Source organism: Juglans microcarpa x Juglans regia, chromosome 7D (assembly GCF_004785595.1).
Source record: "Juglans microcarpa x Juglans regia isolate MS1-56 chromosome 7D, Jm3101_v1.0, whole genome shotgun sequence".
Lineage (NCBI taxonomy): Eukaryota > Viridiplantae > Streptophyta > Magnoliopsida > Fagales > Juglandaceae > Juglans > Juglans microcarpa x Juglans regia.
Window position 1 is genome coordinate 20,857,649 of NC_054606.1, and position 126,721 is coordinate 20,984,369.

Here is a 126,721-nt window from a genome sequence, read left to right on the forward strand (position 1 = left end):
GCAATGGTAAACAACTAAAGTTAGCAGGTACGACAAAAAGTTGGGAAGGCATCGAAATCCCAGGGGATGACCGTCCAGCAGAAGCAAACAAGCATAGTACAGACGGATAAACGGCCAGCAAGTTGGGTGGGCAGGAGTCCTGTAGACTCCCATGCCAAAATTCCCCCGTGCCAGTCACATAAACACAAAAAATGAGAATGCTCAAAGAGAAAATGCAACGAACACGTTGATACAACAAAAGAACAAGATATTTTCATCAACTAATTTTATATACAAGTCGTTGGGTGACAAAATGCAGGTACATACATTTGGCCAAAAGAAAAAAAAAAAAAGCAAGAACAAAATAACAGAGTCACAAAGCTCTGGAGACTAAGGCATGGAATCGTCAAGTCTAAGTGCCGGGAGCACTAGTCTCAAGAACATTAGGAGTAGGATCGCCCAGCTCGGTAGTGGTTGGGGAGAAACAACAGGACCCGGGAAAGCATCAAACATCTCTTTCCTTCCCAAGTTGCAGCTGAATTTGAAGGCCGCTATGTTCGTAGGAATCTTGGCAAGTTTAAGGCCTTGCAGTATTTCGTGAAAGACCTCAAACGCAGCTCTGGACTTCCCAAGAGGTATTTCTGCATCGACCTATGGCCCTTGGCAACCTCGTGCCCCCACGCTTCATCACAAACTCCTAGGAACAATTTCAGTTGCCTGTCCAAGGAAAGGGCGACATCCCACACTTGGGATAAGTCGTCTCGAAGACTTTAGTTAAATCGCTCCAATTGTTCATTCTCCCCCTTCGCCTTTCTCTTGAGCTTCTTTCGACGGCGCTCCAGCTTCCTCACCCTCTCGCGCTCGTCTGCCAGGTCAAGTCGCATCCTATCCAACTCGAGCTCCAACAACTCTCTCTCCTCCCTTTCTTTGCGAGCATAGTGAAGATAGGTGTTAGGCATTGAACGGAGGCCCATGTTCTCTTGCACAACGGCCTCTTGACCGTCCACAATAAAAGCCACCAGCTGGGAAGTACCCAGGCGACAAAAGAAAAAAAAAAGATGAAGATCAACATACAACAATTAGTAAGGGAAGACTCAAAAATATGAACAAGGGAAAAGACAGGAAAGAAATGGCCGAACCTTGTGGAACAAGCCAAACAAGCACTTAACGACCTGACTGATGGCCTCCTCACGGCTCCCTTTCGTTGCCAACAGGGACAAAGGAGGAAGGACTTCTGCAGAGCCCTTAGCCTCAGATGATTACATGGTCACTCTAGGGGAGCAATTTGATCTTCGAACTAACCTTCTGAGTTGGGGCTAATTACAACATTTAGAAGGGGATCACCCTTCGTTGGGTGCTCCGCCTTGGGGCAGCTCATCCTGTGAACCCTCGCTGATTATAACATCCAGAAGAGAATCACCCATCTCTGGGTGCTCAGCCTAGACGAGAGAGTCAGCAACTAGATTCCTTGAACCCTTGCGAACTATAACATCCCAAACGGAATTGCTTCCCGCATGGTCCTCCATCTCTACACAATTGTTGGAAGTAGCAACCGCAGTCTCATCAACGGCCTCATCCTCAAAGGAGTGACTACCAGCAGAGCGAGATGAAGAAGGTGGGGAGATCCATGAAGAAGAATGCTGCCCCTCGTCGCACAGCCATACAGAGGTTTTGGAGTTCAACATCGTCCGCGGACACCTCAGTAGTAGTAGTCGTCAATGATGCCACAGGAAGATCATTGGTATGTCCACTCGCCAGCACTTCGTTAGAGTTGCCAAGGTCGCAAGGCGGATGGCCTCTGGGATAGCTGACTCTCGCAGTGGAGGACTCAAACCTCCAGAAGAGGGCCTGCTGTCAACCCGAGCACCCTCCCGATGAGGTTTCTTCCCTTTACTCGACGGAGAGGGGTTCGGGGAGCCCTTCCAAGCTAGAATAACCCGAGGCTGGGCCACGGTCGTCCTTTCATCAGAGGGAAGATGATCGAGTGGAGGTAGAGAACCTTTTAAGCTCTCCTCGGAAAGAAGGACTTTGGAGAAGACGCCCTCGGGGTTTTTTTGCACCCATTCCCAGACAGTCGCAATGCGCCATGCCTTGTAGGAAGTAGCCGACGGATCCACAGCCTGGTTCTCCGGGACCCTCCCCCAGTTCGTCCGGATAGGAAACTTGGGGGACTCACTTGGCCCACTGGGAACTCCCACCCCTAACCGGCCATGAAGAAGAACTTGAGGGACCAATCTTTCACCTTGTGGTATATTGACTCCTTGTTAACCAAGGCGTGTGTGGTCTTGAAACTGCAGAAATTCCCCTTTTGCTGTAGCACCTTATGAGTAAGGAGGAACTCACAGCCGTTAAGGTCCACATCATCAGCATATACTTCCAACAGAGCACGCCGCTAGATAATGCTTCAGCAAATAAAAAACCTCCAAGCACTTGGGTGCAGTTGGGAGGGGACCTAACCCAGGCGGTCAAGAAGGTCGCGAACAGGACGGGAAAATGCAGACTCAGGCCGCACGAAAACATGGAAGAAAATAGGGCCACTTGTGTGGAATGGCCCTCTACATCAGCGACACCCTCTTTGAGACCAGAGACCTCGAAAAACACTGACTCCGGTACTTGGTAAGTAAAGGCCAGGAAGCCAGCATTGGCGCCGTAATGGTTGAACGTCAACCACTTGCCCCGAACACTAGGTCAGTTTCACCCCCACCAAAGACGTTGGGTAGGGCAGATTTTTCGAAAGCCATCACCTCCAATGTATGAAATAGTGAAAGATGAAAAGGAAGTTGGGCAGATGAAAGAAAAGTTGATAAATTGAAATGGCAAGAAGGCTATAGCTTGATGATGGAAACAAAACCTCCATCTCCAACTTTATATAAGGAAACTGTGACGGTTGGTCTCCCTCACCTAGTGGTAGAAGGAAGAAGGACAAGTCGCTTCGAATTCTGGAAGCGTAATCTACGAAGCGTCGCGAACGCGAAGAGCCGCCTGACACCTTCACATTAATGAGCTTGAAGAGACGTCATCAGAATCATCAAAAGGAGAGCCAATCAAGAACGATGGGGAACCGTTGCCAGGATTACCAAACGACGAGAGTCTATTTGGATCTCGGGGCCATGCACACAACAGTAAAAAGATCCCGACTTCAGAGGCAAGGCGGGTTGGGGTAGTGATAAAATTTCCACCGTTCTCGTCTAATGAGAATTAGCAGGGTAACTGTAATGGGATTTGCCCCCCACTAAACCTAGCGAGCCTGTGAATGAAAGTTGAGGAAATCAAGACCAAAGGCCTAGCCCAGGACGAACGGTCTTCAACCGGCCTATGGAAAAGGTTCTTTGAGCACAACCTGCAGGAGGAAGGGTGCTGTAGAGGATGCGACTCGTTGATTTGAAGGCCCCTCGAGTAGTGTCCAACTCTCAAGTGTTCGCCTGCGTAGTGCGCATAAAGTGCATGAAACCCTTGATCTTCTGACAGGAAAGACATCAACGGATCACCAAGGATATTGCATGGGAGGAAGGAAATCGGAGAACCACGCCGCAGTAATGGCATCATCATGCAAGCTACACGCCACATTAATGACGCCGTAACAAAGCCATGTTGCATTAAAGGACCCTGAAATAGGAAACAGTACAAAGAACGCGGACTCCATTGGGGCAACTTACATTATAAATAGCAAATCCCAAGTACGAGAAAACTCTATGATCCTTAGACTCATTTACTTATTTACAAACTTCCAAGAATACTTACTAACTTTGGCATCGGACATTTCCCGGCCCTAAGGCCGCCCTCTCCTAGTTTCACTCTCCCTCATCTTTTGCAGGTCCATTTCAGAAGACCTGAGTTGTCGGAGTCTAGTCCAAAAATGTGCGAAACACAACATTAACAATACCAATTTTCAAGGTTGATATTTCTACAAAAGTTTTAGTGTCGACAGTGCCCCAAAAAAATAAAAGAAAATCCAACAATAATAAAGCAATTAGAGAATCTTAAGTTACCCCCACAACCTATTGGACCTAGATTACCTTTAGAAGCGCCATCTATGTTTAACTTGAGAGCCTCCATTAAGGAGGGATCTACTTCACTAGAATAGGCCTATTTAAGGGTGTAACCGGTCCGATTCATTCCCATTTTGTAATTGATACTAGACCGATTCACTATTAAAACTGGAACTTTCAATTTTTTTGGTTTCGATCTGGTCCGGTTTCGATCTGGTCCGGTTTTTCCAATTTTACGAATTATCTATGTTAATAATAATATGATGTTTATATATACTAAACTATTAGTCTATTTATGTTATAGTATAAGTACATTATTTTATAATAATTAACACATTATACTAGTATAGTATTGAATTTAACTATAATCTATATAAGTTCTAGACTTTTTTTATGAATATATATGATCAAATGTGTAAAAATATATTTACAAAAAGAATATATAGATATATTATATTTTATTCTGCCAAATATATATATATATATCAAAAGTAAGTCTATATTAATTACTTAATATTAATGTTTATGTTCAAGACTAAAATTTTATGTTATATTAATTTTATATTATAAGGTTAAAACTTATATGCTATATTAAAAATTATAAGATTAATTTTATATTATATCACATATATTAATTTTATGTTCTAAGATTAATAGACTTGAATAGTAAGATTAGAGTTTCATCTTATATTAATTAACAATTTAACGTATAATATATATAATATAATATAAAATTATATATAACATAAAAATTATAAATATATATACCGGTCCGGTTCGGTTTAAACCTATTTTCAAAATATGAAAACTGATACCACACTGGACTGCTTACAAACCAGACCAACCCGACTCAACCGGTTTTCAGGATTTTTTTTTTTTTTTTTTTAACACCCCAAGGCCTGTTAGTTCTAATGGTGGTACTGGGAGTATGAAGGCACTAAGGATAGAAGCATTGGATTGGGACATCATGGTTTTGGCTTAAGAAAGGGGGCTCAGGTCTCTTAACCACTTATTGATATTGTGAAAGATAGTAACAACACTAGTGTGACTATCTTTGAATTTTGCTTTATTTTTTGCTAGCCAAGTTTTTTAAACAATGAGAGATGACAGCAGGCGACCAAGTAAATTAAGATGGTGAATGGGGGTCACTATCGGATAACATTATTCTTCCTTCTGCTAGAGGGACCTATGGCCGAAGATAGAAGTAAAATGAATTCGCACCCTATTTCAAAGAGAATAATCTGAGATAAGGCTAAAAAGAAAATGGAGATTCTAGTATCCTCCACATTGCTCAAACTAATTAAACAAGGGTCGATCTGCATTAAAGGGGAGAGCCACTGACATGTACAGCAAACAAGATCAAGACACATCCCTTGTTTTTTTAATATATATATATATATATAGTCTTAGATGAGGAAAAATAGAAGAACTAGCAACAAACGACATATGGAATTTACTTGACACAAGCAATATTAATCACTTTGCTAACACTCCCCCTTGAACGGAAAATGCGAGTTTTAAAAAATTACGAAACTACAAGAAAAATAAATATTTATGATGAGTTATTTATGATAAAAATGACAACTTCTAATGAGAATAGATTCATTTTGATTAAAAAAAATCATTTTAAAGAAAAATAATTAACAATAAATAAGCTGTTTTCTTACCATAGATCATAGTATAAACTATAACTTACGTTGGTTGATATTGTGGTTGTGTTATACCGGACGGCGGACAGGACATTTGCATTAATTACTAGCTATGTGGGCTTATCTACATCATGCATCAAACACCGTTACACCTTGCACATCACCATCATCCAACCTGGGCCTTGTCTGCACACTCGCCACCATCAACTTGGGATACATGAATTATTTGTTGGGGGAAATTAATTAACATTTCGCACCTTGAAATGGAGGCAGTTTCAGTGAGATTATTATTTTAGCATATGGGTTTGGGACCAACGTCTATGTATGAATGTATCCTAATATTACTCGCACATGATGTGCAGTACTTATCACTTGTGCCGTCTTTTTAATGGCAACTTTCATCAGTTTTTACACTCAATTGTGTCAAAATAAAGACAACTGTTTTTACGATTTCCATGGGTCCACACGAACCGTTTTAGTAGTAGCTCAATCCTTTTGGAATGGGCATCTATTTTGGATTCACTTTCAATTTTTTTCGCTTTGTTTGGGCCTCCCTATCCTCTATTCTTTTAATTATTTCAAATTATCCCATAACCAAAAGATTTAAGGGAGTGTTTGAGAAATGAGATAGATGATAGATTTGTGAATAAAAATAAAATAGTTTGAATTAAGATATTTTATTGAGTTTTGGAAAATGAAAGAGTAAAAGTTAGAATATAATTTTTTAATATTCTTTTGTTTTAAAATTTTAAAAAGTTATACTTTTTTTTGGTGTTTTGTTTAGAAGTTTGAGAAAGTTGAAATAATTAGGTAATGATTAGATGAAAAAGTTGAAGATTTGAAATAGAAAAGTGTTTTTGTTTAACTGATAGTTGGGAATGAAATTTTGAGATAAGATGGGATGAATTGGTTTGTGTTATCAAATGTGAACTAAGTGAAAATATAATATCTATTTATGAACTTAAATTTTGTGATTAATAGTGATATATTATAATATATTAAATTGGCGGTTTTGAGTTTGAACTTGACTTCATGACATTGTTAGATAATTGTTGATCAAGTAAATTCATTGTTTCTTACCAAAGAAGGGGGAAAAAAAGAATAAAACAATATTTATGATTTTATAAAATCTATTTTTTTTTAATATCTTTCTTAATAAACAAAACATTAACATAGTCCCTTTTAGAATATTTCTTGTCCTTCAGGACAATTTCCCCTGGTTGAGTTCAGATTGGTTCTTTTTTTTTTTTTTTTTTTTTTTTGAGAATAAAACCTCTACTGATTAAAATTATAACAAGGTTTGGATACAATGAGGGATAACATATGTAGAAAGAATGCCATCACAAATTCTAAGAGCATCTCACTTATGGCATGGGCTACAATATTACATGCTCTCATAGTAGGCCTAACAGTCCATAATGTAAAGGAATTAAGTGTTGCCTTGGTGTCCCTTATAAATGTTCCTACATAGGAGTCAGAATCTGTGTGAGCTTGTAAGCGGTGAACCACTTGCAAAGAGTCACCTTCTATGATTATATCCTGTTCTCCTATGGACTTACAGAAAATTGAAACTTGAAAGGCTGCATAAGCTTCAGCTAGGAGAGGGTCAGGGAACAAGTCACGTTTCATTCTCAAGGTAGCTTTAACCTAGCCTTCCCAGTCTTGGATCACTGCCCCCACACCTACCTTGCAATTGATCTTATCTAGTGCAGCATCCCAATTGAGTTTAAGTGTACCACGAGGGGGTGCTTCCCAATGAGAAGTTGTATTTTGGATCTTTGGAGGCTTATTGGCAGGTTACTGGATCAGTTTTAGTTTCTCCACCATGAGCTGGACTTGTTGGTTAAGGGAATTTGAGTGCTGGAAGACCTGCTTGAAGACAAACTCATTCCTCCTTTTCCAGACTTTCCATGTTGTAATTGCAAAAATCACAATTTCTTCTGTCTCCAGTGTCTCGAATAAGGTGTCCACCATATTGCTGAAAGCTTGAGGATGCAGGCTTGATTTCTGAAGCTTCCTCACACTATGACTACAGACATCTTGAGCTGATGGGCAAGACTATATGGCATGTTCAATTGTTTCTGGTTGGCACCTGCATATTGGGCATAAATCCTCTTCTGTAGTCCTTCTCTGGAGGAGTTTGGTTTTGGTAAGCAGGGCATCTAGACAACCCTCCATAGGAATGTTTTAGTGGCAGGAGGAATATGGAGATCCCAAAGTTTTGTCCATGGTCTGACTTCCATCACAGGTTCTGAGGATTGGCTCAAGCTTTGATCGACCACTTTAGACTTTAGATAATAGGCACTCTTTACAGTGAATTCATCCGAGGTAGTGCATCTCTAGATTAGTCTATCAAGTTTAGGGTAGGGACTTAGAGGGATTCTCTTGATGATAGTGGCTTCTTCCCTGTTGAAAATAGCTTCAACCAGTTATTGGTTCCATTGATTAGTGTGCCCGTCAATGAGCATTTCAACTCTTGAGTCCTCAGGTAAGAGAATCTGATTGAGCTTTGGGGCTTGAAGGTGGATTTTTGGATCCACTTGTCCTTCCAGATCCTAGCAGACTCTCCATCACCAATGCGTCAGATTAGTCCTTTCTCAACCAAAGGTATGACATATACAAAACTTTGCCATAAGAAGGAGGGTTATGGCCAGTTTTTGCTGATAAGAATGTGTTTCTTTTGAAGTATTTTTCTTTAAGAACCTTGGTAGCAAGGGAAGATGGGGAGGAGATGATTCTCCAGCACTGTTTAGCCAGAAGAGCACAATTAAAGTTTTCAAAATCCCTTAGCCTTAAACCTCCTCAAATCTTTGATTTGCTCATCTGCTTCTAAGCCACCCAATGAATCTTATGTTCTTGAGCCTTTTGACCCCAAAAGAAAGATCTTACTAGTTTGTTGAATTCATGCAAAGACTGCTTTGGCAGTTTAAAGATCCCCATGGTGTAGGTTGGGGTGGATTGAATGACTGCTTTAATAAGGGTCTCTTTCCCTGCTTGTGACAAGAGTTTAGATTTCTAGCTGCTGATTTTTTATCTGTACTTTGTCCAGGATTCATTTGAAAGATTGGCACCTTGATCTTCCTATTAGGGCTGGTAGACCCAACTATTTCTCGTAGGAGTTTCTACCTTTGATTCTAGCAATGCTAGTGATAATGTCTCTTGTCTCTTCTTGTATGTTGCTGCTAAAAAAGATTGAGGTTTTGTCTTTGTTCAGCCTTTGCCTAGAAGCTAACTCATAAAGTTCCAGTAGGTGATAAAGCTGCTTTCATTCAATTGAGTTGGCCTTCTAGAAAAGAAGTGAGTCATCTGCAAAGAAAATGTGATTAATGTGCAAATAATTCTTTCTAATTGGGAGACATGTGATAAGACCTGATGTTTCTGCATTGTTAAGGAGACAGCTTAAAGCTACAGTGCACAAAATAAAAAGGTAAGGGAAAATAGGGTCTCCTTGCCTAATACCTTGTGTGGGGCAAAAAGGTGGCTGAGGTACATCATTTATAATCAGATAGTAAGATACAGAGGAGACACATTTCATAATTAAATCAATCCAGACAGCTGCATACCTCATTTTCTTCATAACAAATTTCATAAACTGTCATTCAATATGATCATATGCTTTGCTCATATCAAGCTTCAAAGCCATGTAACCATCCCTTCCTTTTAATCTAGACTTCATGGTGTGTAGGGATTCAAAAGCTACTATGACACTATCTATTATGAGTCTCCCTAGAACAAAGGCAGTTAGTGTGGGGGAAATGATGCCAGACAGTATGGTTTCAACCTATTAGCAAAAGTTTTTGCAATAATCTTGTAGAATACATTACAAAGACTAATTGGCCTAAAGTCAGTGACCTGATATGGGTTATGCTTGTTAGGAATAAGAGCTATAAGAGTTTCATTCAATTTTTTATCCCATTGGCCACCATTTAGAACTGCCAAAACTGCCTCACATACTCGAGGCCCTATTGTGGTCCAGTACTCCTTGAAAAATAAGGCTGAAAAACCACCTGGCCCAGGTGAGCCTAGAGGGTTCATACTTTGAATAGCCTTCTTAATCTCTTCACCTGTGAAAACTCAGGAGAGAGAAGCATTCATTTCCTCAATAATCACTTGGGGCACTAGAGTTAGGCATTCCTCAATTTTGGTTGGGTAGGATGTAGAGAACAGGTCCTTGAAAAACATCTAGAATTCATTGCTGATTGCTTAAGGGTCAGTTGTCTCTTGGCCTGAGCTTGTGATGATCCTGTTGATGACATTGTTCTTTTTCTTTCGGCTGGCACACTTGTGGAAATATGCAGTGTTTCGATCCCCATCTTTCAGTCAAACCTGTTTTGCCCTCTGTTTCCAATTTAAGTTCTCATCATTCAACAATGAGTTGACCTCTTGTTGCATCCTCCTTATATCTTCAGTTAGGTTACCCTCATTTTGGTCTTGTAGGTAGTAGAGAAGCTCAGTCTTTTCTTTGAGGATCTTTCCTTAGTCCTTGTACTTGGTTCTGCTCCAAGTTTTTAATTCCTGTTGACAGGAATTGAGGCCTTGAAGAGTGCTTTGTAAAAGGTCAGTTTTCCTAGCTGAAAAATCTCATGCATGCTTAATAAGATATGCACACTCCTCCTGCTTGGTCCTAGCAGATTCAAATCTGAAAGTATTTTTCTTAGGCTGAGTTGGACACTGAGCTCTGGTTTGAACTAAGAAGGGTCTGTGGTCAGATTGAGTGTTAGCTAGGTGATACATTGAGTGACTATTAAAGTTAGTGATCTATGTAATGTTTCCACAGGCCCTGTTAAGTCTTTCCTTGGTGAAATGCCTCCCTTCTCTGTTGTTTGACCAGGTAAAACTGTCACCTATGAATCCCAGGTCAATGAGGTCACAGGCATTTAGTACATTCCTGAAGGTGGCCATCTGTCTATATGGTCTATGAGATGCCCCATACTACTCCCTTTGGTGAGTTATTTCATTAAAGTCACCAAAGCACAACCATGATATGTTGTTTGCAGGCTTTAATCATTCAGTAAGCACCAGCTCTCATGTCTTTTAGAGGTCATGGGGTGGCCATAGAAGCCAGTTAGTTGCCAAGTTACATTTTGTGAGGGATGTTTAATGAAAGCTGAGATGTGCCATGTGATGTAGTTCAGAATTTCTACGTCAGAAGAGGAGTTCCATAATAAGGCCAACCCCTCACTCCTGCCTCTACTAGCAACACAAAAGCAGTTGTCAAACTTCAATTTCAATCTAATTTTCTCCAATCTTTCTCGGTTACACTTTTCTATTAGAAAGACCAAGTGGGGATGCTTAGTCCTCACCAGTTGGTGAAGCTCCTAAACTATTCAAGGGTTCCCAAACCCTCGATAATTCTAGGTCAAACAGTTCATTGGGGCTGGTGAGACTGCATTGCAGTCTCCACCAAACTATCATGATTTTGGCTCCTTTCAAGATGGAGCTTATGTTTTGGTTTTTACACATGTTGCTAGCACGTGTGGTGACCATGTCCATAGAGGGTCTTTCGATATGAGTTATCAAAAAAGGGGGTTGAGAGCAATTGGTCATGTCTGAAAGGGCTGTGGCAAGCCCTCTGGCTTTCCTTTTCCAAGTATTACCTTTCACAGGTTTGGTAGGATTGGGGTCTGTATTCTCGAGATCCTCATCAGTAGGACCAAAGGGGTAGACAGGGATGTTTGACTTTAAGGGGTCTTTTCTTGGTAAAGTTTCAGACATAACCATGTCCTCACCCATAGAAAAACTACAAGGGGTGGGTAGAGGACTTACCTAATTTGGCAAGAGGCCAGGCTTTATGGGAAAGTTGTTTTGGTCTTTAGCCTATAAGGTTTCTGAGGGATAGGTCACGAGGTCCTTGGCAAAAGAAGGAAAAGGCTCAGTAGACTTGGCCTGACCCTCTTTGAAAGGCATACCCTTGTCACTGAAAGAGGTAACACCCTGAAAATCTGTTGGGTTGCTCGAGGCAAGAGCCCTCTTCCCTGCCGTAGATGGAAAGTCTCCACCATTGGTGCTTTTGTCGTCCTCCTCCATGTGATTCCATCTCCAGGTGGAGCTGTGGTGGTTATGGTTAGTTGAGCTACCATATTTTTTAGGAGACGAAACTTTGAACCTGGAGGGTTGTGCATGTAGCCACTGCCCATATTGTTCCTTGGCTTGGGAGGTTTGTGACAATGTTGAGCAGCTTCCTTTCCCATGCATCAAGAGGCCACATTTGAAACAAATTGTTGGCAGGCGTTCATATTTGAATGCTAGCCAATGTTGTTGAGCTGCAATCTTGAGAAAGCGACCCTGTGGAAGAGGCTTGGTAATGTTAATTTCAACACAAGTTCTTAAGAAATTACCCCATCCAAAACGTTTTTTGTCAATCTCAATCTCGAGAACTTTCCCCAGGCCAGAGGCAATCAAACTCCCAACATGTTTGTTCATCCCTACGAAGGGGAGGTTGAGTATTTGAATCCAGAAGGGTTCAAACTAGAACTGCACCTCTGAGGGGGAGAGGCCACCATTAAAGTCACTAAAACATATCAGATGTCAGTCAAAAGACGATGGTCTTCCTTGCAACAACTTCTCTTTATCAGTGAGCAGTTGGAACTCCTAGAGAAACTTGTTTACTCCAAACTCCTTGAAAGTTATCCGGCCTTCTAAATTCCATACCTTTGCCATGGTCGATTAGAAGGCTTCCCTATTGACTATCCTGTCATTGAACATCATAGCAAGGAGGCAATGCTGCCCTTTGATGCTTGCTGATAAAATTGCCTCATTGGGTAGGACAAGCTCTTCTTTCTCATTCTCAATTAGCTTTAAGGTTTCCCAACGTTGAGTGATATCATCGATCATCTTGCCAACACTCACCAGACTCAGGGTCTGTAAGACACCAGCTTTGTTAAAAACAAAGCAGAGACCACCTCACCTATGAGAGGACAGAACCTCACCCTTCAAAGGAGAGGACCTTGTCCAATCACGTGGTTCTTCTTTGTTGGGTCATTAGTGTTCAATGGACATTATAATTTTTTAGATTATTCTTTGATTTTTCATATGTAGATCTATATAGTAAGAATAATGTTATCGGGCCATCTACTCTTGATGTGCCACCACTATATAGTTTATTAAAAAAACACAAACATAAAAAGGCTAGAGAGAACATAGGATTTCTGTCTCTATCTTTTATATTTTCAGCCGCCATTTTATTTTGAGTATGTTCTTATTTTGCTTTTTCTTTTTTATAATAAACCACCGGTGCCATGTCAAGATCAGGACCTTCTAATCAACAAGCTTAAGATAACCTAATAGCAAAATTCATATAAATGCCATGAGAGTAATATCACGTCTGATAATATTTATACTATATTTCACTTTTTAAGTAATTAATAATATCCTTGCAAAAGCAAATCCCACTGAAAATATTATCATCTTTTTTTATAAGGAAATAAAAGCTTGAAAAAATGCTGACAAAATTTTCATATGAGAAAAAAAAAAAAAAGAAAAAAAGAATAAGATTGTTGAGAGTGGGATTTGAACCCACGCCCTTTCGGACCAGAACCTTAATCTGGCGCCTTAGACCAACTCGGCCATCTCAACGTTGATATAAACAATTTCTAGACTATTTAAAATAAACTAATTAGGAATATTTCAGAAGCCCACTCGGTTACCATGACGTTCTTGTGCTTACTTTAAGATGCGATTTATTAATTTCCCGTAATTCGTAAAATTTGTACGGAATGAATTTTTTTATTTGATGCGTGATATGATATCACTGATATCATATAATGTTATGCAGTTGAGTGCGCAGTCTTCGTATAATACGTTACTATTTTATGGATAATGCTAGTTTTACCACTCATTTTTTTCGTTTAAAGTCACTGTGTGACTTTTTTATTTATTTATTTTTACTTAATGATTAAGTAAATATTTTTTAATAATATTATGATTTTTTTATTTTGTTTTAAATATTTAAAAATGTTAAAAAATACATAAAAAAAGTCAAAAAAAAAATCACAAAACATTAGCGGGAGCCCCAGCGGGAGCTCCCAGCAGTTGGAGTAGCACCGTCCCTATTTTATATATGAAAAACGTTCCTTTGTCGCTCCAAACATATTGCTCAGTTTGATTGTTCAGTAATTTTTTTATTTTACCGAATGATGACAAAAGTGATTTTAAGTATATCGGTGTATTTTTTTATTTTTTAAAAATATTAAAAAATATTAAAAAAATGTGAATAGAAAAATTAAAAAAAATTATTTTTACAATTAACGGTATTACCGAGCTAAAAAACCCAACAGCTAGGGTCAAGAGCAGTAAATTAATTTTTCCTAAGAATCCACACGTACTGATTCTTTCGCATTAACTTTATAGAAAAGAAAAGATAAACAAACGAACAGTACTGATTTTATTGTCCAAGAGTCCGTGTACACGGGATTAATCCATTTGCGTAGCATGCATGTAGCATGTCTCCAAACTTTTATTTCATGACTTTTGAGCCCATGTTCGAAGGGCCAAAATCCCCTCACTGACCCGGTAGGCCTAGTTATGCGGCCCATGAGCCTCCGGGCATAGAAAGGTGGGTGTAATACCCCGCTCACCGTGGTTAATAATTAGGAGTCGGAGTACTGCTGAATCTGACTTAAAATATATATTTTTTTTGTAAAGAAATTAGTGCCAAATACAAATATTCTTTATAATAAATAGAGTTGTTTTGTATTAAAATACTGAAATAATAAATGAGTTTATGTGGAAGCATTTATTAAAATTTTTCAAATTTTGTTACTATCATAATCATTACTTAAAATTTCTGTAAATGATTTAAGCCACTGTCACCCTCCCTGAACTAAGTCTTGTCGCGCAGCTCTACTTTCATAAATATTCTAATTAAGGCTGGTTTAAAAACAAAAAAATAAACTAAAATGAGTCGATGACTCAGTAAGAAACTAATCATAACGTAAACATACTTAACATAAGGTTTTTCATAAAATATTTTCATACTAAGAACTTAAAATCATGACTATTCATACTGATATTTATAATATGTCTGACTGATTTATCTGAATTAACTGACTGATCTGATTTATCTAACTGATATGACTGGCCAACACACTTAACCCTATATGCGAGATTTTGCACCGGCACCATGTCTCACGGCCGCAAGGGGAGTAGCTGATAGTATTCTGGCATACTATGATGGACCACGCTTGAGTCCATGGCTTGCACATCCATCCTGAAACTGCATTAGTACCATGCATTTGAATAATTATCTGATTTATCTAATATTTATCTTACACTTGATCTTATAAAAACTTACTTGTTTTATGCAACGTGAAATGCATAATACATACATAATTATAATATGCAGAATGAAACATAATGAATAATGCGCTTGCAAATGTCATGGCATGCGTGGTACGTAAACACTGATTTCCAAAGAACTGGCTTTAATAATAATATATATAACTAGATAACGTATGTTAATCCTAATTTATGATCAATATTCCAACCTTAAAATTTTTAAGTCGGGTCATTATAGTAGGCCTTAGGCAAATGCCCCAAATAGGCTATGGACGTTGGTAACGATTTACATCGCCCATGGGAGAAGACCTTATCAAATTCATACTGGCTAAGATCTTCCAACAACTTCTTGAGGACTAGATAAGTCAAATTCAAATAATGAAACTCAAACTTGATTTCAAATTAAGAGATCAGGTTGTTACGAGGCTCAAAGAGGCCTCTCCTCACTCTATATATACCCACCGATGTCCATCCACCAGGTACGCGAATATCACCTCTATCTTTTACTGAAAAGATTGAGCAACTCATTTGACTTAAGTATCAGAGGTGTTTCTATACCTTCCAAGCCTTCTCATTTCTTTGGTTTCAGGCTTGTGAGCATAAATGTGAAACACGTCCAAAACATATGTATAGTCTCCTTAGGTTTGACAACACAAAACATATATTATGACCTTGTTTAATTTGAATATCTCTTTTAGTTTTTTATACTTTTGTTCTTATTCTTGTTCACAACTTATAATTGACACTGACCAATCTTAAGGGGTGCCATGCAAATTGTCAACAATTTTTTAATAGAACTTTCTTATTTTTTACTCGGTATTTTTTTTTCAAATTTTTAAAGGCATTCCTAAAAATTCTCAATTCAACTGGTATTCATAGAACAATGCAAGTTTGAAATTTATTTTCTTCTTTCTTATTTTTTACTCGGCTTTTTATTAATTTGTTAAATGTGTTCCTAAAAGTTTTCAATTCAATTATTTATTTTAGACTTAAAAGTATCCGTTCCCCCAAACTTATAATCCTAGCTTCGTCCCTACAGCTACAGAGTGGAAGGTTGATTTGTAGGGTGAGATTAATTACTACACAAATGATTGTCATCCATATATTTAGAAGTTAATGTGTCTAGGTTGATTTGAGTTTGAGACATTTTAATGTCAAGAGAGCCTAAAGCAATTTTTTTTCCCTTTTTGGGATGTGTTTTGTCTTAATATAGTCGTGAATATTGTTAATGGGCACCCATATGGATTATTTATTTACAATATCTTTTATCAGAGATGTTCATAAGTACATAAAATTAAAAAAAAAAAAAAAAAGTGTCACCAGTTTGCATCAGATGCAACCTTAAGTTTTGAATGTGGTAGAGTGACAACTGCCAAGTATGGATATTGATGCATGTCTCGAATGTCAGATTGCAAAATGATATGATCTAGGCCAAGAGATTATCTAATTTCTCCCCTTTATTAGGGTCTAAAACTTGAGATTATTCCACTAGACAGAAAGTATATCGGCTTGATGATGTACATTTACAAGCCATAACACATGTATATATCTCTTGATGTTCATGTCAAACCACACCCCCACCAAAAAAAAAAAAAAAAAAAAAAAACAGAGGGAAAAGGACGTGTCACTTTGCTTGGAAGGTGCACGTACGTACACACAGTGGAACACAGAAGAAGCCATTATTTATTGAGAGGGAAAAGACAGTAAAAACGCCAAGAGTCACAGAAAGTAGTGGGCACTTAGATTGTCACTTGCATTGGAGTTTGGAGGCATATTCCCCGTTGGTTTTTTCGGTGAGTCTGACAAAGGTAAAAAAACAAAGCAAAGCAAAGCAAAAGTCTGTGTACGTAGGAGCCAACCTATCTTTAAAGTTTTCTCGTCAATCAAAAACAGAAAAAGAGAGCTCCACTCAGCTGCCATGCGGCCATTTTATTACACTTTTCCTTGTTTGTTGTTCGCTATGTATAAATCATTGACATCATGAAAATTGAAATCTATATAACTCATCAAAACTATTTCTCCAATTTCGGTCCATAAAAGTATTGCTTATATGTCCATATTAGAGATTAAATTGGAATGATGCATACTTCAATTAGGGTCAAGTAAACGACGCAAGAGAAATATATTCATTCTTTATAAGATAATATAACACTGGGACAATAGATGGGTCATCTCCTTGTTTGAAGGGTGAGGTTTTTCTCTGATTTGCACAAAAGAGTCTCTTAGATTGTTTCTAGTCTGAAGAGGGTTTCCTGGAGGAGGAGTTGACAAAATAGTGGGAAGGCCTTACCTTACAAACTAGGAAAAAAAGGAGGTAATATTGCCTTCTTTGATCCTCGACAAGGCAGTGGAACAAGAGAGATGCTGCCTTTTTGCAATGATCATAGCATATAAGATAGTTAACAGAGAAGCTTTCAAATCGACTATGTCAAGGATCTAGAAGACTAGAGGATGGATTCAATACACCAAGGTGGGAGAGAACATGTATTTGATTGAGTTTCAAAATGAAGAAGATAGGCAGAGGGTGATCACAGGGAGGCCGTGGTCATTCGATCGATGGCTAGTGTGTTTGCAGGAATTTGAGGGCAATATACCACTAAATGAAATCCCATTTAACAAGGAAGTTTTCTGACTACAAGTCCATAACTTGCCTTTGGCTTGTATGACACAAGAAGTGGGAATTCATATTAGTGAATGTGTTGGGAAAGTATTGGAAGTTAATGCAGATAATCGAGGACTTGGTTGAGGGAAGTTCGTAAGGCTGAGAGTGGAAGTTGATATTACAAAGCTCTGATGAGAGGCACTTTTTTAACCATTGATGGCAAGCAAACTTGGATCCAATTTTAGTACGAGAGACTTCCAAACTTGGGTTCGGTAGCCAAATTCCCCCTAGCAGGGCCGCTAAGGTGATCTTCTCATCTTGTTCGTCCGTAGTCATGCGCTCTCGATAAAATTGGGAGAGGTCTACTTTAAGATTTTCATCGTCTCGCTGTTTGACAGTCAGGAGATAGGCGGTCGGTCATCTCCTTTTCCTTCTCGCTATGAACTGTGTTAGAAATAGGCGCGCCAACTCACCAAAGCTATCGATGGATCCTTGTGGTAGGGATCCGAACCACATCCTCGCTACTCCTTTCAGTGTCAACGGGAAGGTTCAACACGCGATCTCGCCCAAGAACCCGTGAAGGTTCATATGGGCTTTGAATGCCCCTAAGTGTTCCAGGAGGTCCTTTGACCTATCGTATATTTCCATATGAGGGATCTTGGATTTTGGTGGAAGAGGGGCGGCCACGATTTCCGCGCTATATGGCAAGTCTGTGCTGGTGAGCAGTTCATCCACAGAGAATGACACGCCCATTTGTTTGTCCATCTTGGCGTATTTGTCCCTAGGCTCCAGTAGCTCTTGGTGCATCCTCCGTCTTTCTTCGTCTACTGCATCGACTTCTGGAACGCGTTGAGATTCAACATGCTCGTTTTGGCTAGGCTCGACCACTACCGCCAACTCTTCATTAGCACTTCTCTCCTGCTGAAGACCTCTTACTTCTACCGTCGGCTTCTTTATTGTGTCTCCCATTTCAATGAGCCTCGCTTCCATGATTCTGAGCTATTCTTCGTCTCTCTGCATGGTTTAGGAGCGTGTCACTTCCAACATAAGAAGGACGCACTTTTTATAGGAAGATCTCATAGATAGCACCACTATTGATATCATGTTTTGTATCACGGGCAACCGAATAGTGCGACCACGTCGTGCCCGCAATATTCAATAGAAATGGAGGCGTGGATGGTATGGGATACCTCCAATACCTAATCGGATTCCTTTTTCATAATGGAGGTGAATGAGAATGTTCGAAGGAGATAGAGTCTTTCTACTTTTGGGAGGGGGTATATATACTTGGCGGTGTGGTCCCAGGTACCTCTCAGCTATAACGTGTTGGTGTGTCAGACGTGGCCTTGGCAGTGGGTGATCTCCTATCTTGTCGATTGTGATCGTGCTACTTCGTACTCGGATTGTACTGCTGTCCTCCCTGCTTTCTGTTAGGCATCAGGTGGGTCATGCCTAATCATGGCCGTTCAGACAGGTTTGTACCCATTCTTGTCATGACGTGTTAACCTTGCCGGTCGTTAAATGTGGCATGCCCCTGCCCCAACGTGCTCTTCCTTGTCCTTCCTTGCATCAGTCATCTGGAGGTGGTAGTGGACGTTTCTGACATTGCGTTTGAGGCTTGTTGGCCATTAAATGTGCCAAGTCCTCTTGCTCGTAGCTCCCACGCTTTGCCTTTCACCCTTGGGCCTCCCAGGCGGGGCCCAAGGGATGGGCCCAGCCCATTCCATTCTTTGATTCCCATATCCCTGGGTTGTCCCGAGGCCCATCTCCACTTGTGGGTGATCGAGAGTCTTGAGGCTCCACTGTGGGCCAGGCCCTTGTGTCCCGCTCCGCTGGGGCGGGGGGGGGGGGGGGGGGGGGTTTGGGGTGGGGGGATAACCTCCCTCACAATAATAGTGCAGGAATAATTAATTTGAAATCATACAAGTTTATTGAGCTAAATAATGGTTTGTATAAGTTCTGTTATTTTATAAATATTCAATCATAATTTTACTTTTGTGAACAATTTATTTATATACAAGTCAAGTTAGATTCAAATATGGTCGAATCAATCCTAAGCAACTTATCAAGCAATCTTATTTATTCACAACCCCACTCTCAACCATAATGTGACTTAGTAATGGCGATCTTACCATGCAAGCACTCACAATGTTACAATCTAGGCATAACTTAAATTGTATAAATCATTTTTCTTTAATAAATTATCATAATTTTGTTTTCATGAACAATTCATTTATATACCTATTAAGTTTATAAATTCGAGTTTAGTCAAACAAGTCTGGTGCAATTTATCAAGTAGTCTTATTTATTTATAGTTCCAGTCTCAATTCTTGCTCGGCTTGAGTAGTGAGGATCCTACCCGGCCAAGAAAAAATTACTTATAAAAAACTGAATATCGATTAAAAAAAAAATACCTAACAACCAAAAAAAGATGAAAAATCATGTTTCCCAGGTTGAAGGGAGGGGTTGCCTCTCTACCCTGGTTACATCCAAGCACGGCTTGGGTTTTACTCCCACTATTCAATGAAGATTTTGCAAACCAACGAAACTGCATGGATAGACTAGTTTGACTTATAACTTCTATATGTGTATTATAACTTCTCGTTCTAATAACATAAACATGGTCTCATTCAAGAGTATAATTATCATCTCATTTACCAAAGAATAATGTTAGTATGCCCTTTCATTATGCTTCTTTATTTTGTTCGCTCATGTATTTAATTTTTTATTATTTACTGATTAAGGAAGTGACTATAATTAGTGTATTGATATATTTTTTTAATTTTTTAAAAATATTTAAAGATGTTAAAAAAATGTGAAAAGAAAAAAATGAAAAAAAAAATAGAAGTTTTGCCTAGGCGGCACGCCCAGCGGTCACTGCTAAGTAGCAGCCTAGCATCACTATTTACCGAAGGGATTATCAAGAAAATCAAATTACTATAAAACAAAAAATAATTAAGATTATGTTCAATTTTCCTAATCACATGATTTTTTCTACAATTCCTCGATCTTCCAATTCAATTACCAAGTGAAGTAGATTACAAAAATAGCCTTTCAAAATTAGTTTATTCCTCTATCTCTCAAGAACTGAGATTCAAATTCCCTAGCCTAAAGGAGAAGCATGATCTCCACCACAATTTAAAAATTGACAATCGTGACATATGAAAAGAAGACAGATGCGCGTATCGTTGAAGTGTATAGTGGAGGAGCATCCCACCATTAGTATAAACAAAATTATCATCCTAAACATTAAGTTGCATGCATCAATATATCCTTTCCAGAACCAGGATACAAAGCAGCTACTGAAAAGTTACATTATATATCATGTCTAGCTAGAGTAGCACCAGCTTGTCCAAGTAAAATAACCTCATCATTTAGAACCTTGTGCTAACAAAGAATTCAAGGCAATGAGTTCTACAAGTTACAAATCAATTGTATCAATACATCACTTATCCTGAAATTCATTATAATAAAAAGAAATCAAAACATTAATATTAATTTAGAGTACCGTTAATTAATACAATTTTATATGAGCAAACTAAGCAAACCACGCGCACTCTTTAAAAAATTATGAAACCCATTAATAAAAAGTGAGATTTCTTGATGTGAATTTTTAATTTTTCAATTTTTTTTTCTAAAAGAAATATGCAGAATTTGCCCGTATAATTTTTATGTTAATAATATATTGTATATATCAAGGAGACTTGTAAACAAATGCTTATTTATACAGGAAAAAATTTGTTCATCATCTCATAATGTGACATTGGATGATAGATTTATAAGTAAAATATAATAAATAATTTTTAATTATTTATTGTTACATTATGAGATAATGAAAGGATATTAAAAATTGAGATGATAAGTAACATTATTACTTTTTATGCAGATAAAAAAAAAAAAAAAAAAAAAAAAAAAAAAAGTGAAAACATGTGGTCTGACGCCACTAAAATTGGGTGGTGTAGCCACTAGCCATGCACTGATGCAGGTTGCTCACATGGGATTTAAACTCAACTTTATAGAGTGTGCGGGGATGCATTGCTTTTGGTATATTGTATTTTCATTTTTGAATTAGACGTTTCAAAATCTTGCCAAGTGTAAGAAAAGCAGTGAAAGCTTTACATGTGATGATGAGCAACAGCTGTCAACATACCTAAAAAGGTTGACTTGTTGACACTTTCAACCACTGTTACATTGAGTTTTGGACTTTGGATTTTTACATGGACCATTATGCTAGACAATGACTAAAGCTCTCATTCTCTTTGAGATAAACACAAATATATTCGTTTGCAAAAAAAAAAAAAAATAACACACACACACATATATATATATATATATTCACGTTGGGAACCATGGTAGTGGTGTTGTCACAAAAACATGTAGCACAGTACAATAAGATGATGGTGGGTTGGACCCACAATTAAGGTACTGTAACTGCTTGCTGCCTTACTCTGGGAGAGCTTCATGTGACTTTCAGAGTTTTGCTTTCTCTGCATATATTTATACCCAACATGATCAGTTGCTTCCTAGCTTCACCCCCCAAACTCCCAACTGTGTATGCTTTCAAGCCCTCTGTTCATCTCTCTCAACTATGAAGCGCAGCCTGCATTTCAATGCTCTTCTCCTCTTCCTGCTGATACTTATTTCCATCTCAAAAATATCAGCCCGTTCCATAGCAACCCAGAAAGGTTAGCTATTGCTTCTGTCTTTGTTTAATCTTCTTGATCTTCTTTCGGTTTACTGCATTGAAATACTGGTTTGGATCCCTTTTCAGGACAGGAGAAAGTGAAGCTCAACGAAATCAGTACTTCTGGAGGTCCTGATCTTGTAAAGTTGGAAAGCAGTGAATCCATGAATGTATGCTCCTCCTGCTACTTCTTCTCTATAAAACTTTGAACTGTGTCTCACAATTTCTTTGGATCTTGAAATACTTTGCAGCAGCTCATGGGAGTGGAGGATTGTAACGAAGGAGATGAAGAATGCTTTCAGAGAAGGATAGTTTCAGAGGCTCACTTGGACTACATCTACACCCAGCACCACAAGCCTTGAGACTCCTACAAAAAACATAGAGTTCCATAACTATTTATTCACGTCAGCCCTTTTCTCAATATTTCAGGATATGATGTGTTTCCAGGATGTAATATTTCATATATATTTATATATAGAGAGAGCTTATAACTTGAATGGGTTTGAGATTGTAATTTCTCTACAATACAATGCAAGTGTCACATATATGTTTCTCATCTTGAGTTTCTAGGCTGATTTTCTGGACCTTGTTGGAATAAGGATCAGACTCTACTTAGTTTGAAAAGTATCAGAAAGCTTTAAGATCTATTGAGAGATGTAACTAACTGATACAAGATTTTGTTTCAACTTCCAAAAAATTGCACGACGAAAGCCATGCAGAAACTTCCAAAACTTGGTAGGTCATGAATTAGACACTAAAACAATTAAATAAACAGTTGGCAATGGGAAGTCAGCCATTGGAATTTCATGTTTTCAACTGCATTTACTTTCGCCAATTAGGTTCGATTATACAGTTTCAGTACAATCCCAGAATTCACATGTAGTGTAAGAGGGGGCCGGGGTAAATTTTTTGTTGTATGTGTTGTGGACATGTTCTGAACTCATTTAACACCTCCTGTAAGCTTGCACCAGGAAACTCAGAGAAGGTCTGAAGGGTATTAAATGCCTTTGATGTCTAAGTCAGATAATTGATGTAATCTTTAAGTGTTCTCTAGATTCAACTTAAACTTACCTTAGTTGCAAGTTCCCTGTTATTTATAAAGTAGGGAAGGGCAGGCTAAGGCCTGCATGTGTAACAAACCAATCCCGTCATTTGAACTCCTATTTACCCTTTTCATCTCGCCACGGATGCTTATCTAAAGGGAAGATATTTGAATTTTTATGTTACAGTTTTATCACTGCTTTGTAGACACACCGGATGCTTGGGGCTTTTAGTTATCTTCCAATTGGACTGGTTAGGCCCTAATCTATTGGTCATCTTTATCAGGTCCCTAGGCCCTAGAGGCATGCGGACAGGCCCATTGCGAAGAGGTGAGGGCGGCCCTTTCATCCCCTCTTGTAGGGGTGTTGTTGTCACTACTCTTATGGGGTGCGCCTAAAAGGATGGTCGTAGTAGACGAGCTACTACTACCAATGCGAATGCTAACATCTCCACTCTAGAGTATCTGACCTCGACTCCTCTCAAAGCTCTATTGATGAAGTATACCGGCTTTTGCATCTTTCCCTCTTCACGTATTAGGGCATAGGACACAGCTTCCGCCATGACCGATAAGTATAAGAGTAGAGTCTCCCCTTGTTTGGTTTGGCTAAAGAGCGGCGGGTGCGACAGATACTCCTTAAGCTGTGTGAATGCCTTTTCGCATTTAGCATCTCAGTCTTGTATCTTTCGCACGACCCGAAAGAATGGTAGGCATTTGTTTGTTAACCTAAACACAAACCTGTTGAGCGCTGCTATTCTCCCAGCAAGCTTTTGTACCTCATTTAGGTCTTTTGGTGGTTTCATTCTAATGATCGCTTGGGCTTTCTCAGGTTAGCTTTGATTCCCCTTTCTAACATCATGAAACTCATGAATTTTCCCGATGGTACTCCGAAGGCGCATTTCATCAAGTTGACTTTCATTTTGTACCGTCGTAAGACACCGAAGCCCTCCCTTAAATCCTCTAAATGATGCTTCAGCTCTTTGCTTTTGAGTAGTAGGTTGTCTCGTCGACATATATCTCCACGTTTCGCCCGATCTATTTCATAAACATTATGTTTACCTGCCTTTGGTACAATGCACTAGCATTTTTTAAACCAAAAGGCATCACTTTGTAGCACTATAACTCTCGGTCAGTTATAAATGTTGTTTTGTCATGGTCGTTTGTGTTCATTGGGATTTGGTTGTATCCGGAGTAAGCGTCCATCAAATTCAGCATCCAATGTCCTACTGTGAAGTCCACGATGAGATCGATTCGAGATAGTGGGAAGCCATCTTTGGGGCAGTCCTTATTAAGATCTGTAAATTCGATGTACATTCGCCACTTTCCATTGAATTTTTTTACAAGGACCACATTTAAGAGTCACTCCGAGTAATGGGTTTCTCTAATAAACCCTACCGCCAAAAGGCAATCGACCTCTTCCGCTATAGCCACGTATTTCTCAGTATTGAAGCTTCTTTTTCTCTACTTGGCAAGCCGTGTCTCCAGGTTGGAAATTTGAATAATGTTCTATAACGTCACCGTCAATTCCAAGTATGTCCTCGTGACACCATGCAAAGATGTCCTGGTGTTCAGCAATGAGTTGCTTCAGTTGTTGTCTATCTTCGTCTTCCAGTTTTGTCCCGATTCTCATTGTGGCCCCTGTGTGAACTGGGTCCAAGGTAATTAGCTAAAGGGGTTAATTGGCCTCACCCTGCTTTAAGGCTCTTTTGTCTCGTGTTTCCACTATATGTAGCATAATCTCAAGAGGAGGAGGCGGGGAATGATTGCCTATCGTTGGGGATTCAACCATCCTCACATCCATTTCTCCATCTTTGAGTTATTGCACATAACATGTATGGGCAAGTGCTTGCTCGCCGCGCACTTCCCTAATGCCTGTTTCCTTTGAAAATTTCATCTTGAGGTGATGTGTGGAGGGTATGGCTCTGAGCGCGTTTAAGGTTGGTCACCTAATGATTGCATTGTAAGATGGCTTGGTTTTCATTACAAAGAAATCCATCATCATGGTGGCCGTATAGGAGCCGGATCCAACCATCATGGGAAGGGCAATGGAACCGCTAGGTTGTACCGTTTCTCCCAAGAATCTTTTCAAGGGGGTGGGCGCTATTCATAACCTATCTTGGCTGATTCTCGTCTTCACGAATGCGTCTCAAAAAAGGATGTTCGTCGAACTACTATTGTTGACAAGTATTCTTCGTGTGGTGTAATTGGCAACCGACATAGTTACGACCAACACATCATCGTGAGGATAGATCACTCCCTTGTAGCCATCATCACCAAAAGACACTGTATCTGGCTCTGTGGGCATAGGCTTTTCACCCATAGGAAGTTGGGCTGCCTCCAACAAATCCTCTGGCAATGGTGCATATTTCCCCGAATGGAGGATGGTTTCAATCATGGCTTTGGCACAGGCCCTGTCGTGGTTTTCCCTCCATTATTTATAGAGTAGGGGAGGACAGGCTAAGGCCTGTGTAACAACCCAGTCCCATCATTTGAGCTCCTTTTTATCATTTTCATCCCGTTTGGGATGCTTATATGAAGGGAAGATATTTGAATTTCCTTGTTACAGTTATATGACTGTTATGTCTGCCAGACGCATTGGATGGCTTGGGGCTTATAGTTATCTTCCAGTTGGATTGGCTAGGCCCTAATGTATGGGTCATCTTTATTGGGTCCCTAGGCCCTAGTGGTATGCAAACTAGCCCATTGTGAAGAGGGGATGGCGGTCCTTCCAATCTGAATGTGTTAGCAATATCACCCCTTGTGATCACTATAAACATAAAGGTATAAAGGGGTTGGTTTAATTATAGCCGAGAAGTTGTCTTTTTATATATAGGGTTAATTACATAAACAAAAATTGTCCTTGTGATTTACTCTAAAATGGTCACATTAATTAGTACTAATTGACTTTCTAATTTGTTGAACTTTCCACTTAAAAAGAAAAACCAGAAAAAAGCAAAAATAAAAACAAAAAAATTGATTTTATTTAAAATAACCTATCCCTGTGGGGGAGGGGTGGCGGCGATGGTTGCTATGGAGGGTGGACCTCCATTCAGCCACCGATAGACTGCCCAATTTGATCTTATTAAAAGTATAAGGAATATAAGTTAAATAAAAAAAGTAGGGAAGTAATGTGATTTCGGAGCCATAGAGATTATATTTATATTTAATCTTGATCGTAAATAAAAAAAATACTTATTTTTAATATAAGCACTCTTTTATATCACCAAGAGAAAATGCAACAACAAATAAAATTCCGAACGATAGATCTCCTTCACAACAAAACCAGAAATTAGGACAAATATATATGCAACCGAAACTAATATTTAAAAAAGATAGAAAGAATGAGTTAGAATTTGATGTAGGGGGATCCGAGTTCGAATCCGAGACCGATGAGGCTCAGCTGACAGATGCGACATTAAAAGCACTGCCCTACTTAGAGAAGGTAAATTAGCGTAAAATAGGCAGAAGAGATAAAGATTTGGGCAAGGAGCGACAGATTTGGGCAAGGAAACTTAAGTAAGTGGGAAGAGATAAAGCCTTGGACGAGGATACTTATCTCTCGTTTGGGCGAGAAGACTTATCCCTCAGTTGGGCAATGAGACTTATCTCTTGGTTAAGTGAGGAGACTTATCTCTTAGTTGGTTGGGCGAGAAGAAGTGGCGACATCCGTATTTTAATTATAACTTTGGTTACAGGTTAGGGGTGGGCAGCGGGGGCCCACCCCCCGCTACCCCACCCCCGCATGGGTGGGCGGGCTACCCCGCACCGTACATGCGCCAGGAGGGGGGCCGCATGAAGAACCACTAGCGGGGGCAGGCTGACCCCAGTAGGGCCTCACCCTGAACTCCGCCCCGCACCGTCCCAAATTATAATAAAAAATATTTTTTAATATATACAATTTGTTAAAAACTTGAATTCAAGTTAATGGATTGCCTTGGCCCTGTTAAGTCCCCCATTGCTTAAGAATAACTATTGTATTGCCTTGGCCTTCTATATAATGGTTGGCCTAAGAGACCAAGGCAATCCAAAATACAACTCTAATGAGTTTCTATTTTTTTGAATAAAATTTATAATTATATTATATTATAATTTGTGTCTAAAATTTTTTTTAGATCCCAAAAAAATTATAGATCTAGTGAATCACTGGGTTGAGCGGGGTGCGGTTTCAACCCCACCCCCGCTACCGAGGCGAGGGGCAGGATTGAAATCGCTTCCCCCGCATGGTGCGTGGCGGGGGGCGGGGAGGGGGTGCCCCCGCCCCGCACCATGCTGGTAGCACCCCTACTACAGGTGTCAGAATTATGCATATGACCCCAATCCAAAAAACTTTATTCAGCGTGCACATCTTGGTCACCATACTTTGGCTTGGTGGGCCCCTTTTCGACCCCAAAATCAGTCGTTTTTACCTCCGAAATGTCAATTTTAGTCAACTCTTTCATTTTTGCTTAACTTTCTTTTATGGTAATGTTTATCTTTAGTAATGATTTTATTCCAGATTCTTAGGCTACATTTTAGTGGTAGTTATCTTATTCCTTATTCTATTATTTGGATTTAATTATAGTTTTTCATTCTTTGTTAGCTATTTAAGTCTGGCTTGTGGGTTTCAGAAAGGATGATTAATTTATTTTGATAGTAAAACCTTAATCTCAGAGTTTCTCTCTATTTGCAAATTTTCTCAACCTCAATCCCTAGCTACCGTTGTTTAACTAGCTGTCAGATTAATCTTCTATTTTTTTCCAACGTCAGAATTTGAAGATACATGTAGCTTGAATGTAGTTTCACAAACTAATATATACCTAATTAATGAGAAATGATACTTGCAGTCTTAGAGTGTACAAGTCATGTATACTCGTTTTAAGAAATTAGCTCATTGCTAATATAATGAAAAAAATAACATGTTTGTAACTAAATTTTAGCTAACTAGTATATTCAATTTCAATAATGGATTAGGGGTAAATGTGAAAATTAAAAGATTACGTAATATCGGAATAGTTTTCAGATGACGTGGGTGTGTTTAGTTGTTGAACCTAACTCAACTCATCTCAAACCAATTTTTGATGGGACTCATTACTTTTTCAATTTTTCATAAAAAAGTTAAACACATCTCAACCCTATTTCATACATTTTAACCTAAAAACTTAAACTCATCTCAAACTAAAAACGCTAAACTCATCTTAATGGGATCGACAAAATACTATTATTCACAATTCAATTTAAATCATCTCAACATCCAAACACACCTTAAACTCATGGTTAAAGCAAATCAAACCCATTTTTAGACAAAGAAGATTGAAAAGAAACAAAAAAAACAAACCATTAAGTATAAGAAAGTCCCAAAGATCCCTTGAAAAACTGGAAAGCTTGATGAGCTATGACTTATAAATAGAAAGATGAGGAGATAATGGGCGAAGATTGTTCATTTTATTAGGTTGGAACTTTATAATATTTTTATTCAACTTTTTCACTCATTTTTCAAGATTTAATGAAACAACTTAATTCAAATAATTTTACTATTATTCACAATTCATTTCATTACTATTCACAAAAATTTCATTCTATTTCATTACCCAAACATGTCTTTAATCGACCTTATTGTTTTGTTAAGATATAATTGGAAAGTGTTTTCCTCCGGTGCCCTAATAATTTGCCAGTTGGAACAGCTACACATGGCCCATTTAAATTGGATAGCTCACCTGAAGCTTACCGAACATTAGGCCCAAACCAAGCTGCTCGGACTATAAGAGAGAGTCTACAAAAGGACTAACCTTTTCGCTTAGATGAGAGCAAGCCCACCTAAAACAAAATGGATAAGAAAGGGAGGCAGATTATGTGGCTTCTGGCAATGTGCCACATTTCATGAGATGTGGTTGTTCATATTTCTTTGTGTTTTGGACATGCTTTTATACACACACACACACACATACACACACTCATATATATATATATATATATATATATATATATATATATATATTATATCTTCGTGTTTTGGACATGTTGGTGGATTTTTGTGTGTTTTTCTTTTTTGATCTTAGTATTTGGTTTATGTTGTATGAACTTTTTATTGTTTGATGGCGACAAGTTTAAGCTAGCGTACACAGTTAGAGCATTGGCAATGGTTTAGTCATTGTCAAAGTCAAAATTTGATTAAAACTAGAGATTTTGGCCAAACTCAAAGTCATTCAAGATATTAATCTACATTGGACTATCCATTCCAAACTAAAATAATAATAATATTATATATTTTAATAATAATTCTTTTCTAATATTTTTTTTTTCATATTTTGCAAATACACTCCAATGTTAATTAATGTCCATATTTTACAAAATGGACATTAATTTATCTTACCTAAAACTAGTATTGAAAAATCTGGAATTGTCTCCACAATCCTGTCCAATACGTGCACAAAACTATCCAATGGAATTTTCTTTTTGATAAGTTTTTTTATTATTTTTTCATATGAAACACAGAATATTAAACAAAACTACATTCGATTACATTGTTAAATATTTTAACATCGAAACATTAAATATAAGTATCTTCGATTTTTTATGAACCAAGATAATAAATAATAATAGTTAGAAAACATACCTCCCTCCATTACAGTTTGATAGAGAATCTGACATGACTATGAGAGAAAGATCATCATAACAACTTTACGTCCGAGTGTCTCCCAATAGATAGAGGCACAATGATGTTGTAGGTGAGAACCTTGAACCTCTCAGTACTATTTATAGACTTCTGGCCATCAAAAAATTTAGAGACTTTGTGTCCACTATGATTAGATATAAAATTAATTTTATCTTTTTGGAGTTAATTTTATCCCATTGTAACTCATCAAGTAAGTGATAAGTATTGAGTTATTCTAAACCTATCGAATATGGGTGGTGGGACATAGAGTTTAAATAAAACTCTTACATATATAGGATAAAGATACATGTAATCGGATAGAAGAATATATACTAGGACGTCGGGATGATGGTCTATAGACAAAGGCTTGTGAAGATGTGCCATGGTGGGGATGAAGAAATTTCAGGTAAGAACAAAAAAAAAAAAAAAAGAGCTTTTGGGGATGAACCGTGTTGATCCAACTTGGAAAAGCTTTTGGAGTTATTGTAGTTCAAAAGTGGAGCTGGCCGAATTTTGACTAATCCAATGCAAATCATTTTAACAATAGTTAGGCAAAATTTGGAGATACGGCCGCATTTGGATAGGTCAATGTCCGTGCTCTTATAAATATATATCTTTATATGTGTATGTCTATATATAATCTATACATGCATTTACAACAATTATGAGTTTTTATGACGGTGTACATTTGTGACGAAGCGAAAATCGTCACTATATGTAAGAACTTTTCTTGACATTTGCTTGGACGTACGAGCATTACTTTTTGTGACACTTATTCTCATCTTAAAAAATTATATGCAATTTTTTTTTTTTTTTGTGTGTAAGAAATGTTAAATATGTTTCAACCTACTATCATGTATGTTCAAACTGTGTCCATAAAGTTTGAACATAACTGAATTGAGTTCAGGCATTATTTTTAGGGTTCAAAGGTAAATTTTTAAGAAAGTAGACACCATTAACATTCTTACGTACTATGATTAATTAACATTCGCACATAGTATCATTAACATTAAAATGTAATATCATTAGCTTTCGAATAAATATGTGGCTTTCGAGCCTTTTTAAATGGAGTTTGGACATTATTTACATTCCAATATAAGTTTCACTCACATGACACACACTCGTGTGTTGGACCCATCTCTAAATTAATATCCCGCGCTAGTTAAACTTGTTGTCATGTGTAAATCATGCACACAAACTCGCACTTTTAATAGGAAGACAAGATATTGTCAAAGGCCTGTGGCTTGATTGACATAACTCTCAGTTTCCAAAATGGAAGTCTGGAGTTCGAAACCTCCATCCCTCAAATGTATCAAAAAAAAAAAAAAAAAAGGAAGACAATATATTGATATGTTTGCTTGGATGTAACCGGGGCTCCTAAAACCCGACCCAAACTCATGATCTATGATATGATCTCTTGATAAGTATGATTACGATTTAGGACCCCTCTCAGTTACATAAAAATAATCTATTTGCAAAGTTGTTTATTAATATATTAATAGTACTACTGTTAATATTTAAAAAATATTTGAACTTTATTTTATGAAAAATGCTAAATGTACTTATAAAGAAAAACTTATAAAAAATTTATTTCTCTACATTTCAATTATTGATATGCTAGAAACTTAATTTTCCACATGTAATTAAGCATCATCTTGACAATAATAAAATTCTTTGAAAAATTATATTTGTAAGCCGATGAGTAAGACACACCCTCTATGCCGTTGACATGGCAAAACTTGATTTGTAAGAGAAGTTTGAAATTCAAATGTCTTACAAATTAAATCATGTCATATCTATCTATCAAGTGTATAAATAATGTGTTCCCACGCTGGATTATAAGTAAAAATACTCTCTTTTAAGCATATGAATTATAGAACTCATTGCATTCATAAGTTGATTAAAAATATCAATACTTTTTTTCTTTTTCTTTTTCTTTTTTTTTATGTAAATTGACGCAGTAAGTTTCCATATTGATGATGTATTTAATATATCAATAGACTTACAAATGAATTTATTTCATTTTACAATTACATACTCTTTTTTATGGTTATCCATGCTTTACAATGGACAATTCAACATGTTTTTAGGCACCTACATGCACGGAATAAGCGGGTAGCCACATTTTGTTTTTGTGGTACTCGGTTTTGTTTCATGATTCTTGCCGTGTCTTTGACATGATCAAGCGTTAACTTGTTGAGTGCTACGTTTAAAAAGGAGCTCTTCTACTCATCATTCATATACCACACATCGTACTATACACTTAATTTTTTATTTTTGTTAAACTAAAGAAATTATTCTACTTATCATCCATACACCACATAATTGGTAAGGAAAAAATAAAATAAAAAATTATGTATGGTATGTAGTGTGTAGATGATGAGTGGAATTTTTATTGAAACAATTACCAATAAGTTTTGATTGTAGTAATAGTTTCAACAAAATTTAATTTAAAGCTTCTTTTCAAACTTTAAAATTTAAAAAGTAATATTACTATGCCCCTTAATTTATACAACTCACTCTCTTGATATGTGGTGTCATGTAACTTATTTAAAAAAAAAATTAAAAACACAAACATAAAAGGGTAGTGGAGATTTAGAGTTTTAGTTTTTCTTTTTTTGTATTTTTGGACGTCATTTTATTTTAAATATATATATTTTTAATTTTATTAATAAGCCACGTAGCACCATATTATAATATTATATTAAGAGACAAAATGAGTGATATAAATTAAGAGTACAGTAGCATTCCTCGAGTCTAAAATATGAAAGAGACTTATATATAAAATAGATCCAAAAATATTTATTAAGCGAAATAGTTTTGACACGTGCTGTCAAACTTAGAAGATGTTTGAATAGTGAGTTAAGATGAAAATTAAATAAAATATTGTTAAAATAATTTTTTTAATATTATTGTTTATTGTATTTTGTGTGAAAAAATTTTAAAAAAATTATAATAATAAGATAAGATAAGATAGAGATATTGTTTTCATCTAACCTCCCTTAAATAACGTGTCTAAGAGCATTCTCATTGGGTTCCTCATTTCTCATCCATCCCTATAATTTAGGAAAAATTTTAGGATTTTGGAGAAAAACCCTCTCCATCTCAATCCTCATTTTGCGGTTTGTGTTTACAATGTATACACAAACCCATCGCATTCGGTTTGGCCTTCATACCGCGTCTTCTTCTCTCTCGGTTGGCCCCTCCCTCGCAACACCAACAATTGCAGCCCCTCTCCATCGGCAATTTTTGTAAGTTTGATTTCGGTTTCTTCAAAATCAAAATTGTTTCTCTTCCCTCTTTTCCTTGTATTTTTTTTGGAATATCTCTCTCTTTATTTGTTTCTCTCTTCCCATTTTTCTTCCTCCCGACGCCATGATCAAGGTAAGTATGTGAAAAAAGGTCTTCAATTGTCTCTTTGCGTCGACGATGTCTTCACTGTTTGGCTGCCGAGAAAGCTTGCAATGCTTTCACTAATTTGCATTTTTTTTTTACTCTCGTTTAGATTTATGATTTTAGGTTTTGTTTGAGGAAACCGCTTCTCATTTTTATTCTTGCGTTGCCATTGATTTCTCTATATTATTTTGGTTGTCTTGAGTGTTTGGCTGTCAAGAAAGTGATGATGCATTATCTCTATTTTTTTGTAATTACTCTGTTTCTCTCATTGCGAAACCAATCGTTTTTCTTGATCTAAACATTCATTTAGGTTTGGGATTGTGGATTTTTTAGGATGATTTGTGTTGGGTTTTTGGTTGTGTTCACTGTTTGGCTGTCGAGAAAGTGATGAACAATTTCATACGAAATAATAAGACAAAAGAGTTAGTAGTTAAGATTGTAAATTGAAGTGAGAGATAAAAGTAATAAAAAAATAATAGAAAAATATTATTTGATAGAATAGAGATATGGATGACAAATGAGATGTATGAAGTTTTTAAAAAATAAATAAAATTTATGGAAAACTTGTAATGAATGTAATTTTTAGTTAAATATTGGAAAATTTATGGAAAACTCAACGTGAACGCTCTAACCTGTGACGAAACAATTTTGACAACCGCCTTATGAGAACGATTAGTGGCTGTCGCACGTCGGTCTCTCACATGTGTCATGTGCGCCGGCAGTATTGCCCGCGTCCTACCCTCCCATTGGATGGATGGCTAACCATAAAAGTTGAAGCCTTCATAAGCAAACACCCTGTCACTGCCCACCTCCCTGCTATAGCCTATCACCTCTATCATCTTCTTCTCCACCCTCGTATCTTCTTCTCCAGATAAACCAATTGCAGGGATTCTGTGAATTTATGGTTCCTCGTCCACCTCGTCTTATGCCGCATGAGGTCATGCTCCTCTGTTCTCTGACTTCCTGATTATGATTGTTTTCGGTGACAGGGAACCTGAGAGTTGAAGCTCGTGATCACTAGCTCTCGGCATTCCGTGTCTCAAATTCTTTCGATATTGCCGTTTGAGGTAGCCGGAGCACAAAAAATGCAGAAGTAATAGATCAATATAGTTCTCATCATTTATTGCGTTGTGGATAAATGCTTACATACCATGCCGACTTTGAAGAGTCACCTGAAAAGACCGGAGGAGAAGATTCGGAGGGGAAAACTCACTCAGAATTTATCGTTGTCTTTTCACGGACAGAGTCTAGTATCTCTGACGGCAGAGCTTCACCGGCCAAAAACGCTACCAGAGTTGCTCTCGAATAAGGACGTGGTTGTGGATACGAATTTGCAGGAGGGACGACCGCGTTTAATGAAGTTGCTGCTGAACGTGACGATCCAAGGCAGCTTGGGACAGTTGCAGGTGGTGATGACGCCGGAATCAACTGTCAACGACCTGATCGCCACATCTGTGCGGATTTATGCGAAAGAGGACCGCTGGCCAATCTTGGTGACCACTGACCCTGCCATGTTCGACCTCCATTATTCACAATTCAGCTTAGAAAGTAAGCCCCACAAACACACACATGAAACAAATGTCTGATCTCGTTATATCAACCGTTTATTTATATTTGATGTGATATGTTATGGCCAAATTTGAGGTGTTGATTGACTGATTTGATTGGAACAGGCTTAGATAGGGAGGAGAAGGTGATTGCATTAGGATCGAGAAACTATTTCCTATGTGTTAAGAAGGCTATGGTTGATATTTGCACAATGACGCCATCTTCGTCGTGCTCAAAACAGGTCGAGAAAGCTTCCAAGAACTGGTTTGTTTGGCTCAAATTCATGGATTTCTTGCAGCTTTGACTGGCTATTCTGCTCTTTACTATTTATTGCAACCGCATGACCATTCTTTCTTTTTGTTCAATTCTCAATGTGAAATTAGGTTATACTTTCGTAAATTTTTTGAACATTTTTCAAAGCGCATGCAAAATTGCAATTTGCACGTCTCTTTGATCTTTATGCCCATCTTCCTCGGTGTTAATTGTTGGATCATAGAATAATAATTTAGAACCTGTAAATTTTTAGGCCCATTTCTCTTTATTTATTAAAGAATTATTGCTGAAGTATATATAGAATACACAATCTACGTCACTTAAATGATAAGATTAATTAATTTGTAAGATTCAAATATTAAAATGTATATTCTAAATCAAATCTTTTTCATACATGTAAGGAATTTATTAGGTTTCATTTGTTTATCGACTTGAAAATAGAATTTTTCTTTGTTAAATTATAATCACCTATATGATAGGTGGGGCCCACACCTACCCTTGGACACTCCACTCAAACTTCGACTTAAATATTTTAAGACACTGATATTGATAGAATTGTTGTATTGTTGAATCAAGTTTCACAATTTTCGCATTTAGTAATAATGAACAAGTTAATATTTTAAGAGAAATAATATTTACAGTTGTGCAGTGCACAACTACTGTGCAATATCTTTGAAAAAAATGAGTAAATACGAAATTTACATGAAAAAAAACTAATTTTTTAATAATGGAGTTCACTTTTTTCAAAATGATTGCACGGTGCTTGCGCACCTTATGACTTTTAATAGTGGACCACACTATTTTTCAAAACGATTGTTTCTTAATTTCTATATGCATCTTTCTCAAAATGCTATTCTATATTTTTAATTTGTTATATCTGGTTACACTAATTATTAATATACATATTTGAATTATCTTTTTATATGAATCACTTAAATGAAGAATAACTTAAAATATGGTATATCAAATGTTGTGACTATATATGAAAAACTTAGAAGGAAATAATAAGATTAAAAAGAAAAAGAAAAAAAAAAAACTCTTGTGATTTCGCCCTATTTTTTCTATGGATAAAAAAGGGAAAAAATTTAGCTAGATAAAGCAAAGATATATACCTGGCCAACATTCAGCTTTTTGGGAAGAAATTGACAAGAATCAACTCAAGAGTCATTAGAAAGATTAGAAGACTCAGATTCTCTATCCCTAGTCTCTTAATTCGTGTGTAGAGCCTCTCTCCTCTCCCAGTAGAGCGAGCTTGTGAACTTTGCACATATATTCTTCAAAATGACCATTCAGCTTCTCTCTTCGGTTCATAACTTTCCATTTTGTTTTGTTTCCAACACAATGACTTATTATTTGCATTAGTGTCTTTCCAATTCATCTTTGGTGATATAATTTATTGAATTTGAATCTTCTAAAATTCTTTGCTCGAATTGTATAGTATGACCCTCTCAATCGGACTAGCTAGTGAATCCCAAATGCTTGCTAAAGCAGATGGAGATTGTCACAATGCGAATAGAGGGTTTTATATATGAGTAATGTTATATATCACACTTTCATCTTATTTTGATCATACTAAGTAGTATGTGACATATTCATCATCATTAGATGTAATAAATGATCATTTAATAATAATAAATGTGTCATATCATACTTAGTAGAATGAAAATGAGATGGTAGTATGGTGTATAGAATTTTCCTTTATATATAGTGGTGACATTTTTTTTTTTTTAAAAGAAGTATTTTTGGATCATGGGATAAGTAAAGAAGTATTTAAAGGTATATAATTTGCTTGAAAGTTAAAATTTTAGTCTCTTACGTACATGTTTTCTCTTCTTGATAAAAATTGAATTAAATAAAATATAGTGATAAATAATTCTCCCTATCCGACTCATTATAAAATATCAAAAACTCCATGTATAGTCACTTTTGCATACTCTTTGCGCACTCTGTTGATGCGATTGGTTGCGTCACATTTTTTAATATAAAATAAATATTAAGTTCCGCCATATCAATGGAGTAGTGTACAAAGAGTACGTAAAAGTGACTATACGTAACAGAATTGATAAAAATATATACTCTTTTTGAACATTTTACTACTTTAATTTGTTTTTATATGTAGTGATAGACCTCACATTCCGTTGATATTATAAACACTATAATTACAAGTAGGCCGAACTACCCTTATTTAGTAAATTAGTTGATACCATTAATTGGGAATCAAAACTCATTAAGGAAGTATGAGAACAAGGAATGAAAGTAAAAACAGGCAAAACTTTGATCAAGAGTTAACCAACCATATCTTAATTAAAACTTCACCTTCCCCAAATCCCTAATAATCCCAAAACCATAATATATATTTATATATATATATATATCTGCAAAAATTCACGGGTAAGAAAATCAGGGATGAAATTATCAGTACCTTTAATATATTCAATATCGAAATAAAAAACACTTAAAATATATTGCCATCGTACAAAAATATGTTTTGATACAATGTTTTCAACATCTTTTTCTAAAACAAATTTGACACTCATGCAATCAATAAGTAATAAGAACTTCTTGTTAAGAAGATCATATTGAAATTTAGAAATACATAATACTATAGATAAAATTTCTTTTTTAATAGTACTATATTTTTCTTGTGCAGGATTCCAAGTTCCATAATGGAAGCGAACAATTTGTTTAGAAGAACTTGATGAAACAGATTGTTTCAGAATGCCACCATAACCTATGTTAGAGGCATCTGTCTCAACAATTTTAAAAGAATTAGAAGTAGGGATACCAAGGCACGGAAGAGTCTTGACATGTGTCTTAATTTTCCTTACTAGATTAGTATGGATTTCTGTCCAAGGAGGAGGATTTGAAAGGAGTCGTTTGAACAAGAGACGACAATGTTTCCTCATATCCTTGTAAAAATTAGTAACATAATTAAGAGATCCTAAGAATTTCTGTTTTTTGTCAGTAATGACATCAGGGAATTTGTCGGCAAATTCAATAACTCGTTGGATGGCCTGATTTTACCTTCAGAAATATCATAACCAAAGAATCTAATCTTGGTTTGGAACAGTTTGATCTTTTTCGCAGAAACGACAAGACTATTGATTCTAATGATGTCTAGAAACGAATCTAAATGTTTCCAGTGTTCATCAATAGATTTAGAAAAAACAAGGACATTATCTATATAGACGATGGTAAAAGCAGTAAACAAATTGAAAATATCGTTCATGATGTTTTGGAACTCACTTGGGGCATTTTTGAGACCGAATGGCATCACATTCCATTCGTAATGACCAAAAGGGGTAACAAAAGCTGTCTTATACCTATCTAACTCGGCTATTTGGATTTGTCAAAAATTGGATTTTAGGTCAAATTTAGAAAAGACAACTGCATCACTCAACCTGTGAATTAAGTCATTTTTATTGGGAATAGAATACCTAATCCACTCTAAGACTTTGTTCAAAGGTTTGTAATTAATGACTAGACGAGGGATACTTCTCTCTAGCTCAGCATTTTTCTGGACATAAAAAGCAGGACAAGACCATGAGAACATGCTATCTCTAATTATGCCTTTCTTCTTAAGATGTGCAATTTCGTTTTGGCAGAATTCTAAAGTCTGACTATCATTTGAATAGGTCTGGCTTTAGTGGAAATAGTGTTTTCATCAAAATTTTTGATATAGATAAGAGAAACGATATGTTTCTTTCTATACCAAAAAGCATTGGGTAAATCAGAACAAACATAAAAAACAAGACGTTTGTTGAAATCATCAATTTCTAAAATTAAAATTGGGGAGGATAATTGTTTAGAAATATTTTTGTATCTGATTTCCTGTTGAAGGAAGTTCAGATGTTTTCATTTTGCAAAAAGTAAAGATTTCAAACCTTTATCCTGATCAATCTCTTGACGAGATGCAAATTTGAATTTAACTTTTTGACCAAAATGGTCGGTAATAATACCATCTTTTTCAGTCAAAAAAGGATACAATAAAGAAATAAAAGGGATTCCTAAAATTACTTTGTTAGACATGTTTCTGACTAAAACAGAAGGAATCTTGAAACAAACATTATTTTGGCAAACATGAGCATTGTTTAGCTCATAATTGATCTTTATTTGAGACCTATTTGCCGAAAATAATTTTTTAGAGGATTTTTCAAAATATTTGCTAGGAATGAGTTCTTTCTGAATACAATTCAGGTCTGATCTGGAATCAATCATAGCAACAACAAAAAATTAGAAATCATGGGCAACAACAATAGTAACTCTAGAAAACAATTTCGGAGGAATAGTATTGTGGATCAAACAGATTTGGTTATCAATAGCCAGCTCATGCTGGCTAAAACCAGAATCATTTGTTTGCTCATTATTAAAAGGAATATCTTGATCAAGTTGTTTATCAATTTTAAATACTAAAAATTCTTGTTTCAAAATCTCATTTTTAGATCTAAGGTTGTTAACCTCAGATCTGAGTTCAACGGTTTCTTTTTTAATAAAATTTATTTCGTGTTGTAAATCAGAGGTAGAAATTTCCTTGGGTTTTTTCTTTTGAAATCTTTCTAAGGGTTCTTGAAAATTAATCATTTGCTTAGAAGGTACTGGTTCTTGACAAACCATCGTCTTCTTGAGTTTGAGAAGATATTCTTCCTTAAGCTCAGGATTTGTAATTTGAGATATCAAGGTTAGCAAAAGATTTTCTTGTTCTTCAGCTTTAGTCAAAACATGAACTGTCTTGGTTTTAGATTTACAACAAGTATCATTACAATTGCAACCTAACTTAGGACCAGTAGGATCAAGAGATCCAGTTTCAGAGTGATATTCTGAATCACTAGAACTGAACTCAAGGATATCAGATGATGAAGACGAGGCTATTTCTAGAAGTTGAAATAGTTCTTTTTTATCATTATTATCAATATCCAACTGATTAAGCTTTTTCTTTAATTTTTTGGTTTTTTTAAGACATTTATTTGCAAAGTATCCTAGTTTGCCATAAATAAAACATTTTCCTTGAGAAGAATCTTTTGATTTCTTTTTCTTAGAAAATGACTTACAAAAAGGTTTTTTATAAGTTTTCTTATAAAATTTATCATAGGGTTTTCTCCTGATACCACCAGGAGGTTTAGAAAACTTATGCTTCATTTTGGATGGGGCAATAGAAGGAAGGCCAAATTGTTCACAAAATATTCTCATTTCATATTTGGGTTTCTTGCTATTTCTCATCTGTTCTCGAAGCATTCTTTGATCATTACACATACTAATACCAAGTTTCTTAATCACACTACAAATATCACCATAAGTGTATTCGTCGTAATTGAGAGACCCAGCAATAGTAAGTTCATCCTTCACTTTGTATGCAAACAAACGAGGTAATCCATCAATAAATTTTTCTTTCCAGTAAGGTTTCTGACTATTATTACAAAGTATTACTTTGAAAATAAAAACATCTTTGTACCATCTATAATCAAACATCTGGTGACATTTAAGATTATTTAACTGGTCACTAATGCGACTAGTTATATCAAATGGTGTTCTAATAAAATGTTTCAAAATAGTATAAATCAAAGTATTAACTCCATCAGATTGGGCTATTCTAATGGATTCATCAAAAATAGGTAACCCTTCATCATTACACTTGACAGCGTTCTGAATGGTTTCTCTAGTATCACTGGTGAGATGTCTGTCCCACCAATTTCTTAAAACACCAGAAAATCCTTGTGTTAAAATCTTAATAATATCAGGTTGTCTAATATTGTTATTCACATAAGCATTTGCCCAAGTGACATTTTACTCATGGTATTGATGATTTCTTGTTCAGAGAATCTATCAATATTCCACTCGTAAACCTTGTCGGCAGAGTAAGAAGATTGGCTTTGAAAAACTTTTTCTTCAAACTGTAAATCAGGAGGAGTAGGCCTGGAATACCAATTTTTCGTGAGGTTCATCGGATTGGATCCTTTTGAAGAAAATCTGACAATTTCAGGTTTTAAAATAATATCTTGAAAATTCTTTTCAAGTAAATTAAGATCATTTTCTTCAGAAGAGTGATCGTTAGATGACTCATCTGTAGTTTTAACAAGAACTTCTTCTAGTTCGTTACGTGTTAAAGCACTAGTAGAAGGCTGTTCTTTCTTCAGATCAATAAGCATTTGATTGAACTTATCTAAAGTCGTAGCCTGGGGATTTTTAAAATCAATTTTGGCACGGCTTTCAGGCAAGATAATCAAAGGTTTTTCAATAATTTTGTTTGGCTGATCTTTTATAAAAACCAAAGGATTAGGATCAGGTTTTTCAATATTTTCTTCAATCCGATCTAACTGTTATCCGATCGTATGAAGAGCAAGATTCACAAAGTTATTTTGAGAAATAACCTTTTTGTTTCCTTGAGAATCTTGTCCTTCTCAAAATCTTTGGAAACAGATTCTAGGATTTTGAAAGGCGAAGCAGGTACATCAAATCCATTGTAAGGAATGAGTACTGTCTCTAAAGGTGGATGGCTAGCTTGAACTACCATATTTCATTCTTCCTTGACAAAATCAGTTTTAACAATATTTAAAGTATTGTTAGAAACATAATAATTTTCAACAAAATCGAAAAAAAGAATATGCTTTTGTTGCTTATTTATTTCTTCTTTTCATTTTCGTTTGACGCGTTGTTTTTCTTTTTCAGAATACGTTGCGTGATAGGATTTTCGCCTAACACCATTCTTTGAAAGCTTTTATTCTTCAAAAAGATAAATCAAATCAAACTCAAAAGGTTTGTTTAAAACAGTTAAACTATGATGAATAGGAGGTGCAACAGGAGCTATCATATCTGAAGCTGTAGGTGATAAAGATGAATGATCTTCTTCTTTATTTGCTTCATTATGAATAGGCTGATCTTTAGAGGATTCAGTATCCTGTGTAGAATAAAAAGCAGAAGTAACTTAAGAGGACGTAGAGAGTACTTTCAGTTTTAAAACAGGATTAATAGGTTGGGCTGTTTTAATAGAATCTTCTAGAAATTTTTTGAGATTTTAGTCTCTTCTTACTGGAATATCTGAACCCTCAAAAGAAGATCTAGACCCAGCAAAAGAATTTATTTTTAAGCCTGAAGTACTAGTTGATCAAAACTAATTTTAACAGTTCCATCCATATACTGTAGGATGTTATTAGGGTAACATTCAACAGGATTTCTGGGTATAGGAGGAACTTCTTGTTCCAAAGTCCATTCTTTGGGAATAGATATATCTTTCCAAAAATCCATCTTTGGAGTTGAAACATCCACATCTGGGGTTGAACTCTGGATCAGTAGAGTACTTTCTGCAGTGGGTTTTGCAATAGCTTTTGGATTTAAATTCGTTTTTAAAAAACGATAATAAATCCGAAAAATCAAAACAAGGATTTTACTTCCCTTAATCATATCATACCCGGATGTTAAAATATTTAAAGTCAAAGCTTTTAAAATATGTTCATCATCCAGTGAAAGAGTTAAATAAGGATAACAATTAAAATGGACTGGTCTATCTGTAAGAGGAGATTGGATCATGCCCAAAATACTTGTTTCAAAATTATTGAATATGGCATCCCTTAGACAAAATAGAACGGATGCATTGATGCCTTTCCTATTAAATGTTTGATAGCAATTTGGACAAATCCAATATGAATATATTTAAATCCTTACTCCAAGAATTTAGTTATCTGGGTTTTTTGAAAAAGATAACATTTTTCTTGGGTTTTGGAAATAGCATAGGTTTGTTCGACTGTTCGAACATTAAAAGCAGTATGAAGTGATTTTTCGAACCATGAGGTTCAATAAATCAAATTAACATCAAGTTTTGGAATCTTCCATGACCCCAGCACAGATGATTATGCCGCTTCGAAAATGCAATATTCTTCATTAACCATGTCAGGTGGCATAGCCGACCTGGAACTAATTGTTGAATTGGATCTATTTATCCAACTCATTTTGTCCTAGGATAACACTTACCATTGCATCTCAGGAGTCTACAAACTTACCACTCTCAGCCCTCGGGTTTGAACCTATAACTACCATATACGCCTCTCTAGCTTCAAAACGGGACTTATGTCTCCGGATTCCTGACCTACTTGTCGAAAAATGATCCTGAATTAACAAAAGTAAAAACTCCGGGTGGGAGTTGTCAGAAAACAAAATAAGCAAAATAAAGGAGAAACAATTCACAACAATTAGATACCAGAATGGCTCTGATACCAAAACAGCAAAAAAGGAGAAGAATAAGAACTGATGAAGAAGAGAAGGAATGGGATGAAAGCAATCAGAGTAAATGCACAATAATTAAATTATGCAGCACAAAATATTAGGCGGTTGAACCAACCAAATGCATGTAAGTTCAAAACAGCAGAAAAGGTGAAGAAGAAGGACTGATGAAGAAGAGAAAGAAGGGGATGGAAGCAATCAGAGTAAATGCACAATAATTAAATTATGCAGCACAAAATATTAGGCAGTTGAACCAGCCAAATGCATGTAAGTGTATGCAAAATTAATTGTAATAAACATATAAACTTTTATTGAAATTACAAAGCTTAAAGTAATTACAGGCACAAGGTAGTGCAGATTTGCACTTACAAATTTGGAGACTCAAGATTAGGGAGAAAGGATAGGAGGTTTCTCTCGAAAATGAGTTCTATCTAAGCTTAATACAGGCTGCTCCTTTTATAACATAAGGAGTTCCTGTTTACAATCATTAAAACAGTAAAAGTAAATCAATCCGTGGGTAAACAGTAGGGACTATTTAAGCACGGGCACAGGATGTCATCATTTTGTCTTCCAGCTGTCTCTGGGGCTGCTGCTTTCGGCACAAGGTGACAAAATAGGATTAGGTCGTCTCTGTGTCTTCCAGCTGTCTGCTTTGGGCACAAGGCGACGAATATCTTCAAACATACTTTGGCTAGTCTTGTTTGATCTCAAGTAGTAGTTATTCATCATCCAACCTTGGAGTGTCTGGTGAATCATGACCAAATAAATTACTGTACAAAGCCGCTGAAGATACTTCTGAATTCTTATCGTTTTCAGAATTGTTGCTCATGGTAGACTTAGAGGATTTCTTTGAGGATGACCCAGTGGCTTTTCCTTTTGCTGAAGCAGTTGGTAAATTAGGGACCTGAATCAATAAGGGGTATTCAAGAGCAAGTGACCCAGTCTTGATTGCTGGGAACTCCTTCTTGTCTTGTAGATCAGGGGCGACTTGAGGGAAATCCTTAATCATCTCGTTAATAACTTTATCAATATATCCAAACTTATCCCACCATTTTGTGAAATAAGCACGAGATATAATATTAGCATTTTTCTCATAACTCCATTTGAAGATCCACGGAAGCTTGTAGTTCTTGCAAAAATGAAGTTCATATGAGAACATTACAGAGTGTCGGTTTAATTTGGTACCGGCAATTTTCATGTAATGTGTAAAAGCTCTTGCAAGTTGTTCAGGAAAGTTCTGGGGAATTAAACCATATCGGTCCCACCAATGGAGAAACCAATAAGGAAAAGTTCCTTTAAACCTTGTATCAAAGTTGATGAACCAGGAGTGGCTCATATCAGGTACCTGAAAAAACATGAAGCGATTCCAGGTAGTAACGTAATCAAAATAATTATAACTCAGTGCTGTGTCTGAGAGTCTTTTGAGAGTCCAGGGATTGGTTCCCCATTCGGATTCTGTGATGACTCAAAAGATGTAAGCACTGTGGTAGATTAATTTTGTGGAATCATTCTTATCATAGATTGGTTTTATGATAAGAGAGTTGGTGAAAATTAAGATACTGGAATAATATTGAAGATTTTTTAAGGAATCTTCAGGTATCCAGTGAAAATTAGGTGAAAAATAGGAGGAATCAATTTTGAAGAGATCTGTTGATGCAAACCGATTCGGTTCTACATAAAACAGATTTGTGACAAAAGGCTTTCTCAAATATTCAGATTTTCCTTTTGGGAGGAAAAACTGAGAAGTAATGGGAGCAGTTCCTTTTGATGCAATTGCTTTCGCATATGGATCAAAAGGCATAGAAACTGTTGACGCAAAGGTCGCAGGTTGCGCAATTTTACCAAGAGGTGTGTACATATTGACAATATCCAGTACTGTGGAAGGAGCACTGGGCACAGAGGTGGATCCAGACTCATTCTTGATGAGTTTTATATTGAGAAGTGGTGGTGGAGGATTAACTCTCTGTTTTTCTTTTCATTCTCTGCTTCATTAGTCTTTCTTCTTCTCCTTTTCCTCTGTTTTATTTCTCTCGATTAAATTAGAAATATCATAGTAGTACTCCATCAAATCTTCATGTCTCTATCAGACCAACAACCCATGCAAATTTTCAAACCCAAAACGTCCCTCCTGCCATAATTAAGGAATGGTCTACCATTTGGTATGGTACTACTCATATATATATTTAATGGAAAGTAACTTTGGAAACATTCTCAACAAAATCTAAATTCACCCAATTTACCCATATCCTTTCAGAAATGGAAACCACAATCACTCAAAAAACAAAGTCAGTTGGCCGGTGCATGCCTACATTGCCAGCATTTGCGTATGCACCGTTAAATATATATAGTTTATATTAAACTTTGTAACAGCCCATATATATGGCAGCTAGGATCTCTCACCTCGGGTGAAAACAACTAATGAATAGAAATTATGTTTTTATGACAGGTTTTTGTTCTAGTCCTCGATCCGCTGACCATCACTGAAATCACAAGAACGCACTTTTTTAATTAGGAAGTCAATATCTTCGAAAGAAAATGAGAAAAATCAAATGCATGAAATGCCTTTATATTTTAATTTTAATTTCAGTTCGGAAGTTTTGATATTCCTATTTATCCTTTATTTTGTTTTAATTTTCTAAGTTCAATCTCATTTTTCATACTAAAGAAGCAAAATTTCAAGTTACTGATGTCTCACATTCTCGTTCAAATATTATTTCATATTTCAAATGTTGTTAAGCTATGAAGATTAAATGGATGAAAAAGTCTCGAAATACAAAAGAGTATTGATGATGTCATGAATGGTTTGCATGTGAGAGTTGTCATACAAATACATTAATTTTTTGCCTGTGTAGAATATGTGGGCTGCGAATGCTATTCATGCCCAATATTGTGTATGATCATTTGTTTAGCAATAGAATGTTTCAAGGTTACACAATTTGGTATGCTCATGGGGAGAGGAAATTGGTAGGATTGCTCATCCGGCCCGACCCAATCCATGCGCCTTCTAATTAACTGATTACCCGAATAGCTGATTACCCGACCTGAAAGTGCTTTTGGAAACATTGGGTTTCTGACCTTTTTTTTTTTTGTATACTAGAAAATTTTGATTACTATTCTATACAAAAAATAAAAAACTTTCTAACCAATTCTTGATAAATTCGTAATGGCACAAAGTCGACTCGAAGTGCACTCGTGGACCCATCAAAATGCATGGTATCTTTAATTCTTGGACTTTTTTAATCTTTAATATCATGTGATGACTTCTTATTAATCTACATGTTTATTTTTAGTACATTAATCTTGTGTCATTATAAAATATAAATTGGAATTGGATGTAAATGAGGGAATTATTGTATTGACATATTTTGTACACGTGAGTATTCAAGAGACATCAATTACAAATAACACTTGATCACAAAATCAATCATTTTCCACGGATCTCACAGAGCATGAAGGAGCCTCTGAGTCACTGGTAGTTAATCAGAATATGTAATTTTTGCAGACTCTGCTCAAACTAGTGTTAGTTTCCTTGTTTTCTTCCTAACAAGCTGGAGTTGTTCTTCAGTCTCCAAGAAACACTGCTAGAAAATCTAGGTCATTGCCCCTCTATTCACATGCTAGAAGCATTAATTAGGTGTGGCAAACTCCCAACTCAAGCAAACAACATTTGAACCAAATTTACATCCCCAATGAACGAAAGTATTATTATGCCAAGTGAAAACAATTTCCATTTCTTTAGGAAGATAAGCACTTGGCATTTGAGTACATGAATTTAATTTGAAGAGTTTGATGCTTTGGTAAAATAGCATCCAATATTACAATGCCACAATGTTGGGCAATCTGAGTCCTAGGCTATTGACAATCATAGATTCTGGACACTATCTAGATGGGTTTCTCTTGGTCTGCAAGATTGTCAACTTCTTTAGCAGCCCAGTTTCTATTGTGACCATGGCCAAACCATAAGTGTAAAGCCCCACAATCGTTCCATTACCTGTATGAACATGGGAAAGATTTTTCTTAAACAAACAATGGAATTCAGATAAAAACCATCGTTGTTGATGTCGTGTTTCACGGGCCTGGGCAACTTCACGTCGTCGATATTCAAGTGATCACCTGCACAGTAACTAAGGGAGGGGACCTCGGGGTCCGTTGATCATCCGATACTTAACTCAATAATGGTGATGGAGATGATAAACAATAAATGAAGATGAGAGTGTAAGGTGACAGTGATAGATTGATCGATTACCTTGTTTGCTGCTAGCAATGTCTTATTTATAGTTACTGCCCAGGTCCCCACCATAGTGGGGTGTTGCATAGTAAGAGATAATATGCTTGTGCTTTTCATTCACCGAGCTACTCCTAGGTCGTCACCTTGCCGACCTGTGAAGGGCTAAGGCTTGCTGTGCATTGCTCGGGCCTTGGGTCACATTGAATGTTGCGTGCCTTCTGTACTAGGCCGCATTGAATGTGGCATGCTTTCAGCTCTAGGCCACATTGAATGTGGCATACTTTTTGCTCTGGGCAGCATTGAATGCGGCATGCTTTCTATCCCGGGTCCCTTCCATCTTACTGACACTCCTACTAGTGGTTGTATGCTATGTTCCTTTCTTCTTAATCCTTGCCTACATCTTCTATCCATCAGCATGACCTGACCCGGATCTCTTGCTCAAGTCTTGATCCAGGTATTACTTATTTGACCCAGGCCATGTGATATGGCTGGGCCTTGCCTCCATATCACATGGGCCATGACCTAGGCCCATGCTTCGGCCCAGTATAAGGGATTTTCTCCCTTCAAAGTATCCAGCGAATTTTTAGCACACTTGTGGGCTGGAAATTCAGAGAGAGATATTTTTTTTATTATTTTTTTTTACTATGGTCTGGAAATGTAGAAGGCGAATGGGCACTTGGCTGTTCGTTGTTGACGTGAACCGATCTCTCCGTAATCATTAATGCTGGCCTCATTAATTAAAGTTGCTTTTTGGCGTGCCGACGTTGCCCAGGATTGGTTCGTTCTGTTTACGTGTGCGGATCGTCACACCGTTTTCCTACAGCTGAGGTGTCTCTTCGAATCTTGTGTGTTCGTTTCGGATATGTAACCGTTCGATCATGTCGTCCCTATTTATTTCTTCCTCCTCGTTCCTTCTCCTCTTTCTTTCCTTTCGTCTTCATCTTGCTCTTCTCCTTTTGTTTCTCTGAAGTCCCAAGAGTTTCCAAAATTCTTCCATCTACTCTAACCATGACTAAGCGAAGTGCGAACGAAGCCCAATTCAACTATTATGCCAGGAAACGGTGAACGTTAACCATGACTAACAATGAACTTCATTCATTCTGTAGAGAATTCCCTATTCCGGCTGGGACTGCTCTGGAAATTCTCCAACCTCATGTCACAATGGTGGACGAGCAGGGCCTGTCAACAAAGGTGGCCCTTTATCCTCATATGTTTTCTATTGGGCTATTCTGCCATTGTGTCGTCCAGTGCGCGACATCCTGGACTTCCTGAAACTTGCTTCGGTGCAACTCAATTCAAATGCTTAGTGCTTGGTCCTGGCCAGTTGTGTGGCCTTTTGAATCATTTTGAGTGGTTTCGAAGATTATCTCGATCTAACTGCTCGGGACTTTCTAAGTGTATATTAAATCAATCGACTTAATGGGAACATTTGCAATTTCCAATCCTACTCTGCCAAAAAATGCTTCACGAATTTGGAAAGACGTTATTCATCAATAAAGGAGTGATATCGACAATTCTTTTTTGTTAGAGGCTCTGACTAGGAATGCTTGGAGGGAGAGCGTGAATACAACGAGTTCCCTATCCGATCCATTTGGGGTAAGGTTTCGACTACCAAATCTCTTGCTATAATATTATCAGAGAGAGAGGAATTCAGAATTGCCTCTGTCATATCCTAGGTAATGGCTCATCCTGACCTAGCCGAATCCAATGTGCTACTGAATGATGATTACATTTGTCGCTACCTTGTTCTCCCGCACCGCGCTCATGTGTTAGGTCAAGACTTCTTATTGAGTTCACTCTCTCCTTCAAGAGAGAAGCATCGCGCTGCTTCTCCTCCCGAAGGTAACCACGCCGAGTATGAAGCACTAATAACGAAGCCGAGTATGAAGCACTCTTGTCAGGTCTAACAATTGCAAGATCGTTGGGGGCCACTGAAGTTGAAGTAAAGGCTGATTCCCAGATAGTGGTAGGACAAGTAACTGGACAGTTCCTTACAAAAGGGGAAAATTTGAAAAGATATCTCCAACGACTAGGAGACGAGCAAGATCTTTTCCAATATTTTACCATCCATCAAATTCCAAGAGGAGAAAACCAGGAGGCAGATCGACTAGCCAAAGTTGCTTCAAGGCAAGAAGAATTCCGACTCCCAGATCACGTTGTAATTCGAACTATTGATGTGGCAACAGTGGGGATTCAGATGTCAACTGTCGAGGTCCTACAACCCCCAGAATGGGCCACGGATATTTTGAAATTTCTTAAAGAAGGGATCCTTTTCGATGATTGGGAGGAAGCCAAGAAAATAAGGAACCGAGCGGCTCGGTTCACTTTGGTAGAAGGAGTCCTATACAAGAGAGGTTACGCCGAGCCTCTATTAAGATGTATCTCCTCCAAACAAGCTCAATACGTGCTAGCAGAAATACATGAAAGGGTTTTGTGGGAATCATGCAAGCGGAAGGACATTAGCAGCACGAACGACTTGAGCAAGGTACGATTGGCCTAACTCTCACAGGGATGCCGACGAGTTTGCTCGAAAATGTCTCAAGTGCCAAGAAAACGCTTCTATTACTCATTCCCCCCCCTCGCCCCCGCCGCGGGCGAAAAAACTCACTTTTGTCACCGCCCCATGGCCCTTCAAGCAATGGGGATTGGATCTCATTGGCCCTCTCCCCGCAGGCAAACGAGGAGTAAAGTTTGTTGTGGAGATTGCTTCACAAAATGGGTGGAAGCCGAAGCTCTAGCAATGATCACGGCTCGAGCAATTACAAGTTTCCTCTGGAAATCTATAATCTGCCTCTTTGGAATCCCTCAAAGCTTTGTTTTGGACAATGGGAGCAGTTCGATTGTTCCTATTATCGCGAATGGTGCTTGGAGCTCAGAATCAAAACTAAGTACTCTTCGTCGGGACATCCCTCAACCAACGGGCAAGTAAAAGCGACCAACAAAACATTACTCAACATTCTGAAGAAGAAGCTAGGAGGCCAGAAGGAGGAATGGGCTAAAGAACTTCTGAGTACGTTGTGGGCATACCGAACGTTAGTAACAACCCCAATGGGGGAAACTCCATTCCCCTCGTCTACGAAATTGAAGCCATGATACCGGCTGAAGTGGCAGTACCCACATGTTGAGTGCAACATTACGATCCGGATTGTAACGATGAACGATTGTGAGAGAATTTGGACTTCTTGGAAGAAATGAGGGAGGGAGCCGTAAGCCGAAAGGTAGCCAACAAACGGAGAGTTGAATAGTATTTTAACAAATGAGTCAGACCCCGCAATTTCTAAGTGGGGGACATGGTTTTGAAACAAACAGGAGCTACTACACAGGATGAACACAAACTAGGTCCCAAGTGGGAAGGACCGCATTTGATAACAGTAACCAAAGAACTTGGTTCATATCGACTTAAGATCCACGAAGGACACGAGTTGCCACACCCATGGAACGCCGAGCACCTAAGGAAGTATTCTGTATGAAAAATCCAAGCCAAGCTCGAACAATGTAAGATTGTGGTTAGTTGAAACTTTATAGACTAATTTCGAATGTGCATTATTGTGTCTCCTGTAAACAACCTAAATTAGATAAGCTCGATCTCTGGATCAGCCACGAAGTATAAAGCACATAGGACCTGAGCCATGAGCTATGTCCTACTAACAGCTATTCACAATGCAGTCTAAATGACTTGCCGAGTTTCGTGCAAACATAATATGAGATGCGTTGGTGGGGGAGCAGTGCCATTGGGCTCTGCCAACATATAAGTGCCAATCCACGAAATATAAGGCACAGGAACCGAGCCATGAGCTCTGAACTGCTAACGACTATTCTCAACGCAGTCTAAATGACTTGCCGAGTTTTGTGTAAAGATAATATGAGACACGTTGGTGAGGGAGTAAGGCTATCGGGCTCTGCCAACCTATAAGTGTCAATCCATGAAGTATAAAGCACAGGAAATGAGTCATGAGCTCTGACTTGCTAACAGCTATTCTCAACGCAGTCTAAATGACTTGCTGACCTTAATGCAAAGATAATATGAGACGTGTTGGTGAGGGAGCAGGGCCCTCGGGCTCTGCCAACCTATAAGTGCCAATCTATGAAGTATAAAATACAAGAACCGAGCTATGAGCTTTGACCTGCTAACAACTATTCTCAACACATTCTAATGACTTGTTGAGCTTCATGCAAAGATAAAAAAAAAAAAACAAAAAAAAACGATGTGTTGGTGAAGGAGCAGAGCCGCCAACCTATAAGTGTCAATCCACGAAGTATAAAGTACAAGAACCGAGTCATGATCTCAAACCTGCTAACAGCTATTCTCAACGCAGTCTAAATAACTTACCAAGTTTCGTGCAAAGATAATATGAGATGCGTTGGTGAGGGAGCAGGCCCTCAGGCTCTATCAACTTATAAGTGCCAATCCAAGAAGTATAAAGCACGGGAACTGAGCCATGAGCTCTGACCTGCTAACAACTATTCTCAACGCAGTCTAAATGTCTTATTTAGGATAAATTTACATGAGCAATATAAATTTTGGTAAGTTTTGAGTTAGGATGTGAAATACTTAAATTATGGGTAAAATAATCATTTTCTCACATTTTGAGGGGTAAACTTGTAATTTTACTCTAAGATAGTATTTTTATGTTTCTAAATTGTTAGTAATGAGTTTCTGACCTTTAGAAATCTCTACTTACAGTTTCTCATATTTTACATTTTTTATCCGTCACGCAATGATCACTGTAAGTTAGCTTCTAACTTACTGTCAAATTACTATGTATGTGTGTTGGTAATGGAATTATTGTCTATGTTCTTATATTATGATACATGTCATACTATGTCATGTCACTATATGTATGTCTGTTACACATTATATTCTATCACACAATGTTTATTTGTTATATCTTATAATCTACCATGCAATGTTTAACCGTTACATTTTTTTTATGCAATATTTATGTGTTACACGTTGTGCCATGTCACGAAGCGCTTGTTTATTTCATGTTATGGCATGTCACGAAATATTTGTCTATTTCATGTTATGTCATGTCTTCAGCTCACGCACATGTCATGTTGCATTACGTCGGTCATCTATCCTTTTATTTTATGTCACCTCATTTCTCGAGTATAGATTGTGTCTTAGAAACAATATTTTCAAGTTTGTTTACGCTTATAACAGCCCTAAATACTAGGATGAGATAATATTTTAGTGGAACTCCTTTATTAATGTTGAAGTATCTAAATTAGTATGAAATCCCTTGGATTGACAAAGTAAGGATCAACGGGTTTCGAATGAGGCCTAATTAACTGGTTACTAGAGCGAAGATGGGCATTAACGTCGATGGTGCCCCCATACTTTCAATTTCATGTCATACGTACTCATGCTGGTGTAAATACCTTATATGGGATATGGACATTATGTTTTTCATAGTATGTGCAAATACTTGTGAATTGGTACGTATGTTAATGCACTCATAGTTGGTACAAATACCTGTGTTTTGATGCTGTAATTGGTAGGGAGACATGGCTCAAGGGGAATCATGTAGCACTCACATGGTCATTTTTATTAATCATGCTTATTTAATGAACAAGATTCGAAACTCATGTATTTCACTTTCATGCTCATGTTATTTAAGCGTTCAGTCAGTTTAAGTTCAATCCAAGTTCAGTTCATGTTCAAGTTCAAGTCATGTCAGTACACGTCATGTTAAATGTCAAGTCACATCAAGTTTATTTAAGATAATGTTATGCATTCATACTTATACTGTCATACATGCATCTTTAAGCTGTCAGTTAGGTTCTTTGTTAACTTACTAATATTTGTACTCAAATTTCATCGTAATAGTCTCAACTACCATTCTCCCCGAAATGGTAGATGATATGTCAGGATTAGGAGATACAACGGATGTTGGCCAATTGGAGACGATCAACTAGGTAGTGTATACATGATGCGAAGCTCGTAGCCTCTATGATCTGATTCATAGATAGTATTATGGCATCCCTGATCGAGTTGGCGAGCTACTTGACGGGCTAGCCCAATAGATGATTTAGTTTATGCATGTACCTATGGAGCTCTACTTCCCATACTTTTGGGATTACAAATCTTTTAAACTTATGTTGTAATCAAGAATATCTATTACTCTAATGTTTATGTATTATTTTTCAAAATTTTTGGGATATATCTCGTTTGATGCATAGTATTGCTAAAAAAATTTATCCGTTGTGAATATTGCATATTACTAGATACATGCTAGGTGCATTGCATTTAATTGTCATGAACGAGGACAGGTAACCTTGTGTTGCATGTCTCGACGCTTCAAAGTCCTTATTATCCCAAGCGAAATCTGTGAGTGTCACACATGATCATTCTACTAATGTTAATGATCATAATATTTCTCCATGTCCAAACATTAGCACTAGTGTTATGCCCCTACGCCTACCCTTACCCCTACATCCATGGGTCCACCAAAGAAAAAAAACTTCTCTATCACATTGGAACATTTTACCAAATTAGAGGTAATGACTCCAATGACCCACAAGAAAATTATATTCATTGTGGTATTATTTATGGTTGTCACTAAGAACGACATGGTATTTCCCACTTGAAAAATAATTTAGAAGAGTCCTATAAGACATGAAGTATTTGAAAAAAAAAAAAACAATCTAAAATATTTATTGGATGTAAGAAAATAGCGAATGAGAGTAGTGAAGGTAATACATTGAACGGATTTGTGAAGTTTGACTCAGAATGGTGTAGAAGGAGTCTAGCTCGTATGATCATAATTGATGAGATACAATTTCAATTTGTGGAGGTTGAATGGTTCCAAACCTACTCTAAGGACTTGGAACCTAAGTTCAACATTCATTCTCATCACACAGTAGTGGAGGATCTTCTTAGAATATATGGACTTGAGAATGATTTATTAAAAAATTTATTGAAGGGTCAAAGAGTTTGTCTAAGCATTGATGCATGAACCTCAATCCAAAATTTGAACATGTGTTTAACTAATCATTTTGTAGATAGTGATAAGTGGGGTTTGGAGCGGATGGTAACAATAACAATGAAAAATGTTTCATCTAACGATATTATAGTTAAGTATTTAGGGAATAGGGTTAGAGAGAAAATGTCCATATTGGATTGTGAATTTTTGCATGTTCAGTATTGTGCACATATCCTTAACCTTATTGTGACCAACATTTTGAAAGATATTCATGAATCGATTACAAATATAAGAAGTGCAATGACGTTTGTGAGATCGGCTAGACTTGAGAAATTCACAAATTTTGATTATGTTGCGGGTCTCGAATGTAAGAACATGTTTTATTTTGATGTTCCAACAAGATAGAGCTCAACCTTCTTGATGTTGGAAACAGCTGAACAATGTAAAAAGACTTTTGATGTCGTGGGAGATGAGAACATGCAATATTTCTGTCATTTTGATGAGGTCGAAGGGAGATCTGAACAGCCTAACGATGTGGATTGGGAAAATATCTGGGTTTTTGTATAATTTTTTAGTTTTTTTGGATCTTTATATGCAACATATAATCAATATTGTCAACAAATTTGACAGATAAATGAGTAATTGGATGAAATATGCAAAAGTGTTGATTTAGTTTAGGTGTTATGGCATTGAACATAAGACTCAAGTATGAGAAATATTGGTAAGATTTAAATAAGATCAACGTTTTGTTATATGTTCCTATTGTTCTTGACTTATGGTACAAAATTGCTATAGATTAATGTATAATAGTTTTAGACTACTTTGTAAAATTTGAGAATTATTAGTTAGAAACTTTATTAGGTCTGTTTATATTTAAAGATAAATCTTATTTTTATAATATTTTTGATAAGTAATAAATCTTATTTTTATATATTTTAGATTTATAAAATTTGTATTTATCTTGCTATATTCGGACTGAAAAATAATATCTATATCCAAAATTGAACAAAAAGCACTTTAAAAAGGGATTATGACCCAAAAATGGCTCTAAAATAGGTTTTGGGCCCATCGACCCATTGAGGCCCACGGGTGGACGAATGGTCCGTAGGAAAGTTTCCTTACCTAGCATTCAAGCAAGATTACCCGCTCAAGTTGGACAAGGCTGGAGACAACCATGGCCCTCTTATCCATGGTGGTGCAAGGGATAGGATGGCCGGTTTCTTGACCGCTAGGGGTGGATAATAAGCCTAATTGCTTAAAGATATTTTTTGAATGAATTATTGATGTTTTGTTCTCATTATTTGGAATATGCACAAATGATATTCGATAGATCATTTAAAACCTTAATGATTTTAAAGGGGAAGTTGTTGACGTTCCTCAATTTTATGTTATGAACTCAAGCCCTTCGCTATACACTTCTCAACTCTGATGATTTCACTTCATTCTGCATGAGAGTTTGATTATTAATACGAATAAATTAAATTATAGTTTAATTATATTTGTGTAATTGTAACGTGCATTTGTTATTCCATATACATATATAAGATGCACTTGAAAATATTGAAGAGCACAATTGATTGGAATTAATGGCAATACCAATTTTGTTAGTTCAATTATTTATCGAATGACGAACTACATAAGAGGCACCAATACAAATTTGGTAATTGGCTTCGAGACTATATAATTGTTATGTCACGTTCAATAATATATTACATAATAAATTATGTTTATGTTGTTCTCATCAATTTAATGAATACCAATCAAAACTATCTTTCAGGTAATGAAAATTGATGACATTAGAAGAAATAAATTGGATCGTAAAGTCGTAATCCATTCTAAAGGTCTCATACAGGTTATTAAAGAATTTAAACGCATTGTTGTCAACGGTATGAAGTATCACACTGGGAATCATGAAAGTGGAAAGAAAACTCAAAATTACAATATTAGCATATGCATTGAAGATGGCCCTGCTTGGTATAGCCAATTAACTCACATAATTGATGTTATATATTTTGATGGATCTTGATGTGTTATTCAAGTGTCATTGGGCGGACATTACAAGGGATAAAGGTTTTAAGGAGGACGAGTTTAGATTTAATATTGTGAGTTTTTCTCATTTAGCACACATTAGTGATTGAATTATTAATGATTCATTCATGTTGTCTTCCTAAATGTCTCGAGTATATTATGTAGCAGATGAAGATGTCTAAATTCAGTTGTCTTCATCAAAACCAACAAACGTGAAGCAGAAGTGACTGACGGCATTGTGGATGAATATTTGGTTAGCAAATATTATAACACTTGCAACAATGAAACTATTGAAGATGTTGTGTGGACACGAAATGTCATAACTAGAATAAAGCTCGATAAGCTAGATATCCCTTAACATTGAGTAAAAATCTCATACTTACTTGTTTGTTAATATTTTTAACTTTCCTCTTCCCCATGACTTACCTTTACCTCATATTAGGCTCCTAATACTATTAGACCACTCTTGCGAGAACAATCCACACTAGTACTAGATAGAATCATCCCCCTTCATTGATAGGGCAGTCCAATCATTCCCTTTTGTCGATGGGTCAGCCCTTTCCATTGATAAGATGGTAGAGGCATCCCCTTCTATAGATTATCTTGCCTAGCCATCTTTATTCTCACAGTTAGGGTCTCAACTTTTCACATCTACATAAAAGGAGTCCAACCATCCACATCTCAGTGGGAGAGAACTAGCAATGCCAGTAACAAAAACTTCTTAACACCTATTTCTAGAATGCCAATAGTCCAAGATTTGGCTAAATTACAACTAGCCATTTCATGTCCACATTCTTTGTTGCAAACAAATATCATAGTGGATCAAAACCATTCTTAACACTATTACTCTTATTTTTATTTTTTGCAACGATAGCATTGAATATGTATGACCTTGTTCTTTTGCAACCATCATCGTCAATAGACACTCAATATCATGGAATAGGATCAAATAGGTTAAATATATATTCTCTAAAGCAAGAGAATGTATAGACCTCAAAGAACTTGAAAAGGAAGATTGGATAGTTGTGCTCCAAAGCAAATATAAAATTAACCTTGAGGTAGAAGTTTACACCAACCTCCTCATTACAACCATAATATACCATAACTCAACAAGAACTCTACTTACTATTACATGCATGGGAAGAAAAATACGTGCAAAATGAACTGTTAGTTAGAAAAGTAAAATTAGCACAAAGATTTGAGTTCAAGGAATGCACAATATAATCTTGGAAGGAGATTCAAATGCATCATCGCCATCAAAATCCATATTACAACAAATTGGAGAATTGTGCCCATAGTAAAGAACATCATACCTATCCTCAAAGATTTTTCCTCATGGTCTATTTACAAAATCCACATAATTACCAACTATTCAGTGAACAATCTCACCAATTGGCTGCCGCCCACATCATTGTGAGAATAAAAATTCTATGTGCAGTTATTTTTACGTACTTCTTGTACATTCCGTTAATGTAATTGTCTGCGTTATTTTTTTTAATATAAAATAACTGTTTTAAACAATCACATATTAGAGTGCGTAAAGAGTGCATAAAAGGAATTGTATATAATACAACTCTTGTGAGAATCATTCTCATATCCAATCTCCCCCAACATGCATTCCTTTCATTAACATTCGTGTTTGTATAATCAATTCATCTTCTTGTAACCCAAAAATAGTAAAATCGAAACCATTAATCTTGGATTAAAATTCTACCAGTTTTATACACAAAATCTCGTCTAATGGATCATTTCCAATATTAAAATGCATCGAACCTACTTTCACATCAATCTTCAATTGCTATACTCTTTGAAAAAAAGTAAGGATCATTACTAAAAAAGTAATTTTTTTATGTAGATCTCAAATTTATCTTTTTTTTTTTTTAAATACAAAAATTCCACGTTTCAAACTTCAAATTTCATTTCTCTACTGTTTTTTTCATTTGTATGATTTCTTCCTGCCCATGGTTAAAAAATGGAAAATCCAATCAACTCGGACACTAGTAAAATAGTAAAAGTAGTTTATAAAACGCACCGGAGAGGCCAGGCCAGGGCCCAAGCAGGCCCAAAAGCAGTCGCACGCATACTTTCTCGGTCTGAGACTCTGAAAACAGAAACCCTAAAAACACGGCGGCAACTTTCTTATAAAATGCCCCTTCAAAGTTCAAAACCCTGACATTTTCTCCTCTTGCTGCTCCCTTCACCCTCCCTCTCCAAAACCCTCCTCAAACCCTAGCCTCCTCCTCTCTTGCCTGCCATGGAGTTTTGGGGTAAGCTCCTTTTATACTCTCCTCACTTCATTTTCCTCCATCATCATCATGATACTATTTGGGTTGGGTTTCACATATCTAATTTCTTTGACACGGACTTTCGTTGCTTCGTTTGTCCGTCAAATTTTGTTTCTTGTCTCATCGTGCAACTGATTTTGTCCGTCTGTTTCGTTGTCTCTGAATGCGAACACTTTCATCTCGGGAAAATGGATTTCATATTTTTCTTTTGGATTTTCTAGAAGAGAGAGTATATTGGTGATTATGCTTCTTTCATTTTTTCACTGTATTGGAAATCTACTTTCTGATTTTTCTCCCTTCATGCTTGCTGGTCTTGTTATTTTAGTGTTTGTCGCTTGGAGCTGGTGAATTTGTTTTTTTTTTTTCTGTCTGTAGAAGTAGCCTGTCATGTTTCTGTTACTTCAGTGTTTGCTTCATGGAGTCGCATAATTTTTGTTTGGTAAGATGCTGTAAATGCGCGGGAAAAAAAACTAAATGCTGGAAATGGTTTATTTTAATTTTTAGGTTTTGCCGAAAAAGAATCTCACTTATCAGCGTGGTATATTTAGAAATTTGTTTTTCTCATGATCGATTGTCCTTTCGTTTTTGAAAGAGAATACAGAGGATTCTGGGTCCGAGAGTACGAGATAGCTAATAGTGAAATTGCGCAAATGGCACTTAAATTCTTTTTGAGTTTTTTGTGTTCTTTCCAAGGCACATAATGATAATTTCCTATGGCTGTTTTTATTATCTGTTTTTGTTTGGCTCTTTATGATTATGATGAAGGGCGTCGTGTTGCCTCTACCATTTTTAGTGGTCTTTGAGTCAGGTGTCTTTCTGATATATTAAGTTATTGGGGGTTATAATCTTTTATTTTCTGATGTGTATACAACAAGTGTTCTGATTTTGAGTTATTCTGATGGTGTCTTGATGAGATATAGTTGTGGGTACATCTGCATATTGTGCCTTACTGTGGTCAGGGTCAACTCATATTGTAGTATGATCACTTTTGTTGTAATTTATCTATCCATTAATATCAATGGATGGGCAGATGTTGAGCAGCTCTTCTTTCTTTTCTTTAAGGTGTTGAAGTCAAGGCAGGGCAGCCTCTTAAAGTTAAACCTGGTGAGGAGAAGGTCATACATCTTTCGCAGGTAAGAGTGCTTGTACTTGTACTTGTACTATTGCTTGTTTTGGGTTATATTCTCTACATGATATACAATTATTTTGCACGTTCTTGGAATGTCTGAAATGCTGCTTTTTGTCCAGGCATCTTTGGGTGAGTTTAAGACAAAGGGAAATGAATCAGTCCCTCTCTTCTTGAAGTTTGATGATCAGAAACTTGTCTTGGGAACCCTTTCCCAGGAGAACTTCCCTCAGCTATCTTTTGATTTGGTTTTTGAGAAGGAGTTTGAGCTCTCTCACAACTGGAAACATGGGAGTGTCTACTTTCTTGGCTACAAAGCATTTACTCCAGAGGAATATCCTTTTCGCTTCTTCCTGTTCAGTGATTCTTTGATACTTCCCTTATACAAATTGGTTGATAGTTTTCAGCTTTCTTCTCTTAGGATGAGTTATTAGATCATAAATTTTCTTTATAGCTTGGATCTGCTTGAAGTCCTTATTAAAGTTATGTTTTTTAATCTTGTTGAAGTCTCATAAGCTGTGCATCTCTGCATTGCATTGGTCTAGAAAAGGAGAGCCGGGGCAGGGGGTTGTCTTCTCCATAAACTACAAATTTCAGGTTGAAATTCGTCACTGCCTCAAAAAGGCTGTCGGTCATATGGAATCAGTAATGAGTTGTATGAATTAATTTAAAGTTTAATCCTTTTTCTTTTGTCTGGATTATTTAGTTGGTTGATTTATTTCTTGCAGTCAACATGGATAAATTTGTGATGCTCAGTTCTTTGTGATGCAAGAATGTTGGTTACATTTAAACACTACCCATATACTTATTTTCTAGTTAAATGATGCTCTCTCTGAGTCTTATTTTGCTTGACAAATAATTTCTTTTGGCACTGAGTTGTAGTGGAGGGCGTGCACCTTGTTTCATATTTATTTCTATTCCCAATTTTTTTTTCCATTTTCAAATCATGCGATTAGCTGTTGCATATGAATTGCTTGAGGCTCAACTACATCATTTTCTTTGGTGGTGTTGATTACTATAACCAGTGTGTGCTTGCCTCTATTTTTTACCTGTGAATTCCTTGACTCTTTGCTGTTGTCTCTGCCACGGATGATCATGACGGTGAGTGTGAAAAATTGCCTTTTCTATAACATATCGTAAATTTGACTGTTAGACATAACCCTAGGTGTTGGCTCAAGTGGTCAGGTCCTTGGGCTTGGGGGGTATCCTCTCCCCAAGTCTAAGGTCTGAAGCAAAAAACTTAAAGAAATGGTGTCTCACCGGTGAAAATTAGATTATTTACCTGATTTGTGTGATGTGGACGCATCACACGGGTCCAGGGATGTAACTGGTTAAAAGACATTGCATTTGCATGGTCTCCAGGATTCCTCGTCATATAAAAGTTGACTTTTAATACTTTACTGTTTTCTACTTATTAAAATAATCTACCTTTTTGAAATTGTACAGATTTTGATACTGATTCAGAGGATGAAGAGTTGGAGGATTTGCCACTGATTAGTAGAGAAAATGGTGGATGATGCCCCTGCATTTTACTTTCACTTTATTTAGAGATTTAATGTCTTTCTGCCATTGACTGATAACTAATATTCAGGCAAGGCTGGCTCAACAATTACCACTCAAAAAGCTGCTTCCAAGCCTGAATCTTCTGAAAAGCAGGTTAAGCTTGTAGAACCAATCAAAGATGATGAGGATGATGATTCTAGTGATCAGGTATGCATGAATTTCTAATTTGGCTTTAGATGAATTTGTGATCTTTTTCCCTTTATCTGATTTGGCATTATATGGAAATGAGTTATAATGCTTAATGCAAAAGCCCCAGATGTGTGTATTATTAGTAAGTTTTTTCTTTTTTCCACTTTTGAAGATATGAAACTGCAACCAAAGTTCATGGCTAGCAATTGTAACATGATTGCAGTAGGTCCTCATTATATTTTATACTAAGATCCAAGGCAAGCTGAGAAATAGCATTCATCTTCTACTTCTCCGTTACAAGTTCTGAAAATGGCCGTAAATATGCTCTTATGTTTTAATACAATTTTGTAAAAACCCAAATCAAAATTTAAATCTTGAGAACATATTTGAGCATTTTTCTTTTTCCCTGATGTTAATACCTAATGTAAAAACATCTTGGGCTTCTTGATTCGAGTATTCTCTGACTCTTTAGTGTGTCACTTGTTTGTGCAAACCCCTAATGAGTAAACATATCTTATTTCTTTTTCCTTTTTACATTTTTTGTTCTTGAACATGCTAATCGAACATTATTTGACCAGCTTTGAATTGTGTAACTTATTGTTATAGGATGATGATGATGATGATGCAATGTCATTTGAGTCTGGTGATGACTCTGATGATGACTCTGATGAGGAGAGTGAAGAAACACCGAAGAAGGTATTTGACTGTTTATTGTACTCTAGTTTTTTTTTTTTTTTTAATTTCTGGGCATCATTGATAATAATCATTTCTTAACGACAAAGGTTGAATTGGGAAAGAAGAGGCCCTCTGATGCTGCACACAATACTCCCATACCTGCTAAAAAGGCAAAACCAGCTACTCCTCAAAAGACAGGTGATTTTGTCTGTCTTTGTTCCCTTTTTTTTATTATTTTTTGTAGGTTTGTTCGACTAATTCCTATGATGTGCTTGACTTATAGCAATTTGAAAAAAGGTCCTATAATTTTTGTTTGAATTTGGGTTTCTTTATTATCTCAACTTTCATATTAATTAATTTTATTTCTGGACACATTGATCATCTTCCTTGAAGGTCACATTGTTTACCTCCTGATTTTGAATTTCAGCTGGCTTTTAAGTAACTGCTAAATAAGCAATATTTTTATCTGCCTGAAAGTTTTGGCGAGCTTTAATTCTGCACTCAAGACTTTATTTGATAATTGGTGGTGTTTATTTTATTTTATAGATGGTAAGAAGGGTGGTCATACGGCAACCCCGCATCCTTCCAAGAAGGCTGGAAAGACTCCTGCAAATAGCGACCAAGCTAAGCCGCAGACCCCAAAATCTGTTGGTCAATTCTCTTGCAAGTCTTGTAGCAAGTATGTTTTTACTTGCAACAATGGAAAGTGTTACTCCTATTCTAAATTAGGTTGCATTGTGTTCTTACAGCTTTTATCTTGTGCAGGAGTTTCACCTCAGATGTTGGTCTTCAGTCACACACAAAGGCCAAGCATGGTGAAAAATAAGTAGTTGGTGGACGATTGATTATCTGTACATGCACAGCCGTAGCATGTTCTGGATTTTTTTCATGGGATGGGTTACAGAGTCGAGTTTTATTAGGGGTTTTGGCATGGTATACAAGAGAATTTTCTAGTTGTTTTTGGAGTTCTGTTCAAGGATTTAGTATATCCCTATTGTGCTTCTTGGACCATTTTAATGGAGGTGGTGATTTTGTCTCATATTTTGTGTTGTCCCAGCTTTTATCTACATTAGTCAGCTTCGTGGAACTTTTAGCATTGCCAAGGGCTTGTTTGTAAAATTTTTCTCAAAATTTTCTAAAATTTTTTTCGCAAGTATTATTCAAATATAAATATTTTTTTAATTTTAGAGTATTAATTTTTTTTGATCTAATTATTATAATTTTTTTGAACTTTCAAACAAATACAAAAAATAATACAAGTTTTTTAAATTTTAAAACGAAAATTATATTCTACTTATATTTTAATTTTATAATATTTTTATTTAACTTAATTTTGTTCTAAAATTTAACTTGAATGATTTTATTATCATATATAAATTATTTTATTATTATTAACAAACTTTTCATCTTTTAATAGGTAGTCTTCACTTCGAGGTCAATATATAGGTCTCGAGTTTTTTATGCTTTATTTGTCATCATCGGCTCATTTAATTATTATAATTCTTTTAAAATTTTTACATAAAATAAAATAAATAAATTTTTTAAAATCTCAACATAAAATTAATATTAAAAAAATATATTTAAATAATATTTTATTATTAAAAAACAAATAAAAAACAAACCAACTTATTTACTTTTTTTCATGAAATGGCAGTCCACTAGTTGCCAGTTAAAAGTTGAAGAAATATAATATTTAATTCAAAATGCATTGAAACTATGGAAAAAATTGCTTAAAAGTTCTTGTGACCATTTAACAGTTAGCACTCGATATATATTTCATAGTCTCTGATATGTACAACAGAGTAGAATGAGAGATAATTGAAGAAATCTAGAAAAAACCCACCAAGACGATTCAGTGAAGAAAATCAAACGTCGGATAACCAAAACACAATCTTACCAAGTGTCAATACACTCTGAAAACAAAGATTATGCAAATCCTAATTATGTCAACAAGGTTAAAACCCATCTAATACAAATGGAGAATAATAAAATACCATTACACCAAATTGGCCCCAAAAATATCAAATGTTTTTTGCTGCATCCATCCATCCATCCTTGACCTGCAATGTGACCAGAACACACTACCGAATAAAACATTCAAAGACTTCCCCACCACCTACAGCTCTCAAAACCTAACGATTTGGGTTGCAGCTGTTTCTTTCTCAACCAAACCGAGACCAGATACATCCTGTAAACACATACGCCTGCCGCCGCACCCAACCTGTAAACAAATTTTATGGTAAGCAGCAATTAAAACAATTGCTTGGTCCTGAGAAGCAGGGATACCTGAACCTGCAAAACTCAATAACATGGATAAGATCACCAATTAATTGTAAATTATGGGATGGTAAAGATCAAAAGAGATTTAGGAGAAAACAAAACCAGAAACAGAACCATGAAATTTGATCGTTCCCTGACATGCGGTGGTTTCTCAGAGTCCAACTGTAAAATCATTTGTGTACACTCACAAATTTAAAAATTAAAAGAGAGAGATTGCATGCTACTGAAGCACAGTTAAACCGCAGGAGTCCTTTCTGTTGACTAGAGGTCAAGCAACAACTTCTGAAAAATGACTTGGTATTTCCTCTGTTACTAAGAATTCAACTTATCAGATCGTGTATCGAAGTTTCTATAACAGTTCTGATTGCAGGGCGCACTTGAGAAAGGAAACTGAAGAAGGTAAATCGGATGAAAAGCAGTTATTCATACAATTCTAAATGATGAACTGAATGCTAGTTAACACGCAATTTTTTTTTTTTTGGAAAGAGGGGGGGGGGGGGGGGGGGGGGGGGGGGGGGGGGGGGGCTGCTTCTTGTTAATTTAAAACGTAAAGGATGGAGTTGTTCAAAGGTTTCTTTATCAATCTGGATATAATCAAGGCAAAGACATCGGTAAAAAGGTTAAGATGATAGTTCTTAAAAGCCTATCCTGCAGCAAAGCATCCATGAAGCTAACAGTCAAGGAGTATGCATGCACATGAAAAGGCAAAGGGAAAAAAAATTTACATTCCATACCAGAACTGTGAATCTGCACACCAACTGCAAAGTGAAATATGGATTGTAAGCTGTTTTAATATAATTATTGGTCTTTGCAGAGTAATACTATATACTACACACCTGTCCCACTCTTATCCCACTTTAAAAATGGCCTTTATTTTTTGATAAGTAAGAATCTTTATTGAATAAAATGAAACTAGGCAATGCTCAAGTACACATGAAGTATACAAAGTGAGACACCTAATTACATTCTAATAAGCTAGAAAGAAGATAAAAACTCATGAGGTAAGGTAAGGTAAGCATATTTCGCCTACTTGGGTACAATTTAGTACTTTACATCACCCTTGGATCATCTCTTATTTTTTAAAAGTGGGCAATTTCACCTTATTGTAGTGGAATAAAAGTGGGATGAGGGCATAATATGTAGCATTTTTCTAACAGAAATGTAACTTTCTCCTAATGAAGTAAACACAATATCAAAATCACAAAAAGAGAGGAAACACACCAGATTCAGATAAAAAGATCAGTAATTATATCCTTCTTGTAGTGGACTCCGCTGCTGCTGGTAGTCATCGTACTGATCTCCATTCTGCATATGTCCATTATAACTGCCATCATTATTTCCATAATTGTCAACCTTACTAGAATTGTCTGGCTGTTGATGTTGTTCCCTTTCCCGGTTCCACTGCTCAATTTTGGCACGTCTCTCCTCACTGCCTTCCCTAACCGGACTATGGTTCCTCCTTCCCCCAGGGCTCCTACTTCTGCTTCGTTCTCGCTTATGGCCAGGTCCTTCACTCCTATGCCTCCTGCTCTGACTTTCATAATAACGGTCCCTTTCATCATACTTTCTTCCTGAACCATGGCTTCCGTGAGAGCGCTCTTCATAGCTACGATGCCTGTAGGGGCTTCGACTGCGACTGCGACTGTGCCTTCGTCGGTACCTCCCAAACAATTGACGCCTCAACTCCCTGACAAAGATCATCACAATCGAACACATTCAGCTCAACAAGTTCAGGCGGAACTCCACATTACATATTCCAGAGAATATATATTTTTAAAAAAGTAAAGGAGAGGAGATTAACCTGCTAATCCTTTTCAAGTGCATAAAATTACAGTATCCACCACGGTTGCATGTGTTCTCCTCATACTGCCTACAGGTGGCTTCACGGAAGTCTGTCACCGGAGAAAAGTCGACAATGATGGGACGGCCTGCAATTACAATATTTGGGTTCCCAAAGTGAGATGAAAGTTGGCCAGGTTCTCGTTATATATCAATTAAAGATATGGGCCACGAAAGTACAAAGTTTTTTCATAGTGGCGTATCAGAGAGAGAGAGAGAGAGAGAGAGCGCAACTCCAAAAGAAAATACACTTACCATGCTTTGTATAAGGGCTTAAATAGGAGAGCTTGTTAGTGTGTAAAATGCATGACAATTGTGAAGATGAACAATTCTTCGGATAAGGAAAATTACATGAAGCCACAAAGAGAAATACTTCAGTGATAAAAAATTATACAAAAGTAATCTCACAAACTGACGTTGTGACATGACTTCGTGTCACAACTTCGTATGGATTTATCAGATTCTAAAATTACTTTATTATAAATTAGATCTAACGATGAACCACGTCAATTTGTGAAATTATTTCTGCTTAAGCCACGTCAGTTATCAATCCTTAAAAGAGTGTTTCAATTGAATTAGTGGTCGTACGGGTTGCAGACAATAGCTAACTTATTCTCGGAATTCGCAATTTATAAAGACAACAAAAGTTCGAAAATGAAATAGACACGTAGAAACCCCAACAGAACAGTAGTCGGGAAATTGATAAAGAAAAAAAACTAACCAGCATAAAATCTTCCGGTAAGGTTCCGGAGAGCATTGGCAGCATGTTCCTCCTCTCTGAACTGAACGTAGACATTACCAACCATGTGGTCAGCAAGGTTATCGCAAACATTGAGGCTCTCAATTTCTCCGTACTTCCCTAGCTCCTCAAACAGATCTTCATAGAATTCCTAAAAACCCCAATTTCCCCAATTATAGAAATTGCGTAAGAACATAAATTATAAATACAAGACCAAACAAACCACTAGTAAAAACCCAAAACGCATAGAAATAACAATTCAATCAGAAACCTCGAAATGCCTTTGTATGGTGCGGGGGTCGATGGGGTGGCCCTGAGCATCAACACCGGGGGTGATCATGTCGGGGCGCTGGTACATATTAGAGAGGAGAACAGTGGGGCTGATGCTGGGCTTGGTATGGAGGCGGGAGCAGCGGTCTCCATGCCTACAAGCTCCGATCTTGAAGTAGAAGGGGCAGTTCACGCGGTCCTTCTCCGTCCCGAATATCGAAGCCAAATGCTCCGCCATTGCACTATTCTTTAGCCTTGTTTCTCTGAATCAGAATCTATCAGGGTTGGGGCGGGGGTTTTGGTTGGATTAATGGATGACGGAGAGAATACTTATATGATTATATCTGGATCTGTCATATATAATCTGCACCGTTGGATGATTTCTCTATTTCTTCTAGATAGTTCCTTTGAATTATTATGGTAATTAAATAAAACGACATGATTCGTAGACAAGAAGCTGGTTTGCCCGAGAGGTTAAGGGGGAAGACTTAAGATCTTCTGCACATAAGTGCGCGTGGGTTCGAACCCCACAGCCAGCATTTCGTTATCGTTTTTTATTTATTGAAATTAATTTAATTCATCTCAAACTAATCTATTATTTTTTTATCTTATCATAAAAAAATTAAACCCATATCAACCTATTTTATATATTTAAACACATCTCATTCTATTTACATTCAAACATAGTTTAATAGAACTCATAAAATACTATTATTCACAGATCAACTCAAATTATTTAAGATCACCTTAATATTCAAACGCAGTATAAACAACTTACAACTATAAACTCTTTTAACATTCTTGCTTCGGTCAAAACTATGTTGTTTTTACATGATAGATATTATTTTATATTTCAATAATGTTAGTATGTCCTCTCATTTTGACCGCTTATATATTTAATTTTTTTTTAAATTTTTTTGGTTTACTGATTAAAAAAATGACTATTAGTGCATTGGTATTTTTTTTAATTTTTAAAAATGTGTTTAAACATGTTTAAAAAATGTTTGAAATAAAAAACCAACAAAAAAAAATTCAATTTGCACTAAGGGCATATCAAGTGAGCAAATTGAGAAGAAAATGTATCATTCGTTATTTTATTTTTTTATTTTTATACATAATGTTGATGCAATTTTTTTGTCAAAGTTGGAAGTCAACAACACGGTTGAATGGCTCGTAATGATACTTGGACGGAGGTACACGTGCCTACTAACAAAATCAGTACTATAAATCCAACAATAATAAAATATAAAAAATGTTACTTATCATCTTCTACACCACATATCAATATGTGATTTGTCATTTTTATCTTTCTATCTAAACAAGTTATTGCGGGTTGATTTCATGTTAAGTAGGCTATCTGCCTGTTAATCGTGTCTTAACGAATCAATTAATTTTAATCCAAACCTATTTATATAAAATCTAAATTTACTAATTTCGTATCATATTTTAAGTACACGGTTTGTATCTAATATTGCCACTCCAATCATCCATCATTTTTGGCTTTATTTATTTTCAGGTTATTTATCTCTCCGTTGCATGATCATGGGCCTCAATATGTCCTCTCGTGGGCTGGGCCATAGACTTATTTTATCTCCAACACAAACATCAACAATTGCCCACAAACAGATTTAACCGAAGCTATCTTTCCTAACTCTCATTCAAACGGTAAAAGCTGGCATTATTCTTTAGGTGATGAGATTGATATCAGATCTGTTTATAACAGCTAAAGCCCGGACCCAAAGATTGCCAGCTTAGCCATGGGCCCAATTATTCGGTGTAGGTCACGTTAAAGGTTCAAGTATTTGGGCCTGGGATCATGAGGCTGGTGCTAGCGCTCTGTAACTGTTTTGGCGATGCTGGATATGAAAGAAACTTTAGGCCTAATCTTTGAGATTGAAGGGTAGGTTGAGGTTGGTTTGAAATTTGGATACAGAAATTATCTAATCAAGTAATTTTATGTACAATTATAAAGTGTATAAACATCGCGTAATCGTTTTGAAAAATAATAGGGTCTACTATTAAAAAATTAAATTTTTTTTATGTAGATTTTATGTTTTATTCATTTTTTTCAAAACGATTATGCGGTAGTTGTATAATTTACAATTGTAAATATGTTTTCTCTATTAAAAAATAATATTTTTATTCAACTTATCTAAAACCACATCATTCCATCTCATCTCACTATCCAGCGAAAGTGTTGGGATATATGAATATAAATAATGCAACTCCAATCTTCACCTGCAAAAAATTAGAATCATATCACGGGATGTAACTACAATTCGTCCCCAAATAGGATCGGGAACATGATATTAGCCATTAAAACACACAAATGGCTTTTTCGGTGCCATGAAATAATCAACTGCTCGTCGTTTTTTCAGTATCGAGAAAGTGAGTTGGACAATTACGAAAGAATTCTACTACAAACAATTCATTTTATAAATATATTAATAATGTATTTAAGGTATAAATAACTAAAAAAAAAAACATATAGATTTTTAGGAAATGGGTCAATTGAATGTACAGAAAATATGCAGAGAATAATACAAAAGAAGGTAGGGAATATTAAACACGAGATGACCCCAGAATGGGGGATCAAAGCTATCACCCAAATAATGGGCAGCTGACATGAGGAGAAGCTGACGTGTCAATGTCAGAGTGGATGCTTCATGTCTGAATACAGAACAAGACAACATTAATCAAGAGCCTAAAGGCTAACTGTACAGCCATGTGAGAGGACCCCTCAACTGACACATTTATTATACAAAAACATCTCATATAATTATTTATTTTTTTATTTTATTTTTATTTTTTTGGGTATGCGTCTCTGGCATCACGTGATGTTGTGTTTGCGTGGAAGAAACCTTCGCATATCTCATCAAACCAAAAAAGAGAGGAGGAAACAAGAAACTTTAAAGCGTATGAGATTGATATTTCCAGAAAGCTACAATTTACAGGACCATGCAAAACCTTCCCGTGATTTACTATAAATGCTAATTTATGCGGTGTTTACGCACGTTACAATTATATGTAGAATTATTTATTTTATAAATTCTAAACACTTGTTAGATCATGAGATATCATTGGACCGAACATCCAGAAATATAAACATAGCATTAAATTGTTTATATAGATTGTAATTTTTATGCAAATAGTATTAAATATTTGTGTAGAGTTTGTAAGTTTGCAACAATTATAAAGAGATCTCACAAAAATAAACATACAAATTGACATGACTTCATATGATATATTAAATCTATTTTATAATAGAAACAAATTTATAATCTAACGTACCACATCAAACCATATTAATTTATGAGTTTACTTTTATGAAATTTTTTTATAGCTAGAACATTCATTCAGATTATGTATATCTCTTCAAAATTAAAACATCTCTATTTAAAAAATACCCAATCCCATTTATAGGATTGGAAGTTGAAGTATAATATATACTTCATCAATGTTTTACACACACTGCATCCAGTATCAGCCGGAATAAAAAGATATGGAAACATGTGCATTTCGTAAGTATGGATCCATAAGGAAATCCACAAACAAAGCCAAACAATAAAGTCTAAGGAAATACACAAACAAAGACAAACGATAAAGTTTTAGCCAGTGATATCCTACTTTTTTTCCTATTATTTTTTTTCCCCTTTGAGAAAAATAATATTCATTATCTCCACAAATCATATTTTTTTTATTATTTCTTTTCTTATTAAATGTGTGGTATATAGATGATGAGTAAAAAAATTTAATTAGTTTAAAAAGAACAAAACAAAATAAAATAAAGTATAATGTGTAATGTGTGAGGATGGTGAGTAGCAAAACTCAAAATAAGTTCTCGTTTGGTTACACAAATTATCTCAATTCATTTTATCTCATCTAATTTAAATTTTTACAATTTTTTTAAACTCTCACATAAAATACAATAAACAATTCAACTTTTTCAAATATCAGAATAAAAATAATATTAAAAAAATAATATTATAATAATATTTTTTTAATCTTTTTACATGAATTCGAGAACTTCAAATGGCCTGTAGAGAGATAAAAGACACACTATAAGAAAAATAGATTTTTGTGACCAATTTATTGCAACCAAAAGACTATTTGCAATCAATTTTAATTGCAAATAGTCATTTTGTTAGAATTAACTAGTCACAAATATCCGTTTTTCTTATAGTGACATGTAACAGGTCTTATATCATTTATAGAGTATCTAATGCTGCTTGAAAAATCTACATATATATACAAGGACTAGTGTGCAAATGTTATATGACCTATTTTATGTATTTATCTCTCTCCTATTTAATATCGTCATATTTTGATAAAAACTTGAACTAGAGCTTTTTTCTACACACAAAGTAGATTTTTTTTTTTATTCCTAACAAAACAAAACAAACTTTATTTATCGATTCTCCCAAAGAGAGGGAATAAAAGACCATTTACAAGTAAAATCTCGTTCATCAAAGCATGTATTCTCTCCTATACGAAGCTTAATTATTTACACTTCAGATAGCAAACACCAACTGATCTTCTGTATAGATCTGTATATTTATGATATCGCGTTAAGATATAAATTAAATGATTAAATTTATTAATATTTTTTATAGTGCATATCCACATCATGAATTGAAAACTTGTACAAGAAGAAAACAGATTCCTATCCCTATGAATAGAATGTACAAATTAATGCACAGATCGGTCATCACAATGCAGTAATAATGCCAACTTGTGGAGTGTGGTCTTCCGTTTTGATATGGTCATGTTGATTGATATAATTATTTATCGGCCATTAATACTCACAAAGTTAGTGGTTGGCAAGTCCGAGTATATATGTATCCTTTTGGATGTAATTTGGTTCACTTCAAAGTTGAACAGCAAGTTATCTAGGGAATGCATGCAAGGAAAATTATGTTATCGAGTCTAATTATCTGGTTGCAAATTTGGCATCTCAGCCGGCTTGAAGAGTATTATAATTTTTTTTTTCCATATTTTTTAAGCACCTTAAATTAGGATGAGTTTTACCCCGAATGAAATTACAAATAATAATAATAAAACAAAAGCACTTAGTAATGCGGTGTTATATGCAAAATCAGGGCAATTCACAATATAAAATGCTAGTTGAACCTATAAAAGTGACCGAGAAAAGTGACAGGTTGACTTTTTTATTTTTTCTAATTTTGCTTTACTTTTTTATTTTATTTTTCGCAAGATGATATTGATATATATTAGAACGTAGTCAATAAAAAATAGAGTTTATAAGTTCAAGAAGCTTAGAGAATTATACAGAATTAAGAGGTGGATATTTTCCACTATAAAATTATAGCAAGGATGGTGAAATTTGGATTAATGGGATGTTACCCAAGACTTGCGTCACCGCTGCCCATTGCACCAAGTTGTGCGCGCATCGATTTGGTGCTCGATGAATTTTCCTCACTGTCCATTCCTTGAATGAATTTAAATGATGCTGATGTCATTAATGATGGGGCTCATGTCATTAATCTCCTTCTAGAACTATTTTTTTCAGCCTCAGCTTTTCCGCTTCTTTTATGGTCATTAAGGTTGCAAATGCTTCTCCTAGATTCAGACTAACTTTGCTGATGAGATCTATTTTTGCAAATAATAGTTCCCCACTGTCTTTCCAGTAGACGGCTGCTAGGATGGAGCCCTCTTTTTTTATTGCAACATCAAAGGTAATGAGATGATGTCCCACAGGTTGCCTTTCTTCATTTTCACCAATCTGGTTGTTTTTCTCTGACCAAGCTCTTGAATGCTGATTGAAGGTATTAAACACTGACTCGATATACACAGAGATTGAAGGTACTAATTGTCTATGTTCCAACTTGTTTCTAAGGAATCAAAGATTGTCCATTGCTATGGTGGCAAAATTCTAAAAAGCTTGATGTTCTTCCTCTGGAATTTTTAAGTTTGCCGATGGATTGAGAATATTGTTAATCCAATTAGAGATCGGTTGACTTGCAAAGAGGGAAGTGTCAATTGACCAATTGGATTGTCTCCACATTACTCTGGAATAAATGCAGCTGAGGAAGAGATGTGTGAGGTCCTCTGGTCCTGTTTTACATAAGGGACATCTGATCTGGTCCTTTTCAAGGGGGATGATAATGTTGACAAGGGTTTTGTGGGAAAAATATTGTGGCTTATTTTCTAAAGAAGCAACTTTAGTCTATCTTGCAGTTTCATTTTCCATAAACTCTTCTAGTTAATGGACAGATTACTGGTTGTGGGTGATATGTTTTCACTGACCAAGGTTGTATAAGCTGACGTGACAAAGAATTTACCCGAGGAATGATGGAACCATCTGGTTTTATCTGGTATGAGATGAAAGTTGTGGTTGGCCAGAGGAATTTTGTGAATTTCCCTTAATGTATTTTCTGAGAAGAGGGTGTTTAATAGTAAAATGTTCCAGTGCCTCGGTTCTTCTAAGGTAAGCTCATAAACAATCATGGAATGATCAATAATCGGAATGTTTAGATTTGGAAGAGGCTTATGGGATGGTAAGGTGGGAATCCAAAGGTCAGTCTAGACTCTAGTAGTGACTCCATTGTTAATCTAAAAGCAGACACTTGACTCTAAAAAATCTCTTTGCTTTAGAAGGCTTTTCCAGAACCATGAATCAATGGCCTTAGGAGAAACATAAGGAAAGAGTTTGATCTTAAGTATTTCTTTGTCAGGACATCTTTCCCAAGTCTGATGGATCCATTGAGGAAAGACCATGCATGCTTGGAAACAAGGGCTGAGTTGAAGATGAAGGTTTGTTTGAGTCCAAGGCCACCCACAGATTTTGGCACACAGATGGTTTTCCATGATTTGGAGGTAAATTTATTTTTTTTGGATCTTCAAAACCCCACTAGAACTTTCTTAAGATGATATCTATCTTCTTTGCCATACTCCTTGGGATTAACATAGTATACATGACATACGAAAGTATTGAATTGGCTACTGCTCTGATCAGTACTATTTTTTATGCTTGAGAAAGGATTTTTGTTTTTCAACCCTAAAGTTTGATTTGTATCTTTTCTATGATTTTTAAGAGGAATTTTTTCTTTTCATCACCATTTAAGAGAGGTAACTCCAAGTATTTAGAGTTTGGAGGTGAGACTCTAAAGTCAAAAGAAATTTTAACTGTATTCATAGAATCTAGGGTGGTGTTCCTACTGAAATGGAGGAAAGACTTTCTCTGGTTGATGTTCTGTCCTGACCAAGAGTTATAGGTCTCAAGACATTCTGCAAAGGCATGAGCAGTTGGTTGGTGGCAGATCCCAAGAGAAATAAATCATCAGCAAAAAGTAAATGGGAGATAAATGGGCCCTCTCTTGACAGTTTTATACCCTTCAAACAGTTGAGGTTTTCCTCTTTGGTTATGAGTCTAGATAGCACCTCAATTCCTAAGATAAATAGAAAATGAGATAGGGGGTCTCCCTGTCTGAGGCCTCTTGAGGGTTGGAAGAACTTGTGAGGGAAACCATTGATGATGATTGAGTAGGTAACTGTTGAGATGCATTCATTGATCCAGTTAATCCATTGTTGTTTGAAGCCAGCTTGATGGAGAACAACAATGAGGAAAGACCATTCCATGGAATCAAAAGTTTTGGCCATATCGATTTTTATAGCCATGGTACTTAGTATGGTCCTTTTTTTCATTAGGTGAAAAATTCCTTGGGCCAGGATTGTATTTTCTTGGATGACCTGACCCGGTATGAAGGTAGATTGACATGGAGAGATGATATTTGATAAGATGGATTTAAACCTATCAGCTAGGATTTTTGCTATGATCTTATAGCAAACGTTTGAGAGGCTAATAGGTCTAAATTGACTTAAATTATTTGAATTGTCCACTTTGGGAATTAAGACCAGATTTGTATGGTTGAGTTCTTTAAGAAGTTTGTCATGAATGAAGAAACTTTTTACAGCAGCAATCAGGCCTTTTTTGACGATTTCCCAGAAATTTTTGTAAAAGAGGCCTGTAAAACCATCAGGTCCTATGGCCTTTGAAGATGGGAGTTTTCTAACAACAAGAGTGATTTCCTCATCAGAGGGGATTTTACACAAAAGTTCATTCTCAGTGTCAGTAACCTTTTTTGGGAATAAAGGTTCTAATCTTTCAGGTGGGGTAGGATTAGAGGAGGTGAAAGTGTTCTGAAAATGATCTTGAATTTTGGCAGTGATTAACGAATGATCAGATGCCCATTGATTTCTGCTTATTTTGAGACACTAAATATTATTGCGCCTACGTCTTATCGAGGTGGATGCATGAAATAACTTTGTGTTCAAATCAGTGGTAGTAAGCCAAGTCACTCTGAATTTTTGTCTCCATAAAGATTCCTCCCTTAAGAGCAGTTCATTCATATTTTCTTTCAAATCAGATTCCAAAGAGATGGAGGATGAAACTGATTCTTGACCCTAGATTGAGGAAAGAATAATGGAAAGATTTTTTTTTTATTTGGGTTTGAATATGACCAAAACTTTTTCAATTCCATTCTCGAAGTTCTTTTTTTGTTGTTTTGAGTTTTTTTTATAGAATGAAGGAAGGGGTGCCAATAAAGTGAGAATTCCAGGCTTCTTTTATAGTCTTGAATATGAAGGGATCTCTAAGCCATAATTCTTCAAATTTGAAGGATTTTGAAAATTGATTCCTGTTTGAAGTGTCCAAAAGGATCGGAGCATGGTCAGATGAGACTCGAGTGAGGGTTGTAAGAGATGCTTGGGGAAAGAGGTCAAGCCATGGGAGGTTGGCAATCCCTTGTCAAGTCTCTCTTTGATCAGAGACTATTAGAGGGGAGGAAGAACTCATCTTGGAGAGTCGGGAAGAGAGTCAGAAAAAACTAGACTACTTTATTTTGATTGTCGATTGCCGTTTATTTTTTGTTTTTTGTTTTATTTTATTTTATTTTTACTTTATTTTGATTGTCAATTGCATTTGCACTTATCAGTTAAATTCTTCGATTGAATTATCGGTTCTTGTAGCACTACCCATTCACAATATGCTCAATGCATTTTCAACGTTGAATCTATGCTTTTTCGACCATCTAAAACATATATAATTTTTGAAGTATAAACTATATTGTTGTTGAGTCACGTCATCCATTAGAACGTTCAAAAGAGTAATACATGGTACAAATCTAAAGCGTGTAAGCATTGCACAAACCCTTTATAAAAAAATAAGTTCTACTAAAAAAAGAACATATTTTTTTTTTTAACACTTATTCATGGTAGGATCTATTTTTTACAAAGAGACTATGTAGGTTATTTATTTGAGATTTATACCATTTAAAATTTTCAAAAATTAGGAGCGTCTTTTTTTATCTTCTTTATTCTCTAACCTCCTCTGCTTTGCTCCATACCTGATTCATTAAAATTATCAATTGATATCACATTAAAAAAAGCCTAATAATTTCTTCCTACAAATCGCGCGATTGTGCAATTAGCTCTGTTGAAACCTATATTCTGAGTCTCTCACACGCAATTTATATGCCCTTTTTGAGAGTTCTGAATTGTCAGCAACAAGACTAGAATCTTTCCTGTTGGATAAAAGAAAGTAGCCAACCTGAAGAGTAAAGACAGCGAAGAGAGTGCTAATCATCCAACAGCCTTAAAAAGGCGTGATGATATTCTCTAATACTAATAATAATAAATAATAGTAAAGGTGTGATGATACGTGTAGGGTGGCCCACTGCAGCACAACCTTGCTTTGGAAGTTTCCATCATCTGTGGGTATGCATTCAAAGGTTACATAATTTTGAGAGCCCAATTATTTTTAAATAAATAAACATGTTCTTGCCCTTCCAAATCTGTCATCCTCTCACCCTCTCTCTCTCACACAGGCAGAGAAAAAGGTTAGGGAAGACAAAGACGCCTTGCACTAGAAGTAAACCTCGAGTAAACAATGTTTCCCTTATAACATGGGATCATTTCTAAAATGATGCAACTCATGCCATCGCAGCTTATGTGTGTGTGTGTGTATATATATATATATATATATATATATATGAATGATTGGGATAAGGCATGAAAAGTGACATGAAAATGTCCCCCCTCCCCACTCTTATTCTTAATTAATATTTGTGATGAATATCCACTTTGCTTGACTCATTAGAATTAGATATATGGCGAAGATCATGATCTACTCGTGAGATAGAAATGACACCACACGCTTCCATCTAATCAACATTTGATTTGTCATTTTATTGAAACACACGTATTTTAAGCATAGAATAGTAAAATTGACAAATCACAAATTGATTAAATAGATATGTGTTGTAAGGCTTCCATGTAAAATTTCTCTTTCAATAAAAATCGTCTTGCAAAGGGGAAAAAATGCAGTCTTGCAAATGAATTCCTAACAGCAAATGGCTTCAAAATTATAAGTACTTTGGTTACAACTTCATCCTTTTTGATTGACAAGATTATTCAACAAGACTTAGGAAAACTACCAAATAGGAAATTAAAAAGAAAGAACAAAATCTCACAATTACAATCTATTCAAACAAACTACATAACATCATCTCCTTGTTGTCTAAACCTTATGCTGTTTCCTTGCACCTGGTTCTGTGTAAATGTATTTTCCCAATATCGCCAACATTTTCTTTCTGTTATTTTCCAAGATGGCTTTTGAGTAATCGGGTGACATTCTGAGGAAAGCATGCCAAGAACTTTTTTGCCCAGCATGATGAATGACCTCTTCTCGAATGAGTTGAAATAATACATATAGCAATCAATCGTGGCTCATGGAACCCTCCTCGTATATAAGTTGTTGCAGACAAGAAAGATACGAAAACGGCATGACAAACACTAATAAGATGATGTGCCAATCTAATGTATATAACTTGAGAGCATGCTGCCACTAAGAGCTGGGGATGATGGTGCCGATGTAGCCAAATCCAGTGATGAGGAAGGTAATGGTTTGGAGGAAGAGGTAGACAAAGTAGTTGTTCTTCCCATGGACAAAGTCATAGCATCCACAGAAGAAAAGGAAAACTCCAAATCCCAGCTCCAATGTATGCATCCTGTTTGAATTTAAGCCAGAAGAAACAACAAAAGAAAATTCATGTCATGAAAGATATACACACCCTTCACATTCGCATACATGCAAATGATGCAATTGCATAGGATATATGCAACCATGCCAGGTAACTGAAATATAATATACCAAAACAGGTCAACCTAGAATCTAACAACTGCAGAAAATAATACAAAATACCCTCTTGGTTTTATCATGATCCGCCAGGGACTACTAGTATTCACTTCTCAAGCTCACAGATTGCAATAAAATTTCCATTCCTCTGCAAACTCATGTGTGTTTCTAAACTCATCCGTTTCCATGTGCATTCAGTAAAACGATGTCATGTTTAGGTTGAGCAGGACCATTGTCTATATGCAACTGAAAAAAAAAAAAAAAATTGTGCCTAACAAAATAGAATCACTAACTAGTAACTCCCTTGCTCCTTACTAATTATTAATAACCTACTATTACAAAGACTGACAATCACGGTAATAAAAGGAAAAAAAACATATTTTCTAGTAATATGTGAGTTGTCTTGTTTGGCCTGGTGTCATTTTGGGGGAACTCCGTATCTCTTCCTGTCATTGTTCATCTGTTAGCAGCCAGATATAAATGGAAGTCCTCCTAGTTGGCCAAGACTCTCCCCCCGCCCCCCCAAATTAGTTTGATAATCTTAAATATTGTTCAAAATAATTATCATGCAGATGGTTATGCAGTTACCTATAAGGGTTCAAATGAAAATTTACCTGTCTCCAAATTTGAAAAATCCTAGTCTTTTAGAAGGTGCTTTGGCGTTTGTTTTGTTCTTGGTAGCATCTTTCTTGGTGGCAGAATCTCCAAGTTTTTCTGTGACAACCCATTCGTTGGCTCTCCCAGCTTCCAGCAGACCAATTAATGTTGCCTTGGTCCGGTGCAAAGACATCACATTCTCAAAAAGAATCCAGTAGAACAGTAAGTGAACTGACCTGCAAGTTCGAGACTACCTAAGCAAAGGGAGTTCTTGCCTAGGAAAAGAGGACTAAAAAATATGTGAAAATGGATGAGAAAAACAAATTTATGTAGTATAGCAGACCTTGGAGTTCCTACTGAATTAAGTATGGTGATGATGGAAGGAATATAAACAGCTCCCCAGATTGGAACATGAACTTCAGGAACCAAGATGGTCAGAGGGAGTACAACGCAGTAAAAGCAGAAAGTGACCATATGGGCTATGATCTTCCGAACAAAGAAGAAACTGTAAATGACATATACTTTCTTCCACAATGTTACTTTCTGCAGCGGTATTTAAAAAACAAACAATATTAGAACTTATAAGCTATAAAAGAAACTGAATAAATTGATTTCTAGCTTAAGTTCATAAATCTAATAAGTCTGGACATTTCTATAGCATATCTTAAGAATAAACTGACCTTATTTCTTACAATCTCCATCACCATTTTTCTAAACAGATTAGCAGGACCACATGACCAACGGTGCTGCTGGAATCGGAAGGCATTGAAAGTACTAGGAAGTTCACTTTTCACCTGCCATAAAGATAATTGGTAATTTAGTAAATGCTAATCCACCAAGATAAATTTAGTAATAAACTAGAGCCCATGTGCGGCTAAGATAAGTCAGAAATACATTAAAAGACAGTTCATATCTGTGACCTGGCTAAAAACAGAAAAATGGAATAACTGCTTCAATTTCACCCGCACTAGATACCTGGAGGTCGCCGAGGTACAAAAATTTCCAGCCCCTAAGACTAGCACGAACAGCAAGATCCATGTCCTCCACTGTTGTTCGGTCTTTCCAGCCGCCTGCTTCATTAATAGCAGCGATTCTCCATACACCAGCAGTCCCTTTTTAAAATTCATATATAAAACCCAATTCATTACTTCTACACGTGGAAAAAACAATGCACATGTTTGAGAGGTTGTGAAGATAGGAAATTGGAACTAATTTGAAATTATTCTCTGAAAATTAGCAGTATGCAAGCAGTTCACTTTATGGATATTGATGTGCACATAGCTTCTAATGCATAGGTGTCTTGGCCTCGGAAATGCCTTGTGTGTCAATTTTCATCTTTAAAATTCTTCTAAGGTAATTTGGGTGTTAGACTTTAAATTTGTAGTGCTTTACCATGAAACAAACATTAACAACAAATCAAGGACACAATTAATAAGCAATCCCAATGGAATTGATATCTCTAATAAATGCATTGTTTGGATTTTCATACTTAAATCTTATTGTGCTACTTGAATTGCGGTCGAGAGAAACTTTCATTGATTGGGGAAGTTAACAAGTTATGAGAACACTCACTGTGACTAAAAATGGGTACTACAAGTAATTTTGACTTGTTTTAAAATTTATTGCACTGGTTTAAGTTTTAACTAAATGCCTCATATCTTTTTAGGAAAAAAATGATGGTATGAATGTTTCTATTGAGTCATAATGTATGATGATGATGATGATGATAACAATGACAGTCTTTATGAGTACATCACTGCAGATTTTGAAAAATGGACTAAACCCATTAATAATGCTATAGAGTAGGTGAATCTTATTTATTTTTACCAAAACTTCTCACCAGTTCCAATAGCCCTCACAAAGTATTAACTAACATGTGACTTGTTCAACTAATTTCCCTTCAGTTGTGAACATTGAACCAGTCACAATTCACTCGATATCTGAGGTTCTTCCTTTTAAACTATTGACTTTCTAAAAAAAGTTATCTTTAAACCATAGTTGATATGGTCTAGCTCATTTGCATTGAACAAGTATAGTCAGACTAATTCATATAGTTGAATTGGTCTAGCTAATGTGGCTTGAATAAGTATATCTTGATCAATTCAGATAGATAGGAGGAGTTGCAAATTACCATTGAAACCAAAGAAGGCGTGTGTTGCAGACCCGACTTCTTGCTCAACTTTGAAATGGTAATCCAATGACATCTCTTGCATTCTTGTCAACAAGCACTCATCAGAATTCACTGCAAAACCACTTCAAAAACTCCATCACCATCAACCATACCAAACCAACCACATTCTTCATAATTCGTAATCTCATTTATCAGATGAAAGGGTACATATTCCAAAAGCTCAACACATACTTGATATCATCATAAAAAACAAAAGATAAATGAAATAAAAAAGTAGGAAAATTCTCACGTGACTCAAAATGAAGCACAAGCTAAAGTGTCGGCAACCGGACACAGGTCCACCAACTGGACTATGGTCCTGCCCACTTTCTATATTTTCTTTTATTTTCTTGATCAATCATTTAACCGACAAAATAAATTTGGAAATAAAAAGAATCAAAAAGACCACTAGGAAGTGGAGCTGCTGGCTGAATTTGGTGTGACAACACGAAATGACAGATTTGCCCTTAACTTTTCACCTTTCCCAGAAGAGTTGACCGTCTGGTCCGTACAATCTGGGTCGTTGATAAGGCAGGAAAGAAGAGAACTACCATACTTGTTGTTTTCCCACAAAATGACAAACCTACCCCCGACTTCCACCTCTGTTCAAGCCAGTGAGTCCGAGGAAAAGGACACAGATTCTCTGTCTATAGCCAGGACACTTACGTCATTTCAAGACCCAAAGAAGGAAGCTATGTCCATTAACGTGTTAAAAATGGGGGATTAAAGACTGATTGAAAATCTCACCAACTAATCACATTTTGTTTCGTTTCATTTTTAATATTCTGCTCTTAAATCACATTCTGTTCATCTATAAGCAAACACAATTATTGTAGATCTATTTCAATTATAAATTCGAATTGAGGTGGCAACCCATTCTTTCTTTGAATCTTTCTTTCAAAAACAAAAGTAAAAAATCAAATAAAGATAAAATTGCCACATTTTAAGTAGCTAACTAGCGAGATAAAGTGAGACAGATATGAAGTACGTTAGCAAGAGATTAGATGATAAGAATTATCGCAAATGAAAATTAAAAATTGAATAAAATATTATTTTATAATATTATTATTGTTTTGAGATTTGAAAAAATTGAATGATTTATAATATTTTATGTTGTAATTTATAAAAAATATAATAATGAGATGAAATAAGACGGATTGAGAGTATTTCTTAATCCAAACTCTTATAAGCAATGTTATCCTAGATTGTAATGTAACGAGGGGAGACACATGATCAGGTGAGGGACGGCCAAGAGACAAGCAAGTGTAAAAAGAAAGAAGTGCAGAAGATGGTCCTACACCCCGTGATTGGTGGGTTTTCGTTTGGTAGACCCCACCCACGCCATGCACTCTGCAAGAAATCCCGCCGACGGAGAAGAGAGAGAAAACAAACTATGGCGGATTTTACTTTTACCCCCAAATAAAATAAAAAAAGACTAAAAAAAGGGAAAGATTTGGGCACCGACACTTTCTAAATGCAAGACCAAGAACACAATTAGGCCATATAGTTAAAATGGTTAAAACATGGGTTAATTTTGAAGGCTTACCAAATCTCCAGCGAGCTTGAACCAATGCAATCTTTGGGTTGTGGACCAAGAAAGGGATGGCTCGCCTGAGAAAGTCGGGCTCTGGCCGGAAATCTGCGTCGAAAATGGCTACGTATTCGCAGTGTTTGACGTAGTTTCGCTTCAGCCCTTCTTTGAGAGCGCCAGCTTTGTACCCTCCCCTGGTCTCTCTGATTTGATATACTATGTTTATGCCTTTGCTCGCCCATCTCTGGCATTCCACCTCCACCATTTGCTGCAACATAATGTAGTACCCAAAAACAAAATTATGACACAGCTTTCTGGCATTACGCATTGGTTGTAGCAGCAGAACTCAGATCAGGGGTTTTAATGTTTGTGCATCAAACAAAAGTTTTATAATGTGCGAAATGCTGCTAAAGGCAGATTTACCCAGATCAGGAAAAAGGCTGAAATCAGTAAGAATTCAGTGATGCTTGATTTGGGAATCAAGTGTATGTGAAAAAAACAGAGATATGGAGAACTGGTCCATTTCACCAGAAGAAAATCAGTCAATACCAAAGAGTGACGAAGAAAGCAAAGAAATTGTGTGAAATTTATCGCTTTTAGGGAGAAATTTGATGGCTTTGGCAAAAATGGCGTACCTTGATTGTAGGGTCAGTTGAATCGTCAAGGACTTGGATCACAAGACGATCCGACGGCCATGAAAGTCCGCACGCCGCTCCAATGGAGATCTTGTAAACCTGACCCAAACACCCATGAAAACACAAGCAAAGAAAAGCATCGAGATTTAGTACTTTCTCGTCAGAACCAGGAAAATACGTACTACAAGAAGAGAAGCGCAATGGTGAAAAAACCACAGACGACCAACAAATATATTGAGCAAATCCAGAGAGAAAAATACACAAAGCGGACCTCTTTTTCATTGAACATTGGAATTTGAATGAGCACAACAGGGAAATTGGAGCTGCCCATTTCCAAGTCTTCTTGTAAGAGCTCATAATTGTAACGCTTTTCTGGTTTCTTCCAGAAGAGCTTGACCAGGATTATAACCACTCCCATGTAAAGCCTCTCAATGAAGAGCATGAGCGACATGGCCAAGCAAATGTACACCCCAAGAGTCAGCAGAGGCACAATCAATGGCGCTTTGATCAGCTCCCACATCATCCCAATTTGCCCTGCAACCTCATCTCTCACCCCCTGAAACGTTTCCGGCAACAGAATCTTCTGTGAAATGTCAGCCATCTCGCACAAAAGATAAGATTATGGCCCCTAACCCAAGATCTCTCTCTCCCTAATTTGGGTTTATGTGTTTGCAAAATGTGGTGGATTTGGGACACTTGTAACTGTCTTTTGTCACTGTAATTTATAAGGTGCACATACAAGGAGAAGGATACCAGAGATCTTCTCTTCCCAAAAACAAATGTTAAGTACGAACAAATTTTTAACTCACACTCTTGGAAAGGCCTCCCCTCCCTCACACTCTGCCAGCCAAAACTCTATTACTCGCTACGGAAATGAACCAGATACAGAACCTTATTGGGACATTGTTATAGAGACCAGAGAGATAGGGAGGGTTGAGCAATTGATAGAGAGAGAAAGGAGGTTCCTTTATAGTATTTTTGGTACTATTCAGTTTTATTTTTGCGAATATTTTACTTTTTTTTGTTAATATTTTTGGATTTTTTTTTTTTTTTAGTGAGGATATTTTTGGATTTTAGTGGCTGTGTTCTTTCTTTTAAGATTTTCGGAACCCTTTTTATAGCCGTTCCAACAGCAAGTGTGAATGGCTTCATTACAAGATGAGTAATGATATACAATATATTTTCATAACATATTTTATAATAATGTCATGCGGTGAGTATATTTTTATAAAATAATGTTATTTTTATAAAATATTTTATCTAAAAATATCTTTTATTTAAAATATAATTATGTAAAGTATTATAAAAAATATTGTGTAAATGATTTTCCTTACAAAATTATTATTTTGGGTTGGACATAATTGTCAATTCAAGGCTGAACAAACATTTCAGTACCTTGCCTGTAAATTGCCTATATATATATATATATATATATATATATATATATATATTTTGGACCATTGCATATTGCCTGTAAATTAAATGAGGTGGCTTCTTCTGATTGGCCAGTGTGGTAGGAATCCGAACCCTGAGGAATATGAAGTACTTTGCAATTTCAGGGGCGTGCCATTTAATCCACCACTATGATTACCCCATTCCAAGTACCTATAAAAGGGACCAAAGGGGTAAAAACAAAAAAACAAAACAAAACAACTTGGCTTCAAAGACATTATGAGCAAGCATCCTAAAATTTCCTATATTTGCAGGTTGGGATCTCGAACTTGTTTGTAGACAAGAAAATTGCATGCTTCTTTAAAAGTAAAAAGTTTTCCTTTCAAACTCCTGAGAAGCAGTAAATTGGAGGCAAGAATCAGAAACCCAACCCAAGAATTACCAAAGCTTTTTTCCAAAATACAATCCTACTAACATTGTAGATTATTTGTGTAGTGTGTAGGTTTTTGTTTCTGGTCTGATTATGTTAGTGGTGATTGTCCAGCCTAAATGGAGGGTGATATTTGAAACCAATCATCTTTTGATTGAAAAATGCTTTTAAACACAAAAGTGTTTTACAAAAGTTAATTCACAAATTGATATATTTTGATGTGGTACGTCCGATTGTAACATTATTTTTATTGTAAAATAGATATTTTAATAGATCATATGAAGTCACGTCAGTCTTATATGAGTTTATTTTTATAAAATATTTTTGTGGCTGTAACACTATAAAGAAAAGGTTAGATTATAATTATTAATGTATACAAAAGATAATATTGTATTGAGCATGACCGTAATTTGATGAGTTCTAAACTGCGTAGCCACCGAAAGAGGAAACAGACTTCAACATGAATGGGTACGTTCACCTCGAGCACTCAAAGTATATATCCATATATTGCATGCATAGACAAATTAAGGCTTGCTTTATTGTTCTTTCATCTTTTCCAGTGTGAACAAGAAGATTATTACACTTCTCATTGATTCCACATTCTATAAGATTTAAAAAAAAAAAAAAAAGAGTTTTGAAATTGATTGTTTTTATGCATATAAAAGCACCAAAAATAGTTTTGGGTTACTTCCTTTCAATTTCGATGAAGCGTGATTGCAGTTGGAATTAAAAAAAAAATTAAAAAAAATTTAAAAAAAAAAAAAAAGGAGTATGAATTATTCTTCATAAGTACAATGAATAGGTACTACCTACTACATGCTTGAAATCCACGAGGTTGAAATTTGACTTTGATAGTAAAGATTTCTTTAAACTACTCCTGCATAATTCTAGGAAGATTTAGGAAGTAGAAAGAAAGTAGTCAAGATATAAAATAATAAAATAAATAATAAAATTTATCTTTAAATTTTTTTAAATAAATGATGTTTACATGTTATCAGAGTAAGGGTGTATTTAGATGTTGAAATGAGTTGAGTTGAGTTGAGATGATAAAATATTGTTAGAATATTATTTTTTGATATTATTATTATTTTGAGATTTGAAAAAATTGAATTGTTTATTATATTTTGTGTTAAAATTTGAAAAAGTTGTAATGATGAGTTGAAATGAGCTGAGAGTAATTGAATATCCAAACAAGGCCTTAAATGTTTTGAATTTGAATCATAATTTTACATCTTATTATATCTAATTAAATATTTCACGTGTTGGCCCACACGTGATTAAAAGGAGAATTAAAGGCTAAATGTTGGGTCTACTTATTGAGGGTGGATGACTATAGTCCACATGTGAGTAAGAGTGTTAAAATATAAAATAAATAATAAAATTTACATATTCTCATAAATTTAAACTTTTTTTTTTATATTTATATATAACTTTTTAAAAATTGCATGGCATCTTAAAAGTCAAGAACGGGAGGCATTCCTTTAGTGCAAGTTGTTTCCAAAAAAAAAATGTGTGTATGTACACAACATACTATTAATGTGGAAAAGTTCTTTGGTTTGATATATATTTTTTACGGACATTATCTCATAATAAGCAAGATGTTAATTAATTACACACGAACTTACAAGTAATATAATTCTTTTGTATAAATCATTTACTTGCATGCCCAAGTTATATATAGAATCGATTCTATTTAATTAGAATAATAATTAAGTTAAAAGATGAATTATATAGAAAGATGAATTAAGTTCATGTTTACATACATATATAGGTACATGACTTTCCAATTATATATTATTCAAGTACTCTCTTATATGGTTATAATTACATCCAATCACTCCGACGAAAGTGGCATTCTCATGAGTTGCGGCATTCATCTAGGTGTCGTCTCTATCACTAGAATTCAGATACGTCAAGAAAATTTGGTCCTAATGAATTAATGAGCTTAAAATGGCTTATGGGTCAACATGATACATCATTCATTCAAGTTTACGATAAAATCTCTTAAACTTATCGCAAATTTGTGAACTTTAAGTGAGAAAAATTCACAGATGGGATAAGGTCTGATATCATTTGAGAATTAGATTCAAACCCCCCACCTTTATTCTATATATATATATATATAAAAAAAAAAATACTATAGTCTATTATTTTTTAATTTTTTGGAACAACATTATCCAAATAAAAAATAAAAAAATATTTTACAGTAGTATTACATGTACTTACGATTTTACCTACAATTTTACTTATAATATTTATTTTGTTAGTTTTCTTCCGAATTTAAATTTTGAATTTCAAATTTTATAATTTTTAGCTGACACATGAAAAAGTAATTTTTTTGTAAGTTTTTTTTAAATATATTTAGTATTTTCCAATATTTTAGGTATGGTTCATTGCATTCAATCACTCCGAGCAAAGTGGCATCACACATTCTCACAAGTTGCGGCATTCGTCTAGGTGTTGTCTCTATTATGAAAAGTCAAAAGTTATGCACTCAAATGTTTTGCTGATACCACGCAGATCAGCTGTTTAGGTAAATTACTTGGATGCAATTAACGACAAAGATGATATCTCCTGCATGCCTAATTTTATTAATTAATTTTGTAGTGCATGCATGGATTGCGACCCCTTCAAATGTTCTAATCAATTCATATATAGCAGATGCAATTTCTTTTCCTATTTATTTATATATATAAATTAAAATCTCGAATATATTAACCATTCTAATATCATATTAAATCATTATTTTCTTTAAAATTAGAATGACAAATCTGAGATAAAAGATCAATAATTTCTGTAATTTAATAAAATATTGAAATAATGTTCTTATATTTTACCACAACTGGAGTAGCTTTTAATTTGGAGAAAGGGGGAAAAAAAAAACCCTACATACTCATGGATTTCTTTGCACAGTCACAAGACATGATGTTTACTGATGATCATCATGTCTCCAGTCAACATATCGGCCCCTGATCTCCTGGATTTCTTTCTTTTTTATCTTTTTCTCTTAAATTATAGAGAGAAAAAAAATAAACAAAAAAATAAAAAAACAAGGTGGCAGATACACTCATTTTCTAGTGGTAGCTAGAGGGACAACAAAACTATGCAATCTTGCTCTTATATTTTTTATGCTTTTGGTGGCATATAGTATAAGCTTTCCCACTATTCCAATTACTCCAAATTAATTCTTTTTATATAAGTTTCATATTTTATTTATTTTTTTAAAGTAATTACGCGATAATTGTATAATTCACGATTGTAAATATCTATTCTTTTTCTTTTTAATTTGAGAAATCCTTATCAATTACATGAAGTTTTCTTTTCATACAGACCCCCTAAACCCTAATTTGCCACCATGTTTCCCGAGAATATTGTTTGACTTGATCTTAAAGTAGCTAGAGTGCTAAACATCATGTGGGCCATTAATGACATAGGATTTAGAGCTTCGGCTTAATTTCTCTAATGGTTAAATATATAGTTTTTATATACAAAACCATACCAATTAATTTAAGCTAGCCTGCTGTGAAGCCTTGATCTAGGGTTTATGTCTGTCATCAGTAGTAGTACTACGTCAACTTCTGGTACATCTTTTTTTTCTTTCCTTTCTTTCTTTATTTTTTCTTTTATTAAATGTTGTTATATTTGAGGTATTTCAATGTTTGCAATACTTTAATTATAAAGAAATTATATAAAAATAAAACTATAAATTGATGTGATTTATTATGATACGTCAGATTATAAAATTATTTTTATTGTAAAGTTAGATCTAACAGATCCTATATAAAATTACTCAATTTATAAATTTATTTTTATATATTTTTTTTTATATTTATAACAGTTCTATTGTACAAATGGTACATTCAGTACTCCAAGTACTACTGATATAGGTGAGGGATCACGGATTTTGTGGTGTATGAGTCAAATTAACCAAGGAAAAAAACAGTCCATGACTTGCTGCACACGTATTTTGAGGCAGCTTAAAGTAGGGTGAGTGCATTAAAATTTGGCAAAAAGTCTGTATTTTTATTGATAAATATTGTTTCTTAGAATATTCTGTCACATATTCTAATAACATGGGACATTATTATTAATGTAAGAGAGGATCGATCGATCATATAAACGCTTGAAACTTCAAGCACGATATTGGAACTAATGGTATATATAATTAATGGGTGATATATATATATATATATATATATATAAGCTGGGGTTCACTTGTCGGTGGGTCTTAAAGGCAGTGATCAAGGCTAAACCAACTGATACTTATCTATTTGCCCAGAAAAGAAAAGAATAATAATAATAATGCTTATCATTTTGGCTGCTAGTTGATCTGAACTCTTGTACCGATGCTTGGGGGCCGGGGAAGGTGAGGGTAATCACAGGGATAATGTGCCAAAAGTGAGACATTGGTGACCTACCACATTTTGAATGTGGGTGATCGTCCACCTTTAACTGTTACACCCCACTCTATATTATTATAAAGTAGTCTTCTCTCTCGTCTCTTGTGGAAGGCCGCTAGCCGTGATCTTTTTCTTCTTGTTTTTGTTTTGTTTTTCATTTTTGGATGAATGGTACTACGTACGTATTTTCTTAATATAAATATTTGCAAGTCGTGTATATATATATATATATATATATATATGACATGAAATGCAGTAGTACTACTACTACTACATGTGTAATTATACTCAAGAATTGATTTACAAAAGAAGTTTAAAATCCGATATTAGAAAAATAATAAATTAAGAAGATCGATCTAAGAAATAAACAGATCGATCAAACCCCGCTGAATATGATCTGATCACAGGTGGACTTTCATGATCAGGAGCAACACCGTATATCAATGCATGTGTTTGTTGCACGAGAAACCAAGGTACGTAAAAATGTAGAAATTAAAGAAGTACGTACTGGTTGCAGCATGCATGTGGGTGCATGAAGCCTCTATCAACAACGTCTCATCATCACCTTAATTTACTTTGGGTAAAGCTTGTATGCCGCCCAAAGTGTGCCGTTCTAATGTACTGTTGTAAATTTTTTTTTTTTATTATTTGTTTTACTTAGTAATTAAAAAATTAATTTTAAGTATATTGATATTTTTTTTTAATTTTTAAAAATACTTAAATATATTAAAAAAATGTAAGAAGAAAAAAAAAAACTAAAAAGTAACGGACGGTAGAAACGAACAGTGCTACTAATCAACCGCCAGAGTAGCACCACTCATTTACTTTTGATCTGAACAAGTCATGGCTTTGCTCTCCCAACCGACAATCTACACATTCATACATATACATTCATATCTGCAGTCTCTCTGACACCGTTACAGTAAAAAGATCAAATTATCTTTATATAAATAGACATAAAAAAAAATATAAAATGATAGAAAAGTCAAATTAAACACCCAAAAAATAGATGAGATGCACGGAAGATGATAATTTTACAGTTCACCTCAATCGTCACTTATTTATCCACTTATATATATGTTTGTATGTATATATATATATGTAGATTAATGTCGGTTGTAAGAGCAATTAATGAGTATTATTCGATCTTTGGATTCTTTTTGGATTTGTATTTTGTGGGGATTTTCCTTCTTTAAATTAAAAGATTTTAGACTAAACTTAATTTAGTGCTCGCTACGAACAAAGATCAAGAGGGAATTACTCTTTTTTGGTGATCTAGTAATACTAATATTATATATAATCAATAATATGCTGACCATAAAGGAGCCACTAAGTACCCGCTAGCTGTTTCTCTTTTGTCATTTATCATAGAGCTATGATTTGCCCAAAGTATTCAAACGTGGGCGGTCAAACTAATCATTGACTAGTTTTAAATAATTTATGATAAAAAAAAAAAAAGAGTTTTAGATAACTTAGAAACAAAATTGAAAACGAATTCTTAATCTATATTTATATATATATATATATATATAAGATTTAAAGTCTAAACCATACGATCGAATATTGGATCGAGTACTTTGAAATGGAGATCAAATATTTAATTAATTAATTAATTGCCTCTGACTTGGATAAAAAATATAAATAATAATGGGTGAAATTAATGCAACCATGATTTTAAAATTGACATATAATTCTTCCATATAAATGCTTTTGCATGCTTTTGGTTTGAGTCTTTAATTATAAGGATCATGCAGTATGCTGTTTTATTATTCTCTTGAGACCTTTTCAATTTTCCAGCTGCCTTTCGATCTGTACATACACAAACGCCTTAGAAATTGAGAATTAGTTCACATTTCATGATCATGGACAATTGGCAGCAGAGCGATATATATATATATATATATATATGGAATTAATTAGAGGAATATAAAACATTCCATGGACTTGTTCTTCATTTGTTTAAATCAAAACTATATGTTTAATTCCAAACTTAATTATATAAGCAACATAACTAATTAACCATAAGACTGAAAAAAATAAAAAAATAAAAGCAACATTACTTGGCTAAGGTCCTGTATATTTAGGTTAAAAAAAAAAGGTCGAATATATTTATTTTCTCATTTCATCAATAAGATCACCGTATGTACACATAAAATTAGAGTAATGCTAGATACAATTTTAAGATGTATAAATCCAGCGTACGTCTATATATCTTTGAAAAACAATGAAGTTCACAATTAAAAAATAAAATTTTTAAGAAAATGCGCGAAACATAAACTGTATAATTAATCTTTCTCCACGTATATAAACTCTCTTCTTTCTTATAATTGAGGGTTATACGTATATAAGATTTTTTTATTATTTAAAAAAAAAAAAAAAACCTTAAGATCAAACTAATTAGACTGATGAATTAAATATTGCAAGTGGCATGATCAGTTGGTTGACCAATATCTCATGATAAACAAAACATTATTTATGTTATTAATGTTAGTTAGCAATGCTGTACGTGTTCACTAGCTACCTTTGTCATGCCTGCAGCAATGTGTGTGTATATATATAATATATATACACACAAATGGCACCGACAGTACTTATGATTCTGATTCTCTTGATCTCTTTTTTTTTCTTTGTTTTTCGTTTTATAATATCTATGATGGTGGCAGCTTTTATTGAAGAGAATGTATGGTCTTGACCTGATTAGCTTTCGTTATTTTGGCCCAGAGTTTAGTAATCAGATAAGAATATCAGTTGTAAAATCTATAGGGCGTTGTACTCAGACTTCCCAATGTGCCTCAAAATTATTATTATTATTATTGCATTTTTTTAAAATATTAAAAAAAACACACAAATACACTAACAATAATTTTAAGCAATATATTTAAAAGAGCAACATATATAGCATTTTCCAAATCTATATAATGTATTAATGTTAAAGTATTGCAACGTTATTTTGTAATTTTTTTTTAATTTTATCATTCTGACCGTAAGAAGTTTTTATAAGTGATTTTATTGGTCAAGTAATTCAATAAAGAATTGCTTGAAATATATACATAGATAGTACTGTTCATTCGGGTTCCGACCCAAGAATCCGAAATCATGATCAACATTTTTCGATCTTGTAATATAATATTACATATAACCATTGGAAATGACATGAAGGTCAAATATTACGTACTAAATATAAGTGCATGCATGGACAAAAGAGACTCATGGCCTCCCTCTTTTAGGTCACGTTTTGATCAGTAGATGATTTACTTTGAAGTTTTATTTTTCTTTTCGTCCATTTTTTTTTTCATTTTTTTCTTCCACGTTTCCCTGCTAGCTTACTTCATTAATTATATATATGCTTTTCATGAGTAGTGGTGGTTCTACTTTATTGATCCCATCGACAAAGCAAAGTTAGGTTTGATTTTGAAAAATCTCATTATAATTTTGGCTAAACTCATGAGAATCGCCCCCGGCCCACTCTTTTGATATATGCATGCATGTCGATGTCGTATTTCCTCCAATCCTATATATATATATATATATATATATATATATAATATAAAAATCTCTACTCTCTTTAATTATGTTGATTCATTTTCTTTAATTTCTTCTATGTGATATTGGCACTTTTTCAATCTTTGATCAATAGTATTTTCTCTAATGAAAGGCCATTTATAAAGCAGATTTCTCCGGCTCCCATATAGCTACAAAAGTGATAAAAAAACGAATTTTCATCCCCATTAGTACAGGTGTACGTGCATATATAAATACGTGTCTATGTATGTATGTATGTATGTATACATGTATGTAGTTGTATGTGTACATGCGCATATTGATCGAGCACCTTTTTTCAATGTAATGAGTATAAATATATATATATATATATATATTTATCACATGATGATAATAACTTTCTGATAATCGACATCCTAGTTCATGTGTTTTATCTTTGGGAAATATTGGTTCCTATATTCCATTTTTTAACCTTTTCCTCTTTATAATTTTTTAAACTTTTGATCGTCCTTGGCAACAACTCGGCCGACGCTTGACTGCCGTGGCATGGCGGGGCGGGGCTGGCGTAGCGTTTTTAATAGAATATTGGTTGACTAAAGTCATTATTTTTGTTTTCGTTTTTGGGCAGAAGGAATGGGTGATAAATATAAGGAAAATAAACATGAAAGTTGAAACTCTTCGGGCTTGAAATGTTAGACATGCTTGCATATCAGCTTGAACAACAAGAATGAGTGCCGAATCAATCGTTTCTCATCTTGCAAGAAATAGTAGAGCAGATCAGAGTATATAAATCATGGGCACCTTAGCGGGAGTGACTCTTCCCTATATTGCTAACATATCATATTCATAAGAAACTAATGATGGAGAGATAGAGAGACACAGACGCAGGTACCAAATCAGGAAATTGTCTTGCATTCAAATTCACTTCACAACATGCACTAACAAAAATACGTAAATATCAGTCTAATAGTTCCATGCAGAGGCCAGACTGTTCTAACATCAAACGACAACCTCGACAATACCGACGAGAGAGGTTTGCCCTACTCCAACTCACTAGCAAACTGAAACTGGATGTAGATGCAGCCAAGGATGAACCAATTGAAAGCCTTCACAGCTCGGATAGAACTAGCCCTGCTCCATAAAATTAGATGATATAAGTGAATTTCTTATATAGGAAACTTTGGTACGTGAAAGTGATAAGAGATTGAATTCTAAAACTAAAAAGTAGTAATAATGTGATAAATCAGTTGTCACATTAATCAGTTAACCAAACATATGCAAATCGTTCTTACCATACCCCCTCAATCATATCACATCAAATGTCAATCACACTACGAATAACACGACATTTCCCACTATCATACATATGTTCCGATAAAGTGAGTATAATTTTTGTATGCTTTACAGAGAAGTACGTATTGTTTCAAAGGTTCCAACAAAGGTTCTTGCTGCAACAGTAGTTGTGATTACGCACCGAGGTTTGTACCTCGAAAAGGGCTATGCAAAAACTCCACCACTCCATTCTGATTGGAGTCAAAGTTCATCATTGTCAAAGTCAGAGTTGGGCATAAGTGAGTCACACAGTCCAAACAGGACACCAAAAACAATGCGACTCCGGCTCCAATTTGAATCTAAAACTTAGCTTTTAACCATTTTTGTGAATCTGGGACTCTCAGCTGGCCCTCCTCCTCTCTGCCAGCCCAGCCCAGCCCAGCCCAGCCCTATGCATGTATTAGTTTCTTCTAAAGAAACGTATTATAGTCCAAAGAAAAGAACTCTTTGTCAAGCTTCCCTCCCTCCCCGCAGCACTCACTGTCAAGGGGAGGCCAAGCCTGTTGAGGTTTCAGACCCACCAACTTGACTCTTTCCTCAGCAGCCAAACCTCTTGGGGTTTCAAGAACTCGATACGAGTCCTTCCACATGACTCCAAGGTAGCAATTGGTGGCAACCCTATTGGCAGAACCAAGTTTTTCTCCTTTTTGTGGTCAGCTTCAAATGGCGGTTTCAGTTTTGGCATCAACAATTCCTTGAATTTGGTGTGTTCTAATCGTTTGGGCTGATCTGTAATTCATTAGCTTCAGATCGGATTTTCTTGAGTATTTTGATCTTCTTTGGGTTTGTTCTATGTTGCGGTTTTCAATTTCGAGGACAGAGACAAAATATGTAGTGCATAAATTTGTCTTTTTTATGGTTCTGTGAGGTTCTCGTGTATCTTTTCTAGGTTTTGTTGGAGGGTTTGGGACATGTGCTTAAATAATCTTTGTTTGCTTTCAATTAAGCTTTTTGGTTGTTGCTTTGATCGACTAGGCTTTTTTTATTTCGACCAAAAAGGCAAATACACGCACACATTGACACAGCAAACATAATTGTTATCGGTATCTACTACGGATTTGTTCTATTTATGGCTCAAGCATCTTAATAGCAACAGCAATTCTCAATTCCGACTCCACTCATCGAGAAGGTGAAGCCTATAGGAGTCAGCTGCATCAGAGACTCCGTAAGGGACCAAAAGGAACTTTGATTTCTTTCAGAGCCAGAGCCCAGCCCTAAACACAAGATATATATATATATATATATATATATAGAGAGAGAGAGAGAGAGAGAGAGAGAGAGAGAGAGAGAGAGAGACAAAACTACTGAGGAGAGACATGATTCAAATGGCCAGTCAAAGATAACAGCCCCAACAGAACGTCATGCAAAAGAATTAATGAGCCAAAAACCGAAATAGATGACTCTTTCTTTCTATTTTCTATCCCCCAGTGCTTTTAGAGGACCAGAAATTACTATCTGACTATGTGAACTAAATTGAGATTTGTTCATTATCTACAACCTCAGAACCCCCAAGAAAGAGCAAAAGCATCTTCATCGTTCAAAAGTTCAACTCAAAATCCAGTTTCCATAACACTTCATAGGACTTTGCCCACTACCTATGGTTGCAATACAAGAATGGTCGTAGAGCAAGAAGAAATCCGTGAGTCTGTACCTAAAATACGGATATGGATCCCCGGCAAGAATTCCAGGGCCTAGAGTGAGAGAGATAGACACACAAAGTGAGTCCCACAATATTTATTGAGAATTTAATGCAACCCGAAAAATTTACTCAGGCATCCAAAAATGTTGTGGGACTCACTTTGTGTGCCTATCTCTCTCCCATTCTAGGCCCTAAAGTTTGGGCAGTAACTCTAGGAAATCTAAATACCTAAATAATAACATATCAAGTGGCACTGCACAATACGGTACTCTTCTGCATCATTGCTCTTCAAATTGGTTCACGCACAAGCACGACATTGTTCTTCAAATTTGTGCATAGAATAACTTCTGAATCACTTAGAACATGTAACAGGTGTACCCTCCCTATTAATAAGAAAAATTAAAAAGCGTACCCTAGCCACAAGTGTGCCAGCTCCATAAGATGGTACTGGTTTGCCAAACACTTGTCACAAGAACCTATCATTTTTTTATAAGTAAACAAGAACCTATAAATTTGCTCAAGGAATATGTACTTTAAAGTTTAAAGGGTACTAAAACAGAGCCGTAAATAACATAATTTAGAGTAAAAAGACAAGTTACAATGTCTTAAATCCCAGTTGGAAGCAAGTCTGGAGAAGAAACAGTTTTTTTTCCTTGTAATAATAAAAAAAAAAAAAAAACAATTGATGGACTGCCAATGGCAATAGCAACCATATTAGAGGGGAAAAGAATCCATAACCTCATACTCATCACATGCATAACAAATGTACTTCAACCAAAACATTATGTTGAATGAATACATATACTTACCTTTTCCTTTTTTTGTTTCGTGTGACAGTGGCTGACACAATCAAAGCATAGTTCTACTAGCTCATTTATGTTTCCATAAAAATTAAAGATGCAATCAAGATTTCTTGTTTCCAGCATGTGCGTATACACTTATCTAAACTATGAGATCAAGGTCAATGAGCCCGTGAATATCTTGACATCAAGAAATTAATCAATAAATACCAAAATTATGTGTAGGAAGAAATAATTTCAACATTTATAAGAGCAATATCAAGGAACAAGTTTGGCCTCAACGTCTCAGAAGATCAAACCCACGAGAATTGGATATCCTCCAAGATTGTGGGAGCCATCTGCCAGGTGGAGACCAGCACCCAAAGATGGAGAGCTTCTCCAAGGGTTACCACAATCTTCTTTTGGCCATCTTTGAAAAAAAATGTGAAGCATCATGTAGCTGAATATTTGGTTTGTCAAAAAACCAAAAGTAATTCCAGGTTACCCACTGAGTTGAGACAATCCTTGCCTATGCAGAACCTAGTATGGGAAGTTTTTATTAGTATGGGAGGATAAATCCCTAGACTTCAGCAATGGTCTACCCTCATCAGCAGGAAAACACAACATTATTGGTGATCTTCAATCGTTTGACAAAATATGGGCATCTTATCACATTATACTACCCACATATGCCGAAGAGGAATGCTAAGGCGTTTGATAATGTTGCTAAACATCATGTATGTCTTGCATGATAATAGCAGGGGTCATATCTATGCACGAGTTTTTTTTTTTATATAGGTATGAGTTCTGCTTATCACAAACAAAGATGGTTATAGATGTTTGGAAAAAAAGTACCTGCTATGCTAGTTGACATCCAAAAAGGGAAGCCATTCTTACTGTGGGCTGAGCTATGGTGTAATTCAACCGTATGGCCATCCTCTGCTAGCCATTATCACCTATTGAGTGGGCAATTCTCTTTCTTTTTTTTTCGATAAGTAATAATTCATCCTTCATTAAAAAGCGCAAAAGGTACAACTCAAGTACACAGGAAGTATATAAAAGAAATGCCTAGCTAGAAGAAGATAAGTTACAAGGAAATTATGTAGATTGAGCCCATTAAAGTCTATGGAGGCAGTCCAAGATGAGAGAGTAGATAAAAAATAATAAATAAATAAAAATCTGAGCTCCTCCAACATCCTTTCGTGATCCTCAAGGATTTTGTCATTTCTTTCCTTCCAAATGCACCAAATGAGGCAAATGGGAACCATCTTCCACACAGTGTGATTTGAGAGGGCTGCGACCTAACCCTCTACAGGAGTAGAATAATCCACAACTCTTCCAGGCATAACACAAGCTAATCCAATCTGACTGAAAATATCACTGAAAATATCACTCCACATTGTGCTTGCAATGTCATGGGGAAGTCGAAGATGATCAATTGACTCCTACTCTTACACATGCAACACCAATATCACCATTGTAAGAATCTAACCTACCAAGGACAAAGCAAAGAACACAGCTCTCAAGGAAACCTTAGTTGAGTACAACAGATTAAAAAATTCGCAAAAAATCGGCCTCTCAATCTTGGCCAGCTTTAATGAAACTCATATTTCACTAAAGAGAGTCACTACTAATCTCCAAATCATCCACTACCGATGCATCCTTGAATCAAGCAACACTATAAATAAACATCAAGGAAAACTTCCTAGAGGGCCCTATCATCACACCATAGATCTTGCCAGAATATGATCTAGGATCCTTCTCCCACCTCAAACCTGATATTGTTCGGAAACCTCTCCCTATCATTCCTTATATTCTTCAATAATCCAACCCACAGGGTCCATAAATATTGCTTTAATGATATTGATTTATAATTAATATCTATTTATTCTTAGATTTATTTTTTATTTTATTATTTGATATAATTCTATTTCAAATTAATTAAAAATATTAAATAATATTTAAAATTAAATAGAATCTATTAGAATTATATAATAAGACTAGTCAACAGAACTTCCTCTCTTCGAAGCCTATGGGGGGGAGACCAAGATAATACATGGGTAAAGAAGACACCTTGCACTCCAATAATCCACCAGTCTCTCCAAGTTTTCGACGACCCACCAAACTAGCTCTGATTTAGCCAAATTATTCTTCAATCTGGATATCGTTTCAAAAGCATAAGAACATTGCGTGCAAGCACTGAAAGTGGTTTGGATTGGCCTCACAAAACATTGTGCATTTCGAGGGAGAGGGATGCAAGATGTTTTGAAGATCAAGAACGATCAATGGATAAGCTTAGAAACTTATTTTTCAATACTTTACTACATTGGTCGATTGTAATTGATTTTCATGACATGACCTTCTATGAATTCCTTGTATCTCTAAACTAGCAAGCTTAGGCGGTGCTCTTGTATATGTCTCGTATACTTGGGCTATTGCCTACACTTTTGCTCAATATATATTTGTTTATCGATAAAAAATAAAAAATAAAAAAATAAACATTTCTACTTCCCATAGAAAAACCTAAAATAAAACCCCCTTCAACAAACTCGAAAAACATCCTACCAAGTGCCTCCATTACTATAATAAAAATTGAAGGAGACAATGGATGCCCTTGTCGCAATCCATGGGAACTACTAGAGAAACTACAAGGAGAGGGTCACTATCACAAAGTAATGAACCCTGGAAATCCAATATGCAATCCAATATCACCATTTCCCAAATCCACATCTTCTCAATAAGTATAAAAGGAAGTCCTAGCAGGCATGATCACATGCCTTACCAATGTCCATTTTTCATAATACCCCAGGTTCAACAGACTTGAACCTACTATCCAAGCATTAATTAGCAATTAGAACAAAGTCTACTATTTGTCTAAGATGATCCTTCTTACCACCATACACCACCATTGTTGCACCTCTTCAATTGATGAAGTTGATCGAGAATTGTAAACACGTGATGATATCCTTAAAAATCAGAACCAAATTTGGAGCTTGCATGTGTTCGTATATAACAAGAAGCTAATGTGTAGAAGAGAAGAAAATTTCAAAATTGGGAATGGGTATTTTATAAGCTACAGAAATATAGACAGCTCAGATTCTGGAGAGCATCTCAGAAACTAGATTACAGATTTTTTAGGCCATCCAAGATAATGGAAAACTGGTGCCAATTGCATATCACTTAGCTGGGCCTACTACCTCAAAGGTGCACTCTATTTTTTATGTACCTTCACTTAAATGTAAGATATGGGATGGTAAGGTGCCAAGCTCAAAACCTCCCCTAATTTCAGAGCAAGCGAAACTCAAACTAAGCCTCAGGCAATCAAAAACTGTCAATGGGTGAAAGAAGGGCCAAATGTGTTACCAAGGTGCTAGTACATTGGAAGCATTTACTAATTGAAGCCACTTCAAGAAATCTTACCTCTCAAAATTCATTCTCCTCATATCAACCCCATTACCAAATGGTTTGTGTTTTGTTATTATTACCGTTGTTGTTGTTGTTGTTCTCTGGGGATCGGTGTGTGGGGAATATTTCAAAAACACGTATCACTTTTTCTAGCAAATGTTTGATTATATCATCACCAACAACGAGTTAAATGTTATGTCCACAATCATTCTGCAACGACTCAAGGAAGGCCAAGCCACATCTAGGCCCATACTTTAAAAGGACTAGTCAAGGTTACAACCGGAATCCTTCGAAATCAGGATCTCATTCACCACCTTCCTACACACAATCTAAGATATTACATTCTCCCCCCTTCTATCAAACTTCAGGTCATTCCATCATATTGGCCGCATGGCTCAAATCCCTAACAATCCAAGAAAGGTTCAAACCATATATGGGCCTATGCTTCAAAATTACTAGTCTAGGTTACAATTGGAACCTCTTAGAATCATTATAAAGGGTTTGAACTTCTTCTACCCGAGAAATAAGAGATCAAATTCCCCAACTTCCCATCCACAGCCAGGGTATTACACATTCTGACCTCAAGAAGTAAAAACCTGAAAGGTCTCCAAATAGAAAACATATAAAAGCCTATCACCAGGACCCAAGCTGACATCTTTTAGTAACTTTTTTTTTTTTTTTATAAGTAATAAATTTTATTCAAAGAAATAGGTATAAGCCCAAGTACACAGGACGTATACAAAGGAAATACCTACAACTTCCAGAAACAAAAAAGAAAACTACCACCATAAAGCTAAAACAGATGCAGAAAATTATCCGCCATTACAAAAGCTTTAGCCCAAGAACTCAAAGTACTCAAGAAACAAACCCTAAGATCTCCCAAAGAACGTTCTCTATCTTCGAAGCATCTCCCATTTCTTTCGAGCCAAATGCACCACATAAGACAAGGAGGAATCATTTTCCAAACACTCATCGCCTTCTTACAGCCCTTCACACCCTTCCACCCTACCAATAAATCCACCACTTCCCTGGGCATAACCCAATGTAAGAGTTTTGCTATTTACAAGCAAGTTTGCGTACTAATCTGCGTACTAATATTGTTGCCTTCATATTCTAAATTCAAATTAGCACTATTTTCAATAAAATCTACTTTCTGCTCAATCATATTGAATGGGTGCGCGTATTAATGAGCAGAATCGCTTACAATTAGATTTTTCCCCCAATGTAATCCTGTCCAACTCAAAACCTTGTTCCACAAGAATCTTGTCACTTCACAGTGACGGAAAAGGTGATTTACAGATTCTCCATCCCTTTTGCACTAAACACACCAATCCGCAATAAGCAAACCTCTCCTTCTAAGGTTTTCAGTAGTCAATACTTTGCCCAAAGAAGCCACCCAACAGAAAAAAGCAACCTTAGAAGGAACTTTCACTTTCCAAATACTTTTCCAAGGGAATACACAACTACTATGACATCTTTTAGTAACTTACAAAAGGAACATTACGATCCTCAGGAAACACAAGTCATATGCACTTCAAACATATGAAACCAACTTGTAACGTACAGATTAGAAGAAGGTTTGCAATAACATATAGACCAGATTCTCTTTTCAAAATTCAATATTGTGAACGAACACAACAAAATTATGGGAAACGTAATGATAAAAGAAACGGAGCATACGTACCTAATAATTCATTGTTGCTGTTGCTGATGATTCTGAGGGTTTGGTGGAGGCGGCATACCCGGACGAGGAGGCCCATATATAGGAACAGCACCACCAGGAGGAGGTGGAGGCATACCAGGACGAGGAGGTGGCGGTGGTCCTCTCATCATCTGACCGGGAGGAGGTGGCCCCATCGGCCTCTGCGCGAACTGCGGTGGCATCGGAACCGAGAAAGGCTGCGGCGGGACCCCACCAGGTCTTGGGGCAAACTGCCCAGGCGGTGGAGGGCCACGCATCATAGGCGGAGGACCCTGCCCCTGTCCCTGTCCCGGATAAGGAGGCGGCGGCATCTGGGCAGGGGGGCGCATAACCGGAGCAGCCGGGTACGTCATGGGTGGAGCCGAAAGCTGCGGACGTGACATCTGCTGAGGCTGCATCATACCCGGAGCTGGTCCACCAACGCCGCGAACGGGCCCAGCAAGGCCAGGTTGGGCCTGAATCAGCGGCGCAGTAGGAATCCCTCTGCCGGCAGCGCGTCCAATGCCAGGCCCTGCCATGGCAGCAGCGTTGACAGCCTTGGCACGGGACTCCTCGGGAGGCGGAGGACCCTCGACGGTCATTGAAATTACCTCTTCTCCACGGAGGAGGACAAGGCCGAGGGTGCGGCGGTCCTCATTGTCGGTCTTCTTGCCTTTCGCTGGGGGAAGTTTGCGAAACTCCTCGCAGTCACCGAGGACGAGGTTCATGTGACGGTCGAAGGCCATGAACTTGCCCACCAGCTGGCGGCCGTCCTGGATTGTGACCCGCATCCTGTAGTTAATGTATTGGAGCATCTTCGAACTCTTCGACATCGACATTGTCACTGTATTTTTGGCTCCACGGAAACACAAACAGAAGGGGAGTTTTGAGAGAGCGAGAGAGAGATTTTTCAATCTGAGAATTAGGGTTTATGGCATGGTCGCCGCTCGGGTATTTGAACGCTTTGAGATTTAAGTCTTCTACGCCAAACAAACGGCGCCGTTTTAAGTTTCATAAGAATTTTTAGAAAAGGTTTGGACAGTGAGTTAAGATGAAATTAAATTAGATAAAAATTAAAAATTGAATAAAATATTATTATAATATTATTTTTTAATATTATTTTTAATTTCAGGTTTAAAAATTTTGAACTGTTTATTATATTTTGTGTTGAAGTTTGAAAAAATTATAATAAAAATTTTGAACTGTTTATTGTATTTTGTGTTGAAGTTTGAAAAAATTATAATGATTAAACGAGATGAGTTGAAACGTTTTCTCAATCCAAAAAAAGAATTTAGGTACCATTTGGATAGTGAGTTCAGATGAGATGAGTTGAAATAAAAATTGAAAGTTAAATCAAATATTGTTAGAATATAATTTTTTAATATTATTATTGTTTTAAGATTTGAGAAAATTAAATTGTTTATTATATTTTATATGAAAATTTGAAAAAATTTGTAATAAATTAATAATGAGATAAGATAAGAATTAACATTTTTTTTAAAAATAACCTCAGTATTCATTCATTGATATGAACCAGTATTACAAAATTTTTCCTTACACAGTATACTCTAAATTCAACCTGAAACCTCTTCTATCCAAACAATTTCAGAAATCAAAGATAATGCTTCTTTAGCTAGACAATGTGCTGCTTCATTAGCTTTTCTATAAACAAACTTAACACTCCATTGACTTCTTCCCTTTAACAATTTCTTAACATCTTCAATAACACATCCATATATGGAAAAATCTTCTTTTTCTTCATTGACAGCACTCACGATGACTTGAGCATCACCTTCAAAAATAACTCTGCTAAAATTAAGGTCTCTACAAAATTCCATAGCTTTCCTTAGTGCATACCCTTCTGCTGCTGCAAGATCAGATACAAGGCTTCTTTGTTCACCAACAGCAGCCATAATTCCACCTTCCTCATTTCTAATTACTACTCTGATGCCTACCCTATTCATTCTTTATCAACAGCTGCATCCCAATTTACTTTTACAAATCTCTCCCTTGGTCTGCTCCACATTGACTCTCCTCCCATTACTCTTACTTCTATGTTCTGCCTCAAATTCTGCTGAACCTAGTGGTAAATTCTCAGTTCCTCTCTGGCTTGAATCAACACTTGACTTGGGCTCTTGAAAATGTCTTTAAAGACAAATTCATTTCTTCTCAACCAAATGTTTCTCATTACCACACTGATCTTTTCTAATTCTTCTGTACTAACCCTTTCCTCCAACCTATCAAACAAGCGTGGCATATCAGGTTCATTGGTCCTCCATTTCTGTATCACCAAAACCGAATCTGATCATACATATGCAACTGCAGGATAGGACCATAAGGCGTGTATTGCTGTTTTTGCTTCCTTTTTACAAATTGGGCACAGTTGTTCTTTTATAATACCCTTCTTGTAAAGGCTGTTTTTTTTGTTGCTAACAACTCTTTAGCATCTTTCCACAAGAAAAATTTGACTTTCCTTGGAATATTCTAATTCCATATTACCTTCTATTTGTTCTCCCCTTCCCTTCCATTTGAGCACTCTCTTGTTGCTGTCTCCCTCCTCTTCATTTCCAAATGGTAAGCACTATTGACAGTGAAGACACATTATTTAGTACATGCCCATATTAGTTTATCTTCAACCTCCATTTTACTTATAGGTAAGCTCCTAATCAGCTCTGCTTCTTCTTTACAAAAAATGCTCTTGATCAAAGGCTCATTCCATTCCCCACCAGTAATCAACTCAGAAACTTTGGCTTCTTGATCTAAAATTGTGCAAGGAGATTGGACACAATAAGAGGAAGGAGTTGGTAACCACTTCTGCCCCCAAATTTTAATTTTTTTTTTCATTCCCTACTCTCCATCTTAATCCTTCCTTCAACAGGTTTAAAGCTCTCCAAACACTCCTCCATATGTAAGAAGGTGTATGACCCAATTTTGCTTCTGTCAAAGGGACTGCTTTGAAATATTTTTCTTTAAAAACCCTTGTTGCCATGCTCCTCAAGTCCTGTAAAAATCTCCACCCTTATTTAGCTAATAGAGCCATGTTGAATGACTCTATGTCTCTAAAACCCAGCCCTCCTTTACTCTTAGAAGTCCCTAATTTTTCCCAACTACACCAGTGCAAACAGCTACTTGTCTTCTGATTTCCCCACCAAAATTGGCCAATAAAGAATTTAACTCCTTACAAAGGTTTTTTGGGAGTTTAAAAACACTCATAGTATAAGTTGATATTGCTTGTATGACTGCCTTAATCATTACCTCCTTACCAGCTGCTGACAGAAAAGTATTTTTCCAATTACTAATCTTCTTCCACACCCTTTCTTTTATGCTTCTAAAGGTGTTGTATTTGGATTTTTCAACTACAGGGGGTAAACCTAGATACTTCTCATAGCTGCCCTTCAAAACTGCTCCCCCTAACTCCATTATCTTCTCTTTATCCTCACCCCTCGAGTTGGAGCTAAAAAACACTAATATTTTTTCCTTGTTTAGGAACTGACCAGAGGCATTTTCATAGATAAACAAAAGCTCTTGTAACCTTAACCACTCTTCTGTTTTAGCTCTTCCAAAAAGTATGCAGTCATCTGCAAAAAGCAGATGATTTACACGTATTCCACCCCTTGACACAGTTACCCCTTTAGTAATTCCCTTCATATCAGACTGGTTTAATAAAGAACTGAGACCCTCAGCACACAAAATAAATAGGTAGGGTGACAAAAGGTCACCCTGCCTTAGTCCTCTTGATGGTTGGATCATAGAACCTGGTTTACCATTGATAAGAGCAGCATAACTAACAGTGGAGATACACTTCATAACAAGATCGATCCATTTCCTGCAGAAACCCAACCTTTCCATCATTCCTTCCAAAAAACTCTATTCAATTTTGTCGCATACTTTAGACATATCAAGCTCGATGGCCATATTACCCAATTTGTCTTTTTTCCTTGCTTTCATGGTATGCAAAACCTCATATGACACCATGATGTTGTCTGTTATTAGCCTTCCTGGAATGAAGGCACTTTGATTGGGTGAAACTATTTCATTCAGAAATTTTTTTAGTTTGTTTGCCATCACTTTTGACATCAACTTATAGCCAACATTACAAAGGCTAATTGGACTAAAATCACTGGCCTTCTTAGGTTCCTTAACTTTAGGAATAAGAGCAATGTATGTATGATTAATAGAAGGTGTAAGAGAGTTACCATTAAGCCATGCCAATACTGTTTTGCTCACCTCATCACCAACAATCTGCCAATGCTTTTGAAAAAAGCAAGCCCCAAAACCATCTGGTCCAGATGACTTCAAAGGGGCCATGTGTTTGAGAGCTTCCTCAACTTCATCTCTAGAGAAAGGCTTGGACAAATTGTCATTCATTTCTTCTGTTACACAGGGAGCCACTACCTGCAAACAAGCTTCAATATCCCCATCACTTGGGGTTATGGATTTGAACAGCTCCTGGAAGTATTCATTAAAAACCTTGTCTATCATTTTAGGCTTTGTTTGCATCTTATCCTGTTCATATAAAATCTGTCTTATCTAGTTGTTTTTCCTCCTTTGGTTGGCACAGCTGTGAAAAAACTTTGTATTACGATCGCCCAGTTGATACCAGTCCAGCTTTGCTCTTTACCTCCACTTCAAATCCTCCATTTCAAGATAGACCCCTATCTCATCTTGAAGTTTTTTTTATCTCCACCATATTATGACTCCCTTCATTCATCTGTAAATTTTTCAACAATTCTGTTTTTTCTTTCAATATTTTGCCCTTGTCATTCTCTAATTTCTTGTTCCATTTAACTAAGGCTCCTTTGCTGTCTTCCAGCAACTTCTGAAGTGTCTTAGCTGAATCTCCCCCTACTTGCCTCGTGGTCCAAGAATTTTTTATGACTTCTCACAACCTTCCTCAAGAGACCATCTATCCTCATATCTAAACATCCTCCTCCTCCTCCATGCTATTGAAAGTACCTGGTTCATACTCAACAAAAGGGGTCTATGGTGTGAACATCTTGCTGTTAACACCTCTACCCACCCTTCTTTATAAATCTCCTTCCATCTTAAATTGGCTACTACCCTATCAAGTCTTTCCTTAGTGAAAGTCTCACTGTCATGCTTGTTACTCCAAGTAAATCTGTCTCCCCTCCAACCCAGAACAAAAAGACCTCCCATTTCTAGTACATTTATGAACATATTCATTTGCTTCTCCTGCCTTTGTTTCCCTCCCACCTTCTCATTATGTGTTAAGATTTCGTTAAAATCCCCCACCACACACCAACCCACCCATCATTGGGTCTTAGAGAAGCCAACAACTTCCATGCTTCTTCCCTTAAACTGGTTTCTGGTTGCCCATAAATACCAGTTAGCAACCATCTCTCTTTCCCTTCCTCATTTGTGACCCAAGCATTAATGCGTTTGTTTGAGTAATTTAGTATCTCTAACTCCACAGACTGGTCCCATAAAAGCATAAGACCCCATTTCCTTTCTTCTGGATCTACTACAAAACACCCCTCACTTTTCACCTTTCTTTTTATGCTTTCACACTTTTCACTCCTCAATTTTGTTTCCATCAAAAAGATCACATTTGGCCTTTTCTCCTTTACCAAATGGCAAAGGTCTTGAGCTGTCCAAGGGTTGTCAAGCCCTCGACAGTTCCAACTTAGTGTTTTCATAATGATTGGTGGGGCTGTCCACCATCCTCCACCAAAACAATTTGTGTCTCTTTCACCTCACTATTACTACCTTTTGCTTTTTTCCTCTCCCTTTCCACCTCTTCTCATTCCCCATCTTGTCTAAATAGCCTTTTTGATAAGCAAAAAGTATTGTTAGAAACCGTAGAATTGTTTTTTCCCTTGCTTTCCTCTTCCAAACCCCCATAGTTCTTCCTTTTGCCTTCATTAAGTAGTCACTTGTGTCAATTCTTTCTCCCAATTCACTCATCTCCTCTCTTGATTCCTTACTCTTTTTCTCTTGATTTTCTATTGTAGTTTCCTTCCATGTTTCAGTACTAACCATTTTTGCTTTCCCCCCTTAAGTTTTTTGAAAACCTTGGCTTTTACTCATCACCTCCTCACTTCTTGCATTAAGTTCTTCCTTCCTCTGAGTTTCATCTTGATTCTGACTTCATTCCTTCTCCTTCACACTATTATTCTTTTCCTCATCCTCTACATCAACTACATTTCTTGTTGTCGTTTTTTGTTCCTATCTCACATTTCTACTCTCCTCTTTCTGCTTAAATTTACCTCTCATCCCTGCCCTCATCCAAGTACCAAATTGAGTCTCTCCCTCCCTCCTCCTTCCCCAAACATCCTCCTTCTCCATGGATGATACAACCACATTTAAAACAAAAATGTGGAAGTTTTTCAAATTTCAGAGGAACCCAATAAGTTCTCCCTTTAATGGCAATAGTCCTTCCCCTAGCCAATGGTTTCCCAAGCTCTATTTCTATTAAAATCCTCAGAAATGAACCCCACCCACTCTCATCATCCTGTGACTCTACTTCCAGTACTCTACCCACAGTCTCACCTAGTTTTTCTCCTCTTGCCTTGTTCATACATACTATCGGTAAGTCATGAAACTGCACCCAGAACCTTTCCCTACTAAAACCCATCTAAGGGCAATATCACAAACATCTAGTTGTCGAATAACCATGTTCTCCTATCAAGGATCCTCTGTTTATCAGCTTGGTTAGCAAAGGTGATAACAAACATATTTGTGCCCACCTCTTGAAACTGAGCCTTCCTGCTTATCCTCTACACTTTAGCCATCATTGCTTCAATAACCCACTGGCTTATATTTCTTTCCATCCATACATTTCCCACCAGACTACATTCCCCCTTATTTTTCAACTCCTCCGATATCTCATCATCCAGGTCTACTTGCTGAAATTCTTCTCCCTCAACTTCAAACATTCCCATTTTTTTTGCGAGGTCATTCATCATTTCTAACCACCCCTTTCCTGCTGTAAAAGGGAAACAAAAGACCATCCCCTTCCTGATACCACTCTGTAGCGTAAGGAATGAAAAACAAACCCCAAGCTCTTCTACCACCACGGTTCTACATGTTATTATGCAAGAGCAGGTTTGAAAATGTCACCACCACCTCTCTGCCACCACTCAGCTACGTAAACCAGACTAAACCAACCCTTCCACCACCTTACTGCCACCACTCAATGCCGTTGCGCACACACCCCGTATCCTCTGCCACCTCCTAATTCTGTTAGAATATTCGTAGACCCCACTTCACCTCACACCCCTCCCCGAGAGAAAAGATAGAGAGAAGAATATATTTATCAAAAATTAGATAAGAATTAACATTTCTTGTATACAAACGGTGCTTTATTTTTTTTCCCTTGCCCTTTAAAGCATCCAAGATGGTTTATCTAAATTTTATCTATTTTAATTTACCAAAACCTTTTTTTTATTTTAATTAATAATTTTTTTTCATATATATGAGCTAATCTATTCTTTCTTTACATAATTTAAATATTATTTTTAAAAAGTATATATACTTTTTTCTTCTACCTAGCACATTCGCAATATTATCTTTCAATATTTTTAATATTTCTTATATGATTGCAATGTATTTATCCACACTTTAAACAATGACGTAGAGTTTTATTTTATTCACACACTTGGCTTCTTAAACAATGACGTAGAATATGGCATAAAAAAAATCAAGAAATGGGTTGAAATAGATCTAATCGATTCAATACTTGTTTTCATATTTTGAAAATCAGTTTAAACCGAATCGGATTGATATATATTTTAATTTTTTATATTATATTATATGTTAAATTGCTAATTAATATAACATGAAATTCTAATTTTAGTTAATCAAGTCTATTAATCTTATAACATAAAATTAATATAACATTTTATGTAAGTTAGACACTACTTGTATTACTATAAGTAGACACTAATTATACTATTTTTAATTTTATTATTCTAGGTTATTAATCTCATTAATAAATTAGACACTACTTATACTATACTAGTATAATTGGACATTAATGAATTAGTAATTGTTAATAATAAATACTAAATTTTAACAATTAAGTTTAATATTGAAAAAATTATAATACTAAATTTATATAGTATCACACATGTAAATAGTAAATCAAAAAATCTGACCGGATTAGAACAAAACCGAAAAAATTGAAAGTCCCAATTTTAATAATGAATCGGTTCATATCGATTCTTAAATTTTTAAAATCAATGTGTTCCGGTTCGGTTCCAAAATTTGTCCAAAACTTAACCGAATCGGACCAGTTATATTCTTAACGTAGAATGCTACAGTAGCAACAAATAGTAAAAAATAGCAACAAAAAAAAAAATAAAGAGGAAATAAAGAGAAAAATTGGGAGAGACAAATAATGAGTTAAAAAATTTAGCTAGATGAATAGTTTACTCTACATAAAGCAAGTTTATTGTAGCTAAATGTATTATAGATTTCTTTTTACATAATCCGAGGAAACGTTTTATTTGAACATTTCATCAGCTAATTTATATTCCCATATAAAAAACATAAATAGTTGAAAATGCTCTTATGACTTATTTTTATATATAACTAATCAACTATTTATTTAAAGAATGCCATCAGTCATTATTCGCTCTCACACCCCACACTTATAACATTTTCAAAGGGTATGGAGATTTTTTCATAGAATGTGAGTGTGTTTTTTATAAAATGTAAGGTGTAGGGTGATGAACAGTGGCTGATAAGAAAATCTTTTCCTATTTATATAATAGTTTAATACATAATATTATCACAAATAAATATATATACACACACAATAGATAGGGGTGGACGACAGGTCACTTGGACCCACCACATCTGCTTGTCTCAAGTGTGAGTGCAGACAGAATCCTTTAATTTTCTCTTATATATGGTCAATGGTCATGGTGGTGGAAAAGTCAGTGCGCTGTGCTGTCAGCTGTGAGATCATAAAACCTGAAACATTAATAGAAAAATAAATTAGAATTACAAGCAAGAAACAAAAATAAAAAATACAAACATATAGTAGAAATGTAAAAATTATAAACATTAAAAGTATTAAAAATGAGATTGAACTCAAGATGAGAATGAGGTCATTAGGATTTTGATTGGGCATATGATAAAGAGACTATAAAAGCAAAAAAATACAAGAAAAATAATTAGAATAACCAAAAATTATATAAATACAAAAAATAATTAAAGGACAAATTATACAAACCAATGACAAATGGCAATGGTGGGTTCAATACACAAGAAGTTATATTATAGTTGATGTAGACATAGTCTCACGTATCGCTATAACAATTAAATTTGAAACTAATACTAGTTAAATGAATATAAATAAATTAAAATAACAAAATCAAATCCACGATTACCAGATCTAGGTTGATCACCATCCTCCTCCTCGTCCGCTTCCTCAAAGTTAAGAACGTCTGGAATATAAATTGGGATCCTTTTAATCCAATTCTGCGTGCAAATAAATGTCTCCACAATGGTAGAAAATAATGAACTCTGAAATGGATCCAATATATGCCCTCTAGTGTTAAAGGCCGACTCTGAGGCTACGGTACTAATAGGGATGGCCAAAATAGTGTTGGTTATGTCTCTAAGGACATGATACTTCACGACATTGGTATTTCACCAAGATAAGCTATCAAACCCTAACATAAATGAATGAAGATCCGCTGCCAAGTATCTATCCAACTCCGACTATGCCTTTGTAGGATGACAAATTATGGAGTTCTGTTCCAACTTCTCACCCCACTCCAACCTACATATTTTTCCAACCCTGACTTTGGGAGAAGGTAGGGGTAGGTGTAAATTTGACAGAACTTTAGAATTTTTTTTGTTTAATTTCCTATCACAATCAATAAAGTATGCCATCAAAGATATAAAATTATAATTTTGGATGGATGTTTATTTATCGGTGGTGAGACAAACTTATTGACCCACCAATTGGCCCTTCAACAGATCTTTTTCTACACTGTAATATATTTTTTTATATCATTCGTCACCGTGTGGTGAGAAGGAAGGTTAAACCTAGCTTCTAAGTATTTCGAATATGCTTGGAAACATTTCCCATCAACAAACTGAAACGATAACTCGTCCATGATGACCATAAGAGCTAGGTGTCTACTAAACTCCTCCAGATCATACTTAGTATACTCCTTCAACGTTCCCCCCAACTACTCTCATCCACCAATTTTTTAAGTCCAATCTCTTGTCTAAATTGACTCTTCTCTTATAAAAATTTTAATATTGGACCTTCAATTGGAATGTATCATGTCTCCTACAGTGACATTTATACACTTTACCACAATAGTTATACTTAATTTGGGGGTTATTGGGGTCACCACCCTCTAGTTTGGTGAAGTGAGTTCAAACAATTGAAATTGTTTTCTTGCTTGGTGGGGGCATGGGGCAGGGTGGGGGTAGGGGTAGGGGTATGAGAGATAGCATTAAATTCTGACTGATTATCCATTCCCGAAAATTCACAAAAATCTAAAATCATGCAAAAATCACCTCAAAACAGAATGAGGTTTCATAACAAACCCCTAAATTAATTTGGGATTTCAATCCAAGACCCTTAATTGATATAGGGATTTCAGATTGAAACCCTAAATTTTTTTAGGGTTTTGGGTTGAAACCCTAAACTAATTTAGGATTTCAATCCAAAACCCTAAATTTACATGCAATTACAAATTTTTTTTTACACACAACAAACAAACAAATCTCCGCAGCACACAATTCAGAATCTCATCCTCTAACTCCTCAATTCAATCACATCCTCCATAACTCAACAAAACTAAAAAAAAAAAAAAAAAAAAGATTTGACTCGAGATCGACGGGATACATACCTTTGGTCCTTCACTACGACAGAGCTAGCTTCAGGTGGCGACGGTCACATCGTGCGAGTGCGACAAACGGAGAGTAAGAGAGAGAGAGAGGGTAGATCTGATACTGAGAGAGTGAGACATAGATATGAGAGAGATCGAGGAACTTGAGAGTGAGAGTCTAAGGGAGGGAGGGAGTCATCGGGGGGTTGTTTTACTTAATAATAGAAATGACGCCATTTTGTATATCCTGAAACAACGTCGTTTTGTTATATATAGATTATATATATATATATAAGGCGGGGCGAGGGAAATTCGAGCCAGGGCTTGGGCCCGCCCCCGCAGAGGGACAGATGTGGGCAGGTGGCCCCACCACCCACATCTGGCGGACAGGGGCTCCACCCTACCCATGCAGGGGTGGGGTGCGGGGCCCCATTTTCTACCCCTAATATTTAGGCATATTTTCCTTTTTATAAGACAAGATGGCATTAAAATAAAATATTTTGATGCCAAGACCTATTAGTTATGTGCTAATATATACTGATTACACAAAGTGAATCATTGGCTGACCATAGTAAGAGCATTGACATTGGCTTCATCAAAAGCCTAGCCAAATGTAAAATATGATGAATTTCATTAAATAGAGCTGCATTGGGTTAGCCAAAGAGATAAATGTGAAGCTTTGAGCTACAGTAAATAGATGAGTTTCTTCAAATTTGAAGGGTTACTATTCACTCATCAAATCTATTTTTTATTCACTTTTAATCTCCAAAGGTTTTTTTTATTCACGTTTAATCTCCAACCGTCTTGTAATAATAATATAAGAATCAAATTAAATTATTAATTAAAATATGATTAGTGTAATTGTAAAATATGAAAAAATAAATAAAACTATTTTTATTAAAAAAATAATATTATATTATTATTTTGACTAATTCAATATGGGGTTATGGCTAGAGAGGTTTTTGATTTATAAAAATCATGTTCTTTTAATCAAATTTTAAAGATAATTTTGATGAAGTCAATACCAATGCTCTAAGTACTTCTTTATTAGGCTTTTTTCTAGCTTAGGCTCAAGATAGTTTGCTTAGAGCACTTGCCAAGATCAAGATAGAGGGGGATAAGTTCATTCTAGGAGTTACATAAATGTGGTGTTAAGGCTCCCAGCTACAAGGGAGGGGATATGCATGATGATTCCTGATTTTTATTCTCCCGACCTTTTCGCCAGCAATATCATCCTGCAATCTCTAAGTTTGGGATATTCTTCATAGCCTATTGAAAAATAAAAGGATGAAGCAAATGGATCTGACGTTAGACCCATCTTTAAAATCAGAAGCACATGCCTGAAACAGGCCTAGAGCACTCATTTTAAGCAACTCTTGCCTGAGATAACTAAACCTGGATTGAGCTCTTTTAACCTCTCTTCTTCAAAAGAAGACTCTCCCCTTTCTTATTTTTGTTTTTGAATAATTGTTTTTCTCCAAAGGACAACAATTTGCTTTTCCAACCTAAGATTCTCTTTTTCATTTTCTCCAGGCAATACTCTATCTTTATTCTCTTGGGGGACAAGGAACCATCAAGATACTTTTTAGGAAAACTACCATTTTTGAACCTAAACTAGATGATGAATCTAAGTTCTTACTTCTTTTTTTTTAGTAAAAGTCATCTTTTTAGATGTTGGAATTGATTTAGGAAAATGCCTTTCATGATCAAGGAGTATTTAAAGTCAACCAATTTGGATCGAATTAGGACCACACTTCATTGATTTAACTTCATTTTACTTAAGATTAAGATGGAGTTTGGACAATGAGTAGAGGTGAGATGAATTGAGATGGTTTGTAAATAGTAGTGAGAACGTTGAGTTGAGATGAGATGAAATGGTTTTATAAAATTTGTGTGTTTGGATTAGAGGTGAGATGAGATGGTTTCAATTTTTTTGAGACTTGAGAATTGTGGGTCCCACCAATGATTGCATAGTTTGTGTAATGATTTAAGTATTATTTTTAAATAAAATTTAATGGATAATTGGTAAATAATAAAATACATAACCAAAAAATGGTGACACCACATAATTAATATAATATAATTTTACAAATTTATTATAATAAATTATTCTTTGCATTTTCAAAATGTAAAGCCTTATGTAATTTGTTACTAAATTATTCTTTGCATTAATAAATTGTTCTTTGTATTCATAAATTATTCTTTACATTAATAAACTTTTCTTTGCATTAATAAATTATTGTTTACATTAATAATTTTATCAATCCAATGAAGCCGTAACTATAACATATGGGGGCAACGACATTGGGGATTTGAGAAATGGTCTTTGTGAGATTGCAAAATTGCAATGGACGGAGTATATGGGGGCAACAACGTTAGGGATTTGAGAAATCGCAGGTGGATCTTCTTTCTTTTTTGAAAATGCTATGGATGCACTGTGAGGAACGGGGGTGGGGGGTCAAGTTTTGGAACGAGCTGCGTAGATGGTGAGGGGCAGTTGGGTTTGAAATTACTCAGGCATGTGTTTTCTGAAAAAGTTGGACTAATTTCATTTCCTCTGAAAAGCAAAAGCAAAAGTGGTAGTTACTTTGTCATTATGTGAAAACAAGTGAAACAATCTTTAAAATCTCTCACTGAGCATTTGGATACAAAGACCAACTCTCCATACAAACTCAACTCTGTATCCAAACTCAGCCTAAAGATAGGGTTGGGCACATTCTCTTTTGGAGACCTCATGTGACTATTCAAAGCTCAAAGTATTCAAATGCACATATTTTACATTACATTACGCTTAACAAAAATATTTCTAAATTTTATTCAAAAACCATCTTTCCCAATTTTAACTATTCATTTTTTCAAAACCTCCTATATTTCATTCTCCATTCTTTTTCTATTCTGATAAAATAATCTTTCTCTATTCTTTCTATATTATTTTCTTAATTTATTTCTTTACATTTTTAACTACTCAGTTATTTATTTTCTTTCTTGTGTTTTGAACTATTAATCTCTAGCAAAGATTTTTAAGAAAGTTTTAAATTACTTTTATGTCGAAGATGATAATATTTTCAAAAGTCTCCATTCTTAACAATAAGATTTTTTTTTCTTTCAAAATTTTCCTTTTACAAAATGATAGGATTTAATTGAAAATCAATATCATCTCAACGGTACCATTTATCTACGATTCCAGCAATCATATTTTAAAATTTTGTCCTATCGTAAGGTATTTTGTCCTTTTGTAATGGTTAAATTTTCAACGATAATAATTTTTGTCTTTTCCTAACAATCATATTCTCAAATGGTAATATTTTGGTGTATAAATAAGAGCACATGCTCTTTCATTGACATTCACAACAACCTAAGTTTCATTTCAGATTAGGAGAAAAAATTCATTCCAGCCTCATTCTTCACTTTGCTCTTTCTATGGCTCATTTATTTCGTAAATTGCTTCTTCACCAATTAGACTCTAATAATGAGTTGGAGATGATTCCCAATGAAAATGGAGGATCAACATCTAGTTGTGATATATTTGTCAGTGACATAAGTACATTAGGAGTCATCATATACAATGGCACGAACGGTTTTTTCGCGACTATTTTGTAGAATCACCAGTATATCCCTCCAATATATTTCAAATAAGATTTCGTATGAGTTGTTCTCTTTTTCTCCACATTCAGTTTGAGATAGAGGCTTACGAGTCTTACTTCATCCAAAGAAGATATCATGCTAGAAAAGTTGGTTCTTTCATGCAAAAGATAACCGATGCACTTAGAATGCTTGTTTATGAAGTAACTTTCAATTTCATGGATGAATACGTAAAGATTGGAGAAAGTACCGCAATGGAGAGCCTGAAAAAATTTGTGGAAGCAGTTGTTCATGTTTTTTCTAATGAATATTTGAGATCTCCAAATTCCAATAATATTGCTCAATTGCTCTCAGTTGGTGAACAACGTAGATTCCAAGGGATGTTAGCGAGCATTGATTGCATGCACAGAATATGGAAAAATTATCCGGCAACATGGAAAGATATGCACTCCGGTCATTGTCATGAACCCACTACTATCTTAGAAACAGTGACATCATATGATCTTTGGATATGACATGCATTTTTTGTATTACCCAATTCTCATAATAATATCAATGTGCTTGAAAGACATTTTATATTAACTGAGCTGGCCCAAATATGTACTACTCTAGTCAATTATTCAATTAATAGTAATGATTACACCTTAGGATACTACATTGCCGATGGTATATATCCAAAGTGATCAATATTTGTGAAGAAGATCTCATCTCCACAAGGGAACAAAAATGGATGTGGAGTTTGCATTTGGGATCCTTCAAGTACGCTTTGCAATCGTTCATAGACAAGCTCGAATGTTCAAGATCAGTGATCTCAAAAAAATTATGAAAACATGTATAATTCTACATAACATGATTATTGAAGACAATCAAAAGGATAATGGAATATTCGACTTCGATTACGTACAACTTGATGAAAGTCCTTGTGAACTTGTGCAATCATAGAAGTGAACTTATGGAGTTCATTCAACATCGTTATTAAATAAAAAAACATTTCAACTTATTCTCAACTCCAGTCGAATCTAATTGAGAGCTAATGGCAATTATATAACAAGAAGTAGAAAATGAAAAGCACAATATTGCATATGTTGTCAATTTGGTTTTGCATTCCTATGTACGCTTTCGGTTCACAAGTTAATATTTATGTGATTTGTGATATTATTTTGGTTCTCATCTTCATTCTCCAACCATCCAAAAAAAATATAGAATTTTATAAACTATACAAACATCCAACATTCCAATATTCCATAAAAATAAATAGTCTTTTACAAAGATCAATAACATCCGACAATGTAATTATCCCAAAAAATAAATACATACATATTAATTGTCACAAATTTTCACTGCTTATCTGAATTACTTTTTTCCATAATCTTTATTTGACGTTGATGGAAATATGCTAATTGTATTTCAAGTAGTGCGATGACGTCTATCAACATAATTTGCTCCTCCCTTTCTAATCACTCCCTTTCAAATTTCTCCTCAACTTTAAACAGTGCAAATTGAAGTATTTCCATTTCTAACCTAATTCTCTCGTCCTCTTGGCATATTTTATGATTTCTCATTGTTAAAAATGTAATTTTTGTTCCTTAAGATGAATTAACTCTTTTTTCTTGAAAGCGTATCTCTTCAAAAAGAGTATATTTTATCCTCGAAAATGTCCTTAGCCAGTCTAGAGTCATTCTTTCCTTTGGTTTTCTCGTCTTTCCTTCTCATTGGTCTCTCTAAGTCAATAACATTATTTTCTCTAACATTGTCCCTCTCAACTTGATTTAGTGAATCGAGAGCACATAATATGCGAGTTGAAGATGCCAAAATCAAGGATATTCTCTTTATGTGGTCCTTGGGGAAACGCTCAATCCATTTTGGTTGGTCTTTCAACATATGCCAACAATGCTCGAATGAAAATTGGGTCTTCTCAAGCGATTGGTATATAATCTCCACTTTGTCAAACTTGCAAAATGAGAACAAACGTAAATATACATATATATATATATATTATTTTTTATTTAATAGTCCAAAAGCATAAAAATGATGTATAGATAATAACATAATAAGCTAGAAGAACTTTATACTTTGTCAAGCTCAGTCAAGCCACTTTAATTTAACCCTTCAGCTTGGGCTAGTTTTGCACATAATTTATTGATTGTTTTTTGAGTCGTTGACCATCATGCATTAAGGACTCAATTGACTCAATTGTATGCTCAGTGGTAGTTGCTTGTATTCATTAAAATATAAGAGATTTTTTTTTTCCCAAAGTTGGATATGTTTTTTATCAATCCCTTGTATTGATTGGATCTAAATTAATATTTAACAGCACCAAAATTAGTAGTTTGTCTTCCTTTCAAATGAAGTTCACACCCCTTTGTGATTTCTTAGTGGTAAGAACATCAACTTGGGGTTGGTGGTTGGTGTGGAGAGTATACTACAAACACTAGACTATGTTGAGTTTGACTCAAGAATAAGTGGTCAATGTTAGGGTCCTCTTTTAAGAGGTTCATGAAGAACATATTGTCATGATCTTGTGAATCCATCTCTATAAAAACGAAGGCAATGAAGTAATTTAGATATGTAAAATCAACTTCAATGTTCAAAATCAATTTATAGATATAGACATAGAGAATCAGCTTATAAATCAAGGGCCCATGAGGAGGCTTAGAATGGGTAGTGGTGACGTAGAGGAAGGGGCAAAAACGCCACGGTTGCAAGTCACAGCTGCCTCTGTGTTACATTTCACAGCAATAATGACCATCTGGATTACCATGCCTTGGAGCTTGAACCTCTTTACCTTGTCCCTAATGCAGGTTGATTTCATAATAAAAATCAATTTTCTACAATAATAATCACAGTCTCATAAAACAACAAAGGCAATGGACAAAACAAGAGACAATCATAATAACAGAGGGCAATAGAGTCGAAATCAAAAGCTACAAAATCACCAAGTAGTCAACAATTGAGTATAGCTGAAGAGCATATTGAATAAATATAAGTGCATCAATATATCCCAACAAAGACATTGATAACAGCAAGATAAAAACATAACAAAAAATGACAATAGAGTCTAAATCAGGTGTTGTCAAATCACCCCAAACAGTCAACAATTGAGCATAATTCAAGAACATGTTAAGTTATATACGTGTATCAATATATTCTAGCAAAGACATTGATCACCACAAGAGAAAAACATAACAACAGAGGGCAATAGAGTCAGAATTAGGAGCTGCCAAATTATTCCAAACAGTCAATAGTTGAATATAACTCAAGAACATATTTAGCTATATAAGTGTATCAATATATCCTAACAAAGGCATCACAACAAAAGAAAAGCATAACAACAGAAGGTAATATAGTCAAAATCAAAAGCTGCCAAATCATCCCAATTAATCAACAGTTGAGTATAATCCAAGGACAAATTGAACAAATATAAGTGTATCAATATATCCAAGCAAAGGCATTGATCACAACATGATAAAAGCATAATTCCATAGGGCAATAAAGTTGGAATCAAGAGTTGTCAAAACACCTCAAGCAATCAACAGCTGAGTATAGGTCAGTTATTGAAATGATATAATAATATCAATATATCAAAGCCTAGGCAATGGACAAAACAAGAGACAAGCATAATAACAAAGGCAGATATAGTCAAAATCAAGAGTTGTCAAATCAGCCCAAGCAGTCAACAATTGAGGAATGTCTCCTAAATTTTGAACAAATATAATGATGGTCAATATATCCCAGCAAAGTCAATGGAGACAATAAGAAGAAAACATCATAACAAAGGCATATAGAGTTGAAATTAGGAGTTGCTACAATCTCGAGCATTCAACAGTTCAACATAGCTTAGAAATCAGTGAATATGATGATATCAATAGATCCCAACAAAGTTAAAGGAGAAAACAAGGGAAAAAATAACAACAGAGGCATTCAATGATTAATCAAGAGTTGCCATAACCTCTAACTCAAAAATAGTTCTCTATAGTTAAAATTTTCAAGATATATCATATTCTCAATATCTCTCAGCAAAGTCAATGGAGAAAACAAGAGAAAAGTATAATAAACTTAAAACATAACTGAAGTGTAGAAGCATATAAGGGGGCTCAGAATGGTAAATGGCCGGTCAGGCAGAGGAAAGGTGCACAACCACCATGGTTGTAAATCAAGTTTGCCTTTGTGAAGCATTTCACAATGAAAATAGTCATCCGGATTATCATGCCATAGAGATCGAGCCCCAATCCACAATACCTGCTAATTATACACTCCCAAAATTCAATTCAACCATCATCATAACCTCATTACACTAGAAATATAGCCCCAATGACAGTGGCCGCATATAAACACCCCAAGGTACAACATATTTATGTCAACACTAAAATCAAGACCAATGCAATAGAGTGATCATATGATTAATCAATAGCTGCAAGAACAATCACATAAAACTTGAGATATGTAACAATCCTTTATAGACAATGTATAGACAAACAAAAGATGGAGTATAGAAAAGTCACACAATTAATATCCCAATGTCATTATAGACATGAATTTAACAACAAAATTCATTTACAAACATCCAATAAACACTCACATTAAACTAGTCATAGCCTAATGGCAGTATGAAGCAATATCTCGAGTTAACACTAACCCCTAACTAGTCATGGTCCAACAATAGTTTTAAAAGCAATAATTGGACCAATAGCCAACTATCAAACACCACAAGAGTGTAACCATACATCCAAGGCCACACATAGCCAAATACTCAAAAAAAAGAGCCATAAATCGAAGATAATAGACCACAATATGCATAAACTAAAGTTAATCGCTCAGAAATCAACCAACATACTCAAAAAATCTCATTTACCTAGAAACCCTTGGCATTTCTCTAATAAGCACGAATAGAGACCCAAATTTATACAATAGATGTCGTCCTACTAAAGCACAAATCTTCGATTCATTCAGTCAAGCCAATAAATTATTTGTTCTATGCAAGAGTGAGCAAGAGAGATGAAATAGTTTATGAGGCATAGAGAAATAGAGAGAGAGAGTGTGTGTGCGCGCGCGCGTGCGTGCATGCACCTATGTGTGAGCGCGTGCAGTGAAGGTGGAGAAGTTTGCCAAAGAAGAAAATCGAAAGGGTTGTCAATGGATGCGAGTGCACGAGAGAGTCGGCAGCATAGTAAGGCATGAGAGAGTAGTGTGAGAAATGCAAGAGGGTGAACAATAGATTGGAGAAAGATTTTTTTTTTTTAATAAGCAAGCAAATTTCATTAGAAAATGAAAATATGATACATAAGGAAGGGTGGGGTTCCCTAACAAACACCTTAGTACAATAACCAGAGTGCAAAAGTGATATTTAAAAAAAAAAAAAAAAACTGCATTTTAGGATTAATTTCTTGGTTCTCACCCATGCCCTACAAAGAGGGCGTCATTAAAGATGGTTTTTAAATAAGCCACCGCAAGAGGCAGTGTAAGCTGGGGGTGCACTGCAGTTTGTTGCCTTAAGATATTTTTTGGAGAGATCCGTAATCTCTATTTCAAGATCATCGATTAGGAAAAGTAATAACATAGTAGAAAGACCGGCATCAGATGGACTGATCTGCGGCAGATCATATATCTTTTCACACCTCTGTGGTGGCACGTAGAAGCCACGCGTCGATGGTTTGGAGGTGAGGTGAGCCAAATCTGAAAAATCATGAGGTGGGGAATCTACTGGTACTACGCATGTGGCGGGCAGAGTCGTCAGGGTGCGGCGGCACGTAAAGACCACATGGGGAAGCAAGCCATGCGTGAAGGTCACGCGCCAAGATTTTTGGCGCGGTTGCACGTCGTCCCAGTAGATCAGCAGTGGTAGGGTTGCATGGTGGGGCGCGTGTCGACTAATAGTGGCCGGAGTGCAGTAGATCTGACGAAAATTGAAGTAGTGGAGGGGGAGAGAAAAAAAAAAAGGTACCATGGAAGCACAATCACACAGTGGTAGTGGAAAAGAAATAGAGATAGAGAGGAGAGTGGAAAGCATATTCACACAACTCTCACCCTCTACTCTGGCAGAGGCACTCGGAATGATTTAGACTTTCTAGATAGAAGTAAGAGCTTCCCTTTCTAGAGAGAATGAAAGAGGCAATTTAATTGTTGCATGGTCAAAAAAAGAGTTTTGTACTTGATCGGGGATCTATATTAGAGCCCATAAATGGGGATATATTGTAGCTACCCCAAAATTTAATCCCAAAATGCTCGTCCGGATGTGCGGCTCAAACTAGTCAATCTTCAAATTTTTTACCATATTTTACTCAAAAACACTAGATCATCAACTGGATGTGATACTCCTAGGGAACATAACATAATTTAAAATTAGATTATTTAATCAAATTATCTAATAGATTATATAATACAAAAAGGGAGCCCCTTTGGTCTGGATGTGAAATTACACCCTTTAACCATGTGCTGCCATCTCGTAATTTTATAGTTTTTAAAATAAACTAGACCATACAAGACTTACTAAAACCATAAAATAGAAAGTTTGAGCCAAAAAACTACTGATGCTAATTAATTCCCAGATCATCCCCGATTATTCATGGCAACTGCCACCACTTATAGCTGGTTAGTGGCTAGGGCTAAAAACCGACTTGGTTAGTGCGGTTTCGGTCCTAAATCGAAGCCACACCGATGAGTTTTGGATAGGCTTAGAACCGGCCGATTCGGGAAGAGAAAATCGGCAGCCTCGGTCTTGACACGAATCATGCGGTTCGTCGGTCTGTCGTCGGTGTCTCTGTGAAGGAGGAAGGGAGCGACAGACTATGCCATCTGTGGAAAGAAGTAGACCTGCAAAGGAGAAAACCAGAGGGAAGAAGAAGCCGAGGGAAGAAAAAGAAGTAGGGGGTTATTTATCCCACTGGCGTTGTTTCATCTAATTTTTTTTATAAAACACATAATTGAAACGACGTCATTTCACTTACTTAAATGAAACGGCATATTTTTATATACATATAATATAATATATATATATAAATAATTGGCCGATTCAACAGTTTGGGTTTGGTTCAAACCGAAATTGAACTGGCCGGTGTCGGTTTCCTTATTTTTATACTGCCGGCCAACCGGTTTTAGACTCCGGTGACTGGTTCGTATCAGAGACGGCCGGTCCTGTTGGTTTCTGTACAACCATATCAATAGCTATGCCTAAATTCCACCAACGATGCAAGTATGGCAGTTACCAGCTATTTTCGACCACATCAACATCGGATATGTACAAATTCGACGTTTGTTGATTGCGGAAAGCCACCAAAGGCAAACGAACAGCCACCAGGTCTTTTTTTTTAATTTAAATTTAATCATTTTAAGTTTTAACGTGCATAACTAGTGTATATGCACATTATTCATTCAAGCTAAGGTGTCATATTTTTATTAGAGGGTGTACATGAGAGTTTTATACCATATCCTATTTAAATTAAATCCAATACAAAATAGGTATATAAAAGGAATAGTAAAAAAAATTAAGATCTTAGAAATATTACGGAGTTACAAAAAACAGGAAAATTAAATAAAAAAAAGGAAAGAGATCTAAAATATCTGTTTCCTAAAATTCCAGCTATTTCATACCACTCTAATATATATATATATATATATATATATATATATATATCTTATATATAATAAACATCAATAAGCAGGCAGGTGTCGTTCATCATTTCTTCCGAATTTGCCCCTGTATTTCAATTCATTTTACTGATGTCTGCCGTCATGTGTGTGTTTAATGGATTTTGTCTAAAATTACTTTTCCTTTACGGGAATGTCCCCATAAACTGGTGTCGGTTCTGCAAAATATTTTAATGTTATTTTCTTTTCCACTTCTTCCGGACTTCACATAAATTCTACTATTTTATCTACTTATTTTTTTAATTTGTTTTATTTATTTATTGGATATACTTTCTTTTACTTTTGGATATGGTTTTTTCGCGTGGCTGACGAAGCAGTCACCGCTTGGATTGTTTGCAGTATTATTATCAGATTAGTAAAAATTAAATAATTTTTTTTTTGTTCTTATCCTTCTATTCTACTGATTTCACCCCTTCTCGATTCATATAAAAGCAAAACTCATTTTCACTTTCTACTCCATTTCCTGTTACGTCCTACACCTTTAAAATCAAAATCCTCTCACTCACATCACACAAACTTTCAGTGGTTCAATGTTGATAGATTAGTTCCTGGTTTTGAAGTTCCAAAGATAACTAGGTATGTAATTCTTTTCCTTCTCCGGTTAATTTTTCCTCTATTTTTAGGTCTATTATATGGGTCTGTTTGTTCTCCTTTCAATTATGTCATATACAATATCTGCTCTTATGGACTCGTCCTAACTTATTTTTATTTTATGGATGCCTAAATTCTTTTTTTTTTTTCACTTTGATCTGCTCTGTTTTTTTCCTTTGTTTCTTCTTCTATTGTAAATCTACAGATAAATCAATGGATGTTCACATATGTTCACATATTTGAAGAGATTGTGCGAATATATTTATGTCGTTATTTTGCTATCATTTTTGTTTGGCTGTGATCTGAAATTATCTGGATTCTTTGAGTTTATAAAAGTTTTTTGTTATGTTTTGTAGATCTGTGGTTGAACTCTTTATTTGTTAGATATTTGGCTTTGGAAGTAGGAGAGATGTCGGATATCATCTCTCACATCTAAAAATCCTATTAGGTTTTTTTCCCTTTTTTTTTTGGTGAATCTGTAAAGAAATGAACGGATATTGTTTGTTTTGATTTTTTGTTTTATAGATGTAGATCTCAATACAAATAGAAGTTTGAAATTTTTTTATTTTGTTTTGTAGATTTATGTATCTTTATTTATGTGTTATAATTTTTTTTTTCTCTCGTCTCATTTCACATTTTTTGTTGGTTCTATGCAGTTGTTCATCTGTTATGTTCCCTTATAAGAAACAGTACGTTGGTAATGGAAAGCTATTCAGAGTTATTAATACATTTTACATTTTCTTCACCTCTTCATCTCAATCCACTGCACACAATTCTTTACACCACAAAGGCTTAAATAAAATAAAATAGAATCCACATCAAGCATGACAATAATAAAACAAAATAGCACGACCATTAATAATAATAACATATGTTCTATTTAAGAATTATAACCATACATTTTTCTTGTTTATTTTTCTAATTTTATTTTTAACAGATTTGTTACTTTTGTTCTTCATTTAATGTTCTTCAAGCTGGTTCTTGTCAATCTCCTCAAAGTAAATATTTTTTCTCATATTATAGAGTTAAAAATTTTTGCATTATAATTAGAATATATTAATTGCTAATAGCAATAAATAATAATTTATTTACAATTTTTAGATATTAAGTTTATTTAGAAACATACATAGTGCATCAACTCCAATAGTCGCTTTTGGATCTGTAATAGAAAATTGTGTAGTTGTAAATGTGTTTGTGAGAATTTCTATATTATAGTCATGGATATTCTGCAGATAATATATGTAATATTTTTATGATAAATGAGAAAATTTTAAAATATAGACAAAATTATTACATTTCATAATTATATATATTAATCTATTTTTTATTATTACATATTTTTATAGCAAATTCTTATTTTTAAAAATATTTTTCAGATTTTTGCTACAGGGCACACGTGCAATGCACGTGTTTGCCCTTTACTAGTGTGTGTGTGTATATATATATATATATATATATAATATATATATATATATATATATTGTTTTGAACATTTAATTATAATATTCAACTAATTCAACTGAATTGAATGGAAAGCCGTTTTGGTTCACAACTTCAATCTGTAGCAACTCTCGTTTATGCATTTTATTTGCAAACGCAATATCAGAGGCAATTATCATTTATATCTCCCTATAAGCCAACTGGGTGGCAAATTTCTGTTTTTTCCACTGAGAAAATCTTTGATTCACACCCATAAAGAAATTTCTGTTTAATAAAGGAATATATAACTTTCAATTTTTTCCTAAATCAGGGAAGTAAAATGACTAAAAGAAGAAATTGTTAGATGACAAGGGATTTCAATAAAGTTAAGAGACATACAAACTTCCCCTAAATCAGTCAAGTAAATATTCTCAATCCTTTTTTTTTTTTCCCTTATTCAGTTAAGATCATTGTAGATAGAGAACAAATATTTGGAACCATGAATTGTGCAACCGCCGCGTAGTCACTTTGAAAAAAAGTGAATAAAATATGGGATCCAAATGAAAAAAATTAATTTTTTAATAGTGGATCTCACTATTTTTCAAAACGATTACGCGGCGTTTACGCACTTCATGATTGTATGTAGAATTACTCTT

General features: G+C 35.5%; 6 protein-coding genes and 2 non-coding genes across 13 annotated transcripts; 4 read left to right on the top strand and 4 right to left on the bottom strand.

Annotated features, from left to right (window-relative positions):
• Positions 1–13,111: 13,111 nt before the first annotated feature.
• Positions 13,112–13,192, bottom strand: TRNAL-AAG. The gene has a single exon. It is a non-coding gene; the product is annotated as a tRNA-Leu (tRNA).
• Positions 13,193–21,925: 8,733 nt separating this feature from the next.
• LOC121238317 (putative phytosulfokines 6) lies at positions 21,926–22,735 on the top strand. 2 transcript variants are annotated; one of them, XM_041135154.1, is made up of 3 exons: positions 21,926–22,180; positions 22,267–22,349; positions 22,434–22,735. In XM_041135154.1, the coding sequence occupies exons 1-3, from the start codon at positions 22,084–22,086 to the stop codon at positions 22,539–22,541; spliced, it is 288 nt and encodes a 95-aa protein (XP_040991088.1). In that variant the 5' UTR covers positions 21,926–22,083; the 3' UTR covers positions 22,542–22,735. The 2 variants fall into 2 exon arrangements, with proteins under 2 accessions (XP_040991088.1, XP_040991087.1); XM_041135153.1 differs by having other exon boundaries at positions 21,966–22,180; positions 22,431–22,735.
• An 11,661-nt stretch (positions 22,736–34,396) lies between these two features.
• On the top strand, positions 34,397–35,097 carry LOC121238191. Its single transcript, XM_041135031.1, has 2 exons — positions 34,397–34,793; positions 34,919–35,097. Exons 1-2 carry the CDS (start codon positions 34,397–34,399, stop codon positions 35,095–35,097), a joined length of 576 nt encoding a protein of 191 aa, XP_040990965.1.
• Positions 35,098–58,571: 23,474 nt separating this feature from the next.
• LOC121239843 (histone deacetylase HDT1-like) lies at positions 58,572–63,274 on the top strand. The gene is made up of 10 exons (XM_041137183.1): positions 58,572–58,726; positions 59,807–59,877; positions 59,993–60,204; positions 60,958–60,971; positions 61,317–61,379; positions 61,462–61,580; positions 62,175–62,258; positions 62,345–62,435; positions 62,784–62,916; positions 63,003–63,274. The coding sequence occupies exons 1-10, from the start codon at positions 58,714–58,716 to the stop codon at positions 63,061–63,063; spliced, it is 861 nt and encodes a 286-aa protein (XP_040993117.1). The 5' UTR covers positions 58,572–58,713; the 3' UTR covers positions 63,064–63,274.
• Positions 63,275–64,093: 819 nt separating this feature from the next.
• Positions 64,094–67,684, bottom strand: LOC121239376 (splicing factor U2af small subunit B-like). 4 transcript variants are annotated; one of them, XM_041136617.1, is made up of 6 exons: positions 67,367–67,684; positions 67,078–67,246; positions 66,319–66,445; positions 65,739–66,204; positions 65,252–65,275; positions 64,094–64,458 (listed from the first exon to the last, which is right to left on the bottom strand). In XM_041136617.1, the coding sequence occupies exons 1-4, from the start codon at positions 67,601–67,603 to the stop codon at positions 65,757–65,759; spliced, it is 981 nt and encodes a 326-aa protein (XP_040992551.1). In that variant the 5' UTR covers positions 67,604–67,684; the 3' UTR covers positions 64,094–64,458; positions 65,252–65,275; positions 65,739–65,756. The 4 variants fall into 4 exon arrangements, with proteins under 4 accessions (XP_040992551.1, XP_040992554.1, XP_040992552.1 ...); XM_041136620.1 differs by having other exon boundaries at positions 64,094–64,529; XM_041136618.1 differs by lacking the exon at positions 65,252–65,275.
• A 137-nt stretch (positions 67,685–67,821) lies between these two features.
• On the top strand, positions 67,822–67,904 carry TRNAL-UAA. Its single transcript has one exon. It is a non-coding gene; the product is annotated as a tRNA-Leu (tRNA).
• A 9,814-nt stretch (positions 67,905–77,718) lies between these two features.
• Positions 77,719–84,403, bottom strand: LOC121239405 (glucomannan 4-beta-mannosyltransferase 2-like). Of its 2 annotated transcripts, none has more exons than XM_041136659.1 (9): positions 83,725–84,403; positions 83,454–83,552; positions 82,834–83,086; positions 81,249–81,359; positions 80,093–80,229; positions 79,798–79,911; positions 79,461–79,660; positions 79,135–79,353; positions 77,719–78,392 (listed from the first exon to the last, which is right to left on the bottom strand). In XM_041136659.1, the coding sequence occupies exons 1-9, from the start codon at positions 84,052–84,054 to the stop codon at positions 78,230–78,232; spliced, it is 1,626 nt and encodes a 541-aa protein (XP_040992593.1). In that variant the 5' UTR covers positions 84,055–84,403; the 3' UTR covers positions 77,719–78,229. The 2 variants fall into 2 exon arrangements, 1 of the variants encoding a protein (XP_040992593.1); XR_005935302.1 differs by lacking the exon at positions 77,719–78,392 and adding an exon at positions 78,418–79,002 and having other exon boundaries at positions 79,064–79,353.
• A 9,660-nt stretch (positions 84,404–94,063) lies between these two features.
• LOC121239304 (small nuclear ribonucleoprotein-associated proteins B and B') lies at positions 94,064–102,985 on the bottom strand. Its single transcript, XM_041136514.1, has 2 exons — positions 102,016–102,985; positions 94,064–94,307 (listed from the first exon to the last, which is right to left on the bottom strand). The coding sequence occupies exon 1, from the start codon at positions 102,849–102,851 to the stop codon at positions 102,024–102,026; it is 828 nt and encodes a 275-aa protein (XP_040992448.1). The 5' UTR covers positions 102,852–102,985; the 3' UTR covers positions 94,064–94,307; positions 102,016–102,023.
• Between the last annotated feature and the right edge of the window lie 23,736 nt (positions 102,986–126,721).

Bases quoted from the DNA above. Each gene is read 5' to 3' on its own strand.
- LOC121238317 (XM_041135153.1), top strand. From the start codon at position 22,084: ATGAAGCGCAGCCTGCATTTCAATGCTCTTCTCCTCTTCCTGCTGATA. The intron at 22,181-22,266 runs GTTAGCTATTGC...ATCCCTTTTCAG, and splicing joins TTCCATAGCAACCCAGAAAG to GACAGGAGAAAGTGAAGCTC. The intron at 22,350-22,430 runs GTATGCTCCTCC...AATACTTTGCAG, and splicing joins AAAGCAGTGAATCCATGAAT to CAGCTCATGGGAGTGGAGGA.
- LOC121238191 (XM_041135031.1), top strand. From the start codon at position 34,397: ATGCCGACTTTGAAGAGTCACCTGAAAAGACCGGAGGAGAAGATTCGG. The intron at 34,794-34,918 runs GTAAGCCCCACA...TGATTGGAACAG, and splicing joins TTCACAATTCAGCTTAGAAA to GCTTAGATAGGGAGGAGAAG.
- LOC121239843 (XM_041137183.1), top strand. The intron at 59,878-59,992 runs GTAAGAGTGCTT...CTTTTTGTCCAG, and splicing joins AGGTCATACATCTTTCGCAG to GCATCTTTGGGTGAGTTTAA. The intron at 61,380-61,461 runs GTGGATGATGCC...ACTAATATTCAG, and splicing joins ACTGATTAGTAGAGAAAATG to GCAAGGCTGGCTCAACAATT.
- LOC121239376 (XM_041136618.1), bottom strand. From the start codon at position 67,603: ATGGCGGAGCATTTGGCTTCGATATTCGGGACGGAGAAGGACCGCGTG. The intron at 66,446-67,077 runs GTTAGTTTTTTT...TTGTAATTGCAG, and splicing joins TACCGGAAGATTTTATGCTG to GCCGTCCCATCATTGTCGAC. The intron at 66,205-66,318 runs GTTAATCTCCTC...GATCTTTGTCAG, and splicing joins CACTTGAAAAGGATTAGCAG to GGAGTTGAGGCGTCAATTGT.
- LOC121239405 (XM_041136659.1), bottom strand. From the start codon at position 84,054: ATGGCTGACATTTCACAGAAGATTCTGTTGCCGGAAACGTTTCAGGGG. The intron at 83,553-83,724 runs GTCCGCTTTGTG...TGTTTGGGTCAG, and splicing joins CAATGTTCAATGAAAAAGAG to GTTTACAAGATCTCCATTGG. The intron at 79,354-79,460 runs GTCTGCTATACT...TCGAACTTGCAG, and splicing joins AATTCAGTAGGAACTCCAAG to GTCAGTTCACTTACTGTTCT.
- LOC121239304 (XM_041136514.1), bottom strand. From the start codon at position 102,851: ATGTCGATGTCGAAGAGTTCGAAGATGCTCCAATACATTAACTACAGG.